Genomic DNA, 129,644 nt, shown 5'->3' on the forward strand with positions numbered 1-129,644 from the left:
TCGAATTCGAATCATTTTTGCCTCAATTAATCTTTTGAATGTCTAATCAATTCATTTCATTATATATTTCTCAACACCAAAACAACTTGATACCAAAAGAGAATAACTTGCAAACTACCACAACATGACTCTGAATATAAGATGTGAAGTTACTCGCACCAACTTGAGATGAAATAATCTTCACAAGCTCTCGATTGATTATCATAAATTCACTCGCCGTAAAATTTTTTCAAAAATTTTCAATTCTTTCCTGACCACAAAAAATTAAATTTTCTTACAACATGCCAAAACCAACGTCAAGATTTTGTTTAGGAAAATTTAACTGAAAATTTTCAATCCCAAGAGAATCAACATAATTAATTTTCTCAAGACCCCATTGAAATATTTCACTCTTTGGACTTTCATCAAACACATGCTTATCCACTTTTTGTTCAACCTCTTGACCATATGACAAAAAACTTACCTCTATAAGATCTTCATCATTGATATATGTATCATAAGTTGGTGAATTGAGAAGGATCTTCAGCCTTTTTTTCATGTTCAAACTCTTCCTCCTGACTACATAGTTCATGAACCAGAAAAAGATTGTGATATGGGTTCTCGAAACTAGATTTTGAATCGCGACCATCAATATGGTGATACATCTCCATGTTTTGCGCTACTAGACGTTGGGTTAACTTTGCAACCTACCTCTGCAAGTTTTCAATCATCACGTCTTGTACACTGCGTTTATAGTAGATGACTTCCTCACTCAGAACCTGTCAACGCCAACAACAGCCAAGAGTCATGAAATTTGATGAAAATTCACCCAAGAAGACGCTAAGCTCTAATACCAATTGACAGCGGGTAGAACTAATATTATTCTGATAACGTATAATAGCAGCATAAACTAAGAATTGAAGATTGAAAAAAGAATTTAAGAAAAGAGAAAATAACAAATAGGGAAGAGAAAGACCTTAATTGTCCCAAATAAGCAAACAGATAAACAACTCTAAGAAACTTAAATTTAATTGATACTTCAAACCTTTATTCCAAAATAATGCAGACATGCCTTTATAGAGGCAAAGTTTGAGTATTTTTTAAGTAGAATACTTGGAGAAAATAAAAATACAAAACATAATCGTAAACTTGAAGACAGTAAAATTATTGTACAGAAAGTAAAATATATTATTCTAAAAATAATCTTCAAATATGAACGACTTGTGGGGTATTTAGAATTTATTTTTTCTTTTCTAGAGTTTTATTTTTTAAATGAGAATAAATCTGCTATTTTCTTCAAATTACAAACATATATCTTTATTTTTTTTCTTTATATTATGCTAACAAAATTTTGATTATTTGTTTGACATGTATGTGAATTGTGATCAAAAAGAAATTTATTGGCTCTTCTTTTTTATTATATTTTTTTTTCTAACGATAAGAACAACATTGAAATTTTTTAATAAGGTTTTCTTTATATTTGGAATTTTGCCAAAGTGTCAACAAGTTTCATAAGATTTTTGTCTCTAAAGTAAGTTATTTGTTATTGTTTATTTAAAAATTAAGACATTTTTTTTTTGTTGATTTGTTATATTAATAGCTATCAAAATATGCTAATAATTTTGATTGGAATATGTGTCATCAGCCATGAGTTGTTTGGAAAATTATTTTTCTACAATTAAATATTTTTCTCCAATGTGATCATGCAAATTTATTTGTAGATGATAAAAAAAGCCAAATACAATACTTAACTTTTTTAAAAGAAAAAATGCACAAACTTCATAAGCCAATGTTAGTGATGCATCATTGCCAACCTCTCATATCCCAAAATTTAAAAATTCCTAAAAACTCTCGAAGAGTTGACGTCAGTGAATTTTATATTAGTACATTGGAGCATAATCCTGGTTGCGTTCTCAGATATGAGATTATGATGTTAATAAACGGGATAAAATTCGACTAGCTTATATTAAAACTCGTTCATACCAACCTACTCTCTCAAAGTACTTGAGATCTAGACTAGAAAGTCATTTTCGTAGCTTTCAACCTTTGTGGTTCAAGTTATTTCCTTCATGGCTTGAATATTCGTCTAATAAAGATGCAGTCTTTTGTCTGTCGTGCTTTCTCTTTAGTAAGCCATATGGACATTCTACACAACGTGTATTCATTATAGATGGATTCAAGAATTGGAAGAAAGTTAGAGATGAAAAACATTGTGCTTTTTTCAATCATATATTAACAAATCATAATTCACTTCACAGAATTGCTGAGAGGTTATGTGAAGACTTGATGAACCAATCTCAACACATACAAAAGATGTTTGACAATTTCACTTCTGAATAATTTGTAAACAATCGACTATAGCTTAAAGCCTCAATTGAGAGTGTTTGCGTTTCAAAGTGTTGCTTTTAGAAGTCGGTATGAAAGTGTGGGTTCAACCAATCGTGGTAATTTTCTTGAAATATTGGATCTGGTGGTTTCATATAATGAAAGATTGTTGAAGTGATAACTAGAGTTCCAAAAAATGTCTCTTACACATCACCAATGATACGAAAAGAAATTTTACTTGTTTTTTCAACCAAAGTGAAAAAGACAATTCGTGAAGAAATTAGTGATGCATATTTTGGCATAATTACTGATGAAGCTCATGATGAGTCAATGAAGAAGCAAATGACTATAGTTTTTAGATTTGTCAACAAATATGTCTTTGTGAGTTTTTTTGGGCTTGTTCTTGTCCCTAATATTGCAGCATTAACCCTAAAAAAAATGGGACATATTCTATATTATCTAATCATAAGCTAGACGTTCAAGACATTTGAGATCAGGGATACAACGATGTAAGTAACATGCGAGGTGGGTGAACTGGGTTACAAGCTTTGGTTTCAATTGATTGTCCATATGCCTACAACATTAATTGTTTTGTGTATTGTTTGCAATTGGTATTAATGGCGGCATCAAAAGAAGTTATTCTCATATATTTATCAATTTTTTTGCTAAATTGAGTTCTATTGTCAATATTTTTGGTGTCTCATGCAACCGTAATGAATAATTAAGGGTTGCTCAAGCTACTAAAATTGCTGAGGTAATTGAAATTGATGAGATTGAGAGAGAAATGAGACTTAATCAAATTGGAACTTTACAACGAATTAGAGATATTCATTGGAGTTCTCACTTGAGATTAGTTTCTATCTTGATCAAAATTTTCAATTCAACATGTGATGTTATTCTTAAAATCGTTAATGGAGGAACTACTTCTTCCCAACGAGCAAAAGCAGACTCAATTCATCAAGCAATTACTTCATTTGACAAACTTCATTTGAATTTGTTTTCATTTTGCATCTCATGAAAGAAACTATGTCAAGAATTGAAATCTCAGTTTAAATGTTATGCATCTTGTTTCATCCACTAAAGCATATATCCAACAATATAGGTATGATAAATGGGACGCCTTACCTACCAATGTGAAGTCATTTTGTGAGAAACGCATCATAGATGTCCCAGATATGAATGCTTGTAATGTTGAGAGACAATGTCAAGCTCACCATCAACAAGCCAACTTACATTTGAGCATCATTAATTTTTTGTGCTTCAATAGATTCTCAATTGCAAGAATTAAATCGCCGCTCTAATAAGCATGAAGTGAAGTTGCTTATTCTCAACTCGGCTCTTGATCCTTGATTTGCGAGTGAATCTTTTAGAATCGATTATGTTTGTTAATTGGTAAATAAGTTTTATCCGCAAGACTTTAGCGATCTTGAAAAAGAATAGTTGAAAATATAACTTCATCATTATGAGTACAATGTAGTTCAACGTTCAGACTTCCAAGGACTGTCAAATATTTCTGAATTATGATAATGGTTGGTTAGCACCAGGAAATCAATTGTCTACCAACTTGTTTTTCAAGTTGTTGTACTTGTGCTTACTCTTCTAGTTTCTACCGCAACTACATAACAAGCATTCTCAGCCATGAATATCGTCAAAATTAGGCTTCGCAACAAAATTGGATATGAGTTTTTCATTGATTCTTTGATGTAGTACATTGAAAGAGAGATTGTTGTGAAATTTAGTACATATGCAATCATAGATGATTTTCGGAATGTAAGAGAACGACGGGTTTCATTTTGATAGGTGTTTGAGCTGAAATTTGAAATATATTAAGAAACAATTATTTTGTGTATTTTTTTAAAAAAAAACACTGAATTGATACTAATTTTTTATATATATTAATTTAATCTTTAATCTTAATGTATTTCTCATGCATTCATGCTTTGGCCCCCCTATCTTAGCATACTTTTAATTTATGCTTTGACCCCCTACCCATTAAAACGTTTTGGCTCCATCCCTGCCGACATCATGAAAACTTTCTCGAAACAACTTTGCTCACCATTTTTCACTCTCTCTGTCCATCTAAGGTTGAAACTTTAAGACAAGACAGTATATATGCACTTTGGTTTGCCAGTTAGTATTCAATTATTTTGGTTTGACTTGGGTTTCCTTTTCCTCTGTAAAGTAGGACTTGGTTTCCTTCATTGTGAATTATGATATATAATATAAGATCTACAACTCAAAAAAGATAAATAAAACCCTATATATACACATAAACCTTACAAAATCTTTAGCCTCAATGCACTAAGGCCATAGTCCACCAGTTTTGGGCTAAACAAGCTTCCTTTGACTGATTTGAAACTCGCCAAGCTTGGCCGTGGACAGGTTCCGACGAAACCTCAGCGGGAAATCGCTAATCTTGACTTCGAGTGACCCACTTCAATTAATTACTCTTGCCATTTGAATCGATTTTCGTATATTTTTACGGGTTTGATAGGGATTGCGTGTATTTGAATGATTTCGGCCAGGTCCAAAGAGGCCACGGAATCCATGAATCGTTTAGGTTTCATATATAATTAGTGCCAAATCAGCCATCTATTAGGAATTAGCCCAAGACTACTACGAAGGAGAAAATTAAAGCACTTGTTACGTATAGAACACAAATAAAATATGTTTGGGATATTATAATTTTTACTATAATTTCTTTACAAACCCGACATCGCGGACCATAATTAATAAAATGATTAAGAAAAAAATTTGATTTGTAAATTTAATTAGTTAATAACTGATTTATTAATTAATAATTATACGCTTTTAATTATTTTATCAATTATTCACTTTGTAAGAAAACTTGTAGTAAAAACTATAGTACCCGTAATAGCATTCAATACAATTAAAAAGAGTTGTGGTTGGTTTGAGCAACTATAATTCACAAAAATAAATAAATAAAGGGAAAATTACCTTCTACTTCTCTTGAAGTATCTACACATTGGCATTTTGGCACCTAATTAATGTATAACAAATGGTAGATAACCGACCCAATCTAGCCAACTACTAGTACTTAATACATTCTGTTCACTTAGTCTGTCTTTTTGGACGGCAACGAGGTCACGTGCAACGAAGCCAAAGTTTCACTTTTGCCCCTCCCCCATTCACCATAATCAGCCACGCGTCACTTTTTGACAAGTGTCATGTGTATGGCCTTATTTCAAAATAAATTTATTACTTCCAGACCTCCACTGCCTCTCAACCCCAAACAAGAGCTTTCTCAATCTGAACCAAAAGCCTCTTTTTCTTTTTTCTCAAAAGGTTTCTTTCTCTTACTCTCTCGAAAAGTTTCTGTCTCTGCTGCCATGGCGGTGGCAGAGCTATCATCTTCCTACACCAAGACCCACTTGCACTCATCCTAGCTCTCATTCTTGTTGACCCGTCTCGCCAATCATCGCCACTGCGCTTTTCGACCGTTCCCTCGAACACGAAGCGCTGCCATAGTAAGCTTCTTATCAATACCCACCAATTCTTTCCTGAGACCATCGTTTACTCTCGTGGTTTTGTTCTCTTGGTAATTCTTAGTCAAGTTCAAGCTCCGGCCCCAATGGAAGCTAAGGACCCCAAGAATAAGCCGATTGCTACAGTGTGTTCTGCCTCCTCTATGATCTCAAGGCCGTAAGTTTTTATCCACAAAATTCTCGTCTTTTTATGTCAACCCAATGAGTTATCTTTAGTTTAAATCTAAATTTTTGAGTTATTGTATGTTTAGAAATAGTTTTGTGTTTTCATGTTGAGCTTCGGTGTCCAAAGTGGACCTCGGCTGCCACGATAGACACGAGGTTGGCGCAGGGAGTGAATATCCTGACCCTTCGCTCAGCGTCGTTGAAGCCGCCAGTCTGGATCAGACGGTCATCGGGCATCACAACCCCGGAGGCCAGGAGCACCAAACATCTGTTTGGACGAAGAGCGCTCTGAAGGTGTTGGTTGCGACGTCGTATTTCACTGAGTGCGCAGTGCAGTCGATATTCAGCGCTGACTCGTTTGGGTCGTTGCGGCATTGGCCATTGGGCAGCGACAGGTTGGACTTGCCGAAGTTGGTGCGGTCGAATATGACGACGATGAGCCGAAGAAGCTCCATTACCTACATGTAGCTCTATCAAAGTCTCGAACCTAATCAAACGATAAGCTAAGAAACGTGTCATCCGGCCGGAGAAGCTTGAGCTGCTTCAATGGCGTCTCGTTCTCCCTCTCGAACTTTTTCCCCGGGTGTTGAATCACCACCGTCGCCGCCTCGGACGCCTGACAGTTCTCCATCTCGCCGATCAAAATCCGCCAACGATCTAACAAAGTTCGGTTCTGTTTAGTGCTTTCTTAAAGCTGTTTGAAGAGGGAAACGTTTTGCTTCAGCGCGTTAAATGAGATGGGCCAGATGGCCGGCCAGTGTACGTAGGGTGTAAACGGAAGTACAGGGAGGGGAACAGGAACAGCTAGACGGTGTCGTTGATATGGGTTTTTCTTTTCTTTTCTTTTTAATGTGGGTGTAAACGGGTTGACCATTTTTTTTTTTTTTTTTTTTTTTTTTAATGCCCTTAAAAGGTCACGTGCAACCTACGTCACCTCCTTACCGTTCAAAGAGACAGATAGACAAATGCCAATGTGTGAATACTTTAGGAGGTAAAAAGTAATTTTTTCATAAATAAATCAAAAAGAAAAAAAAAGTAAAAACACTTGCTTTTTAGAGGCAAATGCTGTTAGTTTTGTTTGTGGTATAATATATGATACCTTTAAAATATGGACGAAAATTAAAAGGGAAAGAATTATTTGTTAAATGGCTAAAACTTAGATTTCTAATTGTAAAAATTAAAAAATTTTGCTCTTATTTGTTAAAGAAAACTTCACTTACCACATTTAATCTTTCATAACTTTTATAATCATACCCTCAAACTTTAAAAATTGTCAATTTAATGTATCAATCTTTCAATTTTTTTCAAATTTACTTATCCGTTAGAATTTTGTGTTAAATCTTAGTTTTCAAAGATTAAGGCATAGGTATTTTTTCAAATTCCATTAAATCTTGACCCACGCCTAAATCCTTGCAATTTTTTTTTCCTAAAAAAATAAAGAGTATTTTAGGAACTTTGACACCCTTTCGTTAGAATTTAACGAAAAAATTTAACGGGATGGGTGAAATTGAAAAAAATTAAAAGATGAATACACTAAATTAATACTTTTTAAAATTTATGGGTATAATTGTAAAAATGATGAAAAATCAAAAGTGGTAAATAAAATTTTTTGTAAAGGCAAATGTGGTGATGAATATTGCACAATTTACTAGATTTTCTAAAAAAATATTAATCTTTTATGAGAAATTCTAGAGTTCCTTCTAGCGTCCATATGATATAATTCTGGATATATGACATTGACTTAATAAAAAAAAATAATTATCTCAAAAGGTAATATACGAAATGTAATTTTTTAAGTAAAAAAATTAAATCCACGTCGACCAAAAGAAAGCTATAGCATTTCTCATCTTTTATAGCTAGGTTGTACATGTTTGACTACACTTTTAACTCCAGGAATAATGCATGTATCTCTTATCTGTATGAATTTGAGGGCCATAAATAATCATATAATTAATTTAGAATATACCTAATATTATTACTCAGTCTCCGGGATGGTCAGAGCAAAAAGTGGTCAAAAGGTGGCGTTGAAATACCAAGTCCAGCCTCTTACAATTAGTCAAAGAAAGAGGAGGCCAGCAGAGATTTGTTTCGAGTTAATTAAGGAAATGCTTTGACGCCAAATTTAGTGAAAAGGAGTAACAACCAGCCGAAGCTTAAGGGATAATGATATAGCCGTTTGTTTAATGTCTCCTTTCATTCTCAGCTTTCAGGCGTCGCCTGCTCGATCGATCTTCCTCTCATCCTGCATGCATGCTATCATGGCCAATCTTTCTCGAACATCATCGTCCTTGGAAGAAGACGTTAACACCACCGTGATTGCCATCGACAAAGATAAGAACAGCCAATATGCCGTCAAATGGGCAGTCGACAACCTTCTGACCCATAGCTCTCATTGCATTCTCATCCACGTCCGGAGCCAGAGCTTGCATCCTAGTAGGTACCCCTTTTCTTTCATATATCAGCATTCATCCTCAACATCGCCATTATTATCACCATGACATGCATGAATGGTGTTTTTCTGTCTGCAGAGGATTTTGAAATTGCCCCCAGAGAAGGTCGCCCTCCAACTGAAGCTGAGCTGCAACAATTCTTCCTTCCCTACCGCGGCTTCTGCGCTCGAAGAGGGGTGAGTAAACAACCAACCATTTGAGAACTGTAGCCCAACACGTAAGATATTTCATTGATGAAGACCAAGTTAAATCACTACTTATCTCAAAAGCTTAAGTCGATAGGAATGGATAAGTTTAACGAACTCTCGTGATGATCCTTGTACACATGGCTTTCTTTTTGGCACTTGTTCCTACCCATGAATTGCCGGAATTTCCTTTTCTTCTTTTCATGTGGGTTGGCCCATTTGTTAGGGCATTTTGAACAATTTAATTTCTTATAGCTACTTCTTTTCCTTATAAATAAGAAGAATATTAAAAAAAAATACAAAAAAACCAACCGGAGATATCATTTCGATTTCTTAAGCATCGAAAATATTACAGTTTCATTTAATGTGAAAGGAACCAAATGAGCTTTCTTATCTATTATTTTAATACAAAATATTTTTTTTTTCTCTCTCATCTCTCAACTCTTTGCATTTTACTGGAAATTGTGTTAAAATTTTGTGAAAAAACAAACGATAGGTAGGAACTTCTATTTGTAAAGAAATAATATTAATTAATATAAGAAAGATAAGAAAAGTTATTGTAAATTATATTTAGATAAGAAAGTAAAAAGTAATTTTGTTCTCTAAATTTAAGGAAAATCAAAGGGAAGCTACAGTGAATTCTCTTCTAGAGATAATACAAATAGAACATTTTTTTTTTGTGAAAACCTTTCAAATTGTGAGATGGGTCTAATTAATATATTTTCATGAACAATTGAGCATTTCAGATTGAAGCACAAGAGGTGATCCTCCATGACATTGACGTTCCAAGTGCACTTATTGATTTTACCACTAACAACCCCATCAACAACATTATCATTGGTGCTTCCAGCCGCAATGCTCTCACAAGGTCTCTCTCTCTCTCTCTCTCTCCCTCTCTGAAATGAATAAAGTATATATTTCCCCCTCTAAGCAAAAGTTGGTGGTAACGGTACTCTCTATGCAGGAAATTCAGAAATACAGATGTTGCATCCAGCTTACTCAAATTTGTTCCGGAATCATGTGCGGTATATATCATATCAAAAGGAAAAGTTCAGACCGTCCGTCCGGCAGGCGGTCGACCTCAAACACCTACAGGCATAGCAGCTAGTCCAGGCTACCGTCGTTCCCTAAGGGGAGTTGCAAATTCTCGTGACCCTGAAGAACCAAACAGGTATTTTTAGATCAATATAACAATATGACGTCATGACCCTCATTATTGTCCTTTGAGGAAGTAGTAAAGTTGATAACGGGGGAGGTCCAAAACTCATGATCTTTACTCTTATACATGTTAAATCAACGTTTATTTCAAAAGTTGAAGTCGATAAAATAGACTTGATATATAGAGGATGATTGTTTTGGGATTGATCACAGTTTCTGTTAGATAAAAGTAAAAGAAAATAGAAAAACGAAATGCTATTAAGGTGCGTTACAATGTCGCTTTCCTTAAGAAATTATTTGCTCCCACCAGAAAGGTATGCAAAGGGTTACAACAAATATTTCTCCAAGATATAATGGAGTCCAAAATCCTCTTTTTGTTTAATTGCATTTTGCAAAAATGAAAAATAAACTAAAATACTCTCAAATTTTCTATTATAGCAAGAGATAAAGACTTGAAATTTAAATACAAAAAGTATCAGGAAAAAGAACTGAAGATGAAAGAAAAGAAATATTGTTATCTTTTATTAATAACTGGACAGCAGTCATAAACTGTTATTTTAACAGACACTTAATTTTGACCATCAGATCAAATAACTATTCATGATTATTTAATAAAAATTATTAGATCGTTATTATTTAATCTCAACTATTAGATCAAATGTGATTTGATCTTAGAGTTTACTTTAGTAATAGTCCAGTAAATCCAACCACTAGATCTACTTAAAAAGCATCTTATAGTCTAGATCAAACCATCAGATCAGATGATCATAACCATCCAAAATTGAATAGTCATGATTAAATCGCTCCGACCTCCAATGCTTCCTGCCAAGTGCACCATCAAAGCGCTCTACAACCTACTGTCATACGCGCACCTCCGGTGCTTCGCATCGTACTAGAGTATACACGTAAATGCATACACCCAAGCATTACTTTAAATACTTAAAGTGTTGAGCCTTATAAATACTAACTACATTTTCTCTTTTTCCCGTAATAAATTATTTTCATTTAATATTCTTTAATATCTTCCTTTTAAAACATTCCCAAAACACAATAAATATATATACATATTAATTTTGAAAATGCTTTAACAGTTTCTTACCTCCAAGACTTTGATGCTTGTTGGGTTCCATGTATAAAGTACTATCATTTGGGCGGGGGGTAGATATTTATTGGTTTACTGAGATGGAGAAAAAAGAGATGCTGCAAATGATATCTGATATGTATCAGAAATAATGGCCAGAAATGGCAAGAGAGACAGAGGCTGTGGAATTGGATGAAACAGTGTTTTCACGTGGCTTGACATGATCAATCAATTTCTGTCACTTTTCTGGGGGTGGGAATTCAAATTTGAAGAAAAAAAAAAATACATATTCTTCCCATTATTAATGCTAACAGAAGAAAATGGTGGCCCATTAATTACCTGATAATGTTAGCAATATTGGTTGGTTTTTTACTTTTGCTTGCTAGTGTAGACCTTCTATTAGTCGCTGGAGAAGTGCAGGCTCTGAAAGAAGCAGTGATTCCTTACTGCTGACACCACGTATCAACATTGGATCTAGCAGCAGGGCAAATTCACCGGCGCTATCATTTGACAGTTTCATCTCAGGGGATTCATCCCAAGGAAATAGTGATTCTAGCTTGCGATCAAACTCCTCCGAAAATTTAGAATCCGCCGTGGATAGTCCCCGGAGCTCTAGCTCCTCACAAACCTCAGTAAGTAAAATTTTAGAGTGCTGTTAGAAGCACTACAATTTTAATTCCCTCAAATTCTTTGCAAACTGACATGGAAGTCCATAATCGGTGAAATGATTAAGAGTATATAATTGGCGAGTCATATTTTTTTCGCTTAATCATTTCACCAAAGACTAGCACATCAGTACGTAAGAAGACTTATAGTGAAAGCTGTAGTACTCGAAGCATTTTTCGAAATTGAATTATGACTTACTTGGCAGAGAATTCTGGAGGCCGAGATGAAGAGACTAAGGCTTGAACTGAAGCAAACTATGGACATGTATAACTCAGCTTGCAAGGAGGCTATTTCAGCCAGACACAGGGTAAGATCATGATTATAACTTCAACTATATCAGACGTGTTTTTTTATCGTAACATTGTTTTTGTATCCAGGCAAGAGAACTTCAGCAATGGAAGACAGAAGAAGAACGTAAATTTGAGCAAGCCAAGCTTGCTGAAGAAGCTGCATTGGCTTTGGCAGAAGTGGAGAGGCATAGGACGAAGACTGCCATGGAAGCAGCCCATATGCAACAACGGCTAGCAGAAATGGAGTCAAAGAAGAGAAAGAGCGCAGAAATAAAGGCCAGGCAAGAGGCAGCAGAGAGGAAGAAAGCAACGGAAGCAATGTCCCGCGGCCTTGTCAAATATAGAAGATACACTATCGAAGAGATTGAAGTTGCAACCGATCATTTCAATAATTCGCTGAAGATTGGTGAAGGTGGATATGGACCTGTCTATAAAGGCTTGCTTGATCACACTCCTGTTGCCATCAAGATCTTGAGGCCAGACTTATCACAGGGGCAGAAGCAATTCCAACAGGAGGTAATTATATAATCTTTCTTTGTTTTGGCATAAATCAGGAGCAGCCAACATATGTTTTTTAAGTATTTCAATTTTTTTAAAATGGGTTTGCTTTTTTTCTTGAATCGACCTCTGAAACTATAATTTCAACATTATTGAGTGACTAGTAAAGAAATATTTGTAGGATCAAAACACCCAAATTCTCCGAGTCATTTGTAATGTAAATCAATCAAGAATCAGAGCACAATGTAGCCGAATTGGGCTCTTCTCTAGTGGTATGAACGTTTTTTTCTTCCATGCAGGTTGAAGTTCTAAGTTCCATGAGACACCCTCATATGGTTCTCCTTCTAGGTGCCTGCCCAGAGTACGGTTGCCTTGTGTACGAGTTCATGGACAATGGCAGTTTAGAAGACCGGCTCTTCCGGAAAAACAACACTCCTCCGATATCATGGGAATCTCGTTTCAGAATAGCTGCTGAAATCGCCACCGCTCTTCTTTTTCTTCACCAAACAAAACCAGAGCCCCTGGTGCATCGTGATCTGAAGCCAGCAAACATTCTGTTAGACCAAACTTACCTGAGCAAGATAAGCGACGTGGGTTTAGCCCGACTGGTTCCGCCATCTTTAGCTGACAGCGTCACTCAATATCACATGACTGCAGCAGCTGGCACATTCTGCTACATTGACCCCGAGTATCAACAGACGGGATTATTGGGTGTGAAATCAGATATATATTCATTAGGTGTAATGCTGTTACAAATTATTACAGCAAGGCCTCCAATTGGATTATCCCACCATGTTGAGGAGGCCATTAAGGAAGGAACATTTGCAGAGATTCTTGATCCAACGGTGACCGATTGGCCCCTCGAAGAGACTCTGTCACTTGCTAAACTTGCTCTCATGTGCTGTGAGCTTAGGAAGAGGGATAGACCAAACCTTGCCACAGTTTTGTTACCGGAGCTTAACCGATTAAGGGATCTTGGATTGGTTCATGGGGCAACTAAGGGTCCGAAGATTCTCGACGTCCAACGCCCTTATAGCTCTGATCCGGAAGTTGTATCAACTGTGGATCAGGTTAGTTACTGTTAAATCACCGCTTATCTCAAAAGTTTAAGCTTGAAACAGTAAATTTAATCAATACTTTAATAAGCGAGACCCGTGCCAATAAGTAAAATATTTAATTGAAATAGAAGGTAAACTGTAGATTTAGAATTCGAACTTAGGCCGTGTTCTAACAATTACAGTTGAAGTCACTGAAATACAATTTGCATTTGCATATGCTTCAAGGTTGCATCCAACTTCTCTCACTTATCTTTCAATTATACATTTTTTGATTATGCATAATCAGGAGGGATCAAACGATTCTAATGAGGAAATAACCATCGAAGGTCGATCACTATGAGAAAAATGTAAAGTTCTTGACCAGAAGAATATGGAGCTCAAGACATGGTTTTGGAAAAGCCAAATTCCTTTCACGTAGCAGAATATGGAGCAGGAGGAGCAGGTTTGGAAGAGCCAGATTGTTGCCACCTTGCGGGAAACAAGTTGGAAAACCAGCAACCAAGAAACGTAGTACTGAAGGGGCTTTTGGTCGTGTGTAAGTTGGTCTGCAACTAATGCCCAACTAAGGAAATTAGGAAAGTCGAGTCATTTTCATAATGAACATGAAGTTCTTGCATCTTGTGCTTTTACCTGATATGAGCTAATTCTGAAAACAATTCTCAAAATTAGTGTGCATATATACCTAGTTTGTGGTTTCGAAATGTTTTAAATCGAAGGTTTTAAAAACCGTTTGAAGAAGAGAGTCCCACAATTAAAAAAAAAAAAAAAAAAAACTTAATTAAGTTGGCATTTATAAAGGCCAACTCATACCAAGTTATTGCTTTAAAGCAAACAATATGTGGGTGTATGAACATGTGTATGCTCTAGTTCGGTGCATGACAGTGGGTTGTAAGGTATTGTAAGATTAAATTGAATTTGATCTAACAGTTATAATTGAATAACAGTTAGTTATAATTTTCATGTAATATTCAAGATTAAGTGTCTGTTAATATCTGATAGTCAGATTTTAATGACAGATAAATTAGAAGTTAATTGTAAAACTGCATGTTTGTTAGTCTATATATAGACGATTTAACACTATAAAGAGTCAACTGCAGACCAGTTTTATAACACAAAAAAATTCTATTTTCTGCCTCTCTCAAAACCTAATGTAGTATTAAAATTTGAGTTTATCTCTCTTGCTAGAATTTAAACTCTAAGGGCGTTCTAGTTTGGTTTCATTTGTGCAAAACACAACCAAACTACAAAAGATTTTTAGGCTCTATTGTATCATGGAGAAATATTTGTTGTTATTAGAAAAAATAAAGATGTGGGAACTAAAGAATTAATGAAAGCAAAATAAAAATTGTATTGGAATGGCTGAACTCTTGGGCAATAAGGCGAATATGAATCTGTCTCTTAGACAAATATTTTCTCCCACTTATACAATAAGTTTTGCAATAGAGAATACAACAATTCTGTCATCAGGATAAATATTGTCCGAATGTAATGTGCAGATTGTAAATTTTGAACACTACTTTAAACAATAAATTATGTCAAAGCAGAGAAGACTAAGAGAAGAAAATGTGTAAGTAAAATTTGCTAAAAGTATTTTATTTTATGGAATTACATAAGCAATTTATTATTGTTGAAATGACAATTTCTAACTGTTAAAAAAGCAATTAAATACTTTTAAAACATATGACTGTTGAAACAACAGTTTTTTACATATAACTGTCGAGAATAAAGATGTATATTGAATCACCCATAATACTATGCATGAGGGGCCTATATATATAGGCTAGTAATACAGATATACACACCAATAACCTATGTGGAACAAGGTTCCCCCCTCAAACTCAAGGTGGAGTGCGAGAGACCATCTTAAGGTTGGACACAAAATCAAGGAAGCGTCTTGAAGGATGTGACTGTGTGAAGAGGTCTGTGAGTTGATCGTAAGACGTAATAGAATGAAGCTGTAGAGAGCCTGGCAAGAGATGATGACGAACAAAATGACAATCAATCTCAATATGTTTGGTCCGTTCATGAAAAACATCATTATAAGCAATCTGAATAGCACTTATGTTGTCACAGTAGACAAGAGTAGCTAAGGAAAGAGAGACACCCATATCTTGTAGAAGCCATCACAACCAAAGGACCTCAGTGGTGGTGTCAGTTAAAGCACGATATTCTGCCTCGGTGCTAGAGCGAGCAACAACAGACTGTTTCTTACTTTGCCAAGAAATAAGAGATGTGCCAAGTAGAAAACAATAACTAGTGGTGGAGCGACGGTCAATAGGATAACCTACTCAATTTGCATTAATATAAGCATGCAATTGAAGAGGGGACTGAGAGAAGAAGTGGAGCCCATGAAATAATGTCCCCTTAAGGTAGCGAAGGATGTGAAGGACGGCAGAGAAATGAGTGAAGCTAGGAGCAGCCATGAACTGACTCACCTGATGGATAACATATGAGATATCAAGCCTAGTTGTAGTAAGATAGACAAGGCTGCTAACCAAATGCTGATATAGAGTGAAATCATGAAGAGGCTTGCCGTCATGGAGATTAAGACAAACATTGAGCTCAGTCGGCGTGCTGCAGTTTGTGAGATTAGCCCACGAAAGAAGATCAAAGATATACTTGTCCTGTGTCAATTAGTAACTATCAGAAGAAGATGAAATCTCAAGACCAAGAAAATAGCTAAGAGGTCCAAGGTCTTTCATCTCAAAATACTGACTAAGAAACTGTTTGAGCTCTAGAATACCAGTGGAATCATCTACAGTAATAATCATGTCATCAACATATAACAAAAGAAGAATGATGCCTCGATCCGTGCGACGAAGAAACAAGGTGGAATCATAGGAGCAGATGGAGTAGCCAAGACTAGAGACAGTGGAGCTAAATTTAGCAAACCATGCTCGAGGAACTTGCTTAAAGCCATAGAGAACTCAACAAAGACGATAGACCTTGTTCGAAGGAGAAAAGAGTCTAGGAAGTGGCTGCAAATAGACTTCCTCATTTAGATCGCCATTAAGAAATGCATTTTTGACATCCAATTAAGAAAGTGACCAATGTCGAGAGGCTGCAACAACCAATAGAGCACGCACAGAAGATAGGCGAGCAACAGGCAGAAACAGGTGTAGGCAACCTGTTGACAGTGTAGACAGCCGTGAGAGTGGCTTCACCCCAAAAAGGAGTAGGAACCAAAGAGGAAAGAAGAAGAGCACGAACAATGTTTAGAATGTGCCTAAGATTACATTCAGCTCTCCCGTTTTGCTTAGAAGTGCCTGAACAAGACACGTGAGGAACAGTGCTATAGTGTTTTAAGATGTTTTGAAAAGCATGTTGAATATATTTTATGGCATTATCAAAACAAAATGCTTTAATGCGTTTTGAAAACTAGATCTCAACCATTTCCGCAAAATTGCGATAAATATCTAATAATTCAGAATGTGATTTCATTAAAAACACCCAGGCGTAACGTAAATAATCGTAAACAAAAATCACAAAATAACGTGAGCCACTCATACTAGGAACATGAGAAGGCCCCAAAACATCAGAATGAATTAAATCAAAAGAAACAGATACAATAAACTCACTATTATTAAAAGGCAAAGTTAGTTGTTTCCCAAGTTGACAAGAAATACAATCAAAAGAACTAGTGGACACTGAACCTAATAAACTTTTAGACGCTAAAACTTGTACCTGAGACACAAATACATGACCAAGACGCGAATGCCAAAGAGCAATAGATGGTGACGACAAAGAGGCAGCAGCAGAAACCCAGAGGTGGAAAGATGTAAGGATGAAAGCTCAAACAGTCGCCCAACTTTACACTCGGTCCCAAGTGTCTGGCCCGTCCGAGAATCCTGCACATACACACCAGAAGAGCAAAAGACAAGTCTATAAACCAATTCACACAGTTTCTCAACATATAGAAGGTTAAAGGACAATATAGGCACATGAAAAACATCAAGAACAGAAAGTGAAGGTGTATGGACAATGCCTATTCTTTGAACAGTCATAGTTGAGCCATCAGCTGTGTGAATTAAGGAGGTATGTGGTAGAGAGGTAGAGGTAGTAAATGAGGAGGCATAGGGTGTCATGTGATTGCAGCAGGTAAAATCAAAAAGCCAAGAGGAAGATTTACCTGAAACGACTAAGAGGACACAAGAAAGATGCATTACTAGAACGGGAAAGGACCTGGTTGACAATTACGTCAAAGTCAGCTGGAGATAAGGTGAAAGCAGATCCTAGAGACTTGCCAAAGGTAACAGCCTGACAAGGAGCACTCATAGTAGTCGTAACAGCTGCAACAGATGCATTAGATTTGGCCTTGAGCCAACACTTGTCAATAGTATGCTCATGGCGTCGACAATAATTGTTGTCGCGATTCTTGGAAGGAGGTCCACGACCTAACTTGTCAAAGTGCTCGAGCGGAGAAGATAGCTAATACTGGATGAGTAGGCTGAGTGTGCTGAGAGCACAAAGTATGTCATTGAGTCTCCTCTTGAACAAAATCACAGACAGCCTTGTCCAAAGTGGGAAGAGAAGTTGCCCACGAACAGGCTCAAAATCATCATGCAGAGCCATCAATAACTGATAAAGACGATGTTGATCCCTGTGTTCAACATACATCTGAGCATCGATAGGATCCTTCCAAGCAGGATCAGAAAGAGCTAGCTGATCCCATAAGAATTGCATGTGACCAAAAAAATCATTGATTGTCTGGTCTGGTTCTTGCTTCAGACGATAGAGATCAAGAGTAAGCTGGTACTCTCGAGAACCATCAACAAAAGAGTAGCGAGAAGTAAGCACATTCCAAGCACCTTGAGCGTCATCAAAACTACCAATAGTAACGCAATAGAAGGAATGGTGGTGTTACGAAACCACGTAAGAATCTGATGATGTTTGCTGTCTCAATCAATGAGACGAGTGCGGAAAGCGTCATCAGTTTTGGCAGTAACTTTTGTTGGCTTTGGGATATCCCCAGTCACATAAAACTAGAACTTGCGGCCTTTAAGAAAACTACGCATAGATTGGGATCAAACAATATAGTTGGTGTCATTTAATACAGCATGAACATGAAAAAGAATCTCGTTTTGTGACATTTAGTGATGTCAAATTAATGCAGAAATAGACCACAAATATGAAATCAAAACGAAAAACTAAGTAGGAAACACCTAGTCAACTCTTGCAGTGGTCAAAGTCAAAGGTCATCGGTCAACAATTAAAGTCAACCATGACAGAATGTTGACGTGGCACTAGGGCTGAAGTGGCAATGGATCTGGCAGGAGACTAGGGCTGATGTGGCCCATCGTGGATTCTCAGTAGGCGCATGGGGTAGACGAGTTGCAGAGTGGCGGCGCGTCAAAGCTCTGATGGCAACGTTCTAGGTTGTTATAGACAGCTCAGCGGTGGATCTATGGATCTGAGCTGCAACTGGAGTTATCAGCTGACGATAGTGGCACGTGGTGGAGTGTGATGACTTCAATGAGGCTGGTCTCGACAACTCTAGCAACGTGGTCTCCCAAGGTTTCAAGTGGTATGGTCACCAACTCGAGACGAGGATTGGAAGAGAAAGAATTGAAGAGGATAAAGCGAGGAGAATTGGTGGAAGCAAAGGCGGCACCAGAAGATTTTAGGGAAGACGCTGGAAAAAAATAAATAAATAAAAATGATTCAGAACATGTGCTTTTATACCATGTTGTATATTGAATCACCCATGATACTGTACATGAAGGGCCATATATATAAGTTAGTAATACAGATTTACACACCATTAACCCATGTGGGACAAGGTACATAGAACACATAATATAATCAACAACTCTAAACAATAAATTACGTCAAAGCAGAGAACACTAAGAGAAGAAAAGGTGTAAGTCAAATTTGCTAAAAGTATTTATTTTTTGGAATTACATAAGTAGTTTATTAAATTATTACCGTTGAAATGACAATTTTTAACTGTTGAAAAAACAGTTAAATATTTTTAAAACATATGACTGCTGAAAACAACAATTTTTTTACAATTAAAAAATGATAGTTGAAAAAACAGTTATTTATGAAAATGTTCGAATGAAAAATATGTCTCTTAGAATAACGGTTGTACACATTAGGAAAAAAAAAATGCACACGTAAAATTAAGTTCATGGCTCGTGCAAGTGTGTGATGATGCGTACATGCTAAGTGCATCTAAAGCGTCAAAGCAACCATGCGACACGCGTGAGTGCATGTGGGCGGCTAGTGCTTCGCACTAGGTGACACAACTAGCATCTGTCTACAAAAAATCCATTCTAGAGTAAAAATAAGATAAAACCTTATAAGGTACACATAAATCTCATAGCTTCTTAATGTTGGACAGAGTGTAAAACACAAAAAAAGAGGGAAAGTTAAAATTTTGAAATTAGACGAACTAGCCATTTTACTGGTACTCGTATTACTCTCAATGCTCAAGAGAATATGAGCCACTTGTTCCAACAATAATAATTAATATAGGTTGTGCTCAAAGAGGAGGAAGAAAATGCGGTGGATTTCATGTGCGTATTGAAGTTCGGAGGATTATTGATGGCGTGGTGGAGAGGATGAGAGAGATCGCCAAGCCACCCGTGGGTCTCCTCCATGGAGACCGGAGACCCTATGGTGGGGTGGTTTGGCTTCCTCCTAATTTATTTGTTCTTTTTTTTTTTCTGGAAAAAATGCATATCTCTTTTAGACTACTACTCCATTGTCAATATTTCTAAAACATCAAAATTTGTCAATGTCACTAAGGCCAGTAAAAAGAAAAATGACCTTAAATAATTTTCAATAAGATAAAAATATTTTTTCAAATTAAAAAAAAAAAAAAAAAACAAAACAAAAAACCAAAAAAAACGAATATATATAAAAGAAGGTGGCCGAACCACTCTTTAATCATAATTTTTTAATTTTATGAAGTGTATTTTTGTCATTAGGAAAACATTGACAAATTTTGATAGTTTTGAGGATATTAACTCAATTAGTAGTTTGTGGTTTCAATAAGATAAAAATATTTTTATGAATTAAAAAAAAAAAAGTTAAATTTTTTTTTAATAAAAAAACAAACGAAATATATATATATATATATATATATATAAAAGAAGGTGGCTGAACCACCCATCAATCATAATTTTTTTAGTTTTATGAAGGGTGGAGAACATTAACAAAGTTTAGTAGTTTTGGAGATATTGACTCAATTAGTAGTTTAGGGGGACATCGACAATAAAGTGATAATTTGAAGAGTGCGTACATAATTTTTTATTTTTTATTTTTTAGTTTTTATTCTAAAAACGGATTCTATTCAATTTGTTAAACCGAAAACAAGTCCAAGAACTCATTTGTATTTGTATTTTTTTTTTTTTTTTTTTTTTGCTTATTTCAAAGAGTTTTCAATCACTTTTTAAACTTCTATTCGTAACTTAATAAAATCATAAAGATTGGTTTTATATTTTTCTGAAAAAAAAAAGAAAAAAGAAAAAGAAAAAAGAGCATTCTGGTACACGTTCTGTGTTAATGGAATAGGATCCTCTCCTAACGGTGGAAGGGTCAAAAAAGTCACAAAAAGAAAGGAGACCGTTCCAGTAAAGCCAAAAAATCAGACTCGTTTCAAGTTTAGCAACGTTTCTGGCGAGTAATCCTCTGCCACGTATGACAAAGAGTTCACAATTTTCCTGAATCCCCTTAAAACGACACCGTTGCCAATTGTAATTCCCCTCTATTAAAAACCGGTCCTTTTGTGTCCACGATGAAAAGCTAATAAAGCTCCCTAACACCGAGTCAGCAGAAAGGAAAAGCCCTCTCTCTCTCTCTCTCTCTCTCTCTCTCTCTGAGCTCTACAAACACAACCAAACCCTAACAAACCCTAAAAGAAAGGGGGAAAAGAAATAAAAGTGATGGCTCACACCATGTCGGATCGCGATCAAGGGTCCGACCCGTCAAGTCAGGCCCGTCTCTACGACCCGTACCAGGGCCTCCAGGTCCCGATCCCGGCCCGGAACGTGTACCAGCTGCCGACGACTCCGCAGTACCTCTTTGACGAGGAGGCTCGCCGGCAACGCCGCGGCTGGAGCGACAACATCACTTTCTTCACCGGTTGTGGATACCTCTCCGGGGCGCTATGTGGCGGTGCCTCCGGACTCGTCTCCGGCGTTAGGTCCTTCGAGTCCGGCGACACCGCCAAGCTCCGGCTCAACCGGGTGCTCAACGCGTCGGGCCACGCCGGCCGGGCCTGGGGAAACAGGATCGGCATCATCGGGCTTATCTACGCCGGCATGGAGAGCGGGATCGTGGCCCTTAGGGACACCGACGACGTCTGGAACAGCGTGGCCGCGGGGCTTGGCACTGGCGCTGTGTATCGGGCGGCGCGTGGGGTGAGGTCGGCTGCCGTAGCCGGAGCCGTCGGCGGCGTCCTAGTCGGTCTGGCCGTCACCGGGAAGCAGGCTATGAAGCGATACGTGCCGCTATGAGAGCACTGGTTCTGGTCGCTCTTTTGGTTTGAGTGAGTCCTTATTGATATGCTTTTTTCTGCTTCAAACATTGGAAATTTTGATCGTTGATATGTGACGATATGTGGAATTTGATTGGATTAATGAATAGTTGAGGCATGGGAGATACATGCGTCGGTAGTATTTTTGTTGGTGTTGTTATGCTGTTATTATTCTTCTAATATAATTTGTCAAATATTCGGCTAATGAATAAGAATCGGGATGAACGATGAACTTGGGTATCATATGGGAGTGAATAATTTTTTATGTTTCATGTGAAAATGCTTTTGTTAATTATGTGTGAATTTATATTAATTGGGTTTTGGGTTTGCGGTTGCTTGTGTTGTTTTTGGTATATTTTGAATCTAACATTTGATGGGTTGGTTGTGTTGGACAAGATGATGATGGTAATTTACTTATTGATTCATGTATATGTTTAAAGGGGTTATCTGTTATTTGATCATCCAAATTGTGGCTTCTGTTAATGAAATGGTGGGGCTTTGATGTAAAAATTATTTTCTGTATCTTAGTTTAGTGTTTGTCTGAAGTTCACTCAGTTTTTTATTGTCTTCTTTTACCCATTAGGCTAATTATCTATTGATTCCTTTAAACATGAACCATAATAGCTTTTGGACCCATAACCTAACCCAAAAAAATACAGGGCAATCGTTCAAAAGAAAGGATATATACAGCTCATTCTCTCTTTAATTCGTGCAATGGCCTGGTGACGGTTTAATAGAATCGATCTGGTCTTATGAATAACCTGAAGTTGATTTCTGCTTTTACTTTCAAATCAATAGCAGAGTTGCACGAGTTGAGTTATCTGCTATTTTTTAAGTTCTTCATGTTGCAGTGTATATACAGATTTGTGTTGTTCTTGAATGGGTAATCTGTCATTACAAGAAAGCTGACTGGCTACTGCTTGAGCTTTATTGAAGATAATCTGGCTCTCAGGAAAGCTGAGTGGTTATTGCTAAAGTATATGCATGTTGTGTTGATATGAGTGGGTTTTGTTTTGTGATTTCTTCTTGCTTGATTTTAAACAAATAATAGCATGTTTGGAATTTGGATTTTGTGAATATATCATGCAATGGTTGGAACCACTGAAATAAAGAGCAATTCAGTATGAGATGAAATATGCATTAGTGATGGCTTCATTTTCTTATTCTCAATTTTTGAGATCATGAGTGATTTTGTAACTCAAATTCTTTTGGTGACTGATGCTAAAGAAGAGTGTGTGATATTAGTGAGGTGTTTTTATTGTAAAACACATCTTCTATAGCTGGTTAGTATATTTGTATAGATTTACTGCAAATGGTTCGTTAGGGTTAACCATGGATGGTGAAGATGCCTGTATAAAGAGTGCTTGCTTCTTACAAAGTATGATCGCATAAATTTATGGAATTTGTGAAGGATATCCAAGTGTGTAATTGCAGCATTACTTGGGCAAAAAGTAAGCAATGGAAGATGTGGCAGTGTTTGAAAGAGATGAACAGAGATGGCTTGTATTGGGATGAATGGATTCCTGCAGGCATATTCTAGAAAAATTCCAAATGGGCGACTGTCAACTTTGGCTCTCCCGTAATAACTGCGCCCTTGTTACGAATATGACATTAATGCCCGATTTTTTTTATTTTTTATTTTATTCATTTTGTTGTATTTCAATTGTCTCCATTTGGGCTTCTGGGTTGCGGTCTATGAACGTTTGTTACGTTTCTATTAATTTCTTTGCTATCTAAACGTGATTGGTTGGGAAGAAACTTTTATTTTATTTTGTTCTTATATGCAAAAGTGGTTTTGGAGAATCAAGTCGAACTTGATTTCTGCTTTCTTTTCTTAGCAAATACAACTAAAAAGTCAGCAATGAGAAGAAGGGGGGGGGGGGGGGGGGGGGGTCAATAGGATTTCAAACAACAAAAAGGCGAGCGATGAGGCGGGCCACGGGGGTTTCAAATCACTTAAGGGGGACAATAACTGAGAAAATTATGGGGTTTCAAATCAATAAGTGGGAACAACATTTAGGGGGAAGAGAAGAAATGAGATGCATAGACCCTCGATTGGCGGGTTTGGATTCTATTCAATTTTATGGCATACCAAAAAAGGGACATGAAAAATTATAGGGAGCCAAGAGAGGTGACCCTTGTACGAGCAAAACTCCATTGCTTGAGGAGATATGTTAGACTATGCATTGTCATCCTACTCTAATCTCACTTTTTTCTACGTGGACAAAAGAAATACTAAACAAATCAGTCCTCTCTCTTTGCTACCTCTCACAAAATAACTCAAAAACCAATTCAAAACAATTCAAAGCAAAAATGGGTCCTCTCTCTCTCTCTCTCTCTCTCTCTCTCTCTCTGTTTTCGAACTCACTTTTTGCCGGAAAAAGTATCCAATTTTGCTGGACTCTCACTTTTTCGCCAGAAAATATCTTCCTCGCCAAAAAAGCTCCTCTCTTGCCGAAAAAACTCTCCACCAGAAAATCTCTCTCGCAAGAAAAGCTCTTCCTTTTCTTTTGGAAACGCTCCTCTCTCGCTGGAAACGCTTCTCTCTTGCCAGGAAATCTCCCTCTCTCTCGCCGAATCTATCTCACCTTGCTGAAGGTACTTTTAAGTGTTTTTTTGTTTGTTAATGTATTCTTTTGAGTGAAAATTTTAAATGGAATATATATATATATATATATATATATATATATATATATATATATATATATATATATATATATATATATATATATATATATATATATATATATATATATTAAAAGAAAAAACTAAATAGGTTACCAAATTATGCGTATCTTAAATGAACACTTCAAATGTCAAAGAAAGAGTCGCTATTATTCTTTCAAAAAAAAAAAATCACAAAAAAAATATAAACATATTGTCAAGTATGTGCACATTGTTAGATGAGACAAATTCACCTATTATGAAGATTCACCTATTATGAAGATAGCCGGGACACAATGGACTGAAAGGGTTATGTGGAAAGCCCGTTCAACATTACTCAAAAACCACCTTCCATTAGCACATAATGTCGCACAAATCCTGGCTTTAAACTACGTTCTAATTATTTTTAAAATTGCCTTTGTACCATCACCTTTGCCTTTATTTGATTTGCCTTGGCGAATACATCCAAGGGTTATGTACATGTGCCTTCCATCTTTCCCCTTTTCCCCGATTCTTTTTACTACACTAAAACCAACTTGCTGACCACACGGATAATAGTCTTCCACTTCTTCCAACGAATCGAACATCATTAATTCCGTAGGTTCTTCAACTTTATCATACACATCTATCATCATGTATCGTGGCTCATTATCCTCCTTATCATCCAACTCTAAATCACATATACCAAAAAAAAAATCAAATAAATAATACAGAGTTCAGATAAATAATACAAAAGTTAAAAGCCTAACTAAATTCAGGTCCATCTTCGTCGGTTGAATTATCGTCATTTGGAATCTGTGTACACAGATATTCAACTTCGCCTTCATTCTCCAAGCGTGAGCTTGAAAATTCCATTTAAGAGAACATAAGATGGCTTAGAATTACCAATGCGATAATATAATGCCTATATGCCTATAATTCCATTTAAGGAAGGACATTGCAATGAACAAGATTTTGGGAAACACAATAGAATTTTTTAAGAGAAAAATAATATATATAACATCGGAAAACTTGACAAATAGGTGCCCAACATTCCCCTCATCAAATAGAAAGCAATACCACTTGACTAGGGGACAAAAGGGCTTCAAATTAGAATTTGATCTTGATTACAAGATCTTAGCCAAAAACTAACATCACCAGATCATTCATCAACTACTCTATGCTCATTATGCGGATCATATATGATCATCCATATAGAGTTACTAAAAAGTAGAAAGTAGAAAGTAGAAAACAAGGCTTTGTTGAGTTCAATACTTTAATGCACCAAAATTATACATAATCCATGAACATTTAATGTTAGTAAAAGAAACCCATGTGCAAACTGATAAAAAAAAAAAAAAAAAAAAAAAAAAAAAAAAAAAAGAAAAGAAAAGAAAAGAAAAAGACAACCCCAAAATTGTGAACATCCAGAGTGCAAAGAGGAAGGGGGGAAGGGGGGGAATGCATTTGGGAGAAGGGGATAGCAAGACGAGCAAAATGGTAGATGAGAAATGGTTAACTCACTATAACTTACTGTCTACTAAAATATTCTAGGGAGATATATAAACTAGTAACCTCCTAGTTTAAGCAAATGGACCATGACATAACTAAAAGACCTTCCTTGTAGTCAACCCAACTAGGTTGTCACAGGAAAACTCATGAAACTCAGGTTTGATATTACTATGTAAACAATGAAAAATTGAAAAAAGTCCTTTAGATAGTAGCAAGTAAAAAACATTATGATATCCATTGACATGGGCATGGTCTCCAGCAAACAAAAACATGTGTGCACACATACATAGAGATATTTGATAAAAAAATTTCAACATGTTGGCAATTTTTAAGACTATATTTGGAAAAGAAATCAATATAAATATCCATCTAAAAAAAGAGAATTAATGAGCACTTTTTCGGAGAGAGATGAGCGTTTCCAGTGAGGGAGAGATTTTCCTGTAAGCATAATATATAAAATAAATAAGCAGCGGAATTATAAATACCTCCAGCCATATCTTTGTTCAAGCGAGATGAAGAACGAAGAAATTTTCTGCAACACCGAGAATTCTGAAAAGACAAAAATTTAGAGAGTTCTTCTAGCCTATGTCTATGAGTGTGCCAATAAATGGATACACATAACTCTTTATATAGGTAGGCTAGGGACCCTCGTTATTAATTAAATAACTGATTATTCTCCTCCCATCAAGAAGAATAAATCAGAAAATTTAATATAAAAAACCGTTTTAAACCGTTTTGATTTCATATAACTTAATGTGGAATAAATCATATTCAATCTTTATATTAAATAATTACCATTATGATAATTATTTAAATTCCAACCGTTACAATAAATTAAATAATTACCGTTATGACAATTATCTAAATTTTAACCGTTACAACGAATTAAATGTGTCTAAGGGACACATATGTAATTTCTTACATTCTCTCACTTGGCCCTTATGACACATATAATTCCTTGTGATGTCCAGTTCTTCAATATAATTATCACTTTATTTATTTCAACCATTCATGAAATTCTCCCACTCACATAAGGAATACTACACATGAATCATGCGGTAAAACTTTATATAATAAGTCGTCCCTTCCATGTATTACATATAAAATATTCCTTAAATGAGTACTATATGGGCAATCAAACTTTATTAATAAACTTCTTATAAGTTATTCAGGTTCAACTTTAATTTTATCCCCATGGATAATGTAACAAATGTACACAAACTTTATTAACAATAACTTGATGTCTATAGACAAATTAGAAAGAACTAAGTACAAAATGAATCAATGAGTCTCATATGCTCCACATGACTTTTAAACAGCTTTACCGGTAAACCTTTAGTCATAGGATCCGCAATCATCAATTCAGTACTGATATGCTCAATGAGCACTTCATTTCTTTTGATGTTCTTTCTCACACGAAGATACTTGATGTCGATATACTTACTTCTGCTCCCACTTTTATTATTCTTAGAAAAGAATATAGCAGCACGATTATCGCAGAAGATCTTGATTGGTCTCGCTATAGAATCTACAATTTTGAGACCACCAACAAAATTTCTTAACCATAATGCCTGTGTAGTGGCTTCATAGCACGCAATAAATTCTGCTTCCATTGTAAATGTAGCAACTATAGTTTGCTTGTTACTTCTCCAGGATATAGCCCCTCCAGCCAAGAGAAAGATATACCCTGAAATAGATTTCTACTATCTACACATCCAGCAAAATCTGAATCTGAATACCTAACCACCTCCAAATGGTCAGTGTGTCTGAATGTCAAACCGTAGTCCTTTGTTCCTTGCAAATACCACATGACTTTCTTTGCAGCTTTCCAATGTTCCATTCCTGGGTTGCTTTGATATCGACCCAACATTCCAACTGTCATTGCAATGTCAGGTCTAGTGCAAACTTGTGCATGCAATAGACTGCCAATTGCAGATGCATATGGAATGTTCTTCATTTGCTCTTGTTCCAATGCATTTCGAGGACATTGATCATTACTGAATTTGTCTCCTTTAATGATAGGTGCTACAGAAGCCGAACAATTCTTCGTTTTGAATTTTTCCAAAACTTTTCAATGTAGGCCTTTTGAGATAGTTTTAATATTTTCTATTTTCTGTCTCTGTGAATCTCTATGCCAATGATATAAGAGGCTTCACCCAAATCCTTCATTTCAAAATTTTGAGAAAGAAACTGTTTGGTTTCATGCAGCAAACCTAAATCATTACTTGCAAGTAAAATATCATCTACATGTAGGACTAAAAATATGACTTTACTCCCACTGACCTTAAGGTATATACATTGATCAACAAAGTTCTCAATAAAACCAAATGATGTAATAACTTTGTGAAATTTAATATACCATTGACGGGATGCTTGTTTTAGTCCATAAATAGATTTATTTAATTTGTAAGCTTTCTGAGTGTTATCATCAAAACCTTCAGGTTGTTTCATGTAAACCTCTTCTTCAAGATCCCTATTCAGAAAAACTGTTTTCACATCCATTTGATGTAGCTCTAGATCAAAATGAGCTACTAATGCCATGATTATCCTAAATGAATCATTCTTGGATACTGGAGAGAAGGTTTCATGATAATCAATACCTTCCTTTTGTGTGAAACCCTTGGCCACAAGTCTAGCTTTATATCGTTCAACATTACCAGAAGCATCCCTTTTGGTTTTGTAAACCCATTTACAGCCTATGGCTACAGCCTTTTCTGGTAAGTCAACAAGATCCCAGACTTGATTTTTGCCATGGATTCCATTTCTTCCTTCATGGCATTTAACCATAATGTGGAGTGTTCTCCACTCATGGCTTGTGAAAATGAATTTGGATCATCCTTAGGCCCAACATCAAAATCGGACTCTTGGAGGTATACAATATAATCACTAGAGATTGCTGGTCTAATTATTCTAGAAGATCTTCTTAATCCTACTTCCTCCTCATTTGGAGGGGTTTGAGTAGGTTCATTATGAACTTGTTCCTCATGAGTTGACTATTCTGAAATTGATTGTGGTTCAAGGCAATTTGTTTGGATTTCCTTAAACATAATCAAACGTCATTTAGATAAAGGAGCATCAGTCAACTCTTGTGATTCCTCTAATTCAATCCTTTGAGGATAAGCACTCCCACTATGTTCAATATCCTCTAAGAATTTTGCATTCATAGACTCGACAATTCTAGTATTATTAGAAGGACAATAAAACCTAAATCCTTTGGAATTGACTGCATAGCCGATAAAATGACCGCTGGTTGTCCTTGTGTCTAACTTCTTTATATTTGGATTGTAAATCCTCACTTCAGTAGGACAACCTCATATGTGTAAGTGATTTAAACTTGGTTTCCATCCATTCCATAGTTCAAAAGGTGTTTTAGGGACAGCCTTAGATGGTACCCAGTTTAATACATACACAGCAGTTTTTAAGGTTTCACTCCATAGAAATAAAGGTAACTCAGAATTACTGATCATGCTCCTTATCATGTCCATAAGTGTGCGATTTCTTTTTTCTGCAACACCATTTTGTTGTGGTGAGCCAGGCATTGTGTATTGAGCGACAATGTCTTCTTCTTCAAGAAATTGCACAAATGGACCTATCATTTGTTCCTTTTCAATGTACCTTCCATAGTACTCTCTGCCTCTATCAGATCTTACGATCTTGATTTTCTTTTCCTTTTGTTTCTCTACTTCTACCTTATAGGTCTTGAAAGCATTGAGTGCTTCAACCTTATCATTTAGAAAGTAGAGATACATATACCGTGTATGGTCATCAATAAAAGATATAAAATATCTTTGACCATTTAGGAAGGGAATAGGAAAAGGTCTACAGATATCTGTATGTATGATTTTAAGAATTTCAGAACTCCTTCTGACACCTTTAGTGGTCTTGTTGGTTTGCTTTCCCTTTATGCAATCCACACAAGTACCAAAATCAGTAAAATCAAGAGTTTTTAAGACTCCATCATTTACTAATCTTTTGATTCTCTCCATGGAGATATGTCACAATCTCTTGTGCCATAACAAAGCGGAGTTTTCATTCAAAAGGCTCCTCTTTGTGCCAACACTAGAACGCAATAATAAATGATTGTTTTCAAAGTTAGGATCTAGATCAATTTTGAATAAACCATCAATTTTGGTTCCACCACCAATAAAATTTTCACCTTTAAAAATACTAAAGGTAGAGTTTATAAACCAAAAACTAAAACCAATAACATCCAGTTTAGAAACCGAAATTAAGTTTCTAGAGAAGCATGGAATAAAAATACATTTTCAAAATCTAAAGCATAACCAGTTTTCAAAATCAATCTAAAGGTCCCAACTGCTCATTGCTTGCCGGTTTCCTTGGGTTGAGAAAACCCTGCATTGTATTAACAATATGGATTGTAGAACCAGAATCAATCCACCATGTATTACAAGGAGCCTCAACAAAAAAATATTCATGGCATACTAGAGATATGATGTTACCTTTCTTTTCAAGCCATCTTTTGTACTTTTGGCAATCCTTCTACATATGCCCCCCTTTCTTGCAGAAGAAACATGTATCCTTATTGTCATTTTTCTTGATTGACAACTTGTTATCTTTCTTGAGATGCGGGGCACTTTTGCCTCTTTTACTCTTTCCCTTATCATGAGTAGCCACAAAGTGAACACTTTGTGGTTTCTCATGCTTTAGCCTTTCCTCCTTTTGAACACACATGGTCAGAAGTTCATTCACTGACCATTTATCTTTATGTGTTATAGGATATCTTAAAAGGAGTGTACTCAATCGGGAGTGAGTTCAAGATGAAATGAACTAAGAAGGACTCGAAAATATCAACCTCTAAGGACTTCAGTTGAGCTGTCATGTCCCTCATTTCGATAATGTGCTCTCGCACACTTCTGGATCTGTCAAAAGTTTTACTTGAGAGTTTCTTCATTAGGGTGTTTGCCAATGCCTTATCGGAACTTACGAATTGTCCTTAACGGCCCGCATGAACTCTGTTGCCTTTTTGCATTCAGGGATAGAACCCCTAATACCCTTAGTTACGTGAGACTTCATAAATATGAGACTTAGGCGATTAGATCGCTCCCACCTCTCATCCTTCGTAACTTCTAATGGTGTACTAGTATCTGTGAGGGCAGGTGGTTCGTTCCCACGGAGCGCCAAATCAAATTCTAAACACCCCAAATAGAAAAGTAAATTTTCTTTCCGCTCAGAAAAATTGTTCCCATTAAGCATTGGAACAGTACTTTCTAGAATAGCAGTAGTAGAAATAGCTGCAATAATCAAGGAAAAATTTTAATGCTATGAAATTAACTTTATTTTAAATTAACCAATGCTAATTTAATAGTAAATAGTAAATTTCAACCTAACTATGGGCAAAGGTTGCATCACGAATGAAATTTACTCTTTATTAATAAGACTAATAAATTTAAACATTAATAAATAAAATTCTCCGTACCTGTAGGCCTAAGAGAAATTTATTTTTAATATTAAATTTATTATCTTATTCTAATTAAGTCATAAAAATAAAAACTTCCCTGTGGGGATAAGCAATTAAATTTATGAATTAATTACATAATCGATGTTAATTTTTCTATATGAAGTTCATGTGTATAACCCTGATGTAATTATTATTTTAAAATTGGGATGCAGTGGCTCTCTCAAAAATATTATAATAATTACTACTTCATTAACATCTATTAACTATATAGATGCCCACAAATAGCCCTAAGAATATAACAAATCAATACCTAAATGAGGTAAACAACATTTTCCAAGGTGCAACCAGGTGAGTTCCCAAGAAAGTGAGGGGGGTCACAATGGACACACTTAAATCCCAAGACTTTCCTTAGTCAGAACTTTTATAGACATTATTCTTAGGTCTATGCATCAGACAAATTATATTTAAACAATATAATTAAAAAAAAAATTAATTATATTCCTAAGTTCAAGTATTAAAGAAACAACAATTTTAATATTGAACAAAGTAAAAAATAAGAGAAATGAAATTGTGATATGAAGACATAATAAACCTTATGGCCCAATGGTCTTAGTAGTCTTAGACCCGAGTAATGATACATGGGGGACGTCTTACCGTCCCCTAGCACCCTCTTTTAACTAAAACAATGGTGTTTTAATGCAAAATGTCCTTTAATGTTAATGTCACATCAAAATACATTTTTGCATTAAAACACATTTTTTTAATACAAAAGGGGTGCTGGGGGACGGTAAGACGTCCCCATGTATCATTACTCCTTAGACCCTTTAGAGAGCCCAAGTTCTAAACTCCACATGAGCCTTTTTTTTTTTTTTTAATGGGCTACTGAAATGGGTTGGGCTTCTGGGTCACAAGACTCCAAATGGGTTAGATTGGCCTTGAGTGAACAACCCTAACCGGTGGCCCAGATCCGAAAAATTTAAGACCCAACCCCGAAAACCCGACCCATAAAATGTAATGGGTCGAAACCCTACCCGGATGCCCAAAACATTGACCCGAAAATCTAAAGCCACTGCCGCCATTTCCCTTTTCCTCAGTTTTTTTTTTTCTTTTTCCTTTTTTCTTTTTTTTACCATGAACACCGGCCACCCAAGCTTATCCCATGGTTGCTGCCGCCTTATGCAGCGGCCACGATGGGCCGCTGCTTAGCATCAACGGCGACCCAGAAGGGTCGCCGTTTGCCCAGGAACAGGCCGCCAATTCCATTTTCGGCAAAAATGGAGAGCTTTTCCGGCAAGAGATAAGCGTTTCCAGCGAGGAAGAGATTTCCCGGCGAAAAGTGAGAGAGAGTCCAGCGAGAGAAAGATGACCGATTTTTGCTTTGAAATGTTTTGAATTGGTTTTTGAGTTATTTTGTGAGAGGTAGCAGAGAGAGAGGGCCAATTTTTTTAGCAGTTCTTTTGGCAGTGTATAGTCTAGCATATCTCTTGTTCTAGTAGAACTCTTGCTCAGGGTTAGAGAGTCTCTTCTTATAGAGCTCTGCCTAAAGAAGAGGAGGCAGGAACCAGAGACGGAGCTGGGGTGGCCGGTAAGAGCCATGTCCCCCGTGTTCATTTGAAAAAAAAAATAAATTAACAAGTATAATTTGATTTTCAGTCTATTTGCCTGCCAACAAATGTCCGTTGTTGTTCGACGGAAACTTAAGCTCTCTCCTAAATACTATGGCCCATTTCAGATAGTACAAAGAATAGGCAAGGTAGCCTAGAAGCTGGATTTTCCCAGAGAATCTCAGATTTACACCATTTCTTCATGTTTCAAGCTTGAAGGAAACGCTTGGATCTCACATTAACCCCATCCTAAACTTATCAATCATCACCCCATATGGTACTCTTTTTCCTGAATCGGAGAATATTTTTACTAAGGTGAATGAAAAGGATGGGAAACAGGGCTGAAACCCAAGTGTTAATCAAGTGAAAGGGGATGGCAGCGGCAAATCTAGCACAAAGAAAACGAAATCAAAATAATATTCCCCTCTACTCTCTCATTCTCTCCCCTCTCACGCACTCTCCCCCTTCTCACAGACCCATCTCTCAGAACAATATTTCCTTCATCGAGAAAAAACCCGAAATTTAAATAAATAATTAAATGAAAAGAACATGAACATTCAAAAGATGGTAACTGGCTGAGATCGGGAATCACGGTATTAAGAGAAAAGCAGAATTCCAGTCCTGAACGAAATATCAAAGCTTTTGAGGTAACCTTTAACTAGCTTTCAAGTAGAATAAAGGCAGAACTGAAACATAATTTATGAGCCACGGTAAAGCAGATTAACAAATTCTTTCAAAAGTATACGTACTAATCTGACAAAACAAAATCTGTTTACATAACCAAAATTCAGTGCATCACTCATGCCTGATCCACCCCTCCCTTTATTCCCAAAAATATTTATGCAAACATTATTTCACCGAGTTAACTCTACAAAGGAAGAAACCTGCTCAATGGTACAATTATCACAAGTCCAATCGGAACAGCTGAATTGCAGTCAAGCTCCTCTTCTTGGTTGATTACAGCGAAGGGGAAAATTACATGAAGAGAAAGAAGCAAGCCATCATTCTAGAGCAACATTGACTCAGGATTCTCGATGTAGCCTTTGAATGCTTTCAGCCATTCGGCACCGATGGCACCTAACATTTAGAAGAAGTCATACCATTAGGGTTTCACATACCATTAGGGTTTCAAATAAAGGCTGGCTTAAATTGATCTCATATTCTAAGGTTTGTATCAGAGCGACTAACCATCAATAACACGATGATCACAGCTCAATGTTACAGGCATGAAAGAAGCAAACTGGAATTGTTCGGGGCCTGAGCTTGGTACAACCCTTTTCTCAGCTGCTCAAGGTCAAATGATCATAATGGTGATAATGAAGATGAAAAGGATGAAAACCTTGTTTAAAAAGACATCACCCCAAGTGTCTGACTTACCAGACCCAACTGCAAGAATGCCTGATTGAGGAGGATTAATGATGGCACAAAATTGCTTGATACCAAAAGGCCCTCCTAAATTTGACACTGTAAATGTACCTCCCTGCAAAGAGTAAACCCAGCATTCAATAACCAATACCCTGAGGCAATCATCCATCCATGAGCAGTAACGAACACAAAAACACTATTCTGACCTCATAATCTTCTGGCTTTAAACTATTCTCTTTGGCTTTCTGGGCTAATTGCTTGACCTCTTCACCTATTCTGGATAGACCTTTCTTGTCTGCATCCTGCAAATTTTACACATGGATTCATGTGAGATGAACTATAATTTGAAGTCTAATGAGAATATATATCGACCGCACAGAGACTGTAGCAACCACTCACCCTAACGACCGGGACGAAGAGTCCATTATCCGTCTGTACGGCAACATTAATGTTCACATTGTGATACCTACATAAGACGCCAAAGAAACAGTACCATAGAGTTGAAAATTGAATCGAATAAAAAAACTTAATTACAATGTCAATCATTATATACTTACTGGCGGATGTGCTCATCTGTCCATGAGCTATTGCACTGAGGAACTTTACGAAGAGCCAAAGCAGCAGCCTGCAGTAATGGTTATATTCAATTAAAGGCAAAAGGAAGATGCCACCTAGCCTAGATGGTAAACGCCTCATCAGCGAGATACTCAAGGCTTATGTATGGATCTCATGTTCTTCCTACCCATTTGACATCTAAGCGAACCCCACACCACCCCCCCCCCCCCCCCCACATGTCCTTTGCATGCACGTCTACAGAGTGAGAAGTTACATTATGTGCAACAGTACAGTACATACAGTTCAATTGGGAAGAAAGAACCTCCACTAGCTTCTGAGCAACCCAACTAAAACATGGCTTTAATTTATATTGTAATTACAGATTAAAAAAAAAGTGCAGATCATGTTCTAGTTTAAAATTCTCGAACACGCGGACTCGAGCAATTCTCAATTGGGTACCAGATAATCCTATGAAAAAACTGAAAAAAGGCCACTTTGAAAGTATTGGGATGGAGTCCCTGGCATTTGGGACTCTTCTAAAATGGCCCGAAAGTTTACCTAGTAAATAATTTAGTGGTCCTTAACCAATAAAAATTACACATCCCAATGTTCATACTAAGTCTGTGGAAGCTGGATGTAATACCTTAATAACAAGATCATTAACAGATATCCGCTTTCCACCAGATGCTTCTTGTAATGAATTGAGTTGGTTCCGCAAACTGCCAAAAAGTAACAGTTACATCACCAAAAAATATTAAGCAATTGGTCACTTTTTAAGGGAAAGCAGGAATTAATACTCACTCCATGAGTTTGTCAACACATGTATCCACTGTTAGATAATAATGGGGAATAGTTTGCTTAGAGAATAATAAGCGCGAAGCTGTGATCTGTCAAGATAGCACCAGGAATAAGCTTCAGGGAGATAAACTTTAATTGTAAAATTATGTAAACTTGTATCAAAAGCTGTACGGGAATAAGATCACTTATAAGTGATGCAATTATCAAAGATCACCTATAAGTGATGCAAATGAAGCACATGATGACCAAATACTATCTTAAAAACTGTTCTTCATGTGCAATGAGGAGCTACAAATATAATAATAACAAGGGATGCCATAAGGCAAATTAAAAAACAGTAAAAGCTAATGTAAGATGAAGAGTTCAGAAAGTGGTCGGTAGGGTTGGCCAAGAGTCCCATCAATTTAATACCCCTACTCAGGTTATAGGCTCACGTTACCCCTTAGCGCTTTTCAATAAATTGCTATTACTTATCAAAAAGTTTCCAGATGGGTTGCAAACTACTGGGGTTACATGACCAAATTTGATTCTAGCACCAGATCCCAGTATTGGGACTCCCAAGTTTTGTTGGGCTGGGATGAGCTGAAAACATTACAAACATACAATTTGACAAAACATAAAAGGAACATTATGGGCTTAAATAGAGTGGATATAGAATCAACTTTGTGCATTGAAAACCCTGAAAGTTATATTATCAAGGCTTGGAACATGATGACGCTAAAGAAAATAATAATCTATTTAATATATTACCTTCCTTATCTGAGAATGAGGAATGTCAGTGTAATCTAATGCTGCAGGAGTAGCAGCATGAGCCTTAGGGGTTTCCTTCCCACGAGAGGCTGGATAATAAACATAGAAATATTATTTGGTCATCAACTCAGTGAACTATCTTAAAGAAAATTTGCTGAAAGAGCGAAACAATATTTACATCATAAATGTTTGAGCACCATAAATTTTCAAACAATAGAAAACAACACAAAAATAGCACTAGACCCGCATCATAATAGATTAAAAAGGATACATACCCAAGTAATCTTCAATATCCGCCTTTACAATGCTTCCATCAAGACCAGTTCCTTTAATACTTGAGAGAGGCACCTAAATCAGTGGGAAAAAAAAAATTCAAACGACACGTCAGTTAGAAACAGCTCAACATTAAATGTGTCCTACAACCAGACAAAAATTTCAGTCAAAGCATTTACGACAACTAACATTGTTTTCTTCCGCCAATTTTCTGGCAAGAGGGCTAGAGAAAATGCGATCTTCAGCAGGAGGTGCTGCAGTAGGCTTGGATGTCTTTGGCTCCGGTGAACTGACAGGTTGTTCAACTACCTCTTTTTTTGGTGGAGCGGGTGACTCTTGAACAGCAGCAGCACCAGCGCCAGCACCTGATGTTGAAGGTTCGTAATCTTTAAATTTTGCAATATCCCCCTCATCTTCAACTGTTATAGCAATCACCTGTACAAGAGCATATACACAAAACTAACATTCAATAGAAAACTCCACATAAATTGCCTTCCAATGTGAACAAATCAATGAAGATTATTAGTAGGGTGCAATGGCCATGATGTATTTCCTCTTCTTGTCCTACTTCGCTTTTTTTCTGAGAACCACACACCCACGCAAAGAGAAAAATGACTAGAGATATGCACTATAGTCGCAAGAACCCACCACACCAACTTTAATTTCTTTTGACCCGTCTCCTTGTACGATCTTGGCAAGATACCCTTCCTCCATGCATTCCAACTCAACTGTTGCTTTATCCTTTGCATATCAAATGTATGTAAGAAGACAAATGTCAATCCATTATGAGTAAAGAACATAACCAAAATATCAATTAACCGGGGGACTTAACAAACAGACAGTGCAAAGGCCCTACTGTTTCAACTTCACAGAGCACTTCACCAGGAGAAACTTTCTCACCCTCTTTCTTCAACCACCTTGCAATATTACCCTGCACAGCATTAAAGAATCACTTAGCAGAAAATAGTAGATCTAGATTGTTGTGATGTTTCCATATCAAATAGATACATACCTCTGACATTGTAGGTGACAGAGAAGGCATCCCAATCTCTTGATGTGGAGGAAGGCCTGAGAGATTGCGCAGAATCCATTATAAGTCAAAAGACCACACAAACATGCATAATTTCAAAGACGAGCAAACTGAAGCCATAGATGACATGTTGATCATCAAACTTTCATAGAAGCAAAGTACTATTACTATCATTCTCGAATGAAGTCCAGAAAACATGATGCCCAACAGCAAACAATATATGTGTTGTTTTATTAATCATATTGTACAATTTTGCCAGAATGAAGAAAAATATCAAAGCAGAGAGAAAGAGAGAACCAGGAAAATGACATAAAACATAGCAAATTAAATAAAAAACATCGAATAAAATGACATGAACCATGTTTTCAGAGCTAATTTAGGGGCAAGCTGTTTAAGAGAATAAAAATAACACATTTCCTGCTTAAACCCCACTCAATGGACAATGCTATCCAAGTAGTCTTCAAGCCTAGACATCACAGATGAATGGCAACAAAAGAGCACGTTTAGAACTTTCCAAATCAAAGGTCTCAGAACATTAAATTATTACCCAAAAGCCAGATGTAAAGGAAAATGGAGCTCTATAACAAAGGATTGCAGACATTTTTAATTTCAGATGTAACCCAAAAGCCAGATCTAATCATAAATATCATATGGATCATGCTATTTAATAGATAAAGCTCCATTTTGGTTCTTTGAAAAAAAATATTAAAGGTATGTCATGAACATGTAATAAAGTAGTCATTGCCAACTATCAAATCTAAAGAGATAAGCCGTGGTTATACATCAAAACATGTCCTATATAAAATAAAGTGTAGAAATAACAAGATGGCGCCACTCATATAAAATAACCATGTAAACATAAGAACAATCAAAAAAATTTAAAGAAACTCCAGCAAAAACTATACATGCATTCCTCTCATTCAATTCCAGTACATGTCTGAAGAAATCGTATCAGACACATTCCGTAGTCACAGCTCTGTCATGCATATTTAGCGCATTTAGCTTTCAGGTCTCACAGATATCTTGAGCTAACAACTACCAATGTACGTAAAATAACTCTAGCATGTGTAACGTAAGGACACTACCAGATGAGGGCATGAACCAACATAAAGAGACTCAGTGACAATGCATTGCTTGAGAAAAAAAAAAACCCTGGAATTGTATATATCTAAACAACAGCAATGACATTGTTTGAGATGCTCTCAATAGGGGTGAAGAGACATCGCATGCTACATATATTTTAGTTAAAGATCCATACACTAGCAGTAGTTTTTTTTTTTTTTTTTTTGGATTATACCATGGTTCTACTCTCTCATTCACTTTTGTATTTAGGCAGTGTCCCTTCGCATGTTTTAAATAGATTCTCTTAAGAAAAGAAGAATGCATATATTTCAGTCATCAAAAAGCAGGAAAACTATGGGAAAGATTTACTAAAAATAAGATTGAGAGGGGTTCTGCAAAATTTAGGAGAACAAGAAAACCTTGAAATTTACCTGAATCAGACGAAAAATCTCTCCTCAAGTATACCTGTGAACTGAGAGTGGAAAACCAAAGAAAAATAAAATCAGGCAACTAATCATCAAGAAAAGATCTGATCACCTAAAGCCCCCCCACCCCACCCCACCCCCCTCAAAAAAGAAAAAGTAAAGAAACAGTACAGTGAAAACCCTTGATTCTGTGCCAGTCCCGCAATTGGATTTCTCACTTTCATTGTCGTCATTGAGATATTTCTCTTCTGTATACCAAACGTTGATATCTACAGAACATGATAAGTGACAGTAACCATTTGAAACTAGGCTCCAAGTTTAGTCGAGAAAAAGAAAAAAATGAATTGAGTTATGACAGGAAATTATAAAGCCATAGCACAGGCAAACCAAAGGATCAAGCGTAGAAAAACGACACAGAAGGATTGCAAGCAACTGCAATGATGTCATCATTTATTGTACATTAATGCAACAGAAACTGGCAGTACTCACAGTGCCACTGGTGGCAGACCTGGAAATTGTCTCTCTTTCTGAAGGCACATAACAATGACGACGGATCTTCCAAGTATCTGAGAAAAAATGTATAGTTTGCTTAGAACAATAGGAACAATGTTTTCTAAGACTTCTATCGGTACCATCATAAGAAGAGATGCCTTATATCCTATACACAAAACCATAGCATGGATCTTCCAGTTGATATTGCATTATCACTAAGTTACTCAGATCATGTGCAATGATAGTTTCTCTCTGTGGTAGACAACAAAAACCAGCACAAAAAGTTTTCTTGAGTACTTTCCAACATCAAAGACAACTTAGAAGATATGTTTAAGATAAAATCCCAGTCAAGGTTAGGCATGCATGGAGGAAGGTTCATAGACAGTACAGCTTATAAAATCCCATTTCTCAACAAAAGGTGAGCTTAATTTTTTTATAGATCTGGCTCAAAATTAAGCAACATTGATCACCTAAAGATTTTAATCTCACCTTGTAGCCTTTCTTCTGCAAAATACATAAGTAAGCTGTAAAAATAATAATATAACAAAGACACCACTAGAAAGAAATAATGTTCCACGAGATTAAAATCTTTAAGGGGGAAGGAACAAAAGAAAGAAACATGTACAGAAACAGTCATAACAATTATTCATCTCAAGCAACCTCTCGTTTACATTTAAGAGTTCAAAAATCTAACACTTATTAAACCTCTATAGTCATCTGATCTGCTATGCTCACCATTTCATAAACAAACAAAAAAATGACATTTGTGGTAGGGAAGAAATATTTTCCATGAACTGCATTCAGTGAAAAATTTCTTAGATGTATAGACACATCCATGTACATGTACGGATCATTGGCATTGAGACATATACATAAAGAAGCATTGACATCTGGAGTTCTCCAAGAATGCAAGTTCTACAAAATACACAATCAATTCATCCAATGCAATTGGGGCTGGGATGTATAAGAATTTTTTTTTTTTTTAAAAAAAAATTATCAATATAGGATCGGCTTCATAAATCTAGCTACAATACCACCACCAATTCAATTTTACCTTATCAGCTAAGAACATGCAAATGCCCCAACACATGCAAGACAAGGATTTAAAACATTAACTAAACTCACGGACATGATTTGTTTGCAGATACGAAAGAATGAGGAATGATAGTTGACACTTGCCCAGTAATGAATAAGAAAGTAGACCCAATAGAATCAAGAAAAGCAACATACCATCTCTTTTACCAATGGAGGGCTGAGCATGATTTGAAAACCAACGAATGAAAATGGCATGCTCATGCCACAGAAAGTTGGGAGCATTTCTTAACTGAAAGGAAAAAAAAAAAAAAGGATAAAAATGATATAGGGTCAAATAAAGCAAAAGAAAACAGCATAGCACCAACAAGCATTAAATTGTAAAGTTAATGCTTGAATAATGTTCAAAGAGCATAAAGAAGCATAACTAAAGATGGGAACATTGTGATCTTTGGGGTGAGGTTACCATTTGGAAATCTGAAACATGGTAATTTTGAAGAAAATAACTACAGAGGAGAATGTATATTTCGAATTTAGCAGAGTATCTTAAAGTTGTATCAGATACAAATAACAGTTCTTGAGATATAACGCAACAAAAGTTTTTCATACAAGCCATTAAGAATTGAAGCTTCTATTAACAACTAACCTATATAATGTCCAAGTAACCATCATTTTTAATTATACAAATTGGATGAAGGTCACTGGTTGAGCCTAAGTAAGCAGTTAAATATTGGATTTCTGTGACTACAAAACTGTCGCTATATTTCTAAGTGTTGGTTTGGTTTTAGCAATTTTAAAACGTACGGTTTGAAAGGTTACGATTTTGATATGGAGCTAATGAAAACGCAATTTTTAAAAATACAACATTTGGTAAAATCGCAGTTCAGCCTTTAAAATCATGTTTCTAAAAAATGCATCCCCTTGCCTCCTGCGTGAAAACATGGATTTTTTCCACATTTTTAAACTGCCATTTTTTCAAAAAGACAATTTCTGTGATTTTGTTTGAAAACGCTCGTGTAGCCTTGGGAATTGCGGGCCAATCAGACTCTAAACTAGGCCAATCCACACCAAGCACAACACAAACATAGTATCCCCTAATTACCCACAAATGAATTAAGCCAATAAGTGAAGTAATCTATGAACACAAAGGCCATGCCACCACGATTAATACCAAAATTTAGTTTTTTTTTTTTTTAAATGAAAAAAAAAAAAACCGAGACCAGGATTTAAAAATCGGAGCACTTAACTTACTAAAGCACAGATAGAGAATCCTCTGAAACCCCATTTACACAATAACCCTTTTGAATGAGATTATCACATACAAAACTAAGGCCTATAACTCAAAACTATAAAGCTATATCACTAAACTACAACCAAGATTAAATCACCCAGAAAATGAATTGGCTCTAGGATTCGCAACTAATAAACTCAAATCAAAATAAGAAAAAAGAAAAGATCAATTGAAAATTACCCTCATATACAATCATGATCAAACAAAAACAAAATATACATATATAAAAAAGAAAAATTGAGAGGCAGAGAGAGATGGTATACCTTTTTGGAGTGATTGATAATATGAGATGCGTAAGCCATTTTCCGTATCTCGGACCAAATTATTCAAAGAAAAACAACCAGACGAAAAAGTTGTGCGAAATTGGATTGGCTGGCAATGAGAACTGAGAAGACGAGGGTGATATACAAAGGCACACCTTTGTCTGGTTAGGTGGAAAAATTGGGCATCCCGGTTAGGTCCCAGCCCGCCGTAGATCGTTCTGACTTTTATTCTTTTAATTTTTGTTCTATTTAATTACTGTTTTTTTGGGGGGTTTATTTATATAATTAGGTACCTAAAGTACGATTTTAGGCCTTGGCTTTTAGGGTTGTTTTGTGTAGCATTTTCGTTGTTTCCATTATTGTCGTTCGAGCCATAAATATTCCATAAGGCGAGCATGATATGAAGGTGGGAGTCATTTATTTTTCTTTTCTTCTCATATTCATATATTAAAAGAGAGGTAATTACCTTTTTTCCCATGAACTATCAACTTTTGCGTAAAACTTCTACAAATTACCAACTCGACCAAAATAGAACATTCAACTACCAAAGACAACCATTTTCCACCTTCCTTCAGTTAGAGGGGTTAAAAGAAACGGTCAACGGATCATGTGACCGTCATGTACCATTTTATATGGGAGCATGTTGGAAGATGGTGGTAGTTCATGGGGGAAAAGAAGAAGAAAATGAGGGTAAAACAGCATGTGACGGTCACGTGACCCGTTGACCGTTTGTTTTAACCCCTCTAACTGACGAAATTGAGAAAAATTGATGTCTTTGGTAGTTGAATGTTCTATTTTTGTCAAGTTGGTAGTTTGTGGGGGCTTTGCGCAAAAATTGGTAGTTCATGAGGGGAAAAGATAATTACTCTAAATTATTTTTATTTTAATGTATTTTGAATTGTTTGTTCATTGTTTTGAGAAAAGTGTTTGGGATCTTAAGTTTTGAAACAACGTATAAATACGGATGTACGAGCTATTACAGTTAGCAGTTATTGGCTAAAACCGCTAACCATAATTGTCTAATGCGATTATTGAATTTTAACAACCGCAACGACCTCTGCCTAGACAATTAGCGGTTATTTTTATAACCGTTTGTTAGCGGTTATTATGTTTATAACCGTCGGTTTGAAAACCACTTTTTAATTTGTGCTTTGGGCCGGTTTTCGACAGGTTTCAATTTTTTCAAAATAATAATAATAATAATAATAATTTTTGAACTTTTTAGTACAAAATTAACAAATCTAAATACAAATCCAAAATATCTATTAAAAAACATACAAATACAAATAACCAAATACAAACAAATTTTTAATAGATATATATTTTTCAATATATATATATATATATATATATATATATATATATATATATATTATAAGGGTAGGCGATTAGTGGTTAATAACTGCCTCCGCCTACCCCTAAAACCACTAACCGATTCCGCCTAGGCGGTTAGCGGTTGCAAAACCGTTATGACCACCATGTTTGTATAGGCTTACGTAAAAGTTGAGAATTTATTTGATGGGATCCACATTTTTTAAAAATTTGAAAATTGATTTGATAAAATTTTGGAGATATTTTGTAAAAAATAAAAATTGAGAAATATTTTATAAACTTTTGAAAAAAAAAAAAAAAAAAAATTGTAGCACCACAGTGGCAGTGGCGGTGTTGCCATTATAGTTTTGCTCAGCAACCCTAGTGGTGGCCGCCAAGCCACTAGATCTGGTTGGTGGCCACCACACAACGCCACTTTTTTTTTTTTAGAACTCCTTTGAGTTTTGCGAATACTTATGTAGTTTGTTTTGAAAAATATGTTAGTAGTAAAGTCTGTTATGAAAATGGAATTCTACGCGGAGAACATATTAATATTATAATACATAATATGGTAGAATATTTTCTTTATGTTAGAGCATATGTTATCATTTGATACTTACATTTTAGGATAATTACTTTTTAGATGATTGATTGTATTTGATTTGATTACCATACTTATTTTTATTTCTATCTCTACGGTTGTAATATTTTCTATTTAAGTATGATGAAATAATGAAAAATTATGCAGAAAATTAATCTCGAACCTCATGTTTAAAAATGTTTAGGTTCTCTTTAACAAATCTAAAGAGTTTGGGTTCCTTCAAACCCTAACAAATTATACCGTTACGTATTTGTGAAATTATTCACGTAACAAAGTTACATTTGAAAATTCATTTGGTTAACCAGTTGGTATTCGAACCGTCATTGATATCTTCATTAGTGCGAGTGTTATGATAATGATTGCACTTGGGAACTGAAGAGGCAATGCGGCCTCGCTCGCTGACCCATCGTCGGTTTCGACCATCTTGGCCTTAAAGCTGCGACCTCATCCACGCACCCAACTGACAACAATGAAGGTAAGGAGGTAAAATTCTCAAGACCGACCAACAAGGTGGGCCAATCATGGGAATGAAGGGCAACCCTACCCTCGGGGACCTGCCAAAGCAACCAGACACAACCCTGCAAACAGGGGCAAAATTGCCCCTAAGCTTTTGGGGATAGAAGTCCTCTCCAAAAATTTTAAAAACCTTTAAAATTTTATTAAATTTTATGCTCTTTTTATGAGTTCGATCTCCCAAAATTAATTTTTTTACCCTTAAAGATTTTTACATTTTAATTTCATCCCCCTTCATTTCAAATTATGGTTCCAACCTCTGCCCCCAAAGATGCAGCGTTTGCCCTCAAAGGCACACATTCGTCTTCTTTTCTCCCAATTGACCTCTAACTAATATCACCGGCCGTATACTAATATTTGAAGAGAGCCCCTTCTGTTCGGTCATGACAAAAAATAGAGGTTTTATTCCAACCAATGAGAAAGTGGCACATCAGCCTGAAACAAGAAAAGCAAGTATTGGTAAAGCACTGGATTTACATTTGCATTATCTAATGTAAAGTTCATGAAAGAGAATATTCATCTCATGACATATAATTCAAAACATTACTGAATTAATAAGAGAAAAATTATATTTAGTTCCTAGGTTTTTATTTTATTTGAATTTAGTTATTGAGTTTTAAATTTCAAGAATACAGTTCTTAGGTTTTGTCCAAGTTTAAAATAAGTATTTCAATCATTTTATCGTCAAAGTTAACATGTCATATATGTCTCATTTGACATATTAGCATACATGTAACCATCGAATACAATGTCACTTAGCAAGTGCCAAATCATTCATAAATATATATATATATATATATATATATATATTATTGTGGGGTTGGTTTGTATCTTTTTAAGTTTCACGCGTTATATTGATTAGTTTTGGTGAGTTTTTTTTATTTTTATTTATATATATATATATATATATATATATATATATATTTTATGAATGATTTGGTACTTGTCACGCCCCCGTTTTGGGATATAAGGGAAACGTGAGTTTGAGTACTAAAATCATATCAATGAAAGCGTGCATTTACAACATATAAATTTAAACTTCCTATTTTTATACCTTTTTATTAATAATTCTTTACAACACCTTGAATTCTCCAAAAGAAACATACTATACAAAGTAAAGATTTGGTCGGTCCGCAATGATCTATTGCTCTTTGCGAGATCTATGCCAATACCAAGAAATGACGTCATCATATTGGGTCATCTGGAAAGGGTGGAGGGAAAAAGGGGTGAGTTCGACAACTCAGTAAGGAAAATATAACACCAGGAGAATAAAACATGCTGTAAAACCTTCTTGCCATGATCTTTAGTCATGCATGATGACAGATTTATTCTACTCACTGCTAAGAATTAATTTCACATATGATGAATTGCATAATGTAAATTGATTTGTAACCTAAACCAATAGTATGTTGATTTTAATTTATTCTTAGATAAATTAAGTGTTTTTGAGTATATAAAAAAATTTACGGTGATGTTTAAAAGTATGAATATGATATGTGATTTTAGACTGAGTATAAGTTGGAGATTCAAATTATGAAAATTGTCTAAGAAATGACATACTAGACTGTTTATGTTTTATAAGAAAACACATATTAAAGCATGATTCATAAAATGAAATGTATTGTTTTAGGACAGGTGGCATAGCATATGAACAATGGTATAAGAATGACAGTTTATGCAATTAACAAGATGAACAATTAAACAGATTTTCTAATGATTCAGTAAATTCTTTTTATCAGTTTTCTCTTTAATCCTTTATCTGTGGTTTAACCCTTTACAGACTCTAAACCGCTTTTACCCGTGAGCGGAGCACGTTGGCTTTTGTCACACAGACCTATGGACTCAGCCTGTCGTCACAGGGGAGAGTCGTTCCGAGTTGGGGATCTTCCCTAAGTGAAGGCCAACCTCGGCTGGTAGCACACACCAACACATGGTATGCTTGCCATGCTACCCTATGGGTACCAATCCTAGCTGTAATAGTGCCTCAGGGTTAAACAGTTACTACACATGAACGTTTTCTGTAATACTGTAGGCTCTGCTTTATCTGTATACTTTATTTCAAAACTGTAAGAGCCGCTTTCATAACTGTAGTCATGTGCAGAATTTAACTTTAGAATCTCTTTTCTTTCAAAACTGAATTCATTAATAGAATCATATACTTTAGAATTCTCTGTAATCATATTCTTGAAATGCTCTTTATAATTTCTCTAAGTATGCATAATTCATAATTTTTTTGAAATGCTCATAATCATAACTTTAATTATGCATAAATTATAACTTTAAAAATGCTCTTACTCATAACTGTGATTCATGCTCAAAATTCTTAAACAATATCATATGAGTAATAAAGCTTGGCATTAAAATCACATGAGCAACACTTTGTAAAATTCCCCAACACTTTTTCAAAAGATTTATAATAAAATCTTGTTGGGGTTTTTCGGTGTTGTATCCCCTTACCTGGACTTGCCATTAGCGTCAAGGTCGAGCTTTAACCTAAATAAAACACGAGGATAAGTTTAGCGGAGCGTTCTGAAATTTCAGTTCTAAAACTTAAATTAAAAACCTATATATATATATTCTATATACAAAATCTCTATCCAATTAACATAATTCATAATCATAAATTAGCATCACTACTTTAATAGACCAAATCCTCAACCCTTAGAAATTTTAACAAAAATACAGCAAAAACCCCTAGCCAAAGAATCAACTAAAACTATTTTACCCACCAACTCACCAAATTCCTCAAACAACATCAATTCCATAATATACCCAATCCAAAACCCTCACTCCTAAATTATTCCGGAATCCTTTTAAACACTAAAAACATGAACATGGCCAACCCTAAAGCTCACAATCCTATAATCTTAGAAATTGGTCAAAAATCCTCTAATCATCCAACACTCAAAAAGATTCTAGCATAGTAAAACAGGTCCACCTACAATGAACACCAAAACTCCAAAATTACATATTCACGGCTAACCAAAACAATACATAGTCGGCCAAAGAACCCATAAACATTTTCACAGCACAATCCTTCAAATACCATTCCAATACCTATCCAATTGAAACAACCCAAAACAAATCTCCAAAACACCCATCAACAAATAATAGTATTTCAGCCAAGATCAACAAACAGGAACCACAATACTCAATACCACTAAAACAGAGACCCAACTCAAGATTATCAATGCATAACCTTCACTGAATTGGTCTAAATAGGAAACTAAACCAAACCTACAAATCAGTCCATCACAGTCAACAACAGAGACAATTTCAACCTCAAAACCATTTGTCCATAAGCATCATAAATCCAAACATTACTTAATCGGTTAAGACACCCAAGAACTCAAATATGCCAAAGCACTCATACACCCACTGAATCAGCCAAGAACAGAAAACAAAGTACTACAAACACCCAATCAACTTATTTAAACACAATCGTTTGAAAAGCCCCAAATTAATCAAACCCTAATTCCATAATAAGCAAATTAACCCCTAAAAATAAAACATCATAGGCTATAAGAAATTACCCCAAGGATTTTCATAGAAAATCCACCGGAAAAGCCACTGATTCCGCCGGAAAAGTCGCCGGAAAATGCTTAAAAACCGGGTCTTCCTCTCGGGTCTGACGGGTCGGGTTCTGGGTCAAGGGCTTCGGGTCTTCGTCTGGGTTGCTGCACACAGGTCACAACTCGCCGAAAACCACTGCTGGAACCACCGGACATCGCCGAAAAACCGCCATGGAGAACCGGGTCTCACTCGGGTTCAATGATTCACGGCTTCAGAGGATCGGGTTGCGGGTTTGGCGGGTCGCACGGACTTCACGATCGGAGCTCCTCCATCGCCGGACTTCAATCCCAGCCGCCGATCATGGAGGATCGGAGCTCCTGGGCTCACGGGTCCACGAACCGCCCCGTCGGGTCACCCACTCACGGATCCACCGAACCCCCCTCTCTCCCGATCTCACAGTCTCCCCCCTATCTCACGCTCCCTGACTCTCTCTTTCCCCCCCCCTCAGTCTCTCGATCTCCCTCTTAGTCTCTCTGTGTCTCCGTTTCGGGCGACCAGAAGAAAAGAAACGAAGAAGGAAGAAGAATAAAAAGGAAGAAAGAACAGAGGGTATCGGGCAGGGAGAATAAAAGATAAAATAAAAAATTTAGTTTTTATAAAAAGAAGAAACTTGCTGATGAAGTTTGAACAAAACTTATCAATTAAGTTTACTTGACTTATTTAGTAAGTTATATATATATATATATATATATATATATATATATATATATTATAAAAAAGAAAATTGGGATATTACAGTACTACAATGCATTGGGGTGTTGACAAATTGTTAACTTTGATAGTAAAGTGACAAAGATCAATTTTAAACTTAAGCAAAACTTAAGTGCCAAATTCTTGAAATTGAAAACTCAAAGAATTAAATTCAAATCAATTGAAAATCTAAATACTAAATATAATTTTTTTTTTCAATTAATAAATGAGGTACAAAAATTACGTAATAGCTTATTATGGTAATATCTTGTATCAAATCAATAATTTTATTCAATTCTGTACAAATTTCGTCAGAGAAGACCATAGAGGCCTCAGGCCAACGCCTTTTCTTTTCTTTTTTTCCTTTTTTTTTTTTTTTTTTTTTTTTTTAAAAAAAAAAAAAAAATTGCCCGTGTTAAACAATTTAAATAAAAAAGGTCCATCTGATATGACGTGTGCATGACGATCACGTAGCAATTTAAAGAAAAATGCTAATACACGTTGGAAAAAGGTGGGCTGAATGCAATAAAGCCCCATCAAATTATAAAGAATAATGATTGTTGTACACTTTCTAAATAGTAATAGTATAATTAAGTCTTTTGTCTTTTATAAAGAGAAAAAATTAAAAATGTTTAGTACTCCGTTTGTTTCAGTGTAAAATGATTTATGAAAAATGATTTCGGTATTTTTCGGTGTTTGGTAGGGGAGAAAATAATGGTCAATCGGAAAATGATTTTCGTTTAACAAAAAAATGCTTAATAAATTTCGAAAAATAATTTACGCTTTTTAAAAGCGTAAATCATTTTCCATAGATGATAGACGCAGTCGACTCTCTTTTAAACAACGCAGTTGACCTTTACGTTCAAGCAGTTGACTATCGTCAGATTCCGACAAGCCAGGTTTCAATATCAGTCGGTGCCGGAATCCGGCAACCGTCGCCAGATTCTGGCAGTACCTTGCTAGATTTCGGCCAGACTGGCCGGTACAGTCGGATCTCCGGCTATCTGGCCGAGATACTGGCTGGGATATTGGTCGGATCCTCGACCATCTAGCCGGGATCCTGGACGGATCCGGGCGTTCTGGCTGAATCTCAGGCCAGTCCGGCCGGATCTTCAGCCATTTGGCCAGGATACTGGCCGGATCCAGCCGAATCTCCGGCAAGTCTGGTTGGGATCTAGCCAAGACAGCCTGCTTCTGGTCAACTGGCCGGGATCCGGCCGTTTTCTGGCAAATATTGCCGGAATTCGGCACAAATTGCCAGATTCCGGCCACTATGCCAGAATTTGTATGTGTCAAATATATATAAAAAAAAAATATTTGTATATTATTTTAATTTAAATTTTTTTATTTTGTGAATAAAATTTAATTTTTTTAAATTAATATGATTAAATTAAAATATAAAAAATATTTGTAATTTTCCGTACGAGCCAAACACCGAAAAATGATTTCCTTGAAAATATTTTACGACAGAAACCATTTTACACCGAAACAAAAGGAGCATAAGACCATAATTATGACAAAAAAATTAGTCAATACTTTTTGGGAAGTCGCATTAAGGACATTCTTAAATCAGTAACTAAACTCATAATTTCACGTGAACTTAAAACTAATATATTGTCTAAGTTTGTTCATTAAAATAATTTTTAGAATGAAGTAAATTTTGTTTTACGCAAATTAAATTCCAAACAAAAAGAAGTATACGTAATACAACACAAAATATGTCATATGTTGAAATGAAATGTCTCGTGATAGGAATGAATTATGCATGTGGTTTGGAAAAAATTAAGGAAAAAACCTAGAGGAATAATTTAAAATTAAAATTATTTAATTAAAATAGTACTATCTAAATTTGTTATTTTAGGCTTCAAAATCTATCTAGTTAGCCATGGATTAGAGAATTTGTTTTTAATTCAATTTCTAAAAATGTCATGTATTTCTTAGAAGGGAAGAAGTACATTTTTTTTTTTTTTTTTTTTTACTTCTCTTTTATTTTTTAATATGCCACTTTTTCTTTTTCTTTTTCGTTAGGCCTTCATTAAGTTAAGTTTGGTGTTTGTCTGTCAGTGCCGTTGCCTTCAAGCAAAAGCTAAAACTTAATTTATATGGTCGACGTCCTAAAATAAGTTGGATTTTCGAAACCAAAAAGAGATTATGCACTGAAAGCTGTGCCGCCTCAGATTTGTTCGCGCCAAGGACGAGGGAATTTCAAAGTCTCCCGAGAAAACCTTTACCCAGAAAGTAATCTCCTGATTCTCTCTGTAAGATTATTTGTTTATGGACTCCATCACATCCTCTGCTCTCGAGGAAATCTGTTTCCACGGCAAAACCGGTCTCTCTCTCGCGTCCCTCTGGAGCAAACTCAACCCTTGTCTGTCCTCTTCAAGCCTCGACCTTTCCTTGGGCGTCAAGAAAGCCGTATGGGCCGCCCTCCTCCGCGTCCCGTCGCTTCGGTTTTGGGCCGGAAACGTCTCTTACACCGCCAGTGACCCTCTGATTCAGTCCTTGGAGGACGCCGAGAAGTTGGAGTTGAAGATCGCCGCCGAAGACTGTCTAAGAGACAACTTTCTGGGGCTCTACAATGTTCACGCCGCCAATGCCGACATTCCTCTGAACCAAAGGCGCGCTCTCGAGCGCATTGCCATCTCTAGGTTCCTCTTCCTCTTCCTCTTCGAAAGCTTATGCCTAATTGAATGATATTCTTGATTGCATTGTGTCGTTTTTGTAGTTTTCTTTGCTTACTTAAATGTTAACACCGTTTTTTATTTGCTTAATCTTTTCGACGAGCCGTTTTATGTAAACAGATATATAACAATTTTACCCTTCTGTTTACATGAACCGGCTCCTCTCCATGAACCGGAAAGGATCCAAATTCCACTTTTTGATATTGCATGACTCAAAAAGTATACCATTCTCTACTAGAATACTTTGAAGCACAAGAGTCTGCAATTTATATGGTGAAATATGGCAAAAGTTTTTTTGAGTGTGTGGTTTTGGTGGTTCTAATTTCTTATATTTTTGTAGGAAACTATTGGATGATTGTCATGGACATTTAGATATATTTGTAATTGAACTAGATTGTTTTAAATGAAATGAGGTTAATAGTATTATAGTTAGGCTGATGGATTGTTAGTTGTTGGAAAATATTGTAGAAATAACAGGAAAAATGAAAGCAAAAATGAAATTGGGACTTCAAGGCTCAATCACAACTACGATATTTTTAGAAAGTATTTTGTCCGCTTTTTAAGTGCTAAGGGATTTGACAAAATAATTATCATGATACAATAAAGCCCAAATATTACTTTAGAAAAGCACTTTCTAGATTAACCGTTACGGAGATAATAGCACAAAAGAAATATCTAGGAGAATAGAAAGAAGCTATGAGATTGTGTCTTTGCATATGACCAAAAGATCATATTTATAGTAATTTTGGATATGTCTAATAGTCCAAAATCATTTTATCCAATAGTCACGAAATATAACCACCAAATCCAATTTATTAGACATGTTAAATCGCATGTTAAACCCTTCCAACAGGCCGTGACGTATCAATTCAGTCGACCGAGTCTTATCTTCGGTCAACTAAGACTAGTCTTAGTCAATCAAAGTGCGCTTCATAGCACCCAAAGCCCGTTGCCCTTCCACTCGATGTGAGCGGATAGCTCTCTTCTCCATTACTCAATCTATTATTAAGTGAGGAGGATTTCTTATAAACTAGTTACATTTTTATATCTAGCCAATGTGGAAAAAAAAACCTTTCCCCTACACTTCAAAATTTTGGTTTTCCTTCCAAAATTTTGGATTGACTTGAAAGATTGATGTGAATCTTTCAATTGAATGCACGTAAAACTTTTAGATATAAAATAGATTTTATAATTATTTGAAATACTCAAAATAATTAATTTTTATTTATTTATTTTATATAAATCTAACATTAGTGACTCAAATGGATGTTTGCAGAATGAAGGGGATAACACAATGGCAGCTTAGTAAAGAATTGGGCATGGAAGCGAACCACTTTGCTTATGTGGTGAAGAGCCTTGAAAATAGAGGGTTGATTGTGAAGGAATCAGCAGTTGTGAGAACAAAAGATGCTTGCAATGCAGGGGAGATGAACAATAGTTCAATAGTGTGCACTAACTTAATACACTTGAATCGCTATGCAAAGCAATTGGGTTCTCAACAAAGAATTGAGACTACAAAAGAAGAAGAAACTTCGAAGATTTTTAAGAATACAGAGGAAAATATTGCAAGTGGAGATGGGTTTGACGAAGGATATGTTAAAGAGGACGTGCTTGTAGAGGATGATCTACCAGCATTGAAAGCTGTTTGTGATAAACTTGAAGAAGCATATAATAAGGTGAGTTATTCTAAAATATCAACAGATACAACCATTTATTTTTGTAAGATGTGCTTATTCTAATTCGTGACATTCTTTTTATTGAAGGTTCTTGTTGTCTCAGAAATTAAACAAGATCTTGGTTATGAAAGAACTTCTCTGGGGCATAAAGCTTGGAAAAAGGTAAACATATATATTAGTTTTATCCACTCTGCATCTTCAAATTGGTTTTTTTTTTCTTTGCTCATTTATGATTTTCTTCATGATATTCTTCCCCGCATAATTTTCTACCAGATTTATCGCAAGTTAAAAGATGCTCATATTGTGGAGAAGTGTAAGGCTAAAGTGAATGGTAAGGTGAGTCTGAAATTTTTCTTTTAAAAATAATTTTGTGCTTGATTTTGTATTTTAGCATTAATTGTCTTAAATTTTGAATATCAGTTATAAACTGATTCAATTCTCAAAAAGTAGTTCATGCATCCCTTTATCTGAAAATAATGTTGTCTCTTATTGTTTATTTTGAACACTATTGTCGTCATGTGCCAAATTATTTACGATCAAATAAAAAAAATAGAATTAGGATCACCAATGTATCTTTTTAATTCTTGTTGAATATGTATAGTAGAAAAAGTTCATTTGAACTGATTTTGTGAAGAGCTTCAATTGAATCAACGTCTATCTTTCTTCTTTCCACTGCAATACTGCATGCAATTCCAAATCTTTTATTAGATAAATCAGTAAAGCACTCCCTTTCAACACAGTTAAGCATGTAAAATAGCCATGGATTGATACTAGCTGACTACTCATTTGCCCTTTGTCTTATGGTGTTATCCAAATCATATGTATTTGGTTTGGTAGTTTGCCATGATAATCACCATTTTATTACTGAAATTATCTTCTTTTTTTCTATCCATACTTAGGTTTCAATTGTTTTCAATGAAGTTTGATTTTCAATGTCGCTTTCATTGTTGGCATCCACTCTGAAGTTAGTATTGTTTTATCAGACTTTGCTTAATTAGTTGTTTGCTTTCATTCCCCTATTTTTCCATGGCATTTATAACTCATGAATTATATTGTTCGGTAGACCTAATTTTTTTTTTTTATGAGAATGGTTCTTGCTACCATAATGTTTATATTATTATTTTTAGCATAGTGTTTGTCATATATGATATTGATTATTATTACTTTTTCTTCTTTTTTTTTAAAATTTCTGAGCAATTGTCATTTATGTAAGATTAGTAAGTTATAAAGTTATATGACGTGCTATTTCATTCAAACCAAAAAGGAAACCATAAAAATATATATGACATATGATATACATGCAAGATACATCATTAAAGAAAAGGCCAAAAGGAGACCATTTCAAGATTTTAAATATGCTTTGTATCAGCCTTTTTTCTTGATAGAGATGTATATAATCAAGTGCTTATCAAGTGTCATGCATAAATACCTTTTATTCATCATGAATGAGGGTTATTTCTTGTGCTTGTGGAGAGGAAATCATGTTCTAATTCATAGTATGATATGTTTCCACTTTTGTCAGGTTGAGCAGTGCCTACGTTTGCTGAAGAAATTTCCACCAAAGAATTTTAAAGAACAAACTGTGAAGTTTGGAAGAAAATGTCAAATTACCGAACAGCTTGTAGAGATTCCCATTGATCATCAAATGTATGATATGGTTGATATTAAAGGATCTGAAGGGTTGCTTTTTAAGGAGGTAAGTGCTTATATAACCATTTTGGTGCTATTCCCAAGCACTATAACAGCTTTTCTTCCTTCCTTTTCTTTCGTTTTTTTAGCATTTCCTTTAGAATTTTTACGTTCTATAAATGTTTGACTCTTTTTACATTCTTTACAGTCTTTGCTTAGTCACATTAAGTCCCTCAATAATAATTCAATTGAAGTATATCATGCCTAATAAGTGGTGTTATACGGGGTCTTTTATACTGAAATAGACAGTGAAGAGAAAATTGAACGCTAACATATCAGCTATGTTCGTTGTGCCTTAAAGTTTTGCAATAAGATAAATCTACCACCTAGATACGCACCCATAAGCGACATGAATGCTAAGGTTGATATGTACTAGGGTTTATAAAGTCATATATGAATTCTTTCTAAATTAAGACAGCATTAATATCTCAACAAACTTGGTAATTGAACCAGTGTGTGTTTGTTCAACTAGCTTTCTCGATATTACTCATATTGCAATACATAGCTTTTAGGACCTTGTTTTGGTATGATACACTCTAGCAAATGCATATATGCTGCTTCTAAGTTTTAATTCTTTTGTGTAATCATATTTCCTAGGACCTTGTTTTGGTATGATACACTCTAGCAAATGCATATATGCTGCTTCTAAGTTTTAATTCTTTTGTGTAATCATATTTCCTGCAAACAGGCGTGCAAGAGGCTCAGAATCAGTAACAAAGAGAATCAGTCTCTGCTTAGTATGATGGCATATAGGTTTGGGATGCATTTGCAAGCAGAGATTTATAGTAAAACAAAGGCATATCGAGTTTGGACGGCTATAAATTTCAACAGTAAATCATCTAATGCATTTCCAAGAAAATCAAAAACAATCATTTCTGAAAGTAAAATATCTAATCTTGATATTCCTAATAGTCTTTCGACTTCGGAAAGTGATATTGCTACCCCAACAAAAATGAATGGCAGGGAAATTACTGCAAAACTTTCTTGTGGATCCAACCCACAACAGATACTCCATGAACCAAGAGACACAGTTCCTGATGCTGTACATGATTCAGTTGGGATGGAAATGGAAACAAATGATCCATCAGAGACAGCACCTACTGATTCCTTGAAGCCATTTAAATCCAGATCATATCAGAGATATCCATGTTTATCTTTGACTGTTGATGGTGCCCAGAGGGAGCAGAGGATACTTGAACAGTTACAGGTGTTTGACATCATCCCCTTCTCTAAAGGCTTATGCCATGAGAACGAAATTTACTTCTTTCTATTGTTCTATATTTTAATTACTTATCCACTATTCCATTTCTATTGTGCAGAATGAGAAGTTCATTTTGAAAGCTGAGTTGCATAGATGGCTCATAAGTCTTGAAAAGGACAAGTGCACAACAATCGACAGGAAGACCCTTCGTCGAATGTTAGACAAGCTTCAGCGGCAAGGGCACTGCAAATGCATAGCCATAAACGTCCCTCTGGTCACAAACTCTGACAGTAATCGTATTGCTCATGTGGTTTTGCACCCGGCTGTTACCTTGTCTCCCGAATTACATGAAGAAATTTATGATAAGCTTAGATTTTTTGAGAGGAAAAACCGTAGCCAGGCCTATTCTAAGTGGAAGAGCAAATCATTTCCTGAACTGGATGATATCCAAAGAAACCAACAATTTATTAGATTTCAGAAGGGTTTAAAAGCTAATAGGGACGAATGTGCTTCAAATTTTCAGAAAAAGAAGAAATCTTTAGAAGCAGGGTTAGTGGAATGTACAAGAGTTGATGATGAAATTGGACAGCTAGGCTCACAGAGGCTACCTGACGATCAACATCTTTCTGTAGCTTCTAGAGGAGAGCATGGCGTTCATTTGCAATCACATAAGGAGGATGATTATCTAGAAAATATGGAAGGGCCTGGTCCAAATGAAGAAGATGAGAAATATAATTCATTTACTAACCATTGTACTTTTTCAGAGAAGCTACAATTTCGAAGAAGATTTCATTGGACAGAAGAAGCAGACAGGTAAATAATAGGTCAAATAAATTGTCATTCATACAGCAGTTGAACAATTTATCAAAAAGCATAATATTACAGTTAACCAAATAAAATTTTCTTCAGTGTCATGTGATCCTCAACAAGATGGCCCTTGTAAGATTATCTTTGACCCGTAGAAAATAATCCTAGTATTATGACTGACCCATGCCTCATATCATATTTCATTTGGGAATTATATGACTATGGTCATGAAATAAACTTATTTGCAAAAAGTAAGTACCTCATAGTTTTCTTTAATGATCCTTGCCTTCATTTGTGCATGCCTGTGGCATTTACTTTTATGAATTTGGTGATTGTCTTTAACATAAATCAGCATCTTCATGTCAGGAAATTAATAATCCAATATGTGAAACAGCGTGTAGTGCTTGGGCCAAATTTTCAACATGCATGTTGGGCTTCACTTTCTGACCTTCCAAAACCTCCAAGTAGTTGCCTCAAAAGAATGACATCACTGAACAAAAATGAAGCATTTCAAAGAGCTCTAATGAGACTTTGTAACATTGTCGGTGGATGGTATGTGAAGCACCTGGAAAAAGTCAAAAACAAGTCATTAGACGATAATGGTCATCAACCACTTACGCAAAGTTCATCGAGGGAAAGTCTTGAGGGAAATTGCTACAATGGCTTTGCCCATACTCAAAAAACGGGTTTTGAGGAAGAACGACAGGATGATTTCACTGAGGAACATATTAAGAGAGCCTTTGATGAGGTTCTTCGGTGCAAGCACATCGCTACTTTTGAGGCCCGAAAAATAGCAACATCTGTCTTCAAAGGGGCAGATAGGAATATGGATTCTGAAAGATTTGTATGGTCCAAATTCTTCTTAGAGTTGTGTTTTAATTTCATGTGTTATTTTACTTTAGAGATTTATGTAGATTTTCATTGAACATCTGTGTGTGTCCCAAATTCCTCCTAGAGTTGTGTTTTAATTTCATGTGTTATTTAACTTTAGAGATTTATGGAGATTTTCTTTTAACATTTGCGTGAGATTTATGTAGATTTTCATTGAACATCTTCAATTTAAGATCTCAAGTATATAGTCTTTGGTTCTTTAATAATATTTTGCTCCATTTTTTCTTTTATCTTTCTCGTTATTTTTTCTGGTGTCTGTTCATCTAATATTGTGTTATATGAAATTTTTCTCTAACTAGATGTTTCTTTACTATTTGGCAGTCTGGTGGCAAGGCTAGTCAGCATTCTAAAAATCAAATTCCAGAGGGTACTGGAGACAGGGCAACTAAATTCTCTAATTGGCTCCATGAAAGAGGGAAATATCTTATGGGAGGTATTGGTCTTACTGCAGATTTACAGTGTGGAGACATTTTCCATTTATTTGCTCTAGTTTCTTCAGGTGAACTCTCCATTTATCCCTTCTTGCCAGAAAATGGCATTGGTGAAGCCGATGATTTGAGAAGCAAAAAACAGAGAATTGATAACAATGAATTTCTTGATGGCAATAAGGTTAACAAAACTCAATTCTTAGACGAAGTTAAAGAAGGTGAATTGTCCATTTCTCCATGCTTACTGAATGAATGTTGTGTAACTGTTGATAACAAACCCATTGATGGTGACAAGGCTGAAAAGTTGAAATTGACAGATGAAGAAGGAGGTGAACTGTCATGTCCATGCTCGCCTGATGAAGTTGATGTAGAGGGCAAATACCTGAGAAAAATGAAGCGTAAAATTGATAACAATGAATTTTTTCATGTTATTGTGGGTAAGAAACTGAAGTCCATGAAAGGAGGTTACTATGAATTTCGCCGAGAAAAAGGTTTTCCGAGTATCATGCTATATGTGCATAGTGCACCAATTTTGAGAACCAATGTCGTTGAAGTAGGATCGTTCGAGAATGGGGATAGCTGTAATGATGAACTTCTTGCTGATAGGAGTGATAAATTGAATACCACTCGAGGTCAGAAACTTGGCAGTAATTCCAAGTATTGTTTGACTTCAATGGCTGTTCTTCATCAGGATCCTGAGCCACCTTTATTGACAAAGTCCCCAGGAAGGAATGATGATACCAATTTGATCCTCCAACCAAAACATCATGGTAATTTTGATTCAGATTCACAAAGGGGATTAACCATGGATGTTATCACTGTGCATGATAAAGTTGTTTTACCGGGAGGAGATAATGCAGGTGAAATTGATTTCTTTTCTAGTGAATTAAGTATGCCAGTATTGCCATGGAAAAATGGAGATGAGACCATGAATGGTATCATCTACAAGGGATTTATATCCTTTGTTCTTCGTACTGTGATGCAAAATCCTGGGATATTAGAGGTACAGGTTTTTTCATATGTTCTTTGAAGTTCATGTAGATGTAGTTCCTTGTTTGCAAAACCTTGCTTATGCAACACCCTGTGGGCTCTGTAGATAGCAAAACAAAGTAACTGATGGGGCCTAGGTGGCAGAACCTTTAATTTTAAAATTTCCTTGATAATTTTTGTACTTCATTAATTGCTACAATTTACAAAAGAGCTTTTCAAAATTTTTTGGTGATGGAGCCACTTGTTAAAGGTGGCAGCAAAAGCAAGGTTTGCAGCTGCTCTTGTGTGAGACTTATGTCACTTTTTAAAGAGAATGAGATATATTTCACATATTTTCTCACTTTTTTTTACCTCATTATTGGGTCAGGATGATATCATACATCATATGGATGGATTGAACCCCCAGGTATGTTATTTATTTATCATATGGAACGATATACTTATCTTGAAACTATTAGGCCTAGAATTCCTCACATCAGTCTTCTAAAAGATTTTGTAATGCATGTGATGTTCATTGTGTGTTTATAAATTCTTGTAGAGCTGTAGAAAGGTATTAGAGTTAATGACTCTGGATAAACACCTTATTGTGAAGAAAATGTTTCAAACTTCATCCACTGGGCCCCCTGCCATTCTGGGAACACTCATCGGGAGTCGTTTTAGAAAATCAAAGTTGATTTGCCGTAAGCATTTCTTTGCCAATCCCCTAAGCACAACCTTACTCTAGGGAGACGAGTTCTTAGATTATCTATGAGAATGCAAGATCCGATGCCAGTTGACTTGTCTAGGCACTCTGCAGCCGTTTTAAGTTTGTTTATGGAATACTAGTTATCAGCAAGCCTCAGTTTCCTCTTCCAGAAGCAATCATGTGGTTTTTGATTTTACACTTTAGGATTGTTGTAAATAAAATATTCTTCCTGTCTAGAATGTATATGTACCAAATGATATGGAACTGAATGTGTATTTCTCTAGGTTATGAATTTTTCTAATATTTGTACCCAACTTATGAAACTTTGTATTTCAAATATTCTCAATGATAAATTAAGATCAATTTATAACAAATCCACCATCTTTTTCCTTCCTTTCTTTTCCCCCTCTTGTGGCCGAGTGAGTCATGTTAGTATATTATGGTAATATTCTTTATTAGTATACTATCGTTGTTGCAATATTACCATACTTGTGCTATAATGTTATGAAAATATTATTAGCATATTATGGTTATATTCACTACCATATTAGTAAATATTCTAAGAATTCATATTTGTAATATAATTTATAAAACCTTATAATAATTATAATCCTTTGATTTACACTCTCTTTTTTTTTAATTATTTTATTACAATCAATCCCTTAATTTACTTCTTATGACAAGAGCTAATCCTTTAATTTACTAGTTCAATACTACCCCCTTAGTTTGTGCATGAAATCTTTGATTAAACACACTTATATGATTTGAATCACAAGCTTAAAGCTATCTTTTACACTACTTTGCACTACATTTTTGGTATGCAAGAAAATTGGCATACAAAACCAAAAACATGATTTACAAACCAAATTGGGTTTGTTTTGTTGATATAATTGACCACATGTCGAAGACTTGGTTGAAGATACCTACAAAAGAGACAAAGGATAAGTAGGGGACTCGTCGGGTGTGTTAACAGAAATATCTTTTATGCTTAAGTTAATAAGGTTGTTTGGAGAACATTAAGGCCTCGTTTGGTACGCGGAATAAGTATTCCATTAGAAAAATAAATAATTATTACTAGGAATGAAGAAGAGTAGAATGGAATAATTATTTCAATCCCCTAGTTTGGTGACAACACATATATCACAATTGGAATTGAATCAAAATTACTAAAAAACTTACATAATTTCTTATTTTTCTAAAAAAAACTCAAATCTTTTAAAAATAAAAAAATTAATATGTTCAATCTATGGGTGGCCGGCCACCCAACCCACAGATCTAAGGTCTAATTCTTTATTTTTTTTAAAAATACATATAAAAAATAGTTTGAAAAAAAAAATGTTGTCTATTCCTCTCTATAAAGGAATAATTATTCCTACGAAATAGCTATTTCTAAGAATAGGTCCCTATCAAATAAATAAATAGCTATTCCAATAGAATAGTCATTTCATTCCAATGACTTATTCTACAAACCAAACGAGACCTACCTACCTCGGCCTCCAGCCCTTTTATCATTACATATGGAGGAGGTTAAATGGTGTGGACAAAGATCCTCTCCATTCGAAATAGAGAGGATTCTCTCCGTTTAGTTAAATAGGGAGAGTATAGTTGTCTTTTCACATTTTTACAAAATGTGAAAAGACAACTATACCCCTATTTTTTACACTAAATGGAGAGGATCCATATTCAAATGGGTGTGGGGTAGTGGGGATCCTCTGAGCTTTCCACAATAACCCCCAAGGATCATTTGGACCAAGGCACTAAATTCGTTGGGCCGTCAACTATGGGTCATAGGACTAGTTTTATGGCCCAGCTAGTCCCTTTAGACCTAGTGACCCAAAGGGTGCTCGACGCTTTGGTTTCCAACCTGAATACTCAAAGGACATTCGGTAATCGGGTACACCATGTTTCAAACACACATCATACTAACGCCATCATTAGAAGAGAAAGAGAAATGCTAGGGATACTTAAAGTTTTACCAAGAGAACCTTACAAACTGACATGGAATCTAATGTGGCATTTTTTTAATTGAAAAACTCATTTAAACCTCCCACGTCATTCTTCTCTTCTTCTTTTGTTTTTTTTTTTAAAAAAATAGCTACCTTGTTCTTTCTCGGTTTCTCCAACGCGCGCAGCTCTCTCCGTGCTTTTCATCTTCCTACTTCATCTACCTGAAAAAACTGTCCATCTTCCTGCTTCATCTTCATGTTCATCTTCTTGACTAACATCAGTTAGTAAAACTCTCTTGGTAAAACTTAAGTACCCCTACCAAGAGAGTTTTACTAACTAATGTGGCAGTCTGATGTGGCATTAAAAAATTAATAAATTTAAAAGAAGTGTGTTGGTTACTGTTCACGTCAGAGTTTATTGACTATTTTTTTTTTTTTTTTTTGAAAAAGCTGCTTATTTCTTTATGTTCCTATTTCTCTCTCTCCAAAATCCAACACCAACGCACCTCTCCTCTGTCATCCAAGGTCCCAAGCCATTGAAGCCATGCAGATCTCATAATGATAACTCTCAGTGATTAATCCACCAAATATGCTCCTTTTAAATTTCACTCCAATATTTATATGAATCCTTTGCAAAGATGTAAGGTGCTAGGATTATTAAAAAAAAAAAAAAAAACACATATCCCCTTAACCTAATAACATATCGTTAATGTCAACTCCCCTCCCCCAAACTAATGATCGAGTCAATGTCCTTCCTAAACTACTAAAAATTGTTAATGCCTCTCTTATAATGACAAAAATACTATTCATAAAAAAATATAAAAAAAAAAATTATAACAATTATTAAGAGAGAGAATGAGGTTCTAGGGGTGGTTTTGGCCACCACTAGGCCAACCAAAACGGGGTGATTCACCCCATGGCCTTAGGGGTGGTTTGGTCACCCCCCGAAATATGAGATCTCTCTTTCTCTTTATTATATTTTTAAAAAAAAAATTAATTTTTAATTTTTAGTTTTTAGTTTTTTATTTTTATTTGTAGGTTTTAGTTTTTTTCTCTCTCTCTCTCTTTTTTTCTTTTTCTTTTTTTGAAATTATAATGGTATTTTTGTCCAATTGAATTTTTTTTGTCTTTTTGCTAGTCTTGGGAAACATTAGCAATTTTTTATTGTTTGAAGGGGACATTGACTCAATCAATAGTTTGAAGAAAACATTAACAATGAAATAATAATTTGAGGGGATATGTATAATTATTTTCCTAGATAAAATTATCAATATATAAAGGAGTGAAAATTTTTCCAATGGTAATAGGAAAAGAAAAAAGTAGGCAATAACAGTTGATTAACAATGTGATGACAGATATCGCTAAAAAGAAAAATAAAATAAAATTGAAGCTAATAAAGATTCAAGTAACCTCCAATTGACCCACTATGATAATGATACCATGATAAAATTTGAATTATTATGGAAAAATAAAGAGATAAAGAAACGAAGAATATAAGAAGGACATAAATTTCTTACAAATTGATTTGTAGGAAATTTTCTATAATCCACAGATAAAAATGATATCTGTCCTTTAAACATGTAAGAGGTACATGTTTTTTTATTAATGCTATTAAAAACGCATGTAAGAAGCACATTCTATTTAAATAACATGTGCTTCTCACATGCCAAGGGACACATATCAATCTTATATGTAGGTAGTAGAAAATTTCCTACAAACCGATTTTTAGGAAATTTCTATCCATATAAAATTATGGAGAACTTCACTTATAACTCCTACTCAATTTTACAATTAGGGTATCCATATTTCAATTTTTTTTTTTTTTTTTTCATTTTCAACCATCCGTTAGAATTTTCTGTTAAATTTTATCAAAACTCCCAAAATACCGCTATGTTTTTTTTAAAAAAAAAATTATAAATTTTTTTAAATATTCAAACATGAGTATTTTTGCAAATTTCGTTAAATTATGACCAACACTTAAATCCTTACAAATTTTTTTTCTTTTTTTTTTTCCTAAAAAAAAATAGATGTATTTTGAAAATTTTGATAAAATCTAATAGAAAATTCTAATGAAGAGTTGAAACTGAAAAAATTGAAAGATAGATACCCTAAATTGATACTTTTTAAATATGGATACCCTAATTGCAAAAATGATGAAAGATCAGAGGTTATAAGTGAAGTTTTCCCTAAGAATTAAGATGGTTTGATTCTAATGGTTTATATCCATGATACAAAAAATCTCAAAGAGTTTCCTATTTTTTTTTCATTTACTTTAATTTGTAATACAATAGTTAGCCCATTATTTTTTATTAAATAATGTTACTATTCACATATATTTATCATATTCATGTCAAATCGGCTGATATAACATATTTTAGGTAACTTATAATGTCGAGCACTGGTGTAGGAGTTTTTTTGAGCCTTATTCTTTCTGTTTCATCATTCTCGTGTCAGAGGAGAATGTCAGGAGGTAATGGGGATTGTTTGGGGGGATTTCCTTTGACTGAGGGTGAGCAAAAAGGCATAACGATAGCGGATGGGACAACGCAGGAATTGAGAGCAAAGGGATCCAAGTGTTTAGTGGGATAGTTGGGAGTGCCGAAGAAACTCAATAAGTAGGCTTTCAAAGCCGTCCTTATGCGTATTTGGAGGCCGGCTGGTCGTGTGGTTTTTAAGGAGATACTTGAGAACTTCTGGCTTTTCGAGTTTTCTGATGAAGGAGACAAACAGAAGGTAATGGCGGGAAGACCTTGGTCGTATGACCAAACCCTGCTGATACTTAATGATTTTGATGGGAAATTGGCATCTTCTCAGATGGATTTTTCACTTTCTCCTATTTGGGTTCAGATACATAATATGCCACTTGGTTGTATGAACCGTGAAGTGTGTTTTCAATTCGGGAGTACAATGGGAAAGGTGGAGGAAGTGGCTGTGGCGGAAGATAATGTAGGCTGGGGTCGATATTTAAGGATTCGCGTGGCCATAAACCTGTATCAACCGCTGGAGCGAGGCAGAACACTTTTCCTTACGGGAAACTCTTGCTGGGTCTCATTCAAATATGAGAAGCTCTCAATTTTTTGTTTCAGGTGCGGAAGGATCATCCATAGCCCAAAGGGATGCTCTGATCTCTACTTGAAGAAACTGTCTCATGAGGAGGGCTTGGAGGGGTGGGGACTGTGGCTACGTGCAAACGATTTGTCTAAGGGACTGGGAATCACTGAAGGGCAAACCAACACTCGGTCATCATCTCCGGAATATTCCGGCCAAGGCCAAACGGGGGTGGAGCAGAAGGAAAAAAATCCAGGGATGGAAAGTGTGACAACCCGTTTTTTTTATTTATTTATTTATTTATTATTATTATATATATATACAAAACATTTGCATAAACATTAATCTTTTAAAATATAAACGAGTCATCATAGTGGCAGGACAATATGTCGTAAAACCAACATACGGTACATACCCCATAATATATACCTGATAATCAGAGTAACACACCTAATAACATTTATGCAGCGGAAAACATAATCTGAACAGCAGAAGTCACATCTATAAACATAAACTGATATTTACACAAAAAGAGCCATAATGTCTATCTGTTTAAGGCTTATCCAAATAATAATTGCATCAAAGAATGACTTTACAAATAATATGTGACATAAGCGTCACAATACATATACCAAACCTATAAAATAGAGAACGCCCATAATCCCACAATTATGACCGTCGCAGCGAGCTTCAGTCATAATATCTCAAGTACATTTCTACAACACCATCAACTACGACCGGAATACCTGTAACCAAAGGAACATCATCTATATGGTTGTGGGGGTTTGCCACATCCGTATAGGTGGAATTATGAGCCCACCATCTTAGCATAAATAAATACACTAAGACCTTAGATGTATACTATTCACTGAGTTTTCGCAAAGAACCAATTTTTCATTTTTAGTCACGTGTACACTATAACAGCCACCAATTTTATAAACTTTGGGGAAAAGACACTTTGCCCCCCTGATTTATCCATGTTGTGGCAATATACCCCTCAATGTACCAAAATTTAGATATGACCCCACTGAACTTGCCAACGCGTGGCAAAAAATACAATCCGTCTATTCTCCCGTTTGTTTGGACGGAAAATCGGTCATTCGTTGCACGTGACCGTTTAATTGAAAAACATTCCCAAAATACCCTTGTCCCATCAGCCTTTATACCCGGTTCAAACCCTCGGAATATAAATAACCTGAAATGCTTCAAACCCACCAAGGACAACACCCTCAAGTCACGTGTTTCGCCACACCAGGCCCTAGGTTGTCCAAGAACCAGGAGTCCACATCCCACAGGGTCCAATTCTGCGTCAACGAGACGTGCGGGTCATCGGTCGTGGTCGAGTTTCTCCACGGCAATGTTCTCTGTTGGCGTGGAGATACTTGCCACACCAGGTCCACAGCTTCAGCTGAAACCCATCACGTATCGGCTCCCACTTGTACTTCCAGTCGTAGGCCTTTTCCAGCACGGTCTGGAGCACCTTGCATCTGGTCATGACCAGAAGAAACGCCACGTCTGTGGCAGTCAGGTACGTGCCATAGTAGGTTCTCAAGCGTATAGCGTGGCTTTTCCCTTCGACCAACTCAATGAACCACACGACCCTCCACGACGAATCGTTGCGGCTCTGGCGGACCTTCTTTCTGTCATCATTGGCAACTAGGTATTTTTCCAGGTGTCTTCGGATTTTCACGGCCTTGGCACGATCAGATATATAGAGGTTAAACTCTAATAATTGGATTTCGGGGATTGTGACATGTAGACTGCATGTTCATACGTGGTTGTTGCTGCATGAGAAGATGAACCTTTCATTCTTCTTCTCTTCTTTTCTATCTTCTTCCTCAAATTTCTCTCAGTTTCTTTCAATTCTTCCTAAAGAATCAGCCGTAACAATTCAGAACTGTTACAAGGCTGCTACTATCCTCAAAGAGCACAAAGCTCCAATTGTTGAGTGCCTTGTAAAAGAAATTGCAAAACCAGCTAAAGATTCAGTAATTGAGGCATCAAACTCATTTTGATTTTCATGTTATCACACAAAGAATGTTATCCTGTGAAGTTCTTGGAGAAAACTTGGATCCTCTGTTCATCTCTGTTCTACCCAACCGAAACAGAGGACCCTGTTCAAACCTCCTCATCTCAGGCCGTCTGCAAGCCTCGTGCGAGTACAGTCTCAAACCCGGGCTCGAAGACCCGCCCCTGTACGTGAACCAATCTGCCAGGAACCCATCGCATATTGGCGCTGGTACATTGCACCCTAAGTCGCTCAGCAATGGACAGCCCCAGCAGTTCACGTTCCATGGATGAGGGTGGGGGAGCGGGTGTGGGTTCCATGTAAGCAAGGAGCGCGTGGGTGCGCCTGAACTCTCCACAGAGGCGACCATGGCAGCAAGCTCACGGGTGTTGGCTTCCATTTTCCTGCACGATGTTATTCAGAAGGTGGAGAAGATGTACGTGACCAAAGAAAGCTTGAAGCGACTTTCAACTAAACCAATACTGAAACACAGCGTTTAATAGGGGGCAATTTTGGGAATGACTTATGCTTAAATGGTCACGAGAGTTGCACATCACCAATTTTCTGCCTACACAGACGGGCGAGTGGACGGAAGGTATAACTTGCCACAAGTTGGCAAGTTCGGGAGGGTCATCTCTTAATTTTGGTACATTGGGGGGTATATTGCCACAACATGGATAAATCAGGGGGGCAAAGTGTCTTTTCCCCATAAACTTTTGTTTGAAAAACACTCATAGCTGATATAGCAAACGCCGACTAATAGAAAACATTTAAAGCATACTACGTAGCTGAGCTTATACGTAGAAGTTCCATTGCTGAAAACAACTACATACATCCTCATCTACTATATTACTATTGATTCAGAGAGACTTAGAAAATAATGGCATTTATTATGCAACCATCCAATAGAAATATACATAAGTTCTTTCCCATTGAGACTCTTATGCATACTAATACGTATAGGAAAACTACTCATAGTATAAAACATAACACTCATGAAAACAATGTTATACATGCTCATGTAAGTTTCTGTTGTATTCCTATGGGGTGTTAGTCCCCCAATACTAGTTCATGCGTATGTTCCTAAGGGGCGTAGATCCCCCAATACTAGTTCATGTGTACGTTTGTATGGGGCGTAGATCCCCTTGGGGCGTAGGTCCCCCAATAGTTCATGCGTTTGGGGCATAGGTCCCCCAATAGTTCATGCGTGTGTTCATATGGGGCGTAGGTCCCCCACTAGTTCATGCATATGGGGCGTAAGTCCCCCAATAGTTTGTTTATGCGTTCATGTTTCATGCTCAATGCTTATGCTTAAATACTATATATTTAATTTCATAATCATGCATTTAACACATGCTTTCTTTATAAAACATAAACAGTTCAATATATAATTTTTTAGACAATTTGCATAACTTAAATCTCCAACTTATACTTGCTCTAAAATCACATATCATATTCATATTTCAAAATATCATCATAATTTCAATATACTCAAAAGTACTCAAATCATCCAAAACAAATCATAATCAACATACAATTGGTTCAGGTTTGTAAAACAATATACATTTTGAAATTCATCATATATGAAAATAATACTTCTCAGTGAGTAGAATACTTACCTTGGCTGCATTGAACTTTTGACTCGAATATTTCCTTGGATTCTAGTTACTCAAACTCTACATTGGAGAGCCAATTAAAGTTTCCAATCCGGATACGATCCTGCAAACATTGGTAACGTTAGACTACTCTATTGGACTTATACCCTTACGACACATAAACTACCTGCGTGCTCACACGTCGCTTCACTCGCCTCTAAGACTAGCTTAGTATCCTAAACTATTATTAGGTTAATAATTGGTTATAGGTTTGTATCTTATCTTGTTTATTTATTATTGTTATACCTTATTATCATTTGTTAACCCTTAATGGCTTGTTACTTATTTACTGAATCATCAATATATATATTTTAGCCATATACATGTATATGTATACATATGTTCATATACATATACAATACTTAAACCTAATCCATTGATACATTTAAATACTTTGTATACATGGATAGGTAAATTAATTACTTAATTACCTTATTATCATTATTAACTATTTAGCCTTATAATTTGTTTATCTAATTAAACTAAGTATTTTCGGTCCATATATATATATATATATATATATATATATATATATATATATATATATATATATATATATATATATATATATATATATGTATAGAATGCTTAGTAAACTAAGCATAACCCCATAATACACTTAGGTACTTACAATACATAGATAAACGCACTAATTATTTAGTTACATTACTAAATGAATCCAAAGCCTATTTATGCATATCTATAACCTTGCTAATTTATATTTGTTGTCTTAAGGTTATTTGGACTTTTACCATTTTAAAGCATTCCTATTTAATCATTGCATTTAATACTTAATCTTTATTTAACATATTAATTTAATAACTCGTATTAGATTAAATTATAATTTCGTTTGTAACATATCCATTTATTAAGCTTGAAATATATACATAGACTGCTAAACTAAGTATTATACATATTGTTTTTAGTTCCTATCTCTTATGAATTCTATATCAATATTAGTTATGTTAATATTTCAATTCCTAACTCGCTATCTATGTTTATTTGACTAACTCGATTATCAATTATTGTATTTCTTTTGCATCAAGTCATTTACTTATTTTATCCACTTATTCTCTTGTTACACATATCCATTAACTCTTTCAAACCTAGGACCTTAGAGCACTCCCATCAGACTCCCTAAAATGGTTCCCTTCTCTATGTTTAGGAAAATATCATAAAAAACACCAAAAACTAACCTCCAGCAGATACCCTAAAATTGGGTTTTTTGGTTGGGAAGCACTGTTGCTTGCCAACCCATTATTTTAATAAAATAAAAAACGGCTCTCTCCTCTCTCTCTTCTCTCCTTCCTCCTTCCCACGTCCGGAAGATGGGTCTGTCGGAAACTTGTTGCTGATTTTCCTTCACTTTCTCACCAAACAAACAAATAACCACTTTAATCACACACAAAATCCAACTATGAGAACAATCAGAAACAAAAAATAAAAAATAAAACCCAAATCCATGTCTCCCAAATAGAGAGAGAGAGAGAGAGAGAGAGAGAGAAACTAAACCCCAAGTGCAGAACTTTCCCAGAAAACACACACGATCAGAATTTTTTCCCATGAAAAAGAACGCTTTACTTGATCTAAGAGAGGTCTTTGAGGGTTCTGATTGGGGTTTTGGAGTTGCAGATGTTGGAGTAAGCCTTCGAGAGAGTGAAATCGACGTTCTTGGAGATCCCTTTGGGCTTCTCGGCCAATTCCTGCCTCTTGCTCCGCAAATACACTGCGAGGGCCTCATTCTCTGGGCAAACCACCACCATCGAGCGCCTCTAATCGTCCATTTTGGGTTTTGATTGATCGTCCATGATTCGAGCCCTACCTTAAAGATTGGAGCAAAAATTTCCGCAAAATCACATTCCTAATTTTCGTAAAATCGCATTCCTAGAATTTTTGGAAGAGATTTATGAGTTCGTTTTGAGAGAGAGGACGGAGAAGATGAGAGATGAAGGTGATGGGTTTTGAGAGAGAGAGAGAGAGAGAGGACGGTCGACGGAGAACAAGAGAGGAAAAAAGAAAAAAATAATGAATAAAAAAATAAAAGTAAGAAAGAGAAAAAATAATATAATAAGAGTAAAAAATAGTATTTAATTGATATAGGAAAAAAATTAGGGAATTTATTATGGAGTGTTTTTTTATAGGGAATCAAAAAGTAGTTTTGTTCCCTGAATATAGGGAAAATGGTTGGGAAACTAATGGGAGTGCTCTTAGTAGTTTATACCCTAAAGGTTATCTTAATATCTTTAATTATATTAAACCAAAATCCCACAGTCTATTTATTAGATTAGGTTACAATCACGTATTGCAATATATATTCATTTATTAAAGCTTGAGACATATACATAAACATCAAAGGTAAGGATTATACTTTACTCTTTATTAAACCTATGGGCATAGATGGGTTCTAGAATTTATTTTAGCTATCTTCACTTGTTATCCATATTAAGCTCTATACTTAGCTACTTTGATTCATTCCTCAATTACCACCAAAAGATTAGAACCATATTACTTACAACCTCAATCTAATACAATTTCATAGTCACCATACCTATAACACTAAAATGAGGAATTCAACTATTAATTAACAACCCACCCCCAAATTAATTAAACTTCATCAACACCTAAAATATCCAACATCATAAGCATATCATGGAGAACATATTAGCAATCATTAACCAACTACACATCAAAACCTATACTAAAGATCAATTCCACTATTAGTCATATTACCAATATCAAATCAACAATCCATTCTAGCATATTGAACACCAACTAACACAACCAAAATTCCAACATCAACATGCTAGTCAACCAATCCACAAATCCAACTCCCAATCGATTCCAAAGAAAGCACCTCATTAACAATAATCCTCAACAATAATTAGCCATTACATACCGATATCACAATAAAGTCACAAACCAATGGGTATTGGTAATTCCAACACATATAATCAATCTCTCCAACAAGCAATTCAAAATCAATTACCATCTACATTAACAAATCACAATTCATCTTCTAAATTCCATATACCTCATAACCCAACTTCAAATATCAATCCAACAACATAACAAAAGCCCCAAATCAAACTCTTAACAACCAATCAATCCAACCACCATGGAATTCAACCAAAACTCTAACAACACCACAAATCCACTATTCAAACACAACACCATACATCCATACATGGAAGACACAAGGAATTAACAAAACACTACAAAACCTAGAAGTTCTATATTACCCAATCGATTCCAACAGAAAAGAAATCAAAATACCCAACAATCACGAACTCCAGAAATTGCCCAATGCCCATTCGGTATTTTCCTCCAAAATTAACCTAAATTCGCATCTAACAAAATTCATAGTAATCCACACTATTATCTAGCTCTATAGTCCATGGGTATTATGAAAATCATAATAAAAGGTTAGAGATTTACCTCAAAAATCTCTCTAGGTCGAAACTCTCCTTTTGTTCCACCATCAATTTCATTTCTCACTCGAATTTGGTCTTGGTAGCTCCCTCCATCGCTGCAACTCTCACTCAGTCTCACTGTGTCACGGGTAGAAGAAGAAAGGAGAAAGACGAAGGGGAAAGAAGGGAAGAATGAGAAGCTTGCGGGAGGGGGAGGAAGAAAAAGGAAAGGAAAAGAAAGAAAATGGGAAGAGAGAAGAGTGAACGTGCGTGAACCGGGAGGAAAGAAAGAGAAAGGGGGAGAGAGTGGGTGACGTGTCAATGTGTGAGTGGTTGAGGAGAATATAATGTTATCTTCTCTCAGCCAACTACAGGCTGCCACATGGCAAGGTAGGATTACATTTTTATTTTAAAGCTCATACTTCTATTATTTACATCAGGAACCCCACTATTAAAATTCTAGCATTTAATAATTAATATTTGACCCACACTTACTTTAACTATATTTTACTAATGCAATTAATTATTTATTCCATTATGACCTATTATTATTATTATGCTAACTCTATTATTTTATCTTAGATTTTTTTTATTTCAATAATATAAATATCACCACCTAAAGTATAAACATTAGTCTCATCTATTTAACAAATACGATTTATTACTTGCTAAATTCCCTATTTATTTTCTTGGTCTTTACAGAAAGTGAGCATGTGGTGGATCAAATGGAGGAACATTCATTGCTTCCGTTTTTTTTTTCCAAAACGGAAACCCATAATCCTCGCATAACGGACAATATGGGGGGTGCTGAAGAAGGAAAGGCAGAGGCATCGCAGGGAAATAAAAACGAAAATATCTTTCTGAGTATGGAAAGAATTTCGAGATTAATATAGAGGTTAGTTCTAAACAGGACAGCAAATTTCATAGTGAGGTGGCACTGATTCAGCCAGTTGGGCTCGGTACACTACAACTGGTTAGAAATGGGCCAGTTTGCAGTGGGCCTGTAAAGAAGACTGATCATAAGAAAGGATTCTCCCAAGCCCGCATGGGGGGCTCTTGTCAACAGACTGTGGCACACGTGGGGCGTTCTGATTTGGGCGCAAAACGGGTGGTGGAGAATGAGGCACATGTTCTTAATGCCCAATTAGCAAAAACCCATGTGGAGTCCCCTGGTTAACACCTTCCAAGTCGTGGGTCAGGTGGAAGTCTCAAATTCTAGAAGAGGAAAGCTCGTGGGGATGGATCGGGGGAAAAACAATGCCTGCTCAAAGCTGTCCATCGAAGGTGGGTGAGCAAGAAGGCGATGCAAAGGGAGTGGAAAGCCATTCCAGGTATGCTCTGCGTGATCAGGATGATAGTTTCGACTGTTTATTGGCGGAGGCTGTGGAGCAGCCCGCCAACAGCAATGAACCTCTTGAGTTGGTGAAGGAAAAGTCGCCTTGTTTGGTATTTCTTATGGAGACCAAGCTCACCCAGCATAAAGTTGGTTTTTTGAAGGTACGGTTGGGGTTCGATAATATGTTTGTTGTTGATTGTCGAGGGAGGAGTGGGGTCTTATCCTCCTATGGAAGTCTAGCAGTAATGTTTCTATCCAAAACTTTAGTCAGAGACATATTAATGCTGAAATCAAGGCTGGTGGGAATGGTCTGGTGTGGAAGTTGATATGTTTTTATGGGCACCCGGACCCGATGAAGCGCCCGGAGGCCTAGTCTTTGATGAAACACTTGTCACAGGCTAACCCCTGGTTGTGGCTTATGGTAGGAGACGTCAATGAAATTACTTGTCTTTCAGAAAAATCCTCCCACTCGGTTCGCTCACGTGCTCTTATGGATAATTTTCGGGACACGTTGGGTGAGTGTCGCCTTGCAGATTTGGGTTTCAAGGGACAATTCTTCACATGGACGAACGGTCGACCTAGGGAGGGGATTACTTTGGAACGACTGGATCGTGCAGTGGCGAATGCTGAGTGGGGACGTCACAACCGCAATACAAAGTATTTTCATGCGTGTGCCAGCCAACAGAGTCGAAGGAATACTATCTCAGAAATTGTAGACCATCATGGGACCTTATGCTCAAACCAGGGAACCATTGAGGCAGCTTTTGTAAGTTATTTTCAAGATCTTTTCATTGCTGGTAATAATTTGAATGTGGAAGCTAGCATCCGCCATGTCTAGTCCAGGGTTACTACTCAGATGAATAACAGGTTGCTTGAAGATTTTACTATTGATGATATCAGTCAGGCTTTACAACAAATGGCCCCCCCTAAAGGCCCCGGGTCCAAATGGCTTCCCTGCTTGCTTTTACCAACAAAACTGGGTCACGGTTCATGCTAAGGTCAGTTCTGTTGTGCTTCATTTTCTGAATACGGGTGAGCTGAATTCGGAAATCAATGCTACTAATATTGCTTTGATCCCTAAGGTGTTATCCCCCACTTGTGTGACTGATTTTCGACCAATTAGTTTGTGCAATAAATTGTATAAACTAATTTCAAAAATTCTTGCGAATAGATTGAAACTTGTATTGCCTTACATTGTTTCTAGCACACAGAGTGCTTTTATCCCTGGCAGGTTGATTACTGATAATATTCTAGTTGTATATGAGACTTTGCACACCATGCAGACTAGGATGTTCAGCAGAATGGGATTTATGGGGCTAAAATTGGATATGAGTAATGCGTATGACCGGGTGGAATGGGATTTCTTGGAGGCTATAATGTTGAGGTTAGGTTTTTCCACAAGATGGACTAATCTTATTATGTTTTGTGTTCGATCAGTTACTTATTCAGTGATTGTTAATGGCACACCGGTGGGGCGCATTCACCCTTCCAGGGGGATCTTATCTCACCCTTCCTATTCATTATATGTGCGGAGGCTCTTAGTTCTCTCGTTCACCATGCTAAGTTGACGGGAGCCATTATGGGCGTTCCTACTTCTTTACAAGGACCTCGAATCAGTCATTTATTTTTTGCATATGATAGCCTGATATTTTGCAAAGCAAACTCGGTGGAATGAAGGAGGGTTGTGAAGATTCTTGGGATCTATGAGGAGGGTTGGGGTCAAAAGCTGAACTTTCAAAAAATGGCTATCTTTTTCAGCTGTAACACTAGTCAGGATCAGAGGAGTGACATTTTACAATTGTCTAGACTTTCCGAAGCAACACGTTTTGAAACTTATCTAGACTTGCCCTCATTGATTGGAAAACAAAAAATGCAAGCTTTTCAGTCTATAAAGGAGAGGGTCGGACAGAAGCTCAATAATCGGAAGGTGAGATTTCTTTCACAAGCGGGGAATGAGATCTTACTCAAAGCTATGGTCCAAGCCATCCCGACTTACAGCATGAGTGTATTTCTCCTTCCCATTACTCTCTGCAAGGATCTTAACCGTTTGATGCAGGAATTCTGGTGGGGGCAAATGTCTAACAATTCACGCATTCATTGGATGAGTTAGGAAAGAATGGGTCTAGCAAGATTTGAGGGGGGGCTTGTAGGCTTGGCAATTCGGGTTTGTGGGTCGGGTTCTTGTCAATCCGGCCAACCCGATTACACAATCAAGTTCAACACGAAACCGACCCGATTATTAATCGGGTCAAAACATGTAACCCGAACACGACCCGCTTATTACTCGAGTTACCCGACATGACCCGATGAACCCGTGCCCACCGCAAAACTGAAAACCCCAATCCGGTAATCAGCGTGCAGCGTGCCCACCGGCCACCCCAGAACGGCAGAACCCAGTCACATGAGAAAAGTTAGAAAACCAAACAACACAATCCACGTGCCCACCGACTAGGCGGCCACCCCAGAACGGCAGAACCCCAATTCAACTGGGCTTGGAGTCTTGGACGGTTGGACGTTGAAAGATGGAGATTGGAGGGAATCAATGGCGGGGCTTGGACGGTTGGACGATTCCCTAATTCGACTGGGTTGAGGACGGAATCAATGGCGGTGGAGATTGGATGGAAACTGGGAAAGAGCTGTTGGGGACGAGCAGACGATGCCATTTTGGAGGGTTGCGTGGTGGAGCTCGGCTTCGACTTTGAGAGCTGAACTTCGATGGTCATGGCTGCGTGAACGATGAATGAGTGAAAATGAGGAGAAAACGAGTGATTGTGATTTGTGAAAGTGAAAAGGCACGGCAAGTCGGCTAGGTTTCTTGAAGGCTGAATTGCTGAATTTTTTTATTTTTTATTTTTAATATGTAACAGTGTTATAATCGTGTCTGGCGGGTCACCCGCGGGTTGACCCGCCAGACCCGATTATAAATAGGTTACAATCAGGTCGACCCGATTATGACCCGAACCTGATAATCATAAATCCAAACCCTGTATTTTTGTGTCGTGTTCGTGTCGAGTTTGCGGGTCGTGTCAAAAATTGCCAACCCTAGGGGCTTGGTTTTCGAGACCTTCCAAGATTCAACAAGGCTTTGCTGGCCAAACAAGTGTGGAGAATCCATCAACATCTGGAGTCGTTGGTTGCGCGAATTTTTAAGGCCAAATATTTCTCCCAAGGCTCAGTTCTTGATGCATCCCTGGGGTCACAACCATCCGATGTTATGTGTGGCGAAGCCTGCTATATGCCCAGGAATTGCTGAAGCAAGGCCTGGTGTGGCGTGTGGGGGACGGGACTAGTATCCATATATGGGAAGATAAATGGCTGCCGACTTCCAATACTTATACGGTGCAATCTGTCCCTCGGTTGTTGGATGCACAAGCACCGATTTCCTGCCTCATTAACTCAGTTACAAAAGGGTGGAATTTAGAGCTGTTTGCTACTATTTTTAACGAGGAGGAGGTCAAAGTCATTTCAAATATTCCTCTCAGTCCCATGCAACCACATGATCGACTAGTGTGGAGTGGTACTTCTAATGGGTTGTTCTCGTTCCGGAGCGCATACCACTTGAGCAAGGAAATTTAGAGAAGATCCGAAGGTGAGTGCTCTAATTCTTATTCATGTTTTGAGATCTGGAAAGCCATTTAGAGCATTAACTTACCAAATCCAGTTAAGGTTTTTTGGTGGAAGGCGGGAAACAACATTTTGCCTACTCGGGCAAATTTATTCAAATGAAGAATGGTAGAGGATCCTTTGTGTCAATGCTGTAAACAGGAAGAAGAAACAATTATCCATGTGTTATGGACATGCCCTGTGGCTGTGGATGTTTGGGGGAGTGGCCCAAAGATATTCCAAAAGTCTTATGCTTGGGGTAATTCTTTTCTTCAGATGATGACAGGTATTTTCGCCCGGTTTAAGACTGAAGAAATGGAGCTTATGGCAATGTTGGCTCGTCGTATTTGGCTCCGGTGAAACACCTTCGTTTTTTATGGTATTTTCACCGAGCTAGATAAAGTGGTCACTTTGGCCCTTGACGCCCACCAAGAGTATAAACTTTGTCACCAAAAAACGCAGCTTGTAGTTTAAGATTTGGCACCCAAAGCTGTGAGAACGTGGAATCTGCCACCTGTGGGGGTAGTTAAAGTGAATTGGGATGCAATGGTTAATAAAAAGCAGGGTTGCGTAGGGATTGTGATTGTTGCCTGTGATTGTGAAGGTGTGCTTTTGGGTGCAAAATGTTTGTTTTGTCCAATAAAGGCCGATCCTACGGTGGCTGAAGCGATGACAGCTACTCATGCAGTGATTTTTTGCAAAGAGGTTGGTTTTTTTGACGTGATATTAGATGCGCTTCAAGTTGTGAAAGAAATTTAGTCGACCTCTCCTTATAGCAGCCAATTTGGGCATTTTGTGGAAAGCAATCAACAGGAATTTGTTGGGTTTAGATCCTCGTGTGTTGTTTATACGCCTAGGGAAGCAAATGGTGTAGCCCATTCCCTCGCAAAACAAACTATTTCTTGTAAGCAAAATTCTGTGTGGTTGGAGGATGTACCTAGTCATATTTCTTTTCTTGTACTTAGGGAGCAAGTTTCTCCCTAGACACTTTGATGGGTCGGTTTTTATCAATATAGATGATATCCTGATTTGTTCAAAAAAAAAAACTATAAATCACTTAAAATACGTGATCTTTATCAATATAACATGGGTGTGAGTGTGACAATTAAATAGGTATTTTATTATTAGGGGTAATTACATTTTTCCCCCATCAACTACCAGCCATTGTCAACATGACCCCATGAATTGACACTTCGACCAAAAGAGAGCATCCAACTACCAGCTTTACATACTTTGCCCCATTCCGTCAGTTTAATTCGTAAAAAGACTGAAATACCCTAACTCAAATTCAAAAATGACATAAATGCCCTCTACTTTTTTAAACATATTAATTTTAATTTTTTTTTATTAATTACTGTTGGAGGGCATTTTGGTCTTTAAACCAAAATTAACGCCTAAAAATAGAATATTCCGTCCAAGTTAACGGGATTCCCTGACGGAGGGGGGTAAAGTATGTAAAGTTGGTAGTTAGATGCTCTCTTTTGGTCGAGGTGTCAGTTCATAGGAGCATGTTGACAATGGCCGGTAGTTGATGGGGAAAAAGGTAATTACTCCTTATTATTATTATAACAGGCAATCATATTTCAAGATAAATAACCCGTTGCTGTAGGGACCCTACTAGCTGCCATGCAAATGCTGCGTGCATGATGGCTGCTGGAATTATCTAAATGTGCTCGGTCTAAATAATCAGTAAGATCGGACGGTTTCTATTCGCCAAAGCATACGTGGCACCAACGATCTATCCATAGGAAAATTCGTAAGAGAGTACCAGCGCTCAGCTCTGCCCGTGAGACTGTGACTGTAACTCTGTAAAAAGGGAAAAAGAGAAAAGGCGAGGGAGCGGGAGAGAACCCAAAACGCAAAAAACGAAGGGCCCTGTTGTTTTTCAGAGAGAGAAAGAGAAAATCGTTGAGAATGGGAAATCAGAAGCAGAAATGGACGTCGGAGGAGGAAGAAGCGCTACTGGCGGGAGTAGCGAAGCACGGCCCAGGGAAATGGAAGAACATTCTAAAAGATCCCGATTTTGCTCCTTTCCTCACTTCCCGCTCTAACATCGACCTCAAGGTCTTAATTCGCTCTGTTTTGATTTTATCCATACAATGACTGATTCGCTTAATCCTTTTAGGGTTTCTTTTTGCCCCCTAACCTACTGTCTGTCTGGTTCGAGCGAATTCGATTTTCTCTAATTTAGGGTTCCATGTATTTGGATTAATAATTCGTTTTATGTGTTGCTCGAGGGTCTGATTGCTGAGGAAACCCCCCCCCCCCCCCTTTTTTCTTCTTTTTTTTTTTTCTAAATAGTATCATCGAATGCATATAAAACAAAACCGTAATTTTATTCCTAGAAGTCGCTTCTACTAGGCCCTAATGACCCCTGGAATTTTGCGTTTTAAACACTAATTCCCTGCATTCTGGTTTTCTGAATGGAATAGGAAAAATGCAGTGAAAAAAAAAAGGGGAGTTAGGATTTAGGCTTTTGTGAAGTAGAACTTCAGCTAAGGAAGAAGTGAAGAAGTGATTTTAATGGAGAAAATTGGAGATAAAAAGCATGGGCTTTTGGTGGGTTCTGTGTGTTTCTTGCTTGTCAGGCATTATTGAGTTGGATTATCCATGGTCCGTTCTATTTTATGTAATGATTTCTTTTAGCGCAACCAATTCAAACCTCCGTGCTCTTTATTTGTCTCATTCTTGCATACCTACCAGGACAAATGGCGAAACCTGAGTGTTAGTACTTCTGGCCAAGGCTCTAAAGATAAATTGAGGACTTCAAAAGTAAAAATTATAGCAGCTGCTCCAGTCCCCAATGTGCAAAATTCTTCTCCTGCTCCTCCAGTTCGTCATAATGCATCTGCTGAATTTGTCATGGTTGATCCTTCTAATAGCACACAGGAGGGAAAGAATGCTCCACGGTAAGTGGTTGTCTTCCTCCTTTTGTGTAGCTTATTCACATAAGATGTGTGCTATATGAATGAATTAGTTATCCTTTGATTTTACGTCCTTTTCCGATAAATAAGGGGTGGAGGGTGCAGGCATGGGTTCAAATCCCGTATGGTTGAGTGAGTTATGTTTACATGTGATAAGAAATCTACTTGTATAGTGTGGTCTTCTCGAACTTTTATTACTACCGCTACTTTTGTAGTTATCTTTTAATAAATTTTGTAGAGAGAGCAATTCTGATTGATAAGTGGTATGGTAGAGATATGAATTGACGGTGATTAATTTGGCCAAAATTCAGTTTTGTCTAGTATCATGATAATATTGAATATGTAATTTTCGCATGCATTTACATAATATTGGTACTTTTAAAAATAACTTTTTGTATCTTTCGTTCTTGTACCATCTACCATAAATTTAAGCACCTTAATACGTGCAATGCATACTTGATACGGAGAGAACTGTTCCAGATCTCAAAACTTTGCTAACAAAAGTGCTTTCCAGAAAAGAAGGCAACATGATATAAAATCTGCATATGTTGACTTCTCTTGTTGTTGATTCCAACTTGGTTTGAAAAACTGACTACATGGACACTAGAAATTTCAACATACAGCTACCAAAAGTTATTTAAATAAATATAAAGATGTAGTTTAACTTTGACTTTTGTGTATAATATGATGTGAGGTGATGGAAGGAACTTAGTAGAAGTTTAAGCATTGGAAGGAGCGGAGTTATGTATTTGAGCAATTTGACTAAATTTTTACACGCAGCCATTGTGATGCAGACTTTAATTCATTTTGCCTTTTGTTTTAGTCTTGTAGATGATCAATACGGGTTTGAGAGACACTTTATATAATATATGATAGACTGATTTCATGATTTGTATATGCTTTTAAAGCATGCCATGAATCTAAAATTCCTACAACATGAAGTTGAAAGGCTGTTGATTGTGTAATTTTTGTATTATGTTGATGACGTGCTATAATTTGCTACTTTTCTGTTGCAACCATTTATGCAATTATTATATTCTCTTTATATATAGCTTGTTATGTCATTAGTCTCTCATTTTATCAAGGTCTCTTTATAGGTTTGTTTGATGCTGTTTCTTTCTCTTACCAGGTACAATGCAATGGTTTTTGAAGCTCTTTCAGCAATAAAAGATACAAATGGATGTGACATAGGTGCCATTGTCCACTTTATTGAGGTAAGATGGAGCTCTTCTTAGTTTTAATCCTAGCACATATTGGACAATATATTACTTAAGGAAGCTGCAATAGGTTGTAGAATGTTCCTGGCATGGTTGGAAAACCATCCTTGTACACAATTAGGATGAGAAGAAACATATTTCTGCCAAACCTGGAAGTTGCACTAGAAAGACAGAATGCTCTTAAACAAATTCTTATACATGACGTGAACTTAAAATCAAACAGATTTTGGTTGCATTATTTGAATTTAACTGTGCAACACTACTGGTCTTCAAGGTTTAGGGTTGAATAACAATGTTGTCAATATTTCTCTGTATCTTCCAATGGACCCTGTGACTGCTCCACAGCTTTAGGATTTTATTATGTTTTCTTGCGAGAGGATAATTAGAAGAGAATTCCTTTAGGATGGGTGATGTGGATAATGATAATAAAGCGAAAATATATGACAACTTTTTGCCTTTTATGAGATTACTTATCAAATCCATCAGAAACAATATTTAAACTTTTGAGAGTGTTATCTTCCGGGAGTCAAGGCCCTAACCATCATGCAAGGTGATTTTCTCCATGGTTTTTTTTCAGCAACCACCATTGATTAGTAATTCTCAACTTGAAATGCAAATTGTAACACACAATTGGGTCTTCATGGATCCTCACACCTGTGTTTTCCCTTGACTTAGTTTTGCTTTGTTGAGCAGCAGGCATGGGGTTATAACATTAGGGGAATGGAAAAGAACTTTTTTTTTTTCTTGCTTTTCACTTTATCTTTGAATCAGCAAATATTCTCTAGCCTCAAATTTTCAGTATGTCTGAGGTTAGAAGAGATCTCAACTCTTGATTTATATGTTGCAGCAAAGGCATGAGGTGCCACAAAATTTTAGAAGGTTACTGAGTTCAAGGTTGAGAAGGCTTGTTGCACAAGGCAAACTTGAAAAGGTGAATTGATTTCCTTGATATTTCACCAAAACCATATCTGATTATAATTTTTTTCCTCATATTCTGTCCAGTGTTGAGATTTTTTTTTTCCCTCTAACAAAATGTGCCAGATGTGGTCTTAATTAATGCCTTTCTTTTTTTTGGATGAATAAGAAATAAATTAAAACAAAACTGATATACAAAGGAGGGCAGCTATGCATCCCCTCCAAAAATACCACGGGTGCACACTAGCAACCAACCCAAACCATAACAACTACTTAGGTATCAGTAGATATATGATTGACACCGTCGTAATCTTTCTATTTAATCTCTACACATTAGTATCTTTCTTCATACATTGCACTGTGGATTATCACAGATTCTAAAAGGATTTCTTCTCTCTTTTTTTTTTTTTTTTGGGGGGGGGGGTGTTGCACTCATTACAAATGTTTTGAAATATTGATTTTCCTACACACTCTTTTAGAGTTTCAAATTGACACCTTTCTTCGCTCTTTGCTATCAGTATGATGAGGATTTCTATTTCTCTTTCTATGTAAAAGAAAATAGAAAGCTTCTTTCCTTAGTGATGACAGAATCACTATTATGTATTCCTGGAAAGCTTCCTTCCTTAGTGGTTAGGTTATGTGAGATTCCAACCTCCTTAAATACAAAATGCAGGTCCAAAATTGCTACAAGATCATAAAAGATACCCAGTTGGGAACAAAAACGCCTAGCCCAAAACAAAGGGATGTCAGGCCACGGCACTCACTGAGCTATGGGTTAATGACCACTAGCGAGAGTGTGGATGATGCGGCTAATGCTGCTGCCTACAGAGTAGCTGATGCAGAAAACAAAGCATATATGGCTGCTGAAGCTGTTAAAGAGGCAGAAAGAATCTCAAAGATGGCAGAGGATACTGATTCAATGCTACAGCTGGTGAAAGAGATCTATGAAAGATGTAATGCTGAAAGCACCATACCTATTTAGTCATTGTTATTGTTCCAGTATCTTGATGATACATTAACCTTCATTTGTTTCCTTGGGTTTACCGCTGCAGGTTCACATGGTGAAGTTGTCCTCTTGGCTTAGGTTATCGGTTGTAAGTTTTTCCTTTGTTGGGGTATAACATGCATGTAAGATTAGTGAAATCTTTGTAATTCTTGGGACGTGTATGTAAATTCATTGATCCAATGCAACAGTGGGGCAAGGGAGCAACTGCAATTACCCTTGGGGGAGCTTCCTGGAAGAATCTAACTATTCGTTTTTTTTTTTTTTTTTTTTTTTAACTTCTGCATTTTGGTTTTACTTTTTTGGTTACACCCCTCGGCTGTAATCCTCCCCAAACCAAAAGCATAGCCTAGAATACACGTAAATAAGTGTTCGTATGTGTGTAAATAAATGTTGATAGCAATGTTCCAAGATTTTGTTGGTTGACAAGATTATTTCTGGCGTGGTCCCACTGATCAAATTCTTATGTATCTTTCTTGATTATCGTTTTTCTTGTTACTTTTCTCTTTGTTGGGCAGTAGTTGAATTCACTATTAATAATAAATAGCTAAAAAAATAAAAATGAGTGAAGTTTGTCTGATGTTGTTCCAATAATGATGTGATTTTTAAAATTACAATTGAACTTGAGATTGATTATAATTAAATTTTGATTAAATTGTAATTTTAAAAGTTATCTCATTATTGAAGTGAAGTGACACAAAAAGGACTTTTACTTGTAGCAGTAGAATTACTCCTCCACTTAACGTAACATAAACGGCTTTCTGTCCTGCATCATAGGAATTGAAATTCGTTTATGACGTTGCTTCTGAAATGTGAATTATTTAACCACTACCGAGAAAAAAGCACAAATCATCTTTCGTTTCTCGATGAAGACAGACAAAGCTCATGGCTCTAATTTGACTAGGACCATGCATAGGTTTGTTTAAGGTTTATGCTCTTCATTCCCTTTTCTTTTAGGGAAGACGAAACAGATTTGAGTGTAAGGCAAAGACCAATATGTACGATGATGAGAACAAAATAACTTTTTTTAATTTTTCAGTCCTAACAAAATGTAAAGACATGACATTCGAGAATTTCCCCAAAAATTCCGGATAAAAAAGGTCTCAAACTTTTTTGCTTCATTGGCACAATAAATTTAAGTGGATTTCCAAATACAATGCTACCTTTAATCAAACTTAACAGCAAACTCAACCAAAAGGAGTTGTAATTGTTAACCAAAATTTCAGACCTGAGACTATAACAGCACAAGCCCAAGCTCTGACGGCTTCAGTGCCTGTCTTACCCGATAGTTGTAAAGATAATAGTGCAGTTTCCCATCACCTGGCCCAAATTTCAGTTCCTTCAAGAAAGATTCATTTTGCATGACATCCAATGCATTGAAAACATCGTAGTCATTCCGTTTTGCCACAATAAGAGCATCATTCATCAACTGAAGCAAAGGAGTTCTTGTAGCAACATTATAATATGAATAAGCTGCCTTCAAAGTTGAATAATTCTGGTTCCCAAGGATAGATGAAGGAAGTGTGTAGAAACTGCAGAAATCAGTTATCTCATGAGTTTCGGGACTTTCAACCAGATAACTATCCACGACGTTCTCCTTTGAAAGAAGCCAATGCTCCACATCATTTTCATCAAAGTCTGGTGCAACAACAAACTGGTTCAAATACGTCCTAAGTAGCCGTGTAACTGCAGGAACATCATGGAGCTCCATTTTTCTGAAACCTGGGGTGACTGTTGACTCCGGTAGCTTGTAAAGCTTGATTGTTCGACTCATTGTCATCCTCGCACCCAGTCTAGAAAACCCAACATCAATCAGCTTCTTCGGATTCAAAGACCTATGCCAATATTGGCAAGTTGAAACTGGTGTTGGAAGAACCACTCCTGCAGTATAGGCTGCTTGCCACATATTCTCCAAATGAACCCTCCTGGTCACCTCTTTGATCATAACAGGAGCAAGTCTCTTTGATCTAAGTTTTTTATGCACACATAGGAAATTGATCTCTGCCATGTTTACAACATCATCGCGGACCCGGATTCTTGCAGGAACACCAGTAATGAAAGCAACCAACTTCTTCGAACTTTTGGCACGGACACCAATGTGCCAACTCCTGAAATAACCAGGAGGGCGTAAAGCCCAGCGAAGAAACTCCTTTGAATAGTTAAATCTAAACATGTTCTCATCGTCCTCAACATAGTTATTAGTGAGAAGATTATACACCTCAGTGCACATCTTATCAGAATCAATATCACAAGTAATCCATTCATAAAGGTTGGGCAGGTTGTAGGGCTCTTGTTTGACTTCAGATAAAGGGGTGGGGGGTTCAATCGGGCCCTCAGGCAAACTGGTGTCCCCTAGTTCCTTGAATTGCCCAACAGGTTGGGTTTCCCAAAACTTATGCCTCTTTCCAAGGGAGAGCGATTCTTGAACCTTTCGACTTAGAGAATCGCCGACGTCACTCTCAGAAGATTCATTCCCATCAGGATTAGGGTTTGGAGTTTCTTCCGGTGATCCAGATGACGCATTGCTATCAACCATTCTGACTTATTTTTGAAAAAGCAGTCAGCAAGAGAACACAAAAAGTCTATATTATATAAAAGATATTTATTTAGAACAACAGGAAACAGTTAAAAAAAATTGGTCGCTGCAGAAAAGCAAAATAAGAAATCATTATCTTATGTCCTAGGTAGCCTCCTCTTAAATGCGCAGTCAAAGTGTAGGGAGTAAAGATTACATGTCATAAGTGTAACAGAAGAGCCAAACTTGCAAATCAAACAAATAGGAGTACAAGTATTAGATTTCTGTTTCAATGTCCGGAGAAGATATTCTAAGGGGTAGACAGCAATCTGCTATGTTGGATATAAATCCTTGAGCAACAGATACCGCTTTGCCCACTCCCCCAAAGTGCTAATGCATCATGCAACATCGTTATTCCTCGTAGAATTAGCAGAAACGGGGACAAAACTAAGGAGAATTCTTACAGCTCAAGTTAGATATGTTGGCATTTCAGCAAGGTAAGCCAGGAAAATTGAAAAATACAAATTTATAAATTACTGTGTTGATCAACATTTACCATCAAGAATCATGGTACCTATATGATAAGTACGCACTATTTAGATGACACAAATTGAATCTCTAATTTATAAAGACATAACAGAACTTATAGAAAACTAAAGCCAATGGTCCCAAGGAAAATTCCTTCACCCCCTGGCTGGCTAGTGAGAAAAAAAATACAAGGAAACAAAACCAGGGTCTTTTTACAATTTTATCTTATCGTAATAGCTGCTTCCCAAATACAAAACATGGGTCTTTTCACTCACTGGAAAGCAACAGCCGCTTCCCAAATCCAAAGAAAAACCTATCAAACTAAATAGTCCCACAAACCTCAATCAGTAAATCTCATCTATGTCTCAGCTCCCAAACACTGAAAACCCTACGTTTCATAACCCTGACATATTTCCTCTCTCGTAGTTTTCCCAGAAACCAAACACCAGCCCCCATTAAACAAATCAAAAATCAAATAGCTAAACAGAACCATAATCACCAAAAAAAAATACAAAAAATTAAAAAACAAAAAACTGAATCCCACGATCCAAAAAAAAACACATACAGACAATTTACAAAGCAATCACTACCCGATAAACAACCCCCCACATTCAGGCGCAGTAACAAATATCTCAACCAAAAAATCAACAATATTTTCAAATCCCACTATTTTACCAACCGACCTATCAACCCGTAAAACCATATACACAGTCCTACACATATAGCTTCGTTTGCACACATTCATACATATGGAGAGAGAGAGAGAGAGAGAGAGAGAGAGAGAGAGAGAGACCTGCGAGAGTGGATGATTGCTAGAGCGAGAGAGATTAGAGAGTGAGTGTTTGTTGTAGCATTGAAGAAAGAGTAAAGGGTTTCCCAAACTCCTCGGATCTGTGCCGTGGAGTTTGATTGAAAGGAGGCGAAGCTTGAAACAGCAAGCTTTGTATACACACCTTTGCCCACTTGTGTGTGAATTAGGTTATTGTCGCCCTTGTTCCAATAATATCCGAGTTTCCGGATTTGTCCCCGGGGATTTGGTTTTATTCCTTTGTGTCTGTTTGGTTGCCGAGAAAAATTGTGCGGGAAATAGGGGAATACAATTTGGGAAGGCGGTTTGTCATTTAGGGGGACGGAAAGGGAGCTTCAAAACATATTTATATACAATCCAAAAAGCATAAGAAAATAACAGAAGTGTCACATTTTCCTCGATTTTTCCCCAGCTACCAAACACATTCTAAAAACAATGCAAGTCCGCCCTAAGCATGTAAAAAAAAAAATCCCAAGATCCACCCAGCAAAATAAGCACGACAACTCAAAGGACTACCAAAAAGCTCCGTTTAATTGCCGGTACAACACATTAGGACTACGATGATAACTATTAGATTATCATTCTTCTAAGGACCCAAGAAAGCAACTAAAGGCTCGAAATCAACGTTGATACAATATATTTCTTTTCCATTCTCTAATTTAACAAGAAGTAAAATCAATTTTTAAGATAAAATCCGAAACTAAGAAAAGGAAACGGTTGAATTATTACCTCGAATTTTCCGACCTCGTTCGTGGTTGAACTCTGAGATCTAGGGTTTCACCGAGAGAGAGAGAGAGAGAGATAGAGAGCTTTGGTACTAGCGGAAATGAAGCGTGGAAATAGAGCTAATTGTTGGTAATTTAGACGAAGTGAATGGGCATATTTGTCATTTGAGGAATTTGATTCTGAATTTGATGGGAAAGGATGATTAAGAATCTAAAAATGCCTTTGTTGTGACAAAAGTAAAGTAATTTAGTGCTAATAATAATCATGAGCTTCATGACTGAGACCCAAAATGGGCCTCATGTGGGCCTTTTGATTATATACACTTGCAAGGTCATTGGGCCTATGTTTTGCTTGATTTTCTTATGGGCCTGTTGAATAGTTTTATAGATAAGAGCACTCACAATTATTGAAGCATCAATGCAAGACATGTCTGCTGAAAACGAAAAGTTGAACGTGAACAGTGATCAGCCAAATGAAGTGCACCCACCTCGTCAAATGAAAAGTCCTCAGCCAAATGAAGTGCACCCACCTCGTCAAATGAAAAGTCATCAACCAGGTGCTATGAATTTACCTCGACATCCAGAATAGCCAACCATCTTCAGTTCTTGGTTCTTTAAGTTTTCATTGTTTTCAATGTTTGTATTTAATTTATTCTTCTTCCAATATTCTGTGATGTAATTATAAATAAGAGTAGCCAACACCCAAAAGATCATTAAGGTGAATTATCACATTCAATCATTTGTCTTTTTATGGTATCAGAGCATATTAAGACCATCGTCTATATCCATAGCCTCCAATTCATCTTCCCAAACTCAATCCCATACTCATTCAAGTTCTCCTAATAATCCAGTTGCTGTCATTGTTCCTCTCTCTAATATCAATCCCAATTTTCAAATCAAGTTAACCCGTGACAACTATCCCTCATGGCGTTCCCAGCTGCTTCCTTATTTTCAAGGCCATAATATAGATGGCTATTTAGATGGCACCACCCCCTGCCCACCAAAGGTGATTACCTCTATCACAGATGATGCCTCTTCTTCAACTCTCATTGAAAATCCAGCCTATGTGGCTTGGTATCAGCAAGACAAACTTATTCTCAGTGTGTTAATATCCACACTTTCTGAACCCATTCTTACTCATGTGGTTTCTTATGAAACCTCTCGGGATGTCTGGCTTACTTTAAAAAAAATGTTTTCCTCCCAATCAAAAGCCAAGATTATGCAGTCAAGATATCAACTAGCCACCCTAAAAAAGAATGCTCTCTCTATTTCTGACTACTATCAAAAAGCCCAAAATCTTGCCCACACTCTTGCTGCCAGCAATGAAGCACTTCGAGAGACAGAACTTGTTTCCTACATTTTGGCTGGGCTAGGCACTGAATATGATCCACTTGTTACATCTATTACAACACGTCTTGAACCTGTTTCCCTGGATGAGTTATATAGTTTACTTTTAACTCATGAGCAACGTCTTGAACTTGCCAATAGTGTCATTGATCTCTCACAATCTAGCATCAATATGGCTCAACGTCAGAACTTCAACTATTCCAAAAATCATCGCAGCAATTCTGGTCCTCCAGCAGGTCGTGGTCGTGGTCGTGGCAGAGGACGTGGAAGAGGCTCATCCTCTACGTTTTCCTTCAACTCATCAAATTGTCCACATTGCCAAGTCTATCACAAGCCAGGCCATACAGCAGCAAAATGCTACCATTGGTTTGATCACTCCTATCAAGGTGACAGTTATCCTCCAGCAGCCTATCTCACATCACCCTCCTCCTCTCCTGATATGAATTGGTACCCAAATACTGGGTCTACCAATCACCTCACTAATGATCTAGCAAAGTTGAATGTCCGATCTGATGAATACTCTGGCAATGAGGTGATTCGTGTAGGAAATGGCCAAGGTTTGAAAATCTTACACACGGGTTTGGGAAATTTATCTACTCCTTCTCGCAATTTTCAATTATCCTCACTGTTACATGTCCCTGGAATTCAAAAGAATCTTATTTCTGTTTATCAATTTACTCATGATAACAATGTGTTTATTGAATTTCATCCCTCCTGTTTTCGTGTCAAGGATATTCGCACAAGGAGATTGCTCCTTCAAGGCCCGAGTAGGGGTGGCCTATATCCGTGCCCAATAAATAAGCCCATGTCCTCCAATCTTACTGCACTTATTGGTGAGCGAGTTTCGGTGGATCAATGGCATCATCGTCTTGGTCATCCTGCACTTAGAATCGTTCGTCGTGTTATCTCCAGTCATCATCTTCCAGTCATCATCTTCCAGTCTCATCAAATAAGCCTTCAGCAGTGTGTTCCTCATGTCAACAAGGCAAATCTCATCGCCTTCACTTTGGTCCATCACCATCTGTTTCTCATGGTCCTTTGGAACTTTTATTTTTAGATGTATGGGGACCAGCCCCCTTGTTATCCAATGCTAATAAACGATTCTATTTATGTGTGGTTGATGATTTTAGTCGTTACTCTTGGTTGTTTCCCTTAACAACTAAATATGATGTTTCCTCTGTCTTTTCTCGTTTTAAACTTCTTGTTGAAAATTACTTCAATTGTCGAATCAAAAGTGTTCAAACTGATGGCGGTGGAGAATTTATTCCTCTTCAACGTATGCTTGCTACACATGGCATCTCCTACCGTCAAACATGTCCTTATACTCACCATCAAAATGGAAGTGTTGAACGGAAGCACCGTCACATTGTTGACACAGGTTTGGCTCTTCTTTCTCATTCTCATGTGCCTTTTCAATTTTGGGATGATGCTTTTGACACCGCATACTACTTAATTAATAGGCTTCCATCTTCCAACAATCCCTCTAAATCTCCTTTTGAAATTCTTTTCCAAAAGAGCCCTAACTATAACATTCTTAAGATTTTTGGTTGTGAGTGTTGGCCTCTCCTAAGGCCTTACAATTCTCACAAATTTTCCTTCCGCTCTCAATCCTGTGTTTTTCTTGGCTACAGCAAGCCACATTCAGGGTACAAATGTCTCAACATTTCAACTGGTCGTGTCTATATAGCCACACATGTTATTTTTAACGAATCTGTTTTTCCTTTTCAGCACCAGCTCACAAATTCTCCAGCCCTCCCACACCATACAACCAGCCTTCTACCTCATGAAATTCGCCTTGCACAATCCACATCTACTCCCCATTCTCTTGAGGCCTCTCCAGCACACCCGCAACATTTAGTCAGCTCTCTGACACATGATACCCGCAGTCTCTTTGCCATTCCACCTACTAATGCCACTCCTCCTGTTGGTTCCTCTGCAACTCCAAATATTTCGACTCCCTCAGATTTGCCCCATCCCTTACCCTCCCCTGTCCTAGAGTCTCCTGCTTCCACAACAGATCACTCAAGTAATAATCTATCTTCAACAGTCGCTCTTGCACAACCCAACAACCCATCCCTTCCACTTCGTACTCATACCATGCAAACCCGGTCTCAGCATCATATTTCCAAACCCAAAGTGTTCACCGATGGCACAATTCGCTATCCATTACCTAGAGCCCTTACCACTGAACTTTCTTGCTCAAAAAAAGAACCCACCTCCTTCACCTCAGCTGTCAAGGATGCTGTTTGGCGACAAGCCATGTCAGAGGAATTTAATGCTCTCCTTCACAATGGGACATGGTCCTTGGTTCCCTATCATCCCTCAATGAATGTGGTTGGCTCCAAATGGATATTCAGAATTAAAAGAAAAGCTGATGGCAGTGTAGAACGATATAAGGCCCGTCTTGTTGCCAAGGGCTTTCATCAACAACTTGGCATTGATTTTGAAGAAACATTTAGTCCGGTGGTTAAACCCATCACTATTCGGACTGTGCTCTCCTTGGCGGTTTCATCTGGCTGGCCACTTCGCCAATTCGATGTAAGTAATGTCTTTCTCCATGGTCACCTATCTGAAACAGTTTACATGGCCTAACCACCGGGCTTCTCTCATCCCCAACATCCTCATGCAGTCTGCAAGCTTCAAAATGCCATTTATGGCCTAAAACAAGCACCTCGTGCTTGGTTCTCCCGATTGAGTACAAGACTTCTTGAACTTGGTTTCCATGGGTCCAAAACGGACAGTTCGTTATTCATTTTTAATTCTGCTGGCATTCGGATTTTTGCTCTCATTTATGTTGATGACATTATACTTACTGGCTCAAGCAATAATGTGTTATCTCAGCTTATTGCCACATTGTCCCATGATTTTCCTATCAAAGATTTGGGAAACTTGAACTTCTTTCTTGGTGTTGAGGTCATTCGCCAAGCTAAAGGCCTATTTCTCTCACAACAGAGATACATTTCTGATCTTTTGCACCGCACAAAAATGACTCATGCCAAACCAGTCCACTCTCCAATGTCTTCATCCACTTCTCTCAGCAAATTCAGGGGACCTTCATTTTCTGATAAAACCTTGTACAGAAGCACAGTGGAAGCTCTTCAGTATCACTCTTTCACAAGACCAGACATTGCCTTTGCTGTCAATAAAGTGGCTCAATTCATGCATGACCCTCGGAATGATCATTGGTCTGTGGTTAAACGAATCCTTCGATACTTAAAACACTCAATCACTTATGGGTTATTCATTTCCAAATGCTCCTCCATGCATCTTAGTGCTTTTTCTGATGCTGATTGGGCTGGTTGCCCTGATGACAGAAAGTCTACCTCTGGTTATTGCATCTATCTTAGCAACAATTTAATCTCTTAGAGCTCAAAAAAACAACCAACGGTCTCTCGATCTAGTACTGAATCCGAGTACAAAGCCTTGGCTAATGCATCTGCTGAACTATTGTGGGTACAATATCTTCTTCATGACCTTGGAGTTTTTCTACCTTCAGCTCCCACTCTTTACTGTGATAATATTGGTGCCACCTATTAGTCCTCTAACCCAGTTTATCATGCTCGCACGAAACATATCGAAATTGATTACCATTTTGTTCGTGATCGTGTTGCCAAGAAAACTCTTCAAGTTAGATTTCTATCCAGCAAAGACCAAATTGCCGATATACTCACAAAGCCTCTCCCAACAGTGCGCTTCTGCTTATTACGGAACAATCTCAACGTTGCACCTCCAACGTTGCGATTGCGGGGGGCTATTGAAGCATCAATGCAAGACATGTCTGCTGAAAACGAAAAGTTGAACGTGAACAGTGATCAGCCAAATGAAGTGCACCCACCTCGTCAAAATGAAAAGTCCTCAGCCAAATGAAGTGCACCCACCTCGTCAAATGAAAAGTCATCAGCCAGGTGCTATGAATTTACCTTGACATCCAGAATAGCCAACCATCTTCAGTTCTTGGTTCTCTAAGTTTTCATTGTTTTCAATGTTTGTATTTAATTTATTCTTCTTCCAATATTCTGTGATGTAATTATAAATAAGAGTAGCCAACACCCAAAAGATCATTAAGGTGAATTATCACATTCAATCCTTTGTCTTTTTAACAATGAGTTATGTATTTCACACTTTTTGGCTAGTTTAGATAAACAAAACAAAAAAATCACGCTCCATCGGCTGATTTATCCTAAATCTAAAATGAAGTTTTAATCCATTTGTGAAGTTTTCACACTCCATCGGCTGAATTGTTCACATATGGGTTTATTTTTTTTTATTGTTTCTTCACTGCGAAAATGGAGAGATGGGTCTTCATTCTTCAAAATTCCTTATTCATAGCTTCAAGCAAAATTCCCGATCGTAGGACTGAAAATCGAGCTTGAAGATCTTGAGGCTCGTTGACAAGCTGAACGAAAAGATCCACTGCCCCTCGCCATCATCCCTACCACCACGTACGGCGCATCTTGTGCAAGCGCCACCAACGCCGATCTACTCAACCCCTTTATCTATAAAAAGGAAGAGAGAGATGTCTTCAACTTCTCCTTTATGGTACTAACTAACGGAGAAGACTGCTCGGTGTTTTGGTGGTTTGCTTCGGGAGCGAAATCTCCATTATGTTTCAGTGTTTTGCTTTTACTTGGGTGTTTTGCTTCAAAACTTCAGACACTGAAGAGAAGCAACTCCACTAGGTTAATTTCTTTAATTTTGGTTAATTGTTGAGCAAATGATTTTCTTCCTTCTTTTGGGTCAAATTTGTTTGGGGTTTTTCTTCTTCAAATTTGGTTGAGGTTTGAGAGATAGTTGATAGGATTGTATAGTGAGAAGGTGGTTTGGTTGAGGTTTCTAAGTTGTGGCTTTTCAGTTTGGGTTAATTTCTTGAGTTTTGGTAAATTGTTGTGCAAATTTTCAGTGATTTGCCGTTTGGTTGTCAGAAAAGAAAGGGAAACTATAAAAACTTTGAAGAAGAAGAAGAGGAATTCTAGCTATGTTTGTTATGGTTTTCGTCTAAAAGGCCGAAGAAATAAGAAGTTTCTATTTTTTTAAGTGAAGAAAAAGAACGTTGTTTGTTCTTGTTTTTGGTTGAATACAAAAATTTTCAAAAATGATTATTTTAATAAAGTAGAGAAAATTTTAGATAAGCCGTTAGATGGGGTTTTGGAAATTGGTTAGTTAAGATAGCAAAAAAGAGGTTTTGATTATCTATTTTTGCTCAAAATTCTTATAAGCCGTTGGGAATGCTCTAACTAGGGACAAGTAGTTTGGTGGACATTTAACATTTTCTCACAGATTGGCAATTTCAGTGTAACTTTGATAATGATTTTGAATCTTTTTTTTTTTAATTATTTATTTTGAAAATTGTTTTGATGTGATATAAGCGTGAGAAGTGTGTTTATATATATAATCTGATTTTGAAAAGTGTTTTGTGTTTTGAAGTTTGTTAATGACTTTAAGTAAAATACTAAAATGTGTGTTTAAAAAAAAAAAAAAAAGATAAAAATGTTTTTGAAACCATATTAAACAAGGCATAGCAAACAAAAACAAGAATGAGGCTATCAAGTATAGAAAATGAATAATGTACATATCAAACGAGGACGTCAAGAGTTTAAGAAGAGGAGTTTGTAATACTCCGGTTCTATATTAGGAAGATGAGTAGCTTACATAGAATGTGTAGTTTATAAAGATAATCATGAGTAATAAGTCCTACATTGCACAGTTATTAGGTGAAACTAGGTTTATAAGAAATTATAAGTAAACTCCAAATTGACTAATCCTTTTGAGATAATAGCGCAGATGTAACTAGCGCTTTTCCGTGTGTCGTTACATATTATACCTTAGATTCATTGTTTCTTACTTATCTCTAAGAATTCTCAAATGTTAACATTTTAAGGCGTAATTAAATAAATAAATAATAGACGTGAAAAGTGAATGCACATATTGGTGGATGACTCACATTGTAGTCTTGTGAGAAAATAGCAAGATATCATCTGATCACAATGTAAGTACCCTTATTTTTCTGTCTCTTATTTTTGTTTTTTTTTAGATATTGGTATCCTATCCACTTATAGCTGAAACATACATTGTTTGTTGCTGTCTCACACACAATGGTAGCCTTCCAAGTGCAGAAGCCCAACCAAGATTCCAGACTAATCTCGTACCCAATGTTTGAGGCTAGTCTAGGCATTGGGCCTTGAATCACGGGTTATGTCCGGATGACTGGCCCCAATAGGAAGTAGCACCCATCAGGATTTATTTTTAACAATCCACTCAAACAATGTTAAGTTGTTTAGTTTTTATTTCTCTTGTTATGGGTAAAACTTTTGGCATCCAGCCAAACATGTGTGGTTGTGATACAAATGCTTATAACAATGTAAAGAAAGGAACTTAAAATTCTTCCAATCAATTTCCTAAAGAGTTCACTGCAAAATATTATTTGTCATATGTTTCACAAATTGCTGCATTTTCTCTTGGTATCACCTATAGCCTAGCATAATCTTATAGCAAAATTTAGTTCATTTTTCTTTCAGAATTTCATTACAAAAGCTTTATTATACAAAGGTCTTGTGATTTTGACACAAAGATCATAATGATGTCATTTGGTAAATGGATCAAACTCATGAAGTTTTATGTTGAAGTGTTGTGGCCTTATTATACAAAGTTATATTAATTATTACTTAATACCGAGTTTGGAACATGTTGTATAATAATGCATTTTTTTTTAAAAAAATTAATAATTTAAAAAATGCGGTTACTAGTTAATAACTCTTCTATGAGAGTTTTTTTTTTTTTTTTTTTTTTTTAGATAAAGTCCACATATTCTTATAAACTACCACTCAACTGACAATGTCTCTCCCCAAATTAAAAAAAATACATAAAATTAGGGGTGGCCAAATTTTAAAATTAAAAGAAAAATTATTATTTTTTAAATTAAAATTTTTGTTTTTTTTTTTTCAAAGAAATTATTATTATTATTTTTTTTGTTTTTTTTTTTTGAATTTATAGGGGTATTTTTTGAACATAATAAAAAATTAAACTTTTAACACATCTAAAGTACTTGAGTTGATTGGACTACAAGGTATAAGCTTTGACGTGGTTTGTGCACATGTGAATTGTGATCATATCTCCTTAAAAAATTTAGACAAAAAAATGAAGAATAATCAATTTAAAAATTGGGCATACCCCAAGAAGCTAATGAACAAAATTAAAAATCCATACTTAAATTGAAATCCCATGAAATTTTTGGGATTACATTTAAAGTCGCCTATATAAGTATGTTTTGAAGCTCCCTTTCCGTCCCCCTAAATGACAAACCGCCTTCCCAAATTGTATTCCCCTTTCCCGCACAATTTTTCTGGGCAACCAAACGGACCAAAAGGAATAAAACCAAATCCCCGGGGACAAATCCGGAAACTCGGATATTATTGTAACAAGGGCGACAATAACCTAATTCACACACACGTGGGCAAAGGTGTGTGTATATAAAGCTTGCTGTTTCAAGCTTCGCCTCCTTTCAATCAAACTCCACGGCGCAGATCCGAGGAGTTTGGGAAACCCTTCGCTCTTTCTTCAAAGCTACAACAATCGCTCACTCTCTAATCTCTCTCGCTCTAGCAATCATCCACTCTCGCAGGTCTCTCTCTCTCTCCATATGTATGTATGTATGTGTGCAAAGGAAGCTATATGTGTAGGACTGTATATATGGATTTACGGGTTGATAGGTCGGTTGGTAAAATAGTGGGATTTGAAAATATTATTGATTCTTTGGTTGAGATATTTGTTACTGCGCGTGAATGTGGGGGGGGTTGTTTATCGGGTAGTGATTGCTTTGTGTGTGTGTGTTTGGATCGTGGGATTCAGTTTTTTGTTTTTTTTTAATTTTTTTTGGTGATTATGGTTCTGTTTAGCTATTTGATTTTTTGATTTGTTTAATGGGGGCTGGTGTTTGGTTTCTGGGAAAACTACGAGAGAGGAAACATGTCAGGGTTATGAAACGTAGGGTTTTCGGTGTTTGGGGGCTGAGACATAGATGAGATATACTGATTGAGCTTTGTGGGACTATTTAGTTTGATAGGTTTTTCTTTGGATTTAGGAAGCGGCTGTTGCTTTTCAGTGAGTGAAAAGACCCAGGTTTTGTTTTTGGGAAGCAGATATTACGATAAGATAAAATTGTAAAAAGACCCTGGTTTTGTTTACTTGTATTTTTTTTCTCACTAGCCAGCCAGGGGGTGAAGGAATTTTCCTTGGGACCATTGGCTTTAGTTTTCTATAAGTTTAGTTATGTCTTTATAAATTAGAGATTCAATTTGTGTCATCTAAATAGTGCGCACTTATCATATAGGTACCATGATTCTTGATGGTAAATGTTGATCAACACAGTAATTTAGAAATTTGTTTATTTCAATTTTCCTGGCTTACCTTACTGAAATGTCAACATATCTAACTTGAGCTGTAAGAATTCTCCTTAGTTTTGTCACTGTTTCTGCTAATTCTACGAGGAATAATGATGTTGCATGATGCATTAGCACTTTGGGGGAGTGGGCAAAGCAGTATCTGTTGCTCAAGGATTTATATCCAACATAGCAGATTGCTGTCTACCCCTTAGAATATCTTCTCCGGACATTGAAACAGAAATCTAATACTTGTACTCCTATTTGTTTGATTTGCAAGTTTGGCTCTTCTGTTACACTTTTGACATGTAATCTTTACTGCCCATACTTTTGAGACTTAATATTTCTAACTCGGTCTGTAAGAATTCTCCTTAGTTTTTACTTATCAAAAAAAGAATTCTCCTCAGTTTTGTCCCTGTTTCTACTAATTCTACGAAGAATAATGATGTTACATGATGCATTAGCACTTTGGGGGAGTGGGCAAAGAGGTATCTGTTGCTCAAGGATTTATATCCAACATAGCAGATTGCCGTCTACCCCTTAGAATATCTTCTCCGGACAATGATACAGAAGTCTAATACTTGTACTCCTATTTGTTTGATTTGCAAGTTTGGCTCTTTTGTACACTTTGGTCATGTAATCTTTACTTCCCACACTTTTGACACGTAGTATTTCTAACATGAGCTGTAAGAGTTCTCCTAAGTTTTGCCCCTGTTTCTGCTAATTCTACGAGGAATAATGGTGTTGCATGATGCATTAGCACTTTGGGTGAGTGGGCAAAGCGGTATCTGTTGCTCAAGGATTTATATCCAACATAGCAGATTGCTATCTACCCCTTAGAATATCTTCTCCGTACAATGAAACAGAAGTCTAATACTTGTACTCCTATTTGTTTGATTTGCAAGTTTGGCTCTTCTGTTACACTTTTGACATGTAATCTTTACTCCCCCACACTTTTGTCCCGTAATACTTCTAACTTGGTCAGTAAGAATTCTCCATAGTTTTGTCCCTGTTTTTGCTAATTCTACAAGGAATAATGATGTTGCATGATGCATTAGCACTTTGGGGGAGTGGGCAAAGCGGTATCTATTGCTCAAGGATTTATATCCAACATAGCAGATTGCCGTCTCCCTCTTAGAATATCTTCTCCGGACATTGAAACAGAAGTCTAATACTTGTACTCCTATTTGTTTGATTTGCAAGTTTGGCTCTTCTGTTACACTCCTGCTACATAATCTTTACCCCCCCCCCCCCCCCCCCTTCTGAAAAAAGAGCTAATTTTGTATGCCTTTCTGTTGTATGCAAAAACCCTGTGTACTTGGATTGCGCCTCTATGTTCCTATTTATGAGACTGAATTACTTGTAAAAAAATGTTCTTGCTGTTTTGGTTCTCTCTCTCTCTCTCCCGAAATTGCTTAATGATATGTATGTCTATCTGTGCACAGCTATGGCAGGTGTGGCTCCAGAAGGTTCACAATTTGATGCTCGTCAGTTTGATGCAAAAATGAATGAGTTGTAAGTTGCCCTCTTACATTCTTCAGCTGCATGGGTGCCATTCTTGCCCCATATATATATATATATATATATATATATATATATATATATATATATATATATATATCAGGGCTATTTACTCTTAAATATATTTTACTTTGTGGTTTGTGCAACTTTTGATGTTTGTTTAAAAAATTGGTTGTTGCAGACTCACAGCCGACGGACAAGATTTTTTCACCTCATATGATGAGGTTTATGACAGTTTTGACGCAATGGGTTTACAAGAAAACCTTCTCAGGGGTATCTATGCTTATGGTAGGTATCTAATGGTGCTATTTTTGTTCTTGATCTTTCCTTCTGAGCGTAAATGAAGACCTGGAATTGAAATTTTATTTCACCCAATTTGTTAGCCAGCTAAAATAGTCCCACTACCCCAAGGGACACTCTTTTAAAATTGATACTCAAAACTCCTTTTTGTTGGGTCCTCTTTTGACCTGCTTTTTATTAACTTGTTACAAAATATGGGAGCATCCCAACAGTCTGTTGATCTGTCTGGTTTTTGCTAATTGTATAAAGTGCATAGTTTTTTAATGAGCATATCATCATGACTCTTGTTATTGATCTGCTTTCTTGCCTCTTGCCTTGATATGTCTAGTGTATAATCAAACTTTTCTTTTGAAGGTTTTGAGAAGCCTTCTGCAATTCAGCAAAGGGGGATTGTTCCTTTCTGCAAAGGCCTCGATGTGATTCAACAGGCTCAGTCCGGAACTGGGAAAACAGCAACTTTCTGCTCTGGGATTTTGCAGCAACTTGATTATGGTCTTGTCCAGTGCCAGGCTTTGGTTTTGGCACCCACTAGGGAACTAGCACAACAGATTGAGAAGGTTATGCGAGCACTTGGTGATTATCTTGGTGTGAAGGTTCATGCTTGTGTTGGTGGGACAAGTGTTCGTGAGGATCAACGCATTCTTCAAGCTGGTGTTCATGTTGTTGTTGGAACACCTGGCCGTGTGTTTGATATGTTGCGAAGGCAGTCACTTCGTCCTGACTCAATTAGGATGTTTGTATTGGATGAGGCTGATGAAATGCTTTCTCGTGGTTTCAAGGACCAGGTCAGTCAACAATTTGCTTTGATCTCATCTGTTTGTTGGTTGTGCTGCATAGACACACCATGCATAAATTCACTTGGACTGCTATTTGCTTTTAGATTGCCATTCATTTTAAGAGAAGTAGTGATTTAACATGGATGTCTATTTTGGATTTTTGTTGTTAGTCAACAACATATAGACATGTAAAAACTATAAATTGGAGCAATTTGAGAGCCTTTGATGAAGAAATTAATAATGTAGGGTTTGCTTTGAAATAGATGCACTTGGACTTGTGGGATTGACAGTAAATATGTTTTTGTTAAATCACCACCTGTCCAAAAAACTTAAGTTGATAAAGAGTAAATTTAATAATGTCCCCCTTACGTGTGGGCTTAAACTTCTCATTAATAGATGAGGCTCAACTTGTGGAATATTTAACTGAAATGAGGGGTTAATTGTCGGGGAGACCCTTGGCAGCAACAACCTTTAACTGAAATAGAATTTTGCTATGATATCATGTTAAATCACCACTAGTCCCAAAAGCTTAAGCTGATAAGAATGGGTAAATTTATTCATTTAATCATTACTTTAACACTTTTGCGTTTTTGTTGGAGTTACACGGGGACTTTTAGCTATTTCATTCATCAATCAAAGTTCTAATTCTTGGAGAATAATTTTGAACCTTGATCCTTTTCTAAAGAATTACTATTAGATGTGTGTACGCTATATATATATATATATTATTCACACCCATTTTTTCGTCGTGCAATGGTTGAAATGGCCACTTAAAAAAACAATTGAGCTTTGACAATTATTTAAAGGGCTTTGTAGCTTCTGTTCTGATATTGGTGTTATGTTTGTCAGATATATGATATTTTCCAGTTGCTGCCAGCGAAAGTTCAGGTTGGGGTGTTCTCTGCTACAATGCCTCCTGAAGCCCTTGAGATCACCAGGAAGTTTATGAACAAGCCTGTCAGAATCTTGGTAAAGCGTGATGAGCTAACTCTTGAGGGTATCAAGCAGTTTTATGTCAATGTTGAGAAGGAAGAATGGAAGCTTGAGACACTCTGTGATCTCTATGAGACCCTGGCCATCACCCAGAGTGTCATTTTTGTGAACACGCGGCGTAAAGTTGACTGGCTCACTGACAAGATGCGAAGCCGTGACCACACAGTCTCAGCCACCCATGGTGACATGGACCAGAACACTCGAGATATAATTATGCGGGAATTCCGCTCTGGCTCTTCCCGTGTCCTCATCACCACAGATCTCTTGGCTCGTGGTATTGATGTGCAGCAGGTCTCCCTAGTCATAAACTTTGATCTGCCGACTCAACCAGAAAATTACCTTCATCGTATTGGACGTAGTGGACGGTTTGGAAGAAAGGGTGTTGCCATTAATTTTGTTACCAGGGATGATGAGAGAATGCTTTATGATATACAGAAGTTCTACAATGTGGTCGTCGAGGAGCTGCCAAATAATATTGCCGATCTCCTGTGATGAGCCTTTTGGGTTTGTTTGAGTCATGAGGTTTTCCCCCTTCCAAAAAGTACTATTTGATGTTTTCAATTTTATTTTTGTTCCCCCCATCCTCTGTCAGTAGTTTATGTTTCCAAACATATCTAACCGTTTAATGAATTGGGTTTAGGGTCTTGCAACATTTCAATATAAAGACAGTCAAAGTTGTCGTTCCAGCTTGGAGGGATTATTGAAATTTTGTTTCAGTTAGGCTTTGTATTTTAAGCCCCTATTATTATTATTATCTATTGAAATTGTCTCAACTTTTGGTATTGATTGGTCTATTATTGCTTAAGTTTTTCCTGTATGTACCAAGAACTGTTTTGTGCTAATTAGAGGGTGGTGATCTCTTGTAACTGTTGGTTATATGATCTTTCATATTTGCCCTCTTCTGTAGTTTTATACTGCTTTTCATCTCTCCATCTTTTGCATTGAACCCCCTCAGGTGTACTCAGCCAATACGGACTCCCACCCCGAAAACGGTTAGGTGGGTTTAAAACCGACTGCGACGAACCTCCTTGGGTTGGCTGCGGCTGGTACACCTCCTGCCAGTCATGACTGGGAATAGGGGTTTGGGTCAATTTCCATTCCACGGAGTAGAACATGGGAGAGAGAAGAACAGTTGGAGCCCGGGCATTCAAAACTGGATGGAGAGAAGTGGGCTATGGGTTTGTGCATAGGCGGAAATGAAGAAGAGCAGTAGGCGGCGGCAGTGGCTGGAGTAGATCTTTGTTCGAGTACGACGGTGAGAAGAAATGGGTATTATCAAGTTGGTAGAGAAAGTGGGGCGGGTTTCTGTGCTCATAACCATTGCAAAAAGTTTGGAAAAAGTGATGAGGTTGTTGGAGAGGAGAAGCTCTATTTGGCTGTGGGAGAGGAGATGAATATGAATAATTGTGGAAAAAAAAAAAAAAAAAAAAAAAACCTATCCAGCAGAAATTGTTCAATAAAGATAACTGAAGTGGATGGCGGACTTGGTCATGGTAAGCTGGCATAGTGACCAAGAAAATCTTGAATTTAATGCTGGCAGATATGGCTGAGCGTAGTTTACTCCTTTCGGCCAAAAAGAACATGACATGACGTGTAGAGCAAACAGCAAGTAACGGATGTGCTTCCTCCTAATTTAAAAGAAAAATATATATATTTTTTTTAAAAATTTTAATTTTAATTTTTTTTTTATTTTTTAAAAGTAAAAGAAAAATGTTTGGATTACTACAAATCTTTTCTTCTAACTCTCTTATAAACTGATGTTAGCAGTATAATGTCACGTCAATTACAATCAAATTTAATTATTTTTAATGGTTGATGTAATCAGGCTTGCCATTCATAATAAATTTTAATCATTTAGTAGTTGACAAAGTAAATTTTCACGTGAACTATCTATAAGTAGCTGTACTCAATTTAATAATAATTTATAGTGGCAAATACAATATATTTTCAGTCCAAAATAACTCTCTTTCTTAATAGAATTCTATATTACGAGGTCTGCTCCTTCATGAATTGGTCGTGTTAGAGTGTGTTTGACATTGTGATTTTACAGATAAAAAACACAATTTCAAACTAATTCACAGAAAATGTATCACTGGAAATAGTGTTTTTTAAAAACTACTATTTAAAAACATAGAAAAATTTGCGTTTTTCAAAATGCAAGAAAGCGGACGTATCTTTAAAAATGAACGAGCGAAAAGAGTGGCTATCACTTTTGGTTTTGATAAGTAGAGCAAATGGTTGGATACATGCCACTGGGTCGATCTGTATTTTGGAGAGAGCCTGAGAGTCCTAGAATAAATGTGATCAAAGAATTGATTTGATGAAATTGATGGCGGTGATCAGATCTTCAGTATCTTCAGATATACTAAATATGGTCAAGCTGTCCAACAACCTCATTGCAATCTGCCATGTCTCCATGTTTCCCCGGCCAAATGCTGGAAAGCCAATTCTATTATATATAGCTTCTTCTTTTTTGAAATAATTATTCGCCTTCTGGTTGGCTTTTAATATTTATCTCTTACTTCTTGCTAAAATAAGATTTTGTTGGTGATTTTATTTAAATAATCGTTGAATTTTTTTTTCAATTTAATCTATTAAATTAATATATGTTCAAAATACATGTAAAAATTATATATTTTATAAAAAAACAAAAAATATAAAAATTACATATATTTTGTACACATATCAATTTACTAAATTGAATTTAACTCAACCCAATTTAAAAAAAAAAAAAAATACTATTATACACGGTTTTACTTTCTTTGGGGTTCACTTTTTCTTTTCTTTTCCCATTTCTTTTTCACACAAACCATTTATTGTCGTTTTGCTTTTCATATTGTCCTTTTATTTTAGCCATTAATTTCTGTTTCATTTTTATCATTGTAGATTAGAGAAGATCAAATGATAGACTATTGGTATGAGGTTTAAAACATAATCAATTACAGATGATTCCAATGCTATGAAACAACGTAGATATATCACACGTTAGCCAACATTAATTTCTGACTGAATATTTGTCTTAAGTAAAGATTGATCCACGTAGACTTCTATCAATTGTGACACTTTTTTTTCGATTGTGGTCTAGGTGTCATAACTCTGGTGGCCAACCCATTTTTTAGCCCGAATTCATTAGAGTGGGAGTCAATTTAGCAGTGATAATAACGTTATGATAGAAAGTGGGCGTCCAGCAATAATAGTAGGTGTGCATTGCCCGTTTATAAGTAACAGTAGCTACGCGTCCAACAGTAATAGTAGATGTGCACCGTGCGTCCATCGATAATAACAGTTTTATATCCAGCAGTGATAGTAACTGTGCATTCAGCAGTAATAGTAGATGCACAATGTGCATCTATCAGTAATAATAGCTACACGTTCAAGAATAATAACAGTTGTGCGTTTTGCAATAATAATAGCAGTAATAGCAATTGCACATCCATCGATGACAATAGTTGCATATCCACCAGTAATATTCACATATGGTATTGCAGCGGTGAATGACATAACCTCAAATCGACAGTAGACGAGCCTTTGACAAATGTTGAGGCATGTATTGATGGAAACAAAAGGTGTTGTTCATGTTTAGGTGTAATTTCCATGAAGCTTTGCTTAAGGTGTTGTTTTCCAAATTTTTCATAAGACCGGAAAATATCTGGAGACTGTGGGTGAGATGAAAAACTCATTTGTTTATGTTGCTTGGAATTTTGGATCAATTCCCTTTATATAGTTGGAAAGTATCTGTTCAGAAGCAAAGAGAGAGATAAGAGGAGGAGGAAAAATAGTTTTCATGGCTTCTTGAAGGAGTAAGATGCTTTATCCCTCTTTATGATGTGGGTCAATGTATTCTATTGGGTATGTTGTGCTCTCCCCCTTTTTGGCTTGGGCTATGTTCTCTTTATAGGGGAGTGAACCTTCCCTCGAGCAATGCCAAAAAACAAAGAAAGAAAGAGAAGAGAAAAGAATGATGTCTGATCACCTTTTCATTTTGGGCAGCCATTTTTGCCCAAGTTATCATATAAGTAGGTGAGGATTAAGACTAGTTGGATTAATTTCTCACGCGTGATCTTTGCTTTTCAAATACGCAAGTCGATGGAAAAGAGATTTAGGCTCTTGACGTGCATCAACAATTGAAATTATCTTAGAGAGTGACTTATCAAGGCTCAAAAAACTTAGTTGAAGTTCAACAATTCAACTTATTGCATGCGAACTCTGTATAAATGATATAGATGATCGCGGCCTGACGACAGAGTGCTAAACCACATCTATACATTCCAAACCAAAAATTCTCTTTTTCCCCATCATACAACTCAAGAAGTTGGTTCATAATTAAAGAAATGTCAATCGAAAGCTTAAATAAGCCATAGGCAAATGGATTCTTGCAAGAAATTTCTGACTCGATGCAATCCATATAAATCTTTGTATGTTGCCATACTTGCACCTTGCAGCGATACAATTTTGACTTAGTGAAAGAAGAAGATGACGCATGAGTTAGAGCTCGTCTATGACTCGCATCCCCTCTCGGAATCGTGCCACATATCTACCGAGAGCAAATAATCTAACCCTCAACACCATGTTATAAGGGAAATGATTAAAATACTCACAATGTACAACAATGGTACAACAACAAGACACATTGAAGTGGGGCCTAATGTTGTACCCCAAGAGTGTAAGTATCATTTCCCACGTTATAAATATGAATTCAAGGGAGGGGTGGGGGCCGGGGAGGCATTTTCGTTGGTCAAATTTGTGTGGTGAAGTACCAAATTTTCTTGTGTTTTTCATTTTGAATGGTCAAAATTTAGCCGTTCCACGTGTGCGAGGCGGGTCAAACTCAGCAGCCTCATGCAACTCGCAACTCCACAGAATGAAGGAAAAGTTGAAAACGTGACAGCCCTACAAAAGTCCATTAAAGAAATGGTAGACTGGAAACAACATGTTGAACTGTTCCACTTGAGATATATATAAAATGAATAAAATAATATCATAATAATAATTACACAACACTACCGCAAAGAAAAAGCAAATCCAATCCAACAAAGCTCCTCCTCCTCCTCCTCCATCATCTCCTTCTCCCCTGCCTCTGTCCCCTGAACCTGTCAATTCCTGTCAATCCCCATGGAGGATTTCAGATCCAAGTCATGCAGGGATGGAGGGATGCAGATTGATAGCTACTATGGGGGCAGGACTGTGCCGGCAAGCATGCAGGATCTGAGGTCTTACAGTGTCAGCTATGGCGGCTCCTCTGCGCAGCCAAACCAGATAGTAAAGGAGGTGAAGATGAAGAAAGGGAAAAGCAGTGTTGGGTCTATTTCAAAGAGCTGGAGCTTCTCTGATCCAGAGTTGCAGAGGAAGAAGAGAGTTGCTGGGTACAAGGTGTACGCTGTGGAGGGGAAGGTCAAAGGTTCTCTCAGGAAGAGCTTTAGGTGGATCAAGAAATCCTACACCCAAGTGCTCTATGGATGGCGATGATTCAGTTCAGTGATGGATGGGTATATTCTTCTTTTTCACTTCTGATTTGGGTTGGTTGAGTTTCTTACCAAGGTTGTCGTGGATGTGTTTGGAAAATCTTTTATCTCAAATTTAATAGCAATACTATAGAATATAGATGTGGGAATACCTTCCTATTGTTGAATTTCCTAATCCAATGTTTCTAATATATATATCATTACCAATAAATAAATTAAAAAAAAAAAAAAAAAAAAGGCTTCTCTATGATTTTGTTTTTCCTAGTTATTGGATCATTATGTTATATATAAATATAGCAATAACAAGAAGTCAAGAACTCAGATAAAGTCTCCTCACCAGTTCTGCAGCTTCAATCATAAGCGTTACCAAAGATATTACCAACATTTCTTATAAAAGTTCATGATTTATAAATCCAAGGCAGGATACAGAGGATTTACAAATTTGTCGTACCCGAAATGACTATTTCATTAGAAAAAATAAATAGTTTTTATTAGCGACGGAAGAGGGGTGAAATAGAATAATCTCAGTGATAGAGTATACGATAGATCTATTAACACTTGGAATAACTATTTTTATTTTTTTTCACTGGTCATAGAATGGTTATTCCAAAGTTATTTCATTCCATATTTTTTAATTTTTAATAAAAGGAATATTAATTTTTTTAATAGAATAATCATTCTATATATCAAATGTAACCTATCTTCCGACTGCGTTGAAGGCAATCGGTGGTGCGACTATCTTTTCCTATCTCTTATACTTATCACTGTCTCCTTTGTTTTTTAGAGCGTGCCCACTTAATCGTAGCAGATTTTAATTAATTATTATTATTTTTTAAAAACTTTTACATCTTAAAACCACGTAAAGCTAGAACATCTAATAATTTACATTAATTATTACAAATATTCAATAGTCTATATATAATTACATGCCAAAAGGGACAACCTCGCCCGTTGGTGTCTGTAAAATACAACCTACGTACATTGCAAAAGACATGTTGGTATTATATCATCCTGGTTTTCTCCTCGTATGTCGTCTACTTTCACTACCCTTGTTGTTAGGGTTCTTGATATGGCTCTTCGGGCCTCTCTCTGAAACAGGTTTACAAGTGGAAAGGGTAAGTATTCGACACAGTATTTCATTATTTTACTATATGGCATCAATTATTTTCGTAACTTCCCCCTTGGCCATACTTATATTATTACCCTGTATAGTTTAGGATTAGTGTAACGATCCAAGAAAAAACGCTAGCCACATTTACGCTATCACTCCAAAATGACTACTTAATTTGGAACTTCTCTAGATTCGATTATAGAACTTAGTTTCAATATGGGGTAATTACCTTTTCCCCCATGAACTACTAAAAAATGCGGGATGTTCCCATAAACTACCAACTCGACCAAAATAGAGCATTCAACTACCAAAGATAATCATTTTCCCCCCTTCCGTTAGTCAAAGGTGTTAAAACAAACGGTCAACGGGTCACGTGACCGTTACACGCCGTTTTATCCTCATTTTCTTCCTCTTTCCCCCCCATGAACTACCACCGTCTTCCTCTTTTCCCCCCATGAACTACCACTATCTTCCAACATGCCCCCATGTAAAACGGCACATAACCCGTTGATTGTTTCTTTTAACCCTTCTAACTGACGGAAGGAGAAAAAATAGTTGTCTTTGGTAGTTGAATACTATATTTTGGTCGAGTTGGTAGTTCATGGGGGCATCGTGCATTTTTTGATAGTTCATAGGGGGAAAATGTAATTACCCCAAACAATATTGAACTTTGCATTCATGAGTGTCTTTTTAAAACACACATTCTATGTAAGTTACTCATATTTTAAATATAAGATTTGGGTGTCATAAACTCCTCTTTAAACCCCTGACGTTTTCGTTAGGGCCACATCATGCGGTCCTGATAGTACCTCATGGCATTATTAGGTGGTTTTGATACTATTGTAACGACCTAAAGAAAAGCGCTAGTCACTTTTTTTTCTTTTTCTTTTTTTCTCCAACAGTAAGTAGGGGCATTACAACCTTTCTCCAAAATTGCAATGTATCTTTTCACTATACTTTTTGTTCGACATGATATGTATCATGAAAAAGCTTCCCAAGAGAAGGAAAAAATGCCACTGAGTGTAAGAAGTTTTATGAGAATTATATATATATATTTTAAGCAAGATGTGAATTAAACAAAGAGCGAAATTACCACATGGGGTGTGGGGAGCCCCAATAACAATCCGAAACTAGCCAAAATCATAGCCGATTAAAACAAGAAAATAAATTGGAAATAAGCCAAACACTCACCTAGTACAATAGATTCTTATCCCATAAGCTAAGAAAATGGCACCTTAAAGATATATGATTTTTGGAGGAGGAACCAAACAAACTAGGTTGTCGGCTGAGTTGCTTCAAGAACCCATGGTTGCAAGAAAGTGGGCTTGATCACCATAAACAAGAAAGTGGACATCCACCAAACAAACACATGCACTTCAATCTTATATTCCAACTTATCACACTTCCCTTTCATCACATGTGATGTACAACCTCAAATGTGGATGTATCTCATACTAGGCTTTCGCCCTAACTTCAATTTGATAGGTGTCTCAGGAATATATTTGGATGGAACCAAATTAAGCAAGTATGTTGTTGTCTCTAGAGCATATCCCTAAAAAGACATAGGTAGAGTAATATAACTCATAATAGCCTTTACCATCTCCAAGAGAGTTCTATTTTTTCTCTTAGGTACACAATTTTGTTGGGGAGTCCCCGGTGTAGTCAACCGGAATACAATCTCAGTTTTTGACAAATGGTCTTTGAAGTTCCCAAGGAAGCATTCGCCACCTTAATCAGACCGAATGGCTTTTATATACTTAATTGTTTCTCAGCTTCGGCCCAAAACACTTTAAAATTTTGAAAAGATTCATACTTCCAAGCAATAGGTATATATAACCATACCTTGAGTAATCATCAGTAAACGTGATGAATACTCATAGCATCCTCTTGCTTAAACACTCATAGGACCCCATACATCAATATATACTAACTCCAACAAATCTTTGGCCCTATATCCCTTTGCAAAAAATGGCATCTTGGTCATTTTACCCTCTAAACGGGATTCGCAAACTAAATAATCATCAAAGTCCAATGGGCCCAAGAGCCCATTTTTTACCAATCTTTGGATCCTCTTTAAGTTAATGTGACCAAGAAGAATGTGCCAAATATACGTTTTGTTAGTCGAATGAATCTTTTTTTTCAATGGTAAATCATTATGACTATTGACTAGGTTCTAATACATAATTATTAACATAATATAAATCAAAAGTAATAACACACAAACCATCCACAACAATACAAAAATTATTGTAAATCACATTTTCTTTTAAAACTCAACATCTTTTCATAAATCATTTTCTTTGAAAATCACATTTTTAATTTATTTAAAACATGCAAAACATCTCAAAATACATTCATAAGTGTAATTAAAATAACAAGGCTCAATAAAATCATACATAGCATGCTTGCGTAAAATAATATAAAGTTAGTAAGTTTATATTTACAATTTGCTAAGTAACTTCCTCAACTAATTCTCTAGGTATGGATTTGGTACTTCCTCTGCATTTATACAGTATTCTAATGATTAGGTTCTAATCTTCATCTAAAACACTAGAACCTCTATTAAAACATAGTTTTTGCAAAAAAAAAAAAAAATTATATTTTTTATTTTATCCTGACAAAGTTTGGGTAACACAATGATGTGTTTACGTGTGTAAACAAATCGCATGCAAGATCGTTTTATTTGGTTTTATGAAAATAACTTAAAAACTCTATTTTAATACAACTAAACAATATAACACAATCACCTACGTGGTTATAACAATTTGAGCAACATCTCTATAATATAACAATACCAACCAATATGACAATACCACTCAGAGCATTGTAACTATGTAGGGTTTGTTTGGTAAAGATATATACAGAACAGAATAGAGTAGTGCGTTGTTAGTTTTGAAATTAGTAAAAAGTAATGATGTGATATAAAATAAAAAGAATTTGTATAAAAAAGTGAAAAAGTTTTGTATTGTAATGAATTTTTTTATTTGAATAGTAATAAAAAATTATTGATGTGATATAAAAAGTGAGAATGTTTTAATGTTTATTAATAGTGAAAAATATAAATAAAAAAAAAGGTACATGAACAGTTGTTGTTCTGTATTGTTGCTTGACAAACAAGCCTTAGCATATCCACTTATGAATTCATATGGGTATTGCTATGGGCCTATGGCATTATATTGTCAATTAACTATTGTGTATATATCTCTATATGGGCATCACAACTATGCTATAAACATGTTGCTAAGCCACGTATACATTATAGGGGAAAAAATAACGAAATTAAAAGCTAGAGTTTAGTCATTACACCTTAAGAACTATGCTTTCCAAAGAACATTGAAACTTCTATGTTGAGAATCCACTCCTCCAAGCATTTTCTAACATTTTTCCTTACACTCAAGTCCTCTTATAAGTATAGAAAGAGAAGCAATTTTGTTTGTGAATTTTTTGAATCAGGAGCTGAATATTTATAGGCAAAAAAATTTGATCAAACAATCAAATTGTTAATCAGTCGATCCAATTTTTCAGCACTATTTAAAAATTCAGTGCCGCATAATTTTCGATGCCACAATTTTTGATCAGTCCAATTTTTCTTAACGTTTAAGAAATTTAAAAATTGGCACCGCAATAATTTGATCAATCTATTATTATTATTATTACTATTTTTTCAGTTGATCCTTCTTTCTTTTTTTTTTTCTTTTTTTTTTTTTTCTATCAAATAGCGTATGAAACAGTAAATCAACCATAACTTTTGCTACAGGTATCAGAATCGCACGTATGACCCCAATTCGGAAAGCTTTTTTCTGCGCGTACATCTTGGTCACATTTTTGGACTCATAATGCATTGTTTTCACTTCTAAAAACACTATTTTATTGTGTACATTATTTCAAAGTGTTTTTAAGAAATATTTTACGCACTTTATTAACCTTTAATCATTATTTTATGCGCTTTCTTTTTTTTTTGGGTGTTACACTCATACACGATTTTCAAGAATTCTAAGAGTAGACTAGAAAACATTGTGAGCAAAGAACCACTACTCGTGGTGTTCATTACATAGGGTGCTTAGAGTTGTGCGCCAAGAGATATTCTATGATCTGAGATTTGAAGTGAGGTCTCTTGGAGTTGGATTCAAATCAAGTTACTGTTATGACGTCAACAACTGAATTGAAGTCTAATTAGGAAATTTGAAAGAATATAGGCATGTAAGGAACTGGAGACAGCTCAGGAGGTGAGTGAGGAACTTTTTCTGCACACAAATGGTCTTAGCATTACAAAATAGTTTGCAAATGTCTATTGCCTGTTTAGTATTCTTCTTGATTAGTGATTTAATGGGTTTGGCTGCCCTAAACAGGTTTTACCTTTAAGTGTCAAAGGATTGTCTCTTTGTCAACAAAAATCTTCTTGTTGATGTGGTGATTGCTTTTTACTTTTGTGATGATCCTTTTTTTTTTTTTTTAATATATATACAAAACAGAATCATCACAGTGATATGACAACTAGTAATAAGCCAACATCAACTTAATAAACATTGCAACAGAAACTATATTCAGTACCTTAAAAGGGTAATTACAACATCAGATTCATTTGACTATTTATGTAATTAAAGCTTATCAATATATTAATTACATAACAAAAGAATGGCTATACAAAAATGTCACATACGACACATGCCATACACCAAATGTATATACAAAAGATGGACTATCTACAAGTCCAACAAATACAACTATCGCAAAGTGCTTGAGTCGTAGTATCCCAAATACAACACCACAGGGTCCTCATTGACGTCTGCGGTATGGTAACAACTACCATCAGTGTGAATCTTCTTTTTAAAATGTTTTGTAGCTGATATTGTAAACACATGCATTTCGTGACAAGATAATTCTTACTACATAATACACACATTATACATATATCAAGTGACTCAGTCATACTCATATACAAGCTTTCCAAACCTTCGAGAAATACAAGCATACTGATACATCTAAGTAGAAAATGAGCGACATCATAACCCAAGCATTCAGAGATACAAGCATTTTCAAACCTTCAAAAAATACATGTATCTAAGCACATCTAAGCATGAAGGTACCTTTAAACCTTGGTCTTACACTTGTTCTGTCAAGGTACCTTTAAACCTTGGTCTTGCGTTCAACCTTAATGATTTCGTTCTATAATCAAGCTCATCATTTTACATACTCATCATGATCATGCTATCATACACATATGCATCATAAAACATCATATGCTTCTCAATCTCTTTTAAAATATGCCATGAAAACATAAATCTCAACTCATTTGAAATCATCCCAAAAACATAACTTGTTTACATTTTCATAAACACATTCCAAAGCTCATAAATCATCATCAAATCATAACTCAATAAATTGAAGGTATTGAAAGGAATCATAATCATATATCATTGGCTTGATTTATCACAATTCTAACATTTAAGACATTCTAAAACCATCAAAATTAGCATCTTTTTTCAATGAGTTGAATACTCATATTGGCTGCTTGGTTATTAGCTATGAATGAATTATCCACGTAAGCCACACAATGTACCATTGTACAATACATTGCAAACACGAATTAAAACTAACCATAAATCCCACTTATGTTTTTGATTTTCTCAAGAGTCATAATCCATAGAAAACCCATAGAATTTCTAGGATTTCAATTAACAATCCATTAACTAATAACACTAACCCATAATATAATCTTAGGGTTAGAGACACACAATCTACCAATTTAAAACACTTGGACAAAAACTAAGGTTTTAGGTCTTACCTTGATTTCTCACCAAAAGTGAAACCCAATGGTCGAAAATCGCTAGAACACTTCAAGAACACCAAATACCTAAATAGATTTGAGATATTAAGCTCAAACTCTAAGTATTTACACAAAATCTAGTAAAGTTAGGATTTTCGGATTTACCTCAAAACGATCGGTAGAAATGTAGATCTTGCAACAAGGATCACCTTTCCGGTGTCATATTCATGTTTGGAGGCTTCAAAATGCTAAAATCTACGTTTTATGGGCAAACACTAGGAAAGAGATAGAAGAGAAATCGTGAGAGTGAGAGAGAAATGAGAGAAAATTAAATAAGCTAAAAACCCATTTAGCTAATTTCTATCCAGGCCTGTCCGGACACGCGTGTGTGAAGTCGCGCATCTGACTCTCTCGAGTTAACCCTTCTGGACACCCAAATGTCCCATCCAGACGCATATGAAGAAATGAACTCTAGGCAAGATTTATCTGCTAGCTGTCCGGACACGGAAGGGGGACATGACCCTGCTACTTAGGGCTGGCAATTTTGACACGACACGACAACCCGACACGAATACGACACGAAATTAGCGGATTTGGGTCTACCTTAAACGGGTTTGGGTCATAAACGGGTCTACCCGTTTATGACCTGTTTATCTTGGTTTGGCGGGTCGGGTCGCGGGTCACCCGCGGGTGACCCGCCAGACACGATTAACTTCTTCTCTTTCTTTTTTTTCTTATTTCTTTTTTGGGTTAAAAAAAAAAAAAAAAAGGGGGAGAATGGCCTAATGGGAAATTGTCAAATTTGGGGGAATGATTTGAAAAGTTGAAAACAAAAGATTCAAAACTCAAAAGAATCAAAACAGTGAAAACATAAACAAATATATATATATATATATATATATACTTACTAACAAGCTAAGAGTTTAAGAAATATATTCTTGGATTCTTAAATTCTTAAATAATATCACAAGTTTCTTAAACTCTTAGCTTGTTAGTAAGTTGTAACTTAATATATATATATTCATAATCACTTACTAATTTTATGTTTATTTTATCTCTTTTTATGTAGAATTTTCTAGCATTTGATGGAGTCGATCCTGATGCACAAAAGACTCAATTGAAACTTTATTTGGATGAACCCAAGTATTGGAGAAGAACACGACATTTGACATCCTTTCATTTTGGAAATGAAATGAATTTCGTTATCCTGAAGTAGCTGCCATGGTTCGTGATGTTTTGAGTATTCTTATTTCTACTATTGCTTCAGAATCCACTTTTAGTATTGGTGGACGTGTGATTGATCAGTATAGGAGTTCACTCAAGCCTGATATTGTTGAGGCATTGGTTTGCACTAGAAATTGGTTATATGGAGAGCAAGGTAATATAAGTTATATGCATATTTAATTTCTTCATTTACTTGTATTTTTTCATCTTATTTTTATGAAATTAATTTCTTTTATCTTTTGATATAGAACAAACTTCAATGAAGGTGGATAATGAAGAAGAGGATGTTTTGACATTGGATAGTAGCAGTTCCTATGAGATCCCCTATTCTTTCTTTTATTCTTATGTTATTGTTTGTATTTTAGCATGTGAGGTAGAATGGTACAATCTGTTAGATCGATATTGAATTGTAAAAAGTAAATGATGTTAGTTGACATTTTAAACTTTTTCACCTCCCAATATAATTATTCTGTTTTTTTCCTTTAGGTATTGGAATTGAATGACAAAGATGGGCATGTCAAACTAACCTGCGTTGGACCCAATCTGATGGACAATGAGCATATGTAGGTCATTCAAGAAATCAAGACTCAAGAGTGGACAATTATGATGCAGTTTTTTGTATTTGTAAATTTGTAATGATGATGTAGTGTTTTTTTTTTTTTTTTTTTTTTGTTATTTGATTAGACAATTAAACATATTAAGTGATTTGGTGCTAGCATACTAGGAGACTAGGAGTAGGAGTTTAGAGATGAATTGCTAAAATTATTATTATTTCATTTAAATACCAACAAAACCCCCCCCCCCCCCCCCCAAAAAAAAAAAAAATATATATATATATATATTAAAAAAAAAAAATTAAGCTAAACGGGTCAAACGGGTCGTGTCGGGTCGTGTTGACCCGATTCGACCCATTATGGTAAACGTGTCTCACGGGTCGTGTCGGGTGACCCGTGAAATTATCGTGTCGTGTCGTGTCTGGAGCCCCGACCCGTTAACATAAACGGGTCGTGTCTGGGTCTAAGCTAAACGGGTCGCTGGTCTTAACGGGTCGTAAATGGGTCGTGTCGGGTGACCCGTTTTGCCAGCCCTACTGCTACTTGGTCCGTTCGGACACCCAACTCAGAAAACTCATGCTCAGACTATTTTTTAAGTGCTCTTTCACATATTTTGCCTAATTAGTCACTTTATTAGTCTAATTCATGTTTTTAACACTTAATTAATATCTTGGATATTCCAACTTTTGTTAGTTTAATTTCTATGTCTCGTATTGTAGTTACTTGGATTGTTTGGGGTCTAAAATGCTTTTCAAAGTGTTAACGAGAAAAATTTGCATAGCATTTGGCAACATTGCAACATTATTATCATCTGTTAACTTAGCATTTAACTAACATTGGTATAAAAATGTTGTTTGAAAGACAAATAATTACCCAAGAAGACATTGTTATCATTATTATTATCAAGGTCCAAATACAAACTTTGAAAGCTTTTATTATCAAAATACAAACCCTAACTTCATATTTCTTTTAGAGTGACCAAAAAATTACTAGGATTTTGCTCTAAATATTGTTAACCTACAACTCCTTTTCAACTTGTTAACAAAAAAACAACTCCAATCACAAGTTGATATGTGTCAACAAGTTGTAAACAAATTATAGGTCTAGCATTTTTTTTTTGTTATCAACCATTAAAAGCATCAATTTCATGAAAGATAATAACTTCTGTAAGGTTACGTGCCCTCCAATGAGAGGAACAAGAAAAGTAAATGCTAGCAAAACACTAGATTTTTTTTTATTTCACTCTTTCAGCCTCGAACAAGAAAATTAAATGTTAGCAAAACACAGAATCTAACTCTTCTTTTACTCTTTTAGCCTGAAAAAAATAATAAAAAAAAATCCTCTAGCCATCACCATCAGTTCCGCTGCTGCTCCTCCACCGATAAGTTCAACCCCTCTCTCTCCCTCACCGGCGTCTTGTGTGGGTCTCTCTCTCACATGTATCTCTCTCTATGGTTCCCATCGCCACCATATGATGAGATCTCTTGCCTGACAGCTGACAAGTGGGTTGTCAGGGAGTTTGAGACGCTGCAACACTACATTGGCTAAGGTCTCTTCAATTGTTCTACCATATTGGGTAAGGCCTCTATATTAGCAAAACACTGGATTTAACACTACATTGGCTAAGATCTCTTCAATTGTACCACACTGCAACCTTTAAAGGATGTTCTGCCATATAGAAGCTCGTAAAGAAAGATACCAAATGTCCAACAATCAACTACAGCTCTATGACACTCTCCATTGATGACCTCAAGAGCCAAGTATTCATGGGTGCCAACAAAGAGAGAGAGAGAGAGGGGTTGAACTTACCGGTGGAGGAGCAGTGGCAAAACCAGCGATGGCATCTGGCATGGGCGGTAGCTAGGAGGGCGAAAGAAATGTTAGATCCAGTGTTTAGCGAATATTTGTTTTTCTTATTCCAAGCTGATGTGTCAACCTCTCATTGAAGGGCACAAAAGTTTTGGTTTGTACCAAGACCTTATAGAGGCTATTCTCTTCATGGAAACTAACCAAGATTTTGACCAAACCCAATTAGCACAGTTGGTCTACTACTCAAGGTCTCTATTTCACATTCAATTACAATCTAAATTTACCTATAAAAAAAATTAAAATCTAAATATTTAAATCCCTAAATCAAATCTAAAGTCAAATTTAGTCTAAAGTTCCTTTAATTCAAGCAATAATATTCAAAATTGAAGGATATTAAGCATCTTGCTTTCCCTTGCTATTTAAATTCAATCGAGAGTCTCTTGGTATGAAATCAAACTTGTGGATTCATTTTTTGAGTCCCGACATAAATCACAACAATGGTAGAGGTCGGAGATGGCCCAAACAAGGTCCCCCACTTTGATTTGAGCGAGTGAAATCCAAAAATAACATATCAAAGAGAAGTGCAAACTTCTATGCCCACCATGTGGCTTACTAGGCCGCAACTAGATTTGCTTCTAGCTGCATTCCCAACTCTTCTAGTCTATTAGTTTCTGGAACCTTTCCTCCCTGTTTTGGAACGGATTCATCTTTTCCTTTTCTAGTTCCTTAAGTTGTTTGTTTTCTCCTATTGTACTTTAAAAAAAAAAAAAAAAAAAAAAAAAAAAAAAAAAAAAAAAAAAAAAAAAAGAGAGAAAAGAGAAGAAAATAAGTGGAAGTTTCACTCCAAAAATTTTTGGGTGAGAATGAACATGTTTCTATGACGAGTAATGATATTTAATAGACTGCTAAATGACTACTATACAACTCAAATAGCATGACAGTAAATATTTTTATTTTTTACAAGTGTTAATCCAAAAACTAATTTTCACTACTACATAATTTCATCTCAATCCCAATTGTATAACAATCTATTAAATAGACCCGATGCAGAGCCAAACCAACAAGTTAAAAGCAACTGATGCACGACACAACTATTCCACACGGATAAGGCCCTCGAGCAAGAGCATTTAGGGTGCGTTTGGGATTGCGATTTCGTAGAGAAAAATTACGATTTTAAACGAAATCGCAGAAAATGAACAATTTGAAAACTTCTTTTTTAAAAAATTACAATTTGAAAACGCAAAAAAGTGCTTATTCAAATTACAGGCAATGCAGTACTTTTTTAAAAACGCAGTATTTTAAAACGCTAACCTGTGATTTTAAAGGTCAAACTGTAATTTTGCCAAACTCTTAACTGTGTTTTTAAAAATCACTTTTTTTAAATCGTACATTTTAAAATCGCTATTTTTAAATTGCACTTTATAAAATCGCAAACCCAAACGAACCGTTAAGAGAAGGTATTTTTAGGCAGCTCTCTCATTTTCATCAAATCAAAACCAAATGCAAAGAGTTTGGCTATGACTTTCTTGGTTAAAAACCCGTTTTTTCATGCTAAATGGGCACTATCCCGAGGAATGATACCTAATTAAGAAGCCAAATGTGCAACCACACCAAAAGCGTTGGCCGTGGATCATAATCTTAAACATTACCGTCTACATTTATTTACACACAAGATGGTTTGTGTATTTTGAGCCTTTGCCTTCAACCAAATAAAAGAAAAAGGCAAACCAAAAAAAAAACAAAGCACAACATCGAACAGAGAGTATCGTGGAAAGTTTTCTTTCCCTTTTTTTAAGGAGAAATTGTGTGGAATTGTCGACCTCGCCTCCACTTGGATCCATCCACGGGCAAGGCACTGATAGGGGGAGCTGCTAATTCTGTACCCTCTCATCATTGTTAAAATGCAAGGTCTCAATACCCCTAAGAGTGGACTCAAAGTTCTTTATATTTGAAGCATTTCTACCAGAAGATGGACGGTGCTCTGATGATATCACAGGTGAACTTCTTTGCCCACTAGAAATTTTACGAAAAGCTCCAGGGTTCGCGTCTGTTGTGTCAGGGCGAGAAGGGTCAGCCTCACTGCCAGTATGCACTACATCACGATTGCTGGAGATAACACCTCGCCTTGATGATCCACTTGACCGCAAGAAATTAGAACCTGACAACTGCATGAATCCAAGGACAAACAAGAAGTCCAAAGTAAAAAAGTAGAACCAAACTGCAATTAGGTTCAGCATACTCAACCTTGTTCATGCAAAAGAACAACACAACTCATTATGATTATACAACTAAGCCTGCAGTAATTAGTGCTAATCATATGCCATGACATATAATACAACATGTTTAGCATACTCAACCTTGCAGAAATTCAATTATTTTTGTTGACCAGAGTACATAGGTTTAGAAGAACAAACGGTGAAATTTTCAAAAAACATTCCATTTCAGACGAAATTTTCAAAAAACATTCCATTTCAGACAGTGGTTTCAAAACTAAGGTCTTTTATAAGGCCATTTCAAAATGATTGTCCCAACAAACTAGGAACCTGAAAAGCAAATCTGGTAGCGGTCCTAACATAGAGCACTTTTGCACAAAATGAAATCTAAAGAACCAGGCAAACTAGCACGCGACAACTTGAAGACTTCCATAAATCAGAAAATGAACCCTTCATCAGATTTTTTTTTTTAATTAAAACATATTAAATTTCTCAAAACACATTAGAATGGCTTCACTTTATCCTTCACAAAAAATTGTGACAACTAAAGATCATTGGTCGCAGACATCATCTAGCTCATTGTAAAGTTCAAAATCTCATTAATTGATGTTTTCAAGGTTATTCATAATCAATCTTGAGATGCTTTTCCAGAGGCATGGAAGATTTGGTAGGAGACGCAACCATGCAGCCAATAGCACAGATCCTTTGTGTAGCTAGTGGTGTATTTAGTTGGAATGCAATAGCCAAATTAGAGGAAGAAGGGTGTAGCTTATTGGTGCTCAAAGGAACTTTCGGCAAGCTTTATACAAATAATAGGTAGAGGCAGGGTGAAGATTACTTGTTCCTCCATCCATTTTACCTTTTTTAGGATTTTGTCAACTCTCTCTTTAATTGTCTTTTAGCGTTGGTTTCATTCTCTCATATAATTCCGGTGTTTTTGAATTTTGATTCTGTCTGCTAACCTTTTTTGGGTATTTTTCTTCCACTTATGAAAAGAACAAGAGAATAATACATACTCCATTAATATGGTAGCAGAACAGCACGAAATTGTTATTAAGTTGTTTTTATAAAATTCTAGTCCACCAGTTAAAAGAATTGATCACATGAAAGCTACCATCTCCACTTAAGTAACATAAGTAACCTACATCTCGAATACCATCACTTTGCCTAAATAATCTGACATAAAATTGTAACCCAAAACCCTAGAAAAACCCATCAATCTCAAGGGGATCAGAGGCATCTAGGTGATGTTTACTGGGTTATACCAAGCAAAGGAATGAAATGAAAAATGTGTAATATAGCGAACTAAATCCTCATATTGGCCAATTAGAAGCACATGCATGGGAGCAGAAAACTCTTCCATATCTAGCTTCAGTCAGAAAGCACGTACCACAGAATCTTTAGCTGCAGTTGGATCATTGGCAACTGGACTTTTCTGTTTAGAAAGGCTTCCCACATTTACAACTGGCCCAGAGTGTCTCCTACGAGAGGGATCTGCTGAAGACCAACCAATAGGTCTACCTTCTTCGCCACCTGCAATGAATGACAATAGATTATTAACCATTATTAACCAAATACTGGAGAAAGGTTACATGCTGGAAAATTATATATAGGCCATGAAGGAAAGCCTAACAAAATGTCTTGAGTGCATCTGTGCCTTCTTTAAACTCATCGAAAACACCTAAATCTACTTATCCCACTCCCTGGGGCTGCGGGGGAGCCACTATGTCCCACCAAAAGAAAAAAAAATGTTAAAAATAGTTGAATATTTGAGGATTCGATGAGAAATGCTATAATATCCCCACCCCCACCAAATAGGTAGCAGATTCCAACAAAAGGAAGCATAGAATAAACCAATAAGCTCAAGGCATATTGAAAACTAAACATTATATAGCTAGAATGTTTTGACCAATGTAGAGAATTAAAAAGATGAGCACAACGTCATTGTTTGGGAGGACGGGACTATAATTACCTAATTGTCTATCAGCATTTGCAGTAGCTGGTGGTATGCCTGAGCTAGGTCCAGCACCAGGACCCTGTAAGATGATAAACGAAATAAGATAAAACTTACAACCTTTTCTAAAGCCATTGAGGGTCACTTACAAGAGCACGAGCAGGTGGATTGGCAATCTGGGATTGTTGATATTTCAAAATGGTCCAATCAAACACATAATCGAACTGGAAGCCTGCAGCCAATTGGGGTGGGGAAATTGAACCTCAGAATTTAAGACTATAATTGAAGATAAACAGCAAAATTGGGAGCATTATTGCCATATTGTTTTTTTTAATCAGTAATTGAAGTATCATTAAAAACGTAAAAGGCCCCAAGTACACAAGAAGTATATAAGAGAAGCCACCTAGCTAGTAGGGGCATTATTGCCATATCATTTGAGCAGGTAAAACATCGAACGATAGAGCCGACATTAAAAGTCGAAACCTTTAGGTGAGACTATGTGTTAAGATAACAGAAAAATTAGGAGTACTATTCTTATGTCATTTGAGCAAGCGAAATAACTAAAAACAGTATAGCAGAAAATAAGTCCAAACCTTCACGAATAAAAAGGTCACGAAATAGTCTTTTGAGATAAGCATAATCTGGCTTATCATCAAAACGTAGAGACCGGCAGTAATGGAAGTATGAAGCAAATTCTGTTGGATAACCACGAGATAAGGCCTAAGGAAGAAACAATAACATTTCCAGTCAGTTACATATTATTGACATACAAAAATGACACCATCTATTCATAACACTATTCTACCGCATGAATCTACCTCAATAGAAGTCGCTACTTTCTTCTCACTGATCTTCTCATACTTCTGCTTCTTAGTTCCCGCTTTCAGTCCCTGCCAAGGAAGACTATAAAGACAGACAGTCATAACCAAAAGAACTATGGAAGGAAAGGAATGAAATAACAACGCAAGATAGCATTGGTGCTCAGGAATCTTCACCTTCCTCTTAAGAAATACATCAGAACATATCCAAGTGATTCTAAATCGTCCCTGCGGCTTTGTTCTATGTAGCAAAAAGCAACATTGCCAAGAGTCAGAACCACAAGGCACAGAGCAAATACTAAAGAAAAAGCTAAAAAAAAAAATAGCTGAAATATAAAATAATGTAGCTATACCAATGCCAAGGTGAGTATTCATGCTGGCATATCTCGCAGTTCCTGTCAAATTTTTATTTTCTCTGCGGAGTATATAAGCATGTCAGATTTAACTAAAGAAAGTGAAAATGCTACCTAATTTTTTTTAATGAAAGCTTAAGGAAATCAGATAACTTATAATGGTCTTGAAATTTTTGGCAGTACCAAACAAAAAAAGGATATCCGAGCACAATATAATGAGCAACCATTACAGGTGAAACCATGTATATTTTTTCACCTTTTTATTGTCTTTCCCCAGGAATGTGTTAACCAAGGTCATCTATAAACAAATCCAAACCAACTAACCTATAAGGAATATGTTGATGAGTTGCAGCATCTCTATACTTCTTAGCCAGACCAAAGTCAATAACGTAGACCTACATGAAAGTAGATATCAGTTCATGCATCAATACAAAATACAAAAGGATATATCAATAACTAAAGAAAGAAGAGGGATCAACAGAAAAACCTGATTTGCACGCCTCCCTAAACCCATAAGGAAGTTGTCAGGCTTAATATCCCGATGTAGAAATGATTTGGAATGAACAAACTCAACTCGATTGATCTGACAGGAATATCAGGATTAGATTGCCATGAGATAACCAAAAAACTGTAATGCATGTAAAATTCTAGAAGAATATATATGAGGTAGGGAAAACCTTACCATCTGATCTGCAAGCATAAGTACAGTCTTAAGGGACAATTTCCTACTGCAAAAGTTGAATAAATCTTCAAGACTGGGTCCCAGTAAATCCATCACAAGAACATTAAATTCTCCTTCAACGCCAAACCATCTTACATTTGGAATTCCAGCTGCCAAAATATGAAGACTTGCGGATTAATAAAGATTTCAGATAGATGAGTACCAGAATTTGACAAAAAATTGCAAAGCAACAAGGATAGCAATAAAGGTCATTACTTCCTCCCTGTAGTATTTTATACAACTTTGACTCATAAAGCAATTGGGGATGCTTCGTCTTGACATTTTCCTGAGTCAAATAAACAGTATTAGAATTCACGTTTATTAGACATATGCATTCCAAAATTTCACTACATTTGCATTCTAGAGTGTGTAAGAGCTGAATGTAGTTAACCCCACATAAACATGGCTAAGCAATAACCAAAAATTTCACCAGCATGAAACCCCAAAAAAAAAAAATAAGACTCAGCATATTGTTAAATTCTCAATATTAACCTTTGAGAACTCTACAAGCACACAAAGCAACTTCTACGCTCCCCAACCAATCATCCAGTCAATACTTACTTTCTCGCAACCCAATCACTTATTCTCACAAAACAATTAATTCAAATTAATCAAGGCAAACATTTGAAATAAATAAAATAATAATAATATAAAGCTCTTATTCTACAATCTAACCCACGGAGCAATAAATTTTACAAAACAACACAGCAATTTAGACTCTGACCCGCCATTTTATAACCTAATTACCATATATACCAACAAATTCATAAAAAATTAAGCAGCCGAGAAATTCCCACAAAAATAAACCATAACAACATACAAATAAATCTATTTCCATGAATTTGGAGCAAATTTATCGAGTAAACTCCATAATTCAAGAAATCCACGAACAAATCAAACAAGTTCCAGAGATAAAATTAAAAAGAATCACTCACAAGCTTAATCGCAACCTCCTCATTCGTCTGAATATTAGTACCTGAAAACAGTTTGACAAAATTAACAAAGTTAACCTAAAAAGAAATAATACGACAAGGAAAACAAACAAAACAAAAATTAAATTACATACCGAGATAGATCTCTCCGAACGATCCGCTACCGATCTTGCGGCCGAGTCGAAACTTGTTCCCAACTCGTGGCTCCATAATTCCCACAATCCACGATCAGACGGAGCCCAAGCTCCGAGTCCAAGCCCTAATTCCCAAAATTCCACGAAAATTGGAAAATCGGGTACCTCCAGAGCCTTGACCAGGTAGAGGCCTCGACGAAACAATAAAAAAATCGGCGGCGGAGAAGATGATAGGGTGGCGTGGGACAGGGATGTAAATACTGGGACAAGAGCGGGGGAAAAATTGGAAATGGGAGTTAGGGTTAGAGAGAGAGAGAAGAAGAGGAAGACGAAGAAGGAGGGAGAGGAGGCATTCTGATATCTGTCTCTCACACGCACACGCACAGCGCTTTGACGGAACCGAAGCGAGATTTCCTATATAGCCTTCTTCTTTGCTTGCTTGTTTGTTTGTTTGCTCGCTCGTGTATATGTGTCCAAACGACGTCGTTTGTATTTCTTAACGTGGTAAAATTCAAAAGCTACGTAGTTTGGTATATGCCCGTGTGAGACTGTAATTGACTTGAGCCAAACTTTAAGATTTTAAGACCGGCTCGTTTATGAGTCGAATTTAAATAGTCGAGCTTGAACTTGAGCTAAGTTATGAAATGTGTATTTAAACTCAACTCGTTTAAAACTTGAGCGAGCTTGAACTCGTTGAGAATGTCATTCAAGCCAAGTCGGGTTACTCGATAAGCTCGGTTCAACTATAGCTCGAGTTAGGCTATTAAATCTTTCAACGTGTGATCAAAGCGGAGTTTAAGCCTAAATTTTTGAAAACTTCTATACATTTATTAATAACATAAATATATAATATGTAATTATATTAGGCATATTATAAAATATAGTACATAACTATAATCTATAAGTAACAAATTAACAATATGTTATTATATATAACTAGAGGGTATAAACTATGGTGTACCCTCTACCATATAAATTTAAGCATTTAGTGCGTGTGTATTTACTAGTTAACTATAGTCTATGGGTCATTTTTTAAGCAATTATAGTAGTTAACTATATAAATATCAAGTACCATTTAGTTAATTATATTTACTTAGTATATGTTAATTAACTAGATAATATGTTAATTTATAAACTAACTAGTTAGTATGTTAACTAATACACACACATATAAATATTAACATATACAACATATATTACTTAATTACTAGTATACATGCTTAAATTTATATAGCTTATTTTTAGTAATATATATATATATATAAAAGAGATATGAACGAGTTAATGAGTCGGACTAAAGAGTTAGGCGAGCGATCCAATCGAGTTTTAAACAAGTTAAACTCACGAGCCTCTATCAAATTTTGTTGAACAAGTCGGATATGTATCACTTACTAATCGAGCGGATTTCTCAGTTACGATCGAGTTTCTACAGTATCGAGCTTGAGTTCGAATCAGGCTAAACCGAATAGATATCAAACGGGTTGTCGAACGGACTAGTTTATTTGTGAAACTATACCCATGTATATGCTTTTGGGAGAGTGGGTAAACTAGCATCAGAGCTAAGGCTGTACAAGCAGTTATCGACTATAACCGCTATCCGCAACCACCTAAGATGATTATTGAATTTTACTAACCGCAAGAGCTCTACTTCAGCGATTAGCGTTATTAAACCTATAACCAACGGTTTGGAAACCCGCTTTTTTATGTGGGTTTTGAGCCAATTTTTGAACTAGTTTTAAATTTTTCTTAAATAAAAATTATTTTTTTGACCTTTTGGGAAGATTTTTCAGAATACAAATAAAAAACATTAGTCCAAATCTAACAAATCTAAATACAACAAATCCAGTACAAATCCAAAACATTACAAATTCAAACACAAATTCAAACATTAATGCATTACAACTCTAAAATCAATCCAAATACCATACCCACAATCAATCCTCCACAACAGAAAACCCCAAAAGATAAACCAACAAGTCCAACACTAAGTATATATATTTTTTTCAACACATTGAATAAGATGAATAAGATGCAATATTGCAATGAATAAAATGTTTAAACCATGTAAAATTTTTGGAAAAGAACTATAATGCACAAAACCCTCTTATAGGTATAATTGTATAAATGAGACCTTTTCCTGCCTCGTTAATGTTCAACCTCGCAAGTTGCTTGTTCTGGTCCAACACATACGCTTTGTCAGTCTTCCTTTTTGAGCATTTTCTGCACCCAGGTATCTTATAAAAAATGGATAATTACACCATAGTTCTTTGGGATTTGCCGTAGTTCAAAAAGTTCATGATAAGTCCTCGTGGTGAACAATAATTACAAATCAGTCATTGAATACATTTTCCATCCAAAAGTTAACAGATTTCGTTAGTCAATCATGTCACTCCCAATAAGAAGCCGACACATATCCATTACAATAAAAAAAATATAAAATCTAATAAAAATATAAGTAAATAAATAAAAATTTATTTTATTAAAAAAATAATAATAAATAAATAAAACAAAGGGATGGCTGCCGGTGAGCAACAACCCCTTTGTTTTTTTAAAAACAAATATTTTTATTTTTATTAGATTTTATTTTTATTTTTATTGTAATGGACATGTATCGGCTTCCTTTTGAGTGTGATGTAGCTGACTAACTGAATCTGTTAATCTAGTGAATGAAAAATTAGTCAAATGAGTGATTCGTAATTATTGTTTACCACGAGAACTTCCCATGAACTTTTATCACACAAGGAGTGAAAAATAATTATGGTCAACTCTAAGGATCAACAGTACAATTATCCCTATAAAAAATATGCTTCAATATGTATGGAACAAATGTCCTAGATCAAACCAAGAATGCTACAAGGATAATATAACAACATGAAAAATTATAATTTAGCCTTCCAAACTGTCAGCTGTTTGCAAATAATTCCACGAACAGCCAACGCTTGGACTTTGGCCATCCAAACTACCAAAAAGTTTCAAAAATGTTAATTTTGTCAAAATATACTTATAATACCACTGTCACGTGTAAAAATATATATTTTTTTAAAAAAAAAAACTTAAAAAATAAATTTTTTTAGTTTTAAATTTTAAATTTTTTAGCTTTTAGTTTTTTTTTTATATAATTTTTTAATTGAAAAATGACATGTGGTAGATGTATTATGGGCATATTTTAACAAAATTGGCATTTTTAAAACTTTTTGGTAAATTAGGGCCAGAATCTAAGCGTTGGCAATTCATTAAGCTACTTCCAAAACGACTCGTAGTTTGGAATGCTAAATAGTAATTTTTCCTAACAACTTATAATAACTTTAAAGGGGAAGCAATGTGTAAGATAATAAAAGTATCAAAGCGTCTACACATGCAAGTAGTACTTTACCAAATACAATCTGCCTCTGAAGTTGTGTTGAGACAGTGATATATATATTAAACTTAAGGAGTTGTATGTATGGGAAACTTCTCGTTATTAGCAAGTATGCAACATGTTGAAAGAAATAATTGAAGTCCTACCATCCAAATGCGAAATTAATTTCCTATTCTATATAACAATACCACACTTTTTGAACTTCATCCAAAGCCAGTGCATATCAGCACTACAATTTAGGGCAAATCAATCTATTAATCTGCGCATAAAAAAAAAAATAAAAATAAATTTGAGAGCTCATTAAGGACCTTATTTCCGATTAATTGTTAATAAAAACAAGAAACGACGCCGTGGCGATGTCACACACAACAGATTCATGTGGTTAAGAACTACTATTACATAGAGTGATAGGCAACAGAAGAAATAAGCTGAGGGGAAAATCCAAGTGTGCGTCGTAGGGTTTAGGTGATGTGATTTTGCCAACAGTTTTCTGTGGAATCAAACAAAGAATTAGAATTAGAGAGAGAATAAGAACCTGTTATGAGAACGTGAGAGAGGCGCGAGGCACAGTTCTTGCAGTAATAGACGAAAAAGAGATCGGAGTCCGGTCCCTCCGAAGCCGCGTCCTCGATCGCTCTCGCTCGAGTACGTATGCGTTGTTCTCTTCGGCATTCCTTTGCTTCTTCTTCTTCTTCTTCTCAATATGATCCAAGATCTTCTGGACTATTCTTGGCAAGGAGAACACTATCGAAGACCGTGTCGTTTCTATACTATTCGGTTTTTTTCTTTTTGGAAGCTTGAGGAGATATTTGTTTTTGGAGGGGTCATTTATATAAAGATCGATGCTATTTTAGTAATTGTTATACTATTTTCATATAATTTGTGCTCTTAGATAAGCACTTATAAAAAAGCAAAATAAATGTGTAGATTTTTATTGCCACGTCATCCCAATTGTATGGCAGTCGTATAATAATCTACTAAATAACATTACTCTTATGTTTAAAAAAAAAAAAAAAAATGTTACATACAACATAAACATCTCATAAATATCTCACAAAATTGACATGGCAAGATCTAATAGCCATTGAATGATAATGTCAACTTTTTTGATGTCTCTCTAGGACAAAGTTGTCTTTAGAATTTTAAGACTGGCTTGTTTATGAAAATGCTTATTCGAGCCAAACTTGAGCTCTCGAGCTCGTTGAAAATGTCATTCGAGCTAAGCCATGTACTCGACAAACTCGGCTCAACTTGAGCTCGAGCTAGGCTGTTAAATTTTTTAAGGACAGAAATTTCCTATAAACTGGTTTGAAGGAAATTTCTTACAATCTACATATAAAAAAGACATATGTCCTTCTCACATGTTTTTTTATTAATGCTATTAAAAAAGCATGTAAGAAGCATATGCTATTTAAATAACATGTGATTCTCATATGCCAAGGGATATATGTCAATCTTATATGTGGGTTGTAGGAAATTTATTACAAAAGCTAGTTTGTAAGAAATTTTTGTCCATTTTTTAATGTGTGATTCGAGTAGAGTTTAAGACCGAATTTATGAACAACTTCTATACATTTATCTACTATATAAATATATAGTATGTAACTATATAGGGCATATTATACAATATAGTATATAACCAGTGGCGGAGACCCCTAAATGTCTGAAGAAATTTTTATTTTTTTTACAGATATTTGGAAAAAAAAAATTACATTAAAAGGAAGAAAAAAAATGTTGATGTTGATGCCCGCCCCCTACTGATAATAGAAGAAAAAAATTACATGGAAAAACCAACCGTCAAAGAAAATTTTGTCAAAAAAAAAAAAAAAAAAACAACAACCATTAAATGCTGAAAAAAAGGAACGGAACAATTTTGTGAAAAAAGAAAAAAAAAAATTTACATTTATCTATCCATCTTGGGAAACTTCAAAACTTCTGCATAGAAAAACCAACTATCAGAAGCCAATAACACAAATCTTGTTCTTTGGCCTCCTGCATGGAGGCCTTTTCCTCGGCAATCTCTCGCACCGTAAGCCTTCTACTTTTTTATTTTTTATTTTTTAATTTTTAATTTTTATTACTGAGCTAAGAGTGTGGCTGTGTGGGACAATGGTTGTTGAGTTGTTCTCTTTCTTTATTTACTTTTCAGTTTTCAGGATAAAGATGAAAATCTGTGATTGACAGGTTG

At 36.1% G+C, this 129,644-nt stretch overlaps 9 protein-coding genes, 2 long non-coding RNA genes and 2 other non-coding genes across 15 annotated transcripts; 7 read left to right on the top strand and 6 right to left on the bottom strand.

The window, feature by feature from the left end:
* Positions 1-5,554: 5,554 nt before the first annotated feature.
* On the top strand, positions 5,555-14,090 carry LOC133864040 (U-box domain-containing protein 52-like). Its single transcript, XM_062300233.1, has 10 exons — positions 5,555-5,967; positions 8,179-8,408; positions 8,504-8,601; positions 9,357-9,478; positions 9,575-9,781; positions 11,241-11,481; positions 11,721-11,822; positions 11,893-12,321; positions 12,603-13,373; positions 13,648-14,090. The coding sequence occupies exons 1-10, from the start codon at positions 5,897-5,899 to the stop codon at positions 13,699-13,701; spliced, it is 2,325 nt and encodes a 774-aa protein (XP_062156217.1). The 5' UTR covers positions 5,555-5,896; the 3' UTR covers positions 13,702-14,090.
* A 7,039-nt stretch (positions 14,091-21,129) lies between these two features.
* Positions 21,130-22,086, top strand: LOC133864800 (mitochondrial import inner membrane translocase subunit TIM23-1-like). The gene has a single exon (XM_062301215.1). It carries the CDS (start codon positions 21,251-21,253, stop codon positions 21,821-21,823), a length of 573 nt encoding a protein of 190 aa, XP_062157199.1. The 5' UTR covers positions 21,130-21,250; the 3' UTR covers positions 21,824-22,086.
* An 11,646-nt stretch (positions 22,087-33,732) lies between these two features.
* Positions 33,733-42,579, bottom strand: LOC133864193 (dihydrolipoyllysine-residue acetyltransferase component 2 of pyruvate dehydrogenase complex, mitochondrial). Its single transcript, XM_062300457.1, has 19 exons — positions 42,358-42,579; positions 41,002-41,095; positions 39,769-39,845; positions 39,451-39,548; positions 39,286-39,326; positions 37,775-37,830; positions 37,619-37,693; positions 37,411-37,503; positions 36,952-37,197; positions 36,765-36,837; positions 36,490-36,578; positions 35,743-35,828; positions 35,585-35,660; positions 34,944-35,011; positions 34,786-34,852; positions 34,593-34,688; positions 34,399-34,501; positions 34,210-34,305; positions 33,733-34,098 (listed from the first exon to the last, which is right to left on the bottom strand). Exons 1-19 carry the CDS (start codon positions 42,394-42,396, stop codon positions 34,028-34,030), a joined length of 1,644 nt encoding a protein of 547 aa, XP_062156441.1. The 5' UTR covers positions 42,397-42,579; the 3' UTR covers positions 33,733-34,027.
* Positions 42,580-45,003: 2,424 nt separating this feature from the next.
* On the bottom strand, positions 45,004-48,761 carry LOC133864969 (uncharacterized). 2 transcript variants are annotated; one of them, XR_009899591.1, is made up of 4 exons: positions 48,316-48,761; positions 47,240-47,275; positions 45,837-45,983; positions 45,004-45,217 (listed from the first exon to the last, which is right to left on the bottom strand). It is a non-coding gene; the product is annotated as an uncharacterized LOC133864969 (long non-coding RNA). The 2 variants fall into 2 exon arrangements; XR_009899592.1 differs by lacking the exon at positions 45,004-45,217 and having other exon boundaries at positions 45,813-45,983.
* A 2,558-nt stretch (positions 48,762-51,319) lies between these two features.
* LOC133863192 (uncharacterized) lies at positions 51,320-60,399 on the top strand. The gene is made up of 11 exons (XM_062299166.1): positions 51,320-51,693; positions 53,003-53,402; positions 53,490-53,564; positions 53,676-53,738; positions 54,925-55,098; positions 55,780-56,298; positions 56,411-57,105; positions 57,466-57,943; positions 58,312-59,421; positions 59,776-59,814; positions 59,947-60,399. Exons 1-11 carry the CDS (start codon positions 51,320-51,322, stop codon positions 60,130-60,132), a joined length of 4,113 nt encoding a protein of 1,370 aa, XP_062155150.1. The 3' UTR covers positions 60,133-60,399.
* Positions 60,400-65,479: 5,080 nt separating this feature from the next.
* Positions 65,480-68,816, bottom strand: LOC133862547 (uncharacterized). Its single transcript, XR_009899240.1, has 2 exons — positions 68,715-68,816; positions 65,480-65,833 (listed from the first exon to the last, which is right to left on the bottom strand). It is a non-coding gene; the product is annotated as an uncharacterized LOC133862547 (long non-coding RNA).
* A 10,063-nt stretch (positions 68,817-78,879) lies between these two features.
* LOC133862379 (telomere repeat-binding factor 4-like) lies at positions 78,880-83,592 on the top strand. Its single transcript, XM_062298164.1, has 6 exons — positions 78,880-79,163; positions 79,803-80,008; positions 81,153-81,237; positions 82,088-82,171; positions 82,829-83,108; positions 83,208-83,592. The coding sequence occupies exons 1-6, from the start codon at positions 79,014-79,016 to the stop codon at positions 83,237-83,239; spliced, it is 837 nt and encodes a 278-aa protein (XP_062154148.1). The 5' UTR covers positions 78,880-79,013; the 3' UTR covers positions 83,240-83,592.
* Positions 83,593-84,252: 660 nt separating this feature from the next.
* On the bottom strand, positions 84,253-87,897 carry LOC133864244 (glycylpeptide N-tetradecanoyltransferase 1-like). 2 transcript variants are annotated; one of them, XM_062300530.1, is made up of 2 exons: positions 87,739-87,897; positions 84,253-85,695 (listed from the first exon to the last, which is right to left on the bottom strand). In XM_062300530.1, the coding sequence occupies exon 2, from the start codon at positions 85,692-85,694 to the stop codon at positions 84,393-84,395; it is 1,302 nt and encodes a 433-aa protein (XP_062156514.1). In that variant the 5' UTR covers position 85,695; positions 87,739-87,897; the 3' UTR covers positions 84,253-84,392. The 2 variants fall into 2 exon arrangements, with proteins under 2 accessions (XP_062156514.1, XP_062156515.1); XM_062300531.1 differs by having other exon boundaries at positions 84,253-85,699; positions 87,739-87,895.
* On the bottom strand, positions 85,898-85,996 carry LOC133865108 (small nucleolar RNA snoR98). The gene has a single exon (XR_009899640.1). It is a non-coding gene; the product is annotated as a small nucleolar RNA snoR98 (small nucleolar RNA).
* An 8,642-nt stretch (positions 87,898-96,539) lies between the features above and the next one.
* LOC133862820 (eukaryotic initiation factor 4A-8) lies at positions 96,540-101,851 on the top strand. Its single transcript, XM_062298697.1, has 5 exons — positions 96,540-96,699; positions 98,902-98,971; positions 99,159-99,265; positions 99,632-100,062; positions 100,903-101,851. The coding sequence occupies exons 2-5, from the start codon at positions 98,904-98,906 to the stop codon at positions 101,536-101,538; spliced, it is 1,242 nt and encodes a 413-aa protein (XP_062154681.1). The 5' UTR covers positions 96,540-96,699; positions 98,902-98,903; the 3' UTR covers positions 101,539-101,851.
* Positions 97,659-97,757, top strand: LOC133865107 (small nucleolar RNA snoR98). Its single transcript, XR_009899639.1, has one exon. It is a non-coding gene; the product is annotated as a small nucleolar RNA snoR98 (small nucleolar RNA).
* Positions 101,852-106,022: 4,171 nt separating the features above from the next.
* Positions 106,023-106,675, top strand: LOC133863754 (uncharacterized). Its single transcript, XM_062299832.1, has one exon. The coding sequence runs from the start codon at positions 106,159-106,161 to the stop codon at positions 106,510-106,512; it is 354 nt and encodes a 117-aa protein (XP_062155816.1). The 5' UTR covers positions 106,023-106,158; the 3' UTR covers positions 106,513-106,675.
* Positions 106,676-118,573: 11,898 nt separating this feature from the next.
* On the bottom strand, positions 118,574-124,531 carry LOC133862812 (casein kinase 1-like protein 2). The gene is made up of 14 exons (XM_062298685.1): positions 124,099-124,531; positions 123,968-124,008; positions 123,249-123,318; positions 122,994-123,142; positions 122,799-122,894; positions 122,636-122,706; positions 122,312-122,373; positions 122,136-122,199; positions 121,959-122,043; positions 121,734-121,860; positions 121,290-121,372; positions 121,159-121,222; positions 120,577-120,719; positions 118,574-119,138 (listed from the first exon to the last, which is right to left on the bottom strand). The coding sequence occupies exons 1-14, from the start codon at positions 124,172-124,174 to the stop codon at positions 118,845-118,847; spliced, it is 1,425 nt and encodes a 474-aa protein (XP_062154669.1). The 5' UTR covers positions 124,175-124,531; the 3' UTR covers positions 118,574-118,844.
* Between the last annotated feature and the right edge of the window lie 5,113 nt (positions 124,532-129,644).

Source organism: Alnus glutinosa, chromosome 3, assembly GCF_958979055.1.
Source record: "Alnus glutinosa chromosome 3, dhAlnGlut1.1, whole genome shotgun sequence".
Lineage (NCBI taxonomy): Eukaryota > Viridiplantae > Streptophyta > Magnoliopsida > Fagales > Betulaceae > Alnus > Alnus glutinosa.

Excerpts from the sequence above, each read along its gene's own strand:
- LOC133864040 (XM_062300233.1), top strand. The coding sequence starts at position 5,897 with ATGGAAGCTAAGGACCCCAAGAATAAGCCGATTGCTACAGTGTGTTCT. Across the intron at positions 9,782-11,240 it reads GACCCTGAAGAACCAAACAG|ACCTTCTATTAGTCGCTGGA; the intron begins GTATTTTTAGAT and ends TTGCTAGTGTAG. Across the intron at positions 12,322-12,602 it reads AGAAGCAATTCCAACAGGAG|GTTGAAGTTCTAAGTTCCAT; the intron begins GTAATTATATAA and ends TCTTCCATGCAG.
- LOC133864800 (XM_062301215.1), top strand. The coding sequence starts at position 21,251 with ATGGCTCACACCATGTCGGATCGCGATCAAGGGTCCGACCCGTCAAGT.
- LOC133864193 (XM_062300457.1), bottom strand. The coding sequence starts at position 42,396 with ATGGCTTACGCATCTCATATTATCAATCACTCCAAAAAG. Across the intron at positions 35,829-36,489 it reads CTCATTCTCAGATAAGGAAG|ATCACAGCTTCGCGCTTATT; the intron begins GTAATATATTAA and ends CTATCTTGACAG. Across the intron at positions 35,012-35,584 it reads TTAATGATCTTGTTATTAAG|GCTGCTGCTTTGGCTCTTCG; the intron begins GTATTACATCCA and ends CCATTACTGCAG.
- LOC133863192 (XM_062299166.1), top strand. The coding sequence starts at position 51,320 with ATGGACTCCATCACATCCTCTGCTCTCGAGGAAATCTGTTTCCACGGC. Across the intron at positions 53,565-53,675 it reads GGCATAAAGCTTGGAAAAAG|ATTTATCGCAAGTTAAAAGA; the intron begins GTAAACATATAT and ends ATTTTCTACCAG. Across the intron at positions 53,739-54,924 it reads AGGCTAAAGTGAATGGTAAG|GTTGAGCAGTGCCTACGTTT; the intron begins GTGAGTCTGAAA and ends CACTTTTGTCAG.
- LOC133862379 (XM_062298164.1), top strand. The coding sequence starts at position 79,014 with ATGGGAAATCAGAAGCAGAAATGGACGTCGGAGGAGGAAGAAGCGCTA. Across the intron at positions 79,164-79,802 it reads GCTCTAACATCGACCTCAAG|GACAAATGGCGAAACCTGAG; the intron begins GTCTTAATTCGC and ends CATACCTACCAG. Across the intron at positions 80,009-81,152 it reads GAGGGAAAGAATGCTCCACG|GTACAATGCAATGGTTTTTG; the intron begins GTAAGTGGTTGT and ends TTCTCTTACCAG.
- LOC133864244 (XM_062300530.1), bottom strand. The coding sequence starts at position 85,694 with ATGGTTGATAGCAATGCGTCATCTGGATCACCGGAAGAAACTCCAAAC.
- LOC133862820 (XM_062298697.1), top strand. The coding sequence starts at position 98,904 with ATGGCAGGTGTGGCTCCAGAAGGTTCACAATTTGATGCTCGTCAGTTT. Across the intron at positions 98,972-99,158 it reads GATGCAAAAATGAATGAGTT|ACTCACAGCCGACGGACAAG; the intron begins GTAAGTTGCCCT and ends TGGTTGTTGCAG. Across the intron at positions 99,266-99,631 it reads CAGGGGTATCTATGCTTATG|GTTTTGAGAAGCCTTCTGCA; the intron begins GTAGGTATCTAA and ends TTTCTTTTGAAG.
- LOC133863754 (XM_062299832.1), top strand. The coding sequence starts at position 106,159 with ATGGAGGATTTCAGATCCAAGTCATGCAGGGATGGAGGGATGCAGATT.
- LOC133862812 (XM_062298685.1), bottom strand. The coding sequence starts at position 124,174 with ATGGAGCCACGAGTTGGGAACAAGTTTCGACTCGGCCGCAAGATCGGT. Across the intron at positions 123,143-123,248 it reads TAAAATACTACAGGGAGGAA|CTGGAATTCCAAATGTAAGA; the intron begins GTAATGACCTTT and ends ATATTTTGGCAG. Across the intron at positions 122,044-122,135 it reads ATGTATTTCTTAAGAGGAAG|TCTTCCTTGGCAGGGACTGA; the intron begins GTGAAGATTCCT and ends CTGTCTTTATAG.